The 122,968-nt window shown below is 29.6% G+C and overlaps 10 protein-coding genes, 1 long non-coding RNA gene and 4 pseudogenes across 19 annotated transcripts; 2 read left to right on the top strand and 13 right to left on the bottom strand.

Moving 5' to 3' along the window:
- Window positions 1-529: 529 nt before the first annotated feature.
- Window positions 530-4,596, bottom strand: LOC109795076 (cysteine-rich receptor-like protein kinase 19; annotated as a pseudogene). Its single transcript, XR_014428011.1, has 7 exons — window positions 3,632-4,596; window positions 2,102-2,239; window positions 1,866-1,987; window positions 1,585-1,795; window positions 1,233-1,467; window positions 988-1,141; window positions 530-860 (listed from the first exon to the last, which is right to left on the bottom strand). The product of XR_014428011.1 is annotated as a cysteine-rich receptor-like protein kinase 19 (transcript).
- Window positions 4,597-12,554: 7,958 nt separating this feature from the next.
- Window positions 12,555-14,018, bottom strand: LOC145949234 (cysteine-rich receptor-like protein kinase 5). The gene is made up of 5 exons (XM_083060169.1): window positions 13,903-14,018; window positions 13,622-13,832; window positions 13,275-13,509; window positions 13,040-13,193; window positions 12,555-12,920 (listed from the first exon to the last, which is right to left on the bottom strand). Exons 2-5 carry the CDS (start codon window positions 13,785-13,787, stop codon window positions 12,624-12,626), a joined length of 852 nt encoding a protein of 283 aa, XP_082916295.1. The 5' UTR covers window positions 13,788-13,832; window positions 13,903-14,018; the 3' UTR covers window positions 12,555-12,623.
- Window positions 13,903-15,369, bottom strand: LOC145949221 (putative cysteine-rich receptor-like protein kinase 9). Its single transcript, XM_083060168.1, has 3 exons — window positions 14,546-15,369; window positions 14,130-14,280; window positions 13,903-14,024 (listed from the first exon to the last, which is right to left on the bottom strand). The coding sequence occupies exons 1-3, from the start codon at window positions 15,351-15,353 to the stop codon at window positions 14,015-14,017; spliced, it is 969 nt and encodes a 322-aa protein (XP_082916294.1). The 5' UTR covers window positions 15,354-15,369; the 3' UTR covers window positions 13,903-14,014.
- A 4,875-nt stretch (window positions 15,370-20,244) lies between these two features.
- On the bottom strand, window positions 20,245-25,317 carry LOC109787992 (cysteine-rich receptor-like protein kinase 25). Its single transcript, XM_083060167.1, has 7 exons — window positions 24,351-25,317; window positions 22,002-22,139; window positions 21,772-21,893; window positions 21,490-21,700; window positions 21,113-21,347; window positions 20,868-21,021; window positions 20,245-20,763 (listed from the first exon to the last, which is right to left on the bottom strand). Exons 1-7 carry the CDS (start codon window positions 25,153-25,155, stop codon window positions 20,431-20,433), a joined length of 1,998 nt encoding a protein of 665 aa, XP_082916293.1. The 5' UTR covers window positions 25,156-25,317; the 3' UTR covers window positions 20,245-20,430.
- Window positions 25,318-28,839: 3,522 nt separating this feature from the next.
- LOC109813018 (cysteine-rich receptor-like protein kinase 7) lies at window positions 28,840-36,569 on the bottom strand. 2 transcript variants are annotated; one of them, XR_003803829.2, is made up of 8 exons: window positions 34,893-36,569; window positions 33,368-33,514; window positions 33,135-33,256; window positions 32,855-33,065; window positions 32,523-32,757; window positions 32,284-32,437; window positions 30,874-32,121; window positions 28,841-30,766 (listed from the first exon to the last, which is right to left on the bottom strand). XR_003803829.2 is itself a non-coding variant. In XM_029270661.2 (7 exons), exons 1-7 carry the CDS (start codon window positions 36,415-36,417, stop codon window positions 31,783-31,785), a joined length of 2,733 nt encoding a protein of 910 aa, XP_029126494.2. In that variant the 5' UTR covers window positions 36,418-36,569; the 3' UTR covers window positions 28,840-31,782. The 2 variants fall into 2 exon arrangements, 1 of the variants encoding a protein (XP_029126494.2); XM_029270661.2 differs by having other exon boundaries at window positions 28,840-32,121.
- A 7,123-nt stretch (window positions 36,570-43,692) lies between these two features.
- On the bottom strand, window positions 43,693-47,911 carry LOC109813012 (cysteine-rich receptor-like protein kinase 15). Of its 3 annotated transcripts, XM_029270656.2 has the most exons (7): window positions 46,273-47,895; window positions 45,412-45,558; window positions 45,177-45,298; window positions 44,891-45,101; window positions 44,502-44,736; window positions 44,263-44,416; window positions 43,693-44,135 (listed from the first exon to the last, which is right to left on the bottom strand). In XM_029270656.2, exons 1-7 carry the CDS (start codon window positions 47,792-47,794, stop codon window positions 43,797-43,799), a joined length of 2,730 nt encoding a protein of 909 aa, XP_029126489.2. In that variant the 5' UTR covers window positions 47,795-47,895; the 3' UTR covers window positions 43,693-43,796. The 3 variants fall into 3 exon arrangements, with proteins under 3 accessions (XP_029126489.2, XP_029126492.2, XP_029126493.2); XM_029270660.2 differs by lacking the exon at window positions 43,693-44,135 and having other exon boundaries at window positions 44,261-44,399; window positions 46,273-47,911; XM_029270659.2 differs by lacking the exons at window positions 44,891-45,101; window positions 45,177-45,298 and having other exon boundaries at window positions 46,273-47,899.
- Window positions 47,912-57,020: 9,109 nt separating this feature from the next.
- On the bottom strand, window positions 57,021-57,772 carry LOC109813004 (cysteine-rich receptor-like protein kinase 18 pseudogene; annotated as a pseudogene).
- Window positions 57,773-59,105: 1,333 nt separating this feature from the next.
- On the top strand, window positions 59,106-61,835 carry LOC145949622 (uncharacterized). Its single transcript, XR_014428010.1, has 3 exons — window positions 59,106-59,592; window positions 61,204-61,299; window positions 61,743-61,835. It is a non-coding gene; the product is annotated as an uncharacterized LOC145949622 (long non-coding RNA).
- A 732-nt stretch (window positions 61,836-62,567) lies between these two features.
- LOC145949305 (uncharacterized) lies at window positions 62,568-66,574 on the bottom strand. Its single transcript, XM_083060166.1, has 2 exons — window positions 64,936-66,574; window positions 62,568-63,388 (listed from the first exon to the last, which is right to left on the bottom strand). The coding sequence occupies exons 1-2, from the start codon at window positions 66,449-66,451 to the stop codon at window positions 63,282-63,284; spliced, it is 1,623 nt and encodes a 540-aa protein (XP_082916292.1). The 5' UTR covers window positions 66,452-66,574; the 3' UTR covers window positions 62,568-63,281.
- A 2,068-nt stretch (window positions 66,575-68,642) lies between these two features.
- Window positions 68,643-75,411, top strand: LOC145950089 (uncharacterized). The gene is made up of 4 exons (XM_083061016.1): window positions 68,643-68,813; window positions 68,910-69,024; window positions 69,298-69,908; window positions 75,373-75,411. The coding sequence occupies exons 1-4, from the start codon at window positions 68,643-68,645 to the stop codon at window positions 75,409-75,411; spliced, it is 936 nt and encodes a 311-aa protein (XP_082917142.1).
- A 7,460-nt stretch (window positions 75,412-82,871) lies between these two features.
- On the bottom strand, window positions 82,872-96,407 carry LOC109807104 (cysteine-rich receptor-like protein kinase 15). 5 transcript variants are annotated; one of them, XM_083060165.1, is made up of 8 exons: window positions 95,303-96,407; window positions 89,899-90,039; window positions 89,680-89,801; window positions 89,383-89,593; window positions 89,056-89,256; window positions 83,859-83,898; window positions 83,599-83,749; window positions 82,872-83,443 (listed from the first exon to the last, which is right to left on the bottom strand). In XM_083060165.1, the coding sequence occupies exons 1-8, from the start codon at window positions 96,126-96,128 to the stop codon at window positions 83,147-83,149; spliced, it is 1,989 nt and encodes a 662-aa protein (XP_082916291.1). In that variant the 5' UTR covers window positions 96,129-96,407; the 3' UTR covers window positions 82,872-83,146. The 5 variants fall into 5 exon arrangements, with proteins under 5 accessions (XP_082916291.1, XP_082916289.1, XP_082916290.1 ...); XM_083060163.1 differs by lacking the exons at window positions 83,859-83,898; window positions 89,056-89,256 and having other exon boundaries at window positions 83,599-83,666; window positions 89,689-89,804; XM_083060164.1 differs by lacking the exons at window positions 83,859-83,898; window positions 89,056-89,256 and having other exon boundaries at window positions 83,599-83,666; window positions 89,689-89,801; window positions 95,303-96,406.
- A 2,598-nt stretch (window positions 96,408-99,005) lies between these two features.
- On the bottom strand, window positions 99,006-102,720 carry LOC109812998 (cysteine-rich receptor-like protein kinase 10; annotated as a pseudogene).
- Window positions 102,721-105,083: 2,363 nt separating this feature from the next.
- Window positions 105,084-106,391, bottom strand: LOC145949249 (antimicrobial ginkbilobin-2-like protein; annotated as a pseudogene).
- Window positions 106,392-108,394: 2,003 nt separating this feature from the next.
- On the bottom strand, window positions 108,395-109,281 carry LOC109795217 (NDR1/HIN1-like protein 26). Its single transcript, XM_020354656.3, has one exon. The coding sequence runs from the start codon at window positions 109,278-109,280 to the stop codon at window positions 108,474-108,476; it is 807 nt and encodes a 268-aa protein (XP_020210245.2). The 5' UTR covers window position 109,281; the 3' UTR covers window positions 108,395-108,473.
- Window positions 109,282-112,438: 3,157 nt separating this feature from the next.
- LOC145950088 (uncharacterized) lies at window positions 112,439-117,304 on the bottom strand. The gene is made up of 4 exons (XM_083061015.1): window positions 116,767-117,304; window positions 116,365-116,649; window positions 116,036-116,202; window positions 112,439-112,549 (listed from the first exon to the last, which is right to left on the bottom strand). The coding sequence occupies exons 1-4, from the start codon at window positions 117,302-117,304 to the stop codon at window positions 112,439-112,441; spliced, it is 1,101 nt and encodes a 366-aa protein (XP_082917141.1).
- Between the last annotated feature and the right edge of the window lie 5,664 nt (window positions 117,305-122,968).

Here is a 122,968-nt window from a genome sequence, read left to right as displayed (position 1 = left end):
GTTACCTTTTGTCCTGAGCTATTTATACTGTCATTTATGGGCCCGGACCCCATGGGCCTCGCAGCATACTTACCGTATTAGGTAATACACCCTAATCAACTAATTAACCCCTAATTACTTGATTAAAGGTAATAAGTGACGATAGGCCGATCCAGGTGGCCGATTGGCATTCGGCTGCCTGGTTCTGCCATTCAATGGCCGACAGGGTGGTGGCCGACCTCCCTACCCGTACAGTAACAACTCTATCCTTTGTGTGAAAAAAAAGTAGTAACCTTTGTTTAATTTAATTTGTGAAAGGATAATAAAGGAATTTAATTAAAATAACAAAGGCTGTGAAAATGAATCCATAAATTATTGAGATAAACGTCATTATCAAACCACTTTTGATCAAAGACGTTTTTCTACTATAAGTTAGTGATTTGAATTTGTCAAACAAAACTTAGTTTTTTTTTTCTTCTTCTTCTATTTTTCTTTTGTAAAATGAAAATAACTATGTGAAAGTTTATTCAACATTAGAAACACAAGAAACTAACAAAAATGATATTAAACATGGAATTAACTTATTATCGAGCATAATATGTACTTATAGACATCTCATTAATAGAAAAATGTTGTGTAGTCATTTTTTGATCTCTCTTTTCTGACCAGAAAAATGCCGGTTCTTGTGGAGATGGCAAATCAAGTATGCGTCCATCAAGATATGAGATAATTTCTGTCATTGTGGGTCTATTATTTTTATTTTCTTGAACACATAATAAACCAATTTGAATACATTTGATGACTTCAATTTTTGAATAATTTTCTTTTAAAACAGGGTCCAATATGCTTAACGGTGTTTGATTCTTCCATTGTCTCCATACCTGCAATAGTTTATGAAATATGATTAAATATTTAATTTATTTTTTCTTTTTAGCATTCAAATCAATTTAATGTGATTTACATTTATAAGTATGAAATTTAATAAATAATGCTAATTATTATACTTACATAGTTTATGAGACTGTCTGAAGTATATTGTGATTTATGAGAACTTATATTTTTTTTTCCCGAAATAATCTCTAGAACCATAACTCCAAAGCTAAAAACATCTGACTTTTCAGAAAATTGTCCAAGCATTGCATACTCTGGAGGCATATAACCACTGTATAAAAAAGTTTATACAAATTAGCTTAGATATATAATGCACAAAAGTGACAAGGAAAGATCCTTAATTGTAAAAATTTGAAACTTACTATGTTCCAACTATTCGTCTGGTTTTTCCACGATCTTGATCTATTTCAATAATTCTAGCCATACCAAAATCTGATATTTTAGGATTCATGTTTTCATCTAATAGAATATTACTAGGTTTGAGATCACGATGTATAACTTTAAGTCGAGAATGTTCATGCAAATAAATAACTCCTTGAACAATTCCTTCTATAATCTTATAGCGCTCAGACCAACTTAACTTCCTTTGTCGAGTATCTACAATCATAATTTATTAAATGAATGATAAAAGTAAGTGAAACATTTTTGTAAAGTTGAAGATATAATGTATTGAAAATCATGCAAAATTTAAGAGGTTTAAGTTAAGAATCAAACCGAATAAGAAGTTGTCAAGGCTTCCATTAGGCATGTATTTGTATATAAGAATCTTCTCTTGCTCTTCTAGGCAAAAACCTATTAACTCCACAAGGTTTCTATGTTGTAACTTGGCTATCAATAAAATCTCATTTTTGAATTCAACCAAACCTTGTCGAGAACTTATTGAAAGACTTTTAACAGCTATATGTTGTCCACAAGGAAGAATACCCTAAAAATATAAATCATTATTAAAATGAAAAACATAATCATAAATAAAGAAGTTTATGTTATTTTCTCACCTTGTAAACTTCTCCAAATCCACCTTTGCCAATCATATTTTCATGTGAAAAGTTATTTGTTGCTACTTGAATTATAGCCAAATCAATTCGTAGCGCCTCTAGGTTGACGCTTTCATGACCAACTAAACAAATATATTTTCAAATTGTTAATTTAAGTTTGCAAACTCTTCTAGAGCTTATAAATGCATAATAGTAAATTAAAGTTTAGTTATTTTTGTTGGAATAGCAATACGTACAGTTTTCCCTAAGAAGAATCTTATAATTGCTCTTTCTTGCTTTTCTCCGTATGAAATGAAATAGAAAAGAGCTTAGCATCACCAAAACAAGGACGATGACAACTATAATAATTGCTCGTAGCAAACTCTTTTTATTTCCTACACAAGAAATTAGCAGATTATTCAAGTGCATATAATATCCCTAAAAAAATTGTGATATAGTGATATATATTATGTAGTGACATATACATATTTGTTATTAAAAAAAATTTCTATAAATATAATATATATATTAGTATATTGTTAAAAAGTATATAAATATATAATATAATGTATAATATATATTATTAAATTATATTTAAAATTAATACTAAAATTGTATGTAATTATATGTCAAATAATTAATTTATATTTATTTATGTTATATTTATAATAATATATGTAACATTTTTTATAATACAAATGTTAGAGTCATGGTATCAATTATTATCTAAATTATATTCTAAAAAATGCATTTTCTCCGAGCCCTAATATAGGCTAAGTTATAAGGTCATATATGCTGTTTCTCTCACCTATTTACATCATATATGATTTTTTTTAGCGTAGCACTTTTAATTAATTTCAGTGTGAAAGGAATCACATTGACAAGAATAGGTTTCCAATAGTCAATGGTTATTGGATAAAAAAAATAAAAGAAGAAAATGATTTTTTCCTTTTAATTTATTATTTAAAAAAAATAAGAGAAAGAAAATAATATATAATAGATATATAGCAAATAAATGAATTAAGATTTATATTTTCATTCAAATGGATTTGCTATATATCCTGAAGAATATGAACATATACCTCATTTTTTTCCGTTGTTTGGGTGAGAAAAAAAAAAGAAAAAGAAATAAAAGAAGAGATAGAAAGTAATAGATGATGATATGATGAAAAATAACATAAAAAGTTGGATAATAATAATAATAATAATAATAATAATAATAATAATATTTTCAATCCATTGAGGAGGGAGAAGAATTTAATTTATGAAAATATTTTATCCTTTTAAAAAAATTAAAATAAATATTCAAATCCTCTCACGCAGACGAAAAATCAGTCCTCCATAGTTATATGCATTATATTACCTTACTCTTAACATTTTTTTAACAAATTAGTCTTATAATTTCTTTAGATATGTTGTTACTAAATCAATCATTATATTCAAGGATAATTTATTCAGTGACCGAATCATTTATTCAAATATTTCTTGACACTAATTTAATTCTTTGTAAACACGAATATAATACAGTAATATTTTAAATCTTTAAAGTACTATCTAGAATTAAAAAAAAAATATAATAATTTAAATATATACATATTTAATTTAAAATATTTAAAACAGAAAAAAGTTGTTTAAAAGACTAAGCTAGGAAGCACTTAAATTGAATGGACGAAAATGAGTGTTGTTTTCTTATCCTAATTATGCTGGTTGCTGACCAAAGCACATGAGCATGACAAAGAATACGACTATGAATTAATTAATCAGGGAGCTTGACCAGAGAACTTTACCTGAAGGTTCTGGTGGTGGGGATTGTCTGTGTACGAAATAAGAAACATCTCTGTAGAAATGTCTTAACCCAAACATCAAAGTGCAGCTGGGATATAGAACCATTCCACCTATCCTTCCGAGACAACACAAAGGAATATCTTTCATAATATCACCCAAACACTTACTGCAATCTTCGCTTGATAGATCCGGCGTGCACTGAACTAGGGTGTACACTCTCTCAGACCCACGCAAGGTAGCGTTTTTTGTTACAAATTTCTTGGTGCCCTCGGGACCAGCATTCGCAGCCTCACCCACTGCATCACTCAGCGTTTTGGATAACAACCAGAACCCATAGCTTCCTTCTTCCTTTGTTGAGTTCGTTACGTACGTTATAATCATTGAACCTGAACCTGGGCCATTCGTCCAAAGTGGAGAAAAAACAACGGTTGGAATAACGAACCAAACATTCGTGGTACCATATTAATGCCTCTTTGGAGTGGGGACACACCGTGGCTATTTGTTTGGTTGCAGTTGTAATGCATTCTTGGCACGTGTGGTTTGTGACATCGCCACGGCACATGAAGGAGCCATAGATGGTTTGGTCTCCATCACCAGATGTGGTGTTGTAGAATTGTGTGGTGATTGCATGGGAAGATAGGGATGTGAGAAGGGTTTGGAGGTTGGATTGGTAGGTGCTGTTTGGAGTGAAGGTTTTGTTGCTTGAACAACTGTGATTGAGGTAGTGAACATCACTGGCTTCGGTTATGGAAAAATTAAAGAAGCAGAAAAAGAAATGGATGAATATGTATACGAGCAACGACATGACCAAGTGATCAGCCACTGGTGGCAGAGGAAGTTGAATGCTTCAATGTACACAAGAAGACAAGACTTCAGGCCATTCAGGTATTGAGGAAGGAAGAAAACTTGGTTACGACTAAAGGTTTTCCAGTCCAACAAGAAATTCAAAAGTATAAAAGTAGGTTAGTACTTTAGTTCGAAAACATAACCTATAATTTGACTTGTCAACGGTACGCATATATGTTATGATTCATTTTTTTAAACCGATTATTTTTAACTTTTTTTCTCGAATTATATGAAACAAAAATATTGTTTTGACACCCAAGTACTGCATGACACCTAGAGAGATATAAAAGTGAGAAAAATATAAATATAACATGTAATATGATATGATAGGAAGAAAAAAAAAGAGAAAAACATGTGATTTTTAAGTATATGTAATGTATGAAGCGTTTAAAAATCATTGTGTTACTAGTTTATTTTAGTGAGTAAATATAAAATTAAAAATAATTAATATAGCAATAAATATTGGATAATGAAAGGATTAATTCTTGCTAATGTGAAATATTTCTTCTGGTTCTTTGTATAAGAAATAAACGGTTACATATTTTTTTTTTGTCTTAATTATACAAAATATGTAATTATTTTAAGATTTATTAATTATTAATTTTTTTATACCCTTACACAATTTATTGATGCATTAACAATACAAGTTATATTTATTGATGAAAAAAGTTATCTCTAGAATTAGGTATAGTGTTATTTAATGTTACCTCTATTTAAGCAAATCAATCTAAAAGGTATTTTTGGAATGAAATCTAATTCTATAAGATTATTAATACAAACTAATTATTTTAATTATTTTTATTAGTTTTGATGATTTTATTATTTGTTTCTTATATAAAGGATGGAAAGAAGTATCTATCAAGAAATTAATCTGTATTTAGTATTCTATAACAATTTGGCAACGTATTGGTGGCACTTATTACATTAATTCTACTGGTAATCGATGTATAAAGTTTTCATATTTTTTATTATTTATAGTTAGAAAGTTGAGTTTAATTTAATTTTTTAAAATTTAATTAATTAAAGATGAGTTTAATTTAACTTTTGAATACTTTTATTCTAAAACTATTTTTTTTTATTAAAATGGAAAGTTATTTAAATGATAATAATTCAAAGTAATTTTAAATATGAAATTAATAAAACTGGTATGATTTTTTTAATACAATATATAAAAGTTATTTATTGGTTATATTTTTAGTTGTATTTGAGTGGATAACATTATTATCAACAATAAAAATGATGATACTATTATAAATTAAATTAAAAAATAAAATGTTTTCATAACAATATTAATAATTAAATAACAAAATAGATAAAGAAAAATAACAATTATGTATTCTCTGAATTCAAGAATCGAAAAGGAAGGTAGTAAATAATAAGCTTTTGAAATATGAGGAAATATCGATCATAAAAGAAGTAAGGTAACATATGCTTTTCTCTTAATTTTGTCATATATGATAATAAAATTTTATATTTATGTAAAGCATATGTGAGAGCAAAAATAACAATCCGTTGACGCTAACTTGTTGCTTTGATTGGAATGGACGTTTAAACAAAAACAAAGTTCAACTCAACAGGAAAGAATACTGTAAAATATGTGGGTGCACAATAATAATATAATGGATATTTAGTGGCATTTAATATAATTTTTAGTGACAATAAAAATTACTATAAAATTTTTTATCGGTATTTTACACATTAGCTATTGTATGCAATATCGTTAAAATATTTACCGACAATTATTTTATATGCTGGTAAAAACCCTTATAATGGTCGAAAAAAGTGTATAAATTTTTGTATTATTTGCTACTGGCATTTAAAATTGCCGCTAAAAATTTAAAAAAAGATTTATAATACTATACTTTTTAATTATCTTATTTTATAGTTGATGTAGGACTTGTAAGATAAGTATAAATACTCTTTAGTTACCTTATTTCTAATTGATGTGAGACATAGAAGATGAAGGCTATCTTCTAAGTATATATTCTTTAATTTTTTTAATTATCTTATCTCCTAAATACCAACTTAGAATAGTAAGTTATTGGTCTAACTCAACCTTATAAAATATACTTGTAAGGTGAGAGTTATCATTCACTTATATACTCTTTAATTATTTTATTTCTAGTCGATATGGGACTTAAGTTTTTTTTAACAAATAATTGTCGCTAATAGTAAATTTTGATGTGATGTAAATACATTTTTAGTAGCTATTATATAATAGTCATTAATATTTTTATTAAATAATTATATAGAGGTAATTAATTTATTGCCATTAAATAATTGTCGGTAATACTAAATTTTGTTGTACTGGTGCAGTGCTCAAAGACAAATGAAAGTTAATTTAAGTGTCTAAACAAGAAACCAAACATGTTATTAATTACTAAATGATGTAAAAAAATATTATTTTAATTGATATAAAAAGTCTAAACTTAATAGTATCTCAATCAAATTATTAGTTAAAGGGGTTGCTACTATACCCTCAATAAATGAGAAATTTTAGTATTGTATCCAATGTGTATATACACATCATTTAAATATCATATGCCATGCAAACTGTTTACCTTTCCCACCAATTATATGAGTTGGATAAGAAAAGTAGGGGGTTCTTTGGGAAGATGATGACAACCAGCAGCATGTTCATGCTATGTCTTGGCCATTCATTTGCACCCCAAAGTTAGATGGTGGTCTTGGCCTGTAGAGCTTTAGAGTCTTGAACTTTCTTTTCTTCATGAAGAATTGTTGGCAAATTTGTACTCATTAAGAGAAGTTGTGGGTCTAGGTTAGATCCAAATATAATTGCGAAAATGAGTTGCTTCCTTTTGTTGAAAGGAAAGCTAACTCTTCTAACTTTTGGAAGGGCCTCTGTAGTGTGTGGGAACCCTTTAGAAAAGGCTTAGTGTGGTAGATTGGTGATGGGTGCTCCACTAAATTTTGGTTTGAGCATTGGATTCCTGCCATTCCCAAGCTCATCTCTGAGGCAGTTCACTTTGTGCCAGTGGAGGAGATTAATAAACATGTTGCAGATTATGTTGATCAATTTGGTGAGTAGAACTTGTCAAGTATTGAACACTTACTACCTCCTGATATTTAAGTATTGAACACTTACTGCCTCCTGATATTTTTAATGTCATCCTTGGACAACCAACTCTTGGTCTTAGCCCTGATAAGGATATTTTAGCTTGGAACAATGTAGCTGATGGTGAATTCTCCTTAAAAAAAGGATATGAGTATCTATGTCCTGCAGATGTGAGTTCGCGTCAAAAGGTATTCAAACTTCTTTGGAATTGAAGAGGGCCTGAACATATTCAAACCTTTCTTTGGCGCTTAGCTCACAACAGTCTTTTAACCAATGACTTGCATATGCATAGAGGCATGACAATGGATCCCTTATGTCTGGTTTGTCATGATGAGTCAGAAACTTTAATCCATGCTTTGCGTGACTGTAAAGTGACCAGGAGTGTCTGGATTAACATTTTTAATGGTATGTTGCAAACAAACTTTTTTACTATGGATTGGATGTTATGGCTAGAGTAGAATCTGCATCAATAGGGGGATATTTTGTTTGCTATTGCTTGTCGCAACCCGAAAATTTTCGATTTCGCGACCTATGGTTTAGACATCCTTTTAAAAATCTCATTAATTAAGGAATGTCCGGACACTAGACTAATTCTTAATTAATGGTTTTGAAAATAGGTTCATGGAGTCGCCACCAATATTTTACTCAAAATATTGGAAAAAGAAAAGGTTTTTAAAGATCCAACAATGGCCTTGATAACCAGAATTGGGTTCGGGGGTCAGTTACGTGTAGGGAAGGTATTAAGCACCCCTACAGCGCCCTTAATTGGTACCCTATGATGATGTTAACATGATAAGAATTAATAAATTAAATATTGAATCCCCTTTATTAATATTTATTTACATATTTAAAATTTAAATTATATGACTAACCCTAAAATATCTACATGATTGCGTTTGTTATAAATAAAAAATAGAGATAAAGATGAGAAATAAAAGATATAGAAGAAGATTGATTGAAATACCTCTTGAACGAGCTCTATTAAATTTTCAAATATGGAGAAGGTGCTTTGTGGCGACCTTTCACACTACAGTATGCCTCACAAATCTCAAGAAATATAATAGGAGGGAGAGAGAAGATAGAGATGCGACACAAATCTCAAGAAATACAATAGAGGGGAGAGATCTAGAGAATTTTTTGTGCTCAAAGGAGTCTTATTCGAAATTTCTCTGGCCGCCCTGAGAACTGTGCCCGAGTCTTCTATTTATAGGCATTAGAAGGGGGCTAGAACGGCCCGTTCCGGATTCAGAACGGCCCGTTCTAGGCTAGTCCGTTATGGGTAAAATAAGAAACTGGAACGGCCCGTTCCAAAAGTGGAACGACCCATTCTGGGTTCAAATTTTACTTAAACATAGCTTTTCTGGAACGTCCTGTTCTAAACTAGGGTTTTAGGCCCATTTGATGATTTGGAACGGTCTGTTCTGGGCAAGTTTGTTATAGGTAAAAATAAGAATTTGGAACGGCCTGCTCTAGGTTCAAATCTTGCTTATAACAACCTGTTTTGGAGCGGGCCGTTCCGTTTTAGGAACAGCCCGTTCTGGGCTATCAGAACTAGCTTATTTAGGCTTTAGGTCTTCTGATGTCATGTCTTGTTGTTTCGAAGCTTCGGAAGCTCCTTCCCTTCATAACGGAGGTCCATTTCCTTATTTGTGTGCCCCCGGACGAAATTGGGTGTCTACATTGCTTTGGATGCTATCTGGATTATGCGAAACAATGTGGTTTTCTGTAATATTTAACGTTTTTGGTCTTGCTATTCAGATTCAAGCTAGGACTTCTTGTATCAACCAGGCCTTCTCCTCTCCTCTTAAGTTTAGGCAAGGTGCTGCTTATAATTTACTGTAGAGTCATATCTCTTGGACTTTACCTCCTGTAGGTGCCTTTAAATTGAACTACGATGGGGCTGTATTGGTTGGTTCCGGAGCTGCTTGTGGGGAAATCATTCGTGATCATCATGAAACTTTTGTTGTGGCCTTCCCTTGCTAGATTGGTTTATGTTCAATTGTCCAAGCTGAACTTTGGGCTATTTACTATGGCCTCAAGCTTGCACATGATATCGGAATATCTAGAGACTTATTTGTTGAGTCAGATTCTATTATAGCTGTTAATATCTTGAATGCTGGGTGCAATAGGCATCATCTGTGTTACTCTCTGTATAATAAAGTAGTTAGTATGGCTCTTCATGTCACTCTTATTAATTGTAGGCATGTGTTGAAAGAAACCAATCAAGTAACTGATATTTTAGAAAATATTGACGGTGTTAGAGAGTATCCAAACTTTTCATATCCTTCCTACTTGGTTATAATTAGCTCTTTTAGCGGATGCTTATGTAATACCTTTTTCGTGCCTCTTAGTTTGGGCGGTCAGCCCCTTCCAATAAAAAAAAAAAAGAGAATGTTGATTGTTGTTGCGACTCGTACGACTTGGTTTTTTTTACTTTTACTCTTTTATATCGGTTAAAATTTGACAAAGTTTATTGATATAGAAAGTCGTTTCTATTCTGTATCGATAGTTGTGATATTATTTTCGCAAACGATGTAAAATGCGAAATTTTTACTTAAATAATATTTTTTTTAAAAAAAATTACAAAAATATCAACTGTGCAGGTTTATTTACCAATGTAGAACTGTTTACTGTTCATGCTCAGAATTCGGGAACCGAATTCTGAGTTACTTTAAATTTTTTTTTTTCGTGTTTCTGGCCCATTTTTGGCAAATTTTGGAAGTGGAACGGCCCGTTCCGAAAGCAGAACGGGCCGTTCTGCTTAAAGACACAGAGGCCTTTTTTACGGCCATGCAACGGCCCGTTCCGGAGGACGTTTTCAGGAAGTAGACCTTGGTTTGGAACGGGCCGTTCTGGTTTTGGAACGGGCCGTTCTGGGCAAACAGTAAAAAAAAATTAAATTTTTTATTTTTTATTTTAAAATAAAAATAATAAAATTAACATAAAAATTATAATAATATCAATTAATCAGGATTCAATGAAATAATATTTAATATTAATGTTTAGAAGTTAAGAAACATTTAATATCAGCTATAAATAATATATTTAGACAATCACTTAAGATAATATCTGGCGTTTAAAACGTACAATTATCCCTGAACTATAGGGAATATATTCTCTCCGACTATAATTATCGGATAAAATTTTAACTATTCATTCAATTTTATTAAAATAATATATTTAGACAATCACTTAACATAATATCTTGCGTTTAAAACGTACAATTATCCCTGAACTATAGGGAATATATTATCTCCGACTATAATTATCGGATAAAATTTTAATTATTCAATTAATTTTATTAAAATAATGTATTTAGACAATCACTTAAGATAATATCTTGCGTTTAAAACGTACAATTATCCCTGAACTATAAGGAATATATTCTCTCCGACTATAATTATCGGATAAAATTTTAACTATTCAATCAATTTTATTAAAATAATATATTTAGACAATCACTTAAGATAATATCTTGCGTTTAAAACGTATAATTATCCCTAAACTATAGGGAATATATTCTCTCCGACTATAATTATCGAATAAAATTTTAACTATTCAATCAATTTTATTAAAATAGTATATTTAAACAATCACTTAAGATAATATCTTGCGTTTAAAACGTACAATTATCCCTGAACTATAGGGAATATATTCTTTCCGACAATATAATTATCGGATAAAATTTTAACTATTCAATCAATTTTATTAAAATAATATATTTAAACAATCACTTAAGATAATATCTTGCGCTTAAAACGTACAATTATCCCTGAACTATAGGGAATATATTCTCTCCAACAATATAATTATCGGATAAAATTTTAACTATTCAATCAATTTTATTAAAATAATATATTTTGTTATAAATTAAATTTAAAAAATTAAGGGTCAAATTATCACATTTCACTATCAAATTGAATCCTGATTAATTGATATTATTATAATTTTTGTTAACTTTATTATTATTATTTTTTAAATAAAAAATAAAAAATATAATCTTTTTTTACTGTTTGCTCAGAACGGGCCGTTCCAAAACCAGAACTGCCCGTTCCAAACCAAGGTTTACTTCCTGAAAACGTCCTCCGGAACGGGCCGTTTCATGGCCGTTCCAGATTCAAAAACATGTTAAAATTTTGCCTCTAGAGCAGGCCGTTCTGGGCCCGTTTTAATTTAAAAAAAAGGCCTCTGTGTCTTTAAGCAGAACGGCCCGTTCTACTTTCGGAACGGGCCGTTCCACTTCCAAAATTTGCCCAAAATGGGCCAGAAACACGAAAAAAAAAAAATTTAAAGTAACTCAGAATTCGGTTCCCCGTGAACCGAATTCTGAGCATGAACAGTAAACAGTTCTACATTGGTAAATAAACCTGCACAGTTGATACTTTTGTAATTTAAAAAAAAATATATTATTTAAGTAAAAATTTCGTAAAATGCTCCTTTGAATTAATATTTGGAGATTGTATATTTTATTTAATAAAAATAAATTATAAATATTTGTTAGATTAATTAATGTTATGTTTAATTTTTAAATCTTAAAATTTTGAATTTAAGTCTTGTATTTATAAAAATAATTAATTTTTAATATTATTTTTTATTATTTAAAAATTAAAAAAAAATATTTAAAAAAAAATATATTAAATCAAATTATCGTCTTTATAATATATGTTATAGTCAAAAAGAATTTTACACTAGTGCAATTTCTAATATTGATTTTTTTTGAAAAATAAACTTTAATTTCTAATATTACTTTGCATAACGCAAGGGTAGAATGAATTTCTCCCTGTTTAATACTTTTATTACAAATTATGTGTTTGTCTTTCGAAAGGTCGTAATTTGTAGTATTTGGAAGCATAAAAATCTTACGCTTAACCGAAATTTGCATAAGGTTATAACATTGATTAATTAAAAGTTAACATAAAAATTAGCAAAATGATGCATATTTACAATCCTACACATGTATTTTGGAGACTAAATTCTTTTTTTTTTTTTTAGACGAGCAAAAGTGTCAAATGAAAGTTTATTCAACATTATAAATATGAGTAAAAAAATTCTATAAAAATGGAACTAACTTGTTATCGAGGATAAAATGTACTTGTAGACATCTTATTTACAGAAAAATGTTGTGAAGCTATTTTGTTATCCCGTGTATCTTGCAGTAAAAATGCCGGCTCCTGTGGGAATGGCAATTCAAGTGTATGACCATCAAGATATGAAATAACTTTTGTCATAGTAGGTCTAAGGTTTTTATTCTCTTGTACACATAATAATCCAATATGAATGCACTTAATGACTTCAAATTGAGAGTAATTTTCATTCAAATTTGGATCTATTATGCTCAAAGGTGCTTGATCCTTCCATTGTTGCCAAACCTGTAAAATTTAAGGAATTAAATATTTTAAATTCAATATATTCCACAACATTTAAAATATCAATTTTACAATATATGCTTGAGCAATATTTAAAAGAAATAGTTAATTATTATACTCACATAACTCATGAGGCCATCTTCAATATGATGTGATTCATGAGAATTTATGTTCCTTTTTCCCATAATAATCTCTAAAATCATAATTCCAAAACTAAAAATATCTGACTTTTCAGAAAATTGTCCAAACATTATATATTCTGGAGACATGTAACCACTATAGAAAAAAAATACCAATTAGCTAAAACATATTATATGAAGAATGGCAAAGAAAGAGAAAAAAAAAATTGAAACTTACAATGTTCCAACAATTCTTTTGGTTTTTCCACGATCTTGATCTGTTTCAACAATTCTTGCCATACCAAAATCGGATATCTTTGGATTCATATTTTCATCCAATAAAACATTACTTGGTTTGAGATCACGATGTATAATTTTAAGGCGAGAATGTTCATGTAAATAAAGAATTCCCCGAGCGATCCCTTCTATAATTTTGTAACGATCAAACCAACTCAATTTTTTTTGTTGAGTATCTACAATATTTGTTAAATGAATGAGAGAGGTAAGTAAAACATTTTTGTAAAGATATAATGTATTGAGAAACATACAAAATGTATCTCATGAGTTTACGGTCAAGAATCAAACCAAATAAAAAGTTATCGAGGCTCCCGTTGGACATGTATTCATAAATAAGAATCTTCTCTTGCACTTCTAGACAAAAACCAATTAACTCCACAAGGTTTCTATGTTGTAATTTGGCTATCAATAAAATCTCATTTTTAAATTCAACTGAACCTTGTGATGAATTCATTGATAATCTTTTGACAGCTATATGACGTCCATTAGGAAGAATGCCCTACATATATAAATCATTAATAAAATAAATAATATAATTGTAAAATAAACCAATTATAATATTTTCTAACCTTATAAACTTCTCCAAAGCCACCTTTACCAATCTTATTTTGGTGTGAAAATTTATTTGTTGCTGCTTCAATTATAGAGAAATCATATTGCAATCCCTCTAGAGTGACACTTTCATGACCAACTAAAAAAAAAAATTGTTAAATTAAGTTAGCAAGCTTATATATGAAATTAACATTCAATACATAATTATAGTTTAAAATATTTTTATTGTAATTGCAGCTCGTACAGTTTTCTCTCAGAAGAACCTTGTAATCGCTCCTTTTTTCTTCGTTTTCTCCGCATCAAATGATAGCTAAAAGAGCATAGAATAATCACCACCATAGCAACAAGAAGGGCGACAATGACAATAATTGTTCGTAAGGAACTCTTTTTATTTCCTACATAATTAACCAAACATTATTCAAACACTATTAAAATGGTTAATAAGTCAACAGGAGAAATGTCTATGTAAAGAGTAAAGAGTGTTCCAACATTTATGTTATACTAATAATATACATATCATTAAATAAAAGGATTTAAAGGGAAGGAATTACACTTAAAAAATATAATAATAATTATCGATTAAAAAATTAATTAATTAATATTATAATTAAAAATTTTAAATTTTATTTGATATTGGATAAGATGGGGTTTTACTTTTACCTGAAGGCTCTGATTTTTGTGTAGCATTAGAGGTAGGTGGGGATTCCCTGTGTGCAACAGGAGAAACGTCTCTGTAGAATTGATTTAGCCCAAACATCAAACTACAGCTGGGATATAGAACCATTCCACCTCTCCTTCCCAAACAACACAAAGGAATTTCTCTCATAATATCACCCAAACATCGTCTGCAATCTTCGCTTGATAGATCCGGCGTGCACTGGACTAGGGTATGCACTCTCTCTGACTTAGACAAGGAAGCGTTTTTTGTCACAAATTTCGTGGTCGCCGCTTCACCCACTGCATCGCTCAACGTTTTCGATAACAACCACCCATAGCTTCCTCCCTTTGTAAAATTCGTAACGTTATAATCCATGAAGTTGAACCTAGGCTGTTCCTCCACGGCCGAGAAAAAACAACGGTCGGAATAACGAACCAAACATTCGTGGTACCATATTAAGGCCTCTCTGGAGTGGGGACACACTCTGGCTACTTGTTTGGTTGCCGTTGTAATGCAGTGTTGGCACGTGAGGTTGGTGACATCGCCACGGCACAAGAAGGAGCCATAAATGGTTTGGTCTCCAGCACCCGATGTGGCGTTGTAGAATTGTGCAGTGGTGACATGGGAAGATAAGGATGTGAGGAGGGTTTGGAGGTTGGATTTGTAGGCGCTGTTTGGAGCGAAGGTTTTGTTGCTTGAACAGCTGTGATTCAGGTAGTGAATATCACTGGCTTCGGTTCTGAAAAAATTGGAGAAGCCAAAAGAGAAAAGGTGTATGAGTAACCACATGTCGCACGGTCGTTCACTCATCTGTGTTGGTTGAGTAAAATAATGTGTGGAGTTGAATAATTAATACACAAGAAAGATATTATTTCATGACGCACAGTTTGTCAAACCAATGAAAACACTCGCTTACGATGATGGTGCTTTACCCGTCCCTTAAGAAATTTAAACGTATGAAAGTCGGGAAAAAACATTTAGTTTGAACAGACAAGAAAATATATAAAATTGACTGGTCAACCTACGGTACCGTGAATAATATATCTCGTGCTTTCAACTGATTTTTAACCTTTTTATGAATACTAGCGTATAAAAGTTATTTTTGTGTCTTTGTATTTTAAAAATAAAAATAAAAATAAAGGTTAATAATTTCTGAATTATTATTATTATAAAAGTAATTTTTGAGCAGTTTTAAAAAATAAAAAATGATGAACAAGAAAGAATAATTAGATAGATAATTGTAGAGATGAATTTGTTATGTGTACACTAAAAATACAATTCTCTTTGTTATTAGTTTAGATATACTAGCTTAAAAAAGAAATTTGGTCTACCCATGTACTTTATTTAAAAAATAAAAATAAAATAAATGATAAAAAAATATTTGAAATTAAATTTAAAAGAATAATTAATAATAGGTATTGTAACACTGTATTTTTTAGAATTTGTAGTTGATTTTATTTAAATATAAGTTGTCATGTTAGTTGTTATTTTTAAGTTGAAAGACTCTAGAATTAAGAAATTTCTTATAAATTTTTAGGTAGTTGAGAGTTTTTCTGGGTCAAGGTTCAAATTGATCTTAAGAAAAAAAGTATATAAGATTATCTTGAAACTTGAACTTCATAAGTTAATTTCTTTGAATAACTTAGAGAGAAGAGCTCTAGTTTCTAAGAACCCTTATTCTTCTTCTTTACATATAGGCCCTAAAGTTGTCGTTGACTAGTTGAGTGGTGATCTGAAGCAGTGAAGTTAAGCATTGGAGCAACATTTTCCCAAAGCTCGAAAACTTAAAGTCATCTTCTACATCCTTCTCCTCTCCTTCTTGAATTCTAAGACTTTAGGAGATAAGGAAAGTTAGAAATTTGTTTAATTGTTGGTTTATGGAGTTGAATGTTATTTAATTTCATGAAATTTGAGGCTATGTTGATTGATTTTGAGAATTTAAATATTGAAGTTGGGATTTGTTGTTCATGAGTTGAGTAGAGGTGAAAACTTGATGTTTTGATCATGATGCCTATTTTATGTTAATTTTGAAGATGGATATAAGTTGTTTAATGTGTAATATGTTATGTTTTGTCTTGTATGTTAAAAATCTTATGAGTTTCAAGTGGAATGAGCAAAATTGTGATTTTGTAAAGTGTGAATTATACTATGGTGTCAAGCATAACTTGGATCATGCTAGAAGCTACCTATGTCACTCACACCATTGGTGATGCCAATTGTGAATTAGGAAGAAATCTCTAACTTGGTCACACCAAACGTGGTTTAAATGGCGTCAAGCGTGAGGAGAAACAAACATCTTTAACTTGGTGACGTTGGGTCCCAAGTTGAGTGATGCCCAGTGTAGCGAAGACTCTACTTGAAACGAGACTAGGAGTGGGACATTGCCAAGCCAAGTGTGAGGGCCTAAGGGTTTATACCTAATCCATACTAGACATGAGTTGTATGACGTTAGACGTGGGTGAAACAGAGGGCTTCCTACCTCAATGGCACCGAGCGCATGTTGGATAACACCATGCACAAGTTGACTTAATTTAACTTATTTTTTTATGATGAAATTGGCGAACATGTATAGGATAGTTGGATCTATTATTACATGTTGTATGATGATTAAGTTGTGTTATGTTATATATTGATGTATGATATTGAATCTCTATACAATGATTTAGGATAGTGCATAACTAATTAAATGGTTGAAAGTTGAGTTGAGTTGCATGTTGTTTAGTTTAGTAGTTGCGTTGAGAAGGCTTTGACATTAAAGTTGTACTATGTTGATCAACCTATGACTAGGGGAGAAGTTGTTTATTTTCAAAGTTGCATATCATCATGAGGATATTGTGTTGTGGTGCTCTAAGTGCCTAATTTGTTGGAAAGCTCTTATTAGAAAGTTAACCCTTGAAGTGAATAGTTATGTTTTCTTTAGGACCATAGTTGATGCAGTATATGGTTAAGACATATTGACTACAAGCGACCATTGTTGATTTGTGTATGGACAATGTCGAGACATACATGTATAAAGCAACTAAATTAGAATAAGATACAAGGTCGGGGGTTAGAATCTTGAAATAAGTACTGGAAAAATGTATTATTTGAAGGCTATTCGACAGACTAATCCAATAGGTGGTTTGGTTATGCTAACTAGTATTATAGTATACTCACACTTAAATTATTCTACCCTAACAAGAATACTATATTTCCTAGTTTAAGTGGCAACATTCGAGAAATTATGTTGTTAGGGATTTGTATTTCAATCATTGTTGATCTAGCTAGATTGAAAAGATTAGTTGAAATGCGTGACGACACATATAATTGTTGTATTGTGTAGATTGAGTTGTGTTGTTCATATGAAATGTTTACTTGTGATGATTTGTGTTGTTGTGTTATATGATGCATATGCTCTGTTGAAAAATGTTGATTTGAGTGAGTTGAATGTAAGTTGAGCATAAAATTATGCTAATATGATAGTAGTTTATATTCTATGTTGTATATGCTCATTCTTTGAGTTCTAGCTTATCCTTATCTATTTTTCATGTAATTGGACTGTGATGATTATATTTGGTATGAAAGTAGAGCAAGAATAAACTTGAGGAGATGTGCTTTTGAGTGGATGACGATATAGATATTGTTTTGGTGTTACTCTTATGTAGTTGAGTTGTAGATATTGCTTGACCGACAGTTGGAAATAGTATACTTAGTATTGGATTACTGGATATATATATGTGTGTGTGTGTGAAAGTAGAGTAAGAATAGACTTGAGGAGATGTGCTTTTGAGTGGATGACGATATAGATACTATTTTGGTGTTACACTTATGTAGTTGGGTTGTAGATATTGCTTAACCGACAGTTGGAAATAGTATACTTAGTATTGGATTACTGGATATGTGTGTGTGTGTGTGTCTAGTTGTTGTTGAATATGTGTGTGTGTAGTTGTTGTTGAATATGTGTGTATGTATCTAGTTGTTGTTGAATATTTTAGAGGATTATATGTATATATCATGGAATGTTTGTCCAAGTACTTAATGTATGATAAAATGTATGTAATTAAGTCAAGAGTATAATAAAAATAAAAGCAAAAATAAAAATAAATCTTTAAAAGTTATGGAATTAAAATAATTAATGAAAAATATACACCGAAAAAACGTGTTACTTTTATTGATAGTATTGATCCCAAGTATTAAAAATAGTATAGATTCCAGGTATTCAAAGGCATAAGCATGTTAAAGGATTAGTATAGTTAAAGAAATTAGTATAGGAGCAGAAATTTACAAAAAAAACCTCGCAGGGTATATACATAATTTACTCTTTTATTAATATAAAGATGTATACGGTTCTAAGGTTTCTAAAATGTATACAGTTGTGCGATTACTCTTCTTATCTCTTAATATTTCATGAGCAGTTAACTTCACTTATTATACAGGAGTTGACGTATTTCTTTCCAACTTTTCCATTTTTCTCTCCGAGCTTTACGAGGCATTGCTTTGGATAAATTGGATGTGTCCAACTGTCGATCCCTTAATTTTTGGACAGCGAGCAAAACCTTTGATTACTAGGTGGCCCTTTTGTTATATATATGTCATGCTTGTCTTCGTGTATCCTTTGTCCTTTACCCTTTACTTGATTGACATGCATTTTATTTTCTTATTGCGCACTGTTGTCTAAAGTCTTAACATGTAATAAGATAAAATAACCAAAAATATAAATAATAATAAATTAAAAAGTAGAGAAATTAAGTTTATATTACAAGTTGCGTCATGGATTGCATAGCTCACATACAGCAAGACCGCAAGGAAATTGACCGTAGGGAAAGACAAAAGTTATCACTAAAAATATATTCTTTTTAATGTATTTATATTGATCCTCACATGATGTATTTGTCTATTACGTAAGTTTTATATGAATGGCTTTTAAGTTTTATCAATAATAAATAACTATAAGTGTAAGTAATTGAGTTTTATTTATATTAAATACTTATAGACAAAAATAATTTTTTTATTTTATCCATAATTGTTATGTTTGTAAGAACAAACTATCCATAAGTATGAACTTTTTTTTCTTCTTGTGGTATGACTTTGAAATTTCATCATAAATTCATTTTAATTTCCTAATAAATGTCTATGAATTTACAAGGAAACAATCTCTTTCTAATATATGAAAAAATTTCATAACTAATTGTAAAGGTCCTAAAGAGAATCTACTACCATTACATCTCTACTACCATTACATCACTATCCAAAATTTTAAAATATTAGGTATATTAACCACATCTTTTATACATGTATCCTTCATTGGGTTATTTTCTAATCAATATGAGACTAACCACTCACTTTGATTTTCAAACAATCTACCGCTCAAATGTGAGTCTCCACATTGCTATGCTTCTTTTAGTATTGTCATTCTTTATACTAAGGGACATGTTGTTTGACGAGCCTTATTATAAGTAGGAACAACCTAACTAACTAGACTCTTATAGCACTTGATGGAAATCCAGGAAAAACACTTAATTAGAAGGTTTACAAGTTAATTAAAGACAACGACTACCAACAAAACCAAATACTATATCTTTAGATAAAATCTTAAAGCATCTACTAACTTATTTGCTAAACAATTCAAAATCAACAAGTAAGAACTTGCTACAAAATAATACTAATAAAAAAGATAAAAGAAGAGACAGTTTAGGCAAAACATTAAGAAAAAAAGACAATGTAAAATAGAGAAAAGTCTAGTATTTCATTCACATGATGAGTATTTTTACATATGAATAGAAGAGCAATAAAAAAGATTTTTATAAACATCTAAAAATATCTTTTTAAAATTATCATCATATCCTTATTAATGTTAATTGATGACATCTATAAAATAAGGATATTAATTTATAATAAAATTAGCCTATTATCGTGGATAAAACTTACTAATAGACATTTCATTGACAGAGAATGGTGTAGAACTATTTCCAGATATGTTGGAACTTGATCCTTCTTGCATGACCACTTTTTTATCTATTCCATGCAAGTAAAATGCCGGTTCTTGTAGAGATGATAATTTAAGTGAGTGATTATTAAGATATGAAACAACATCTGCCATTGTAGGTCTAATATTTGGATTTTCTTGCACACATAATAATCCAATTTCAATGCACCGAATAACTTCAGTTTGAAAATAATTTTCTTTCATATTTGGGTCCAATATACTCAATGGTGTTTGATTCTTCCAATGTCTCCAAACCTGTAACAAATATCAAATTAGTTAAATATTGAAGTTACTACCTTATTTAATTTACACTTTAATCATTTTGTCTTGCATCATATATTGTAAGTTATCACACTCACATAAGTCATGAGGCCCTCCTCAACATAGTGTGGTTCATAAGAACTTGCATTTTTTTTACCGGTAATAATCTCGAGAATTATGATTCCAAAACTAAATACATCTGACTTTTCAGAAAATTGTCCAAGCATTGCATATTCTGGAGACATATAACCACTGTTAAAAAAATAATAACAAATTAGTTAAACCATATCATGAGAAAGTGATGGAAATAATGGGTATAAATGGGTTAAAATTTGAAACTTACTATGTTCCAACAATTCGGTCAGTTTCTGCACGATTTTGATCTATATCAATGATTCTAGCCAAGCCAAAATCTGATATTTTTGGGTTCATACTTTCATCTAATAAAATATTACTGGGTTTAAGGTCACGGTGTATAATTTTTAGTCGAGAATATTCATGTAAATAAAGAATTCCTAGAGCAGTCCCTCCTATAATTTTATAACGCTCGTACCAGCTTAACTTTTGTTGTTGAGTATCTACAATATCAAATGAATGAGAAAAAAGTAAGTAATATATAACCAATCACTTGAATTAAATTAATATATCTTGAATCAAAATGCAAGCATTCTGTGTGAATCATTTAACTAATTAAAAAGTTTAAGGAAAAAAGTGTCAAACCAAATAAAAAATAATCGAGGCTACGATTTGGCACATATTCATATATGAGAATCTTCTCTTCCTCTTCTAGGCAAAATCCCAAGAATTCCACAAGATTTCTATGTTGTAACTTGGCTATCAATAAGATCTCATTCTTAAACTCGACTGAACCTTGTCTAGAACTTGTTGAAAGTCTTTTAACAGCTATATGTCGTCCATCAGGAAGAAGTCCCTACAAATATAAACCATTGTTTATAGAAATATGATATTAGAATGTATAATTCTTCTCACACATGTTCTTACCTTGTAAACTTCTCCAAATCCACCTTTTCCAATCTTGTTTTCATGTGAAAAATTATTCGTTGCTACTTTGATTGTAGCTAAATCAAACTGCAACCCTTCTAGAATGGAACTTTCTTCACCAACTGGACCAACATGTTTGAATTATTAAAAAAAAAATTATGAACTTCTTGTAGTAGCTTACAATCAATAATTAAAATTGAAGCTTCTTTCACTTCAATTACAATACATACAATTTTCTCTAAGAAGACTTTTCCGTGTCTTTCTTGCTCTTCTCCTTAGAAAATAGTAGCAAAAGGTACAAAGAGTCACCAAAATAACAATGGGGACAACAACTAAGATAATTGTTCTTGATCTACCTTTTTTATTTTCTGCACAGGAAATTTATGTGTCATTCATAAACAAATAATAATTGTTAAGGAGCGGGGATAATAACAAATATAATTGCCATAAGTCATGAAAAAAAGTTTTATATTATCTCTTATTCTAATTATAAATAACAAAATAATTTTTTTTCTTAATTATAAACCTTCATTAATTTTTTACAGTTATTGTAGGTTAAACCTTTATTTATATATATTGTTAACGTTATTTTTTAATGTATTTACTTACAATTAACATTAAATATAATAATTACTTAAGATAAATGGTATATTTAAAATAAAACTTAAATTTTTAGTAGAATTAATTAAAATTAATTATATTAATTATTTTCTTAATTAATGTTAATGTTAATTAATGATTTATTCTATATATGTTATTTACGTACAATTACAGTCCAATTTTTTTTTTTTTTTTATAGATTTCATAGAGTCTATTGGTCAATTTAAATTTTTTATACCTTGTTGGTAGTATATATTTAATTAGCTAGGATAATAATATATAGAAATGTCTGGCAAAGAGATGGTACATTGATAGAATTGAAGGAAAGTTTGTGTGTTGTCCATTTGGGGTAGGGTGGGGATATTAATATTTACATCAATTAATTAAAACAGTAGATAAATTATGTTATAAATGTAATTATGGTTATATTATAAAGCAAATAATCATATGGATCTTTGGTTAGCAAGAACTAGATGCGATAAGAAAGCCGTTTAAACATATAACGGTGAAGTATGGAAATAATAAATAATTTTTTGTCAACAAAGTGTGATTAATCATTTTTAATAAGATAGTTTTTTTATAATATATAGTGTTCCAATTGTGAGCTCGTTGAGACTATTAGAATCATCGCATATGAAATATTATTGTTTTGGTGTTTGTCAGATCATTACAATTTTGTCCTTTAAAAAGTATATCAATGTATTTAGGAGAAAAAATTTATAAACTACCCTTAATTAGTTTCAGTGCATTAAGGAGGGAAAATATTTATAAACTATCATTAATCTCGATTTCTAAGAGATGTGAGATTTTTAGACATATTAGAACAAGTCCTAATTGAGGCTAATTAGGGGGTAAAAGAGGCCTAGGTCTTTCTTTTACCACCAATATTTCAAATATAAGTCTATTGACATCGTTAGAATCACTGAGTTCAAGATATTATTCAATTTGGCATTCATTGGACCGTCACAATTTTTGTTTTTAAAAAAACATTTTCGTGAGTTAAAGAGGAAGTGTTTATAAACTATCTTTAGCCTTGATTCATAAGAGATGTAAGATATTTATAGACATAGTGAAATAGATAAAAGTAATTTACAAACATTCTCTTCCCTTAAGCCACCGAAACATTTTTCAAGAACAAAATCGTAACAGCTCAATGAGTGACAAAACGAACAATCCTTCAAATGCGGTGACCCTAACCTAGTACAGTTGGAACATTGATTATAAAAGGAAGGTTCAAGCCACTCTTACTTCTTAACCTCAACTGAAAGACTTGTTTCGGTGTATTTAAGAGTCTCACATTACTTAAGAATTCAGACTAATGGTAGTTTATAAATATCATCCTTCCTTAACTTATCAAAGAGCTTAGTAAACACCAAAATTGAATATCGTAACTTTATTTTTTTTTATATAAAAACTTTAATTTTATGTCTACCAAAAGAACAATATATTTATATAAAAGAAATCAAAATACTATTTATTTAGAGTCAACATAGTAATAAGAGATGAAGTAAGATGTGCATATTTTAAGTTTAAATCATATTATGAATATCATTGTAATTTTTATAGATAAAAATGAAAAATTAATGTTAGAAATTTTGGAGTGATAATTAAAAAATATTTTAAAAAAAAAATAATATTTGTTCATCTTATAAATATTATTGAAGTTGAAACATTGGCTTTATTAAAAATAAAATAAAAATAAAAATTAAATAATATAAATATGTTAATTCAATTGGTATTGTGATTGGCCATTTCTTAAGTTCAAGTTTTGAATTTAATAAAAATAAAAATATTTTATAATTTTTTTTAATAATAAAAAAATATAATAATTTATGAAGATCTAAGTGATTATTAAAAGGAGTATTCTTTATTAATATAGATTAAAATAAGAATTTCAAAGATTTTAGATGATTAAAAAAAATACTTGGATCATATTACTCCATAAAAGTAAAAAGCATATAAGATTGAAGTTAATTTACCTCCGGATTTTGCAGTGGGAGGTTGCGCCGGCGCCGACGTAAGGGACCGATAGAAAGGGTAAATTTCATACCTGATAACGCAGTTGGGATATAAAACTCTGGCTCCCTGCGTTCCCGCACAGCACCGTGGCAGATCCGAGTTTATCAAACTTTCCAAACAGCTTCTGCAATCTCGCAGCGACAGGTCCGGCGTGCACTGGGCAAGACAATAAAGCTTCTGATACTCGTCTATGTTCGTTTCCCTCGTGGCGAACTTCTTATCACCGGTGGGTTCATCGGCTGCGTCATCCGCAGTCTTGTTGAGGGTATCGTACACCAAACGCTTGAAGCTTTCTTGGTTGGTCATGTTGATGGGGCTCGGCAGGACATAGCCGGCGCTCATGGTTACGACGGAGAAGAAGGATCGGTTCGAATACCGAACTATGCACTGGTCGTAGTACACCACCGCTGCTACGGCCGTGGAACAGTCTTCGTGTGTGGATAGCCTCTGTGTTCCGTTTCCGACACACTGGCTACATAGGTCGGAGGGGATGTCGCCTCTGCACATGAAGAGTCCGTACACTGTGTCGGAAGGGTTTGTCTTTGTTCCTGCGACGGTGTTGTTGAAGAATTCGACGCTGTTGGAGGCTTCGGATGATAGAGAAGAGAAGAGGGTTCTGAGGTTGGTTTGGTAAGTGCTGTTTGGAGTGAATTTGTTTGTTGAGCAAACTTGGTACTGATAAGAGAGGCTCTGTGCTTTTGTGGCAGTAAAATTGAGGGAGATTAAAAGGATCAAGGGTATGACATATTCGAGATACGAAGCCATGGATGTGGGTTAATTAATGAGTCTAGGGTTCTTTGAGAGCACTACCATGGGGATGATAACTGATAAGGTGGAGAAACTATTCAATGGAAAATAGTGAATTTTGTTAAAGGAATTTCTTTAGGATGCCCACAACGGACCGAATCCCTTAACTCCATACAGAGATCACCAAATCATGATGTCTTTTTCATAATATATATTTTAAGAATTTATTTATATGTACGTTATCGCGTCAGATCTTGTTATTTTGTTAAACGATTGAAGTTTTACTTTTTATTAAATAACTTTTATTTTCTATTGCTTACTTCAGGAAATGTTATCACTAAAAAAATATTCTAGATATCAAATTTAAATTTTAATACGTAAACAAATTAAAAAATATATAAATATAATAAGTAATGCGATGTGATAAAAGTAGGGACGGAAAATTGTCAATGGTTCGTGGGGGTGGGTAATAATAAACTCGTTTATGTCCTGTTAGATAAAAATTGGCATCATACCTAATCCATATCTATGTGGGTATCTATTAAGTAGATATCTATGAATATCTTGAATACCCACGAATATTTATAATTTTTTTAAGAAATTAAAAAAATTATATTACAAATAATTTTAAGTTTATATTTAATGTCTTTGAAATATTAAAAGCAAAAATTCAATGTTAATTTTGAACTTGTATTTAATGTTAATTTTGTTGAAATAATAATAAAAATGTAAGATAATCAAGAACTTAAAATATATCAATCTCACAGTTAAGTTAAGTCTCATCACAAAGCTATAATAATTCAATTTATAAGTCCAAACAAAAGTAAACAACTTAAAATACATAAATTTTATTGGTCTAATCAAAGCTAGAAAATTAATCAAATTACATCCAACATAATTCTATAACATGCTTAACACATGTTGGTAACTTCAACCTCACTTTTGTAAGAAAATAAAATGAGAGAGTGTAGTTTTAGGGTTATGTGATACAAAGATAATTAAGATATTTAAAAAATATTATTAAACGGGCACCTGCAGTACTCACACCCGCCCCATTTATAAATGAATAAAAAATTATCCATCCTCATTATTCGCGATTACCCAATTAATCTATCCATTTATTATCCGTAATGAATTTTACCTACAAATACTTATAAGTGCGGGTATTTTCGCTATACCTAAAAGAGAATAATAATAATAAAAATAAGTGTTGTAATATATGATATATAGATGTTTACTCTTGTTTTTATATATACAAATTTTATTACTCTCACTTTACAAAAATAATAATAATTATTACTATTTGCATGTAGTTGTCATTATAAAATTAAAGAAATATATTATATATGATAAAAATTAGTCGATTACGGTAATTGTAAAATATTTAAGTACTCCATCCAAATTTCAAAAGTGTGCTCCACGTATCATTAAATGGATAAGGAAACCTCCCTAAACAACTGTACAACCAGAAAATTGTCCACATATTGCACTTAAGTCATCTGAGAAGAGTCAAAAGATATTTAGTTTTTCCTTTTTTTTTCTTTTTCTGCTGAGTGGAACGACATTAATTTAGTCTGTCTGTCATATTTTATTTTCTTCCGCCTCCCAAACATACATGTCATAGAAAAATTTTTACAAGTAAACGTTACTAATACATTTTTATGACACTTATTATATATTAGATAAAGTTTATATTATAATTAAAGATTTTTAACAAAATTTTATATATTAATGATATTATTTTAAAAATTTTATAACATTTAAATAATGCTCGTTAAACTTTTATAAATTTTATAAAATGTTAATTAGTTTTAATATAAATGATACCATCACTTAAATCTTATATCTCTTGTTAACAAGTTTTTTAAAGTTAAAGATATTTTAAGTTAATTATCATCAAATTTATATTACATATCAAAATTTATTTATCTTAATATATATATATATATATATATATATATATATATATATATTCTCTTTATAATTAAATAGGGAAAAAGAAAATTAAAAATTGAAGAATTATACTATTTATGTGGCATTATTTTATTAGATGTGAGATTTTAATTATAAGAAACAAATATAAAGAACAATATTAAATTTAATAAATATTATTTTATCTATAATAACATTTCTAATAAATAATTATAATAACTTATTAATTTAACTTATAATAATATTTTAATAAATATAAATAGATAAATATTACTTATAAAATATTAGTGTAAAACTTGGATTTAAAATCGAAGTTTTAAGATCGGTTATAAGGTAACCGATCTTAAAAGTAACGCAGTGACAATTTTGTAAATAATATGAACATTTTTAAGATTGGTTCAAATTTAACCGATCTTAAAAGTACTTTTAAGATCAGTTATTTTATGACCGATCTTAAAAGGTATGTCTGACACAACTTTTCAGATCGGTTACAAAAGAACCGATCTTAAAAGTACTTTTAAGATCGGTTATTTTATTACCGATTTTAAAAGTGGTACTTTTAAAATCGGTTATCTCAGAACCGATTTTAAAAGTGCTACTTTTAAAATCGGTTATTTCAGAACCGATTTTGTATGTAGTATACAAAATCGGTTCTTAAATAACCAATTTTAAAAGTATTGTCAGAAACCTTTTATATTTCCCTCCAAACTCATTCTCTTTAATTTTTTCCTCCATTCGTTTTTTTACTCTCTTGCGCTCTCATTTTCTGAAGAGGTAAATTTCATTATTGTTTTCGTTTTCATTTTCCTCTTCTTGTGTCTCTTTTTATTTTCTCATACTCTTCTCTTGTCTCTATTTTGATTGTAGGTGCATTTTGGAAAAATTTTGAACCTGGAATGGGCCGTGCTGCATGGAGAACGGGCCGTTCTGAAAGGAGAATGGGCCGTTCTAATTCCAGTTCTTCATTTTGCCTTTTTCACAATCTGGAACGGCCCGCTCCAGTTTTGGAACGACCCGTTCCAGTTTAATTTTTTTTTCTCAGCCAGTACTTTTAAAATCGGTTATAAAACAACCAATCTTAAAAGTTTACTTTTAAAATTGGTTATTTAACCGATTTTAAAAGTCTCTTTTAAAATTGACTCTTTTAAAATCGGTTACAGAACCGATTTTAAAAGTTAAAAATAACCAATTTTAAAAACCTTTTTTCCACTAGTGAAAGTTAAATATAGTAGTGATTTGACATTAAAAAAATATCACAGATAGTTATCGTCTATTCATTTTTATGGTTTAATTATAAATTTTAATTTATTAATAAATCTTTAAATTTTTTTAATTCTATTAATCAATTTCACACTCATTATAATTAAGTTTTTATACCATCTTCTATATTAAACTTTAATTTCTTTTAATTAAATCATTAAAATTTTAAGATGAAGTAAAAGGTAAAAACTGATTATATTTAAAAGAGTTTTTAAGATAAAGTTTTAAAAGCTTTTATTTTAATTTTGATTTTTTATAGACTACAAGTATATGTTATTTGAGACAATTTTACTTGAGCTAAATAGAATTATTATGAGTGACAAATATTTATTTTTAATAGTATTTAAGTATTTTTAAGTTTGTTCCCAATTTATTGGTTCTAAGTCTGTCATGAAAGCCAAATGCACTAGCTCACTACCAGATGGAACGACACCATCTAAGAACACTTCATGATCTACAAGTTTGCTTGAAGGAAATCTTAGTCTCTGTGATTTTCTCTCTTATATTGTTGAACAGTAGGAATTGAAGTATTGAGTTCAACTTGTTCATCCCTTTCAAGTTCAAGTTGAACATTAGTTCCTGAATCTAATTTATTCTCCTAGTTCTGTGATGATGTCTAATCCGCAATAACATTTGAGTTAATAAGAACCTTCCTTTGACTTGGATTGTATAGCTTGTATGCTCCTGTTGAGTGATACCCAATCAACATAAGTGTTTTACTTTTGTCATCTAGTTTTCTCCTCTTTTGATTCGGAATGTCCCTACAACATAGGAAACCAAAAATTCTCAAATGATTAACACTTGATTTATGCTCATTCCATGCTTTCTCGGGGGTACTCACCATCTTTATTCTCCTTTTAGGACATCTGTTCAAGCATACGTTGTAGTAGATATTTCCTCTCCCAATAGAAATTAAGCATTCCTTTTCCTTTCAACATATATCTTACCATATCAAGCAAAGTTCTATTCTTCCTTTCAACCAATCCATTATGTTGAGGGTATAGGGAGCAATCACCTCATGTTCAATACCCTTCCTCTAACAAAAATCATGAAATTCCTTAGAGTTATATTCTCCAACTCCATCAATTCTTAGAATTTTCAATTTATGACCACTTTGCCTATCAACCAATGCACAAAAATTCACAAATATAGAAAACACATCAATTTTTTCTTTAATCAAATACAACCACATATTTCTAGCGAATTCATCCACAAAAGTCATGAAATATCCTAATGATAAAGTCTCAATTGGGCCACACACAGTTGAATGAACCACTTCCAATGACTATCTTGCATGGAAAGGTGCACAAGACTTGAAAGCTTTCCTCGATTGCTTACTCATAAGACACCCTTCACAAACTGGTTCTGGTGGTTTAACGAAAGACATCCCAATCACCATTTGTTTCACTCCAAGATGATTCAAACTTTTAGAATTCAAGTGTCCAAATTTGAAATGTCATAGCCACCTCGCATCCTTAGTATTTTTGGATAACAGACACTTACACCTTTGTTGTAGTTAGATTCACTTTGAAAGTTTTGTTTTTGTACAAAGGAGTATTTAACATCAATCTTTGCTTCAAATCAAATATCTCTATGATTTTCTTTCATACTCACTGAGAAACCCTTCTGTAGCAACTATCCCAAACTAATTAAATTGGTTTTCATTGATGGTACATACAAAACATCAGTCACATATAAAGATTTTCCATCCTTCCTCTTAATCACAACCTTTCTCATTCCCCTTGTTGTAATGGTATTGTTATCTATAAATTTCACCTTATTCCTAACGTTAGCATCAAAATCAAGCAACTAATCTCTATGTCTTGTCATATGATTTGAACAACTTGTGTCAGGATACCAAGATTTAGAGTTATCACCATCATAGTCTATGGTTACCATCAACAACACTTTATTGTAATTTGACCCTTCATCTTGAGCAAGATATACTTTACCATTAAATCTTCATTTTCCTAATTTGCCACTTTTGCGTTCTCTTGCAAATGCCTCCAATTTTGCCAATTATAACACTAAATTTTCTTCTTAATTATCAAACTTCTTCTTTTCCTAAAATCTTTAAGATGGACTGCCCTGTTGTCTATTTGAAGACTCAATTTGATCATATTAAATCTAATATTGATTTTGATCTTTTGATGAGTCACTAGCTTCATGACTCTTGCCACCTTTCCACTTGCCTTTTCCTTTCTTGTTTCAACCACTTGCACCTTTCTTCTTGTATTTGGTTTGAGCTAGTAAGATTTGTTCCTGAGTCTTTTCACTATTCCTCCTCTCATTTAGTCTTTATTCATGAGCTTCAAGGGAATAATGCAACTCATCTACCTTTCTGATCTCAAGATTTTTGGATTCCTCAGTTGCCACCATAATATATGATCAAAATGAGGAGTCAAAGTTCTTAGGGCCTTGTCTATAATTTGTTGATCTGTAAATTTTTCATTACAAGATTTCATTGAATTAACAAGGGCTTGAATTCGATTAAAATAATCTACTATGGACTCTTGATCATTCATAAACAATAACTCATATTACCTTCGAAGAGATTGAAGCTTCATCTTCTTCACTTTATTAGGACCTTCATAAGTTTTATGCAGAATATCCCAAGCTTCTTTTGTCGAACTAGCTAACAAATTTTTTTAAAAATTTGCAGAATCCACACAATGATAGATCAAGAAAATAGCTTTATAGTCTTTCTTCTTTGAATCTCTATAAGTTACCTATTGCACCTCTGTATTACCTTATTCCACTTCTTGAATCCTGTTCTTTACAATCTCCAACAATTCTTGGAAACCAAAAATGACACCCATCTTCACACACCATTGGTCAAAGTGTTTGCCATAAAACACAGGTAAGTTGGCAGGGAAAGCCCTACAAGAACCATCTATGATTCACCCTTCCAACACCATGCAAGAAAGTAGAAGTACTCACACAAGGATAATAAAAACTCACACAAGAAAAAGTTTCCCTCACAATAGAACATCTTGAAACCTAGTGGGTTTCACACACCACCCATAGGTCTCTCACAATCAACAAGCTCTAATACCAATTTATTAGAGATGACACGCACAAAATGCACACACTCGTGGTAGAAAACATAGGGTGAAAATTGAGTAGAGAAAAACTTTATTCTCACACTTGTGTATTACACATGATTACTTATCCCTCTTATTAATAAGCAATAATGCAAACATGTATTTATAGAGTACATTGAAATATGATATAAACATATAATACTGACATACTAAGATACACATATGATACCTACAGATTATATCATTAGACTATACCATCAGATGATACCATCAAACAATACCATCAGATGATAACATTAGACTATATCATCAGACAATACATGTACAAGCTAAGCCTTCAAACTATATGTACAGATAATATATGCAAACTATACATTTAAATTATAATACTCAACAATTATCAAATAAATTAACGAGGATAAAAATTACTCATGGACATTTCATTGATAGAAAATTGTTTGCAACCATTAGTAGTTTGGTTGGAACTTGATTCTTGTTTTCTAGCTGTATCATAATCCATTCTACGACTGTACAAGAAAAAGGATGGTTCTTGTGGAAATGGCAATTCAAGTGACAAATTATTAAGATACGAAATAATTGTTGCCATTGTAGGTCTCATGTTTGGATTTTCTTGAACACATAATAAACCAATATGAATGCATTGGAAAACTTCCTTTTGTGAATAACTTTCTTTTATGTGTGAATTCAAGATGCATAATAGGTCTTTATTCTTCCATTGTCTCCAAACCTGTAATAGTTAGTCAAAATAAATGTCAATATTATCACATTTATAAAATCAAAAATTAATTTAAATTTACATTATTATATACATACATACATATATATATATATATATATATATATATATATATATATATATTTTTAAAAAAATCTAAAATGTCTCACTTACATAAGCTATGATGCCTTCCTCTAGATTGTGTGAATCATAAAATTGTGCATTCCTTTTTCCAGTAATAATCTCAAGAATCATGACACCAAAACTAAAAACATCTGATTTCTCAGAAAATTCTCCAAGCATTGCATATTCTGGTGACATATAACCACTATAAAAAATTATGTGTTAGTTCAAACATAAAATATACAAAAGTGAAATCTAGATGAAAATATTTTGTAATGAGAAAAACTTACTATGTTCCAACAATTCTATTAGTATTTCCACGATCTTGATCCATTTCAACAATTCTAGCCATGCCAAAATCTGATATTTTTGGGTTCATATTTTCATCTAATAGAACATTACTAGGTTTAAGATCACGATGTATAACTTTAAGTCGTGAATATTCATGTAAGTAAAGAATTCCTAAAGCAGTTCCTCTGATAATTTTATAGCGCTCAGACCAACTTAACTTTTGTTGTTGAGTACCTGTAAAGATTTTTCAATGATTGTAAGAAACAATTGAAACATATTTCGTATAAATCACTTTAACTAATTAAAAAGAGTAAAGTCAAAAGTATCAAACCATATAAAAGATAATCAAGGCTTCCATTCGGCATGAATTCATAAATAAGAATTTTTTCTTGCTCTTCTAGACAAAAACCTATCAATGCCACGAGATTTTTGTGTTGTAGCTTGGCTATTAATAAAATCTCATTCACAAATTCAATTGAACCTTGTTTAGAACAAGTTGAAAGTCTCTTTACAGCTATATGTCTTCCATCAATTAGAATACCCTGAAAAAACAAATAATTATTATTGAAAACATGATCGAAAGGAAAAGAAAAATTATCACAGTTTCTCACCTTATAAACTTCTCCAAATCCACCTTTACCAATCTTATTTTCGTGTGAAAAATTATTTGTAGCTGCTTTAATTGTAGTCAAATCATATTGCAATCCCTCTACAATGGTACTTTCTTGACCAACTACATTAAAAAAAAAAAATTAACTTTTGGTACTAATTTTTCAATTTTGTTAAAATTTATAAATTAATAATTACAGATTGAAATTTTTTTAACTACAATCACAATACGTACAGTTTTTTCTAAGAAGTTTCTTGTAATTATTTTTTCTTGTTTTTGTCCTTCGCAAGTAGCACCAAAAGGAGAGGAGTGTCGTCGAAGCAACGATGAGGACACCAATACCAATTAAGATAATTTTTCGTGCCCAACCTGTATGATTTCCTGCATTATAAATAAATACGCGTCATCAAGACACCGACAATAATTGGCAGAGAGAAAAAGTAATATTTACTTCCAATAATCATTCAATAAAAAATTATCTTCATGGTAAATTTACTAATTTTATAATAATTATCTTAAAAATTATATTAATATAATTTTTAATTAATTAATTAGTGGTATAATTTCATTTACTTCAACTAACTATTTATTACCATTAAATCAATCGTTAATAGTTATGATATATAAAATTAGTATAAATGTCTATGTATAAGAAAAAATAAAAAGTAATAAATATTACGATAAATACTACATATATAAAAAATATTATTATAAATATAAAAAAAGTAAGTATAAATTTATTTGAAATATAATTATATATAATTTTAATATTAATTTTAAATAAGAATTAAACACATATATTATGTGTCATTATAATTTATACTTATATTTTTTTAACAATATACTAATATATATTATATGTATAATATAAATAAAAATAATTTTGAGTGACAAATATTATGTTACTATATAATATATAATACTATATGACAAATTTTATTATTATTTTTTTTTTTTGTAGCGAGCAAAAATTATAAAGTTCGTGTCCGTTTTACCTTGTTCTCTATTGGGGTGTTTCTAATAAGATTAAATATTTGCATCAAATAATTAAAACACTTAATCGTATATATTAAAGTTATACTATCATAATTATATATTAAAAGGCAAATATTAGAACTATTTGGTTAAAAATAATCTGAAATATTTATATTCAAGTTTAATGAATTTTAGTAATGAATTTTTTTGGTAGATAACTTTATAAATGATTATTTAATCGATTTATCAGAAGAGCCGATTTTAATTCATGAAAATAGATATTATACAGTGATAGGTTTCAATAACTTTTTTTTAATTATAATATACAGTTACTTATCTGATGATATTTTTTTTAAACTATATTATTATTATTATTATGAAGTAATATAAACTTTGTTTGAAGAATCATCCCAAATTTGTTAGTTTTTTATTTATAACTTTTCTTTAAAAATAATTTTAACATATTTTGTGGCTCTTATCCGCATAATATCTCCTGTAAGAAAAAAACTGCGTAATACCTCAGTCTAATAACATAAATAGAAACAATTTATATATTAAAACGTGAAATTAATTCAAATAATGCACTAAACTATAAATATTAATTGTTTCACATTGTCATTCAAATCATAGATTATGGCAAACAGTTTTATAATAAATTTGAATTGCTGATATTATATATTACAATTAATTATATACCCTTAATTAAACGATTGGTTAAATAAGTTAGAAAGTTGAATAAGCAGGCGATGTAGGTGTATAAATATTGATTGAATGAGAAGGTCACCTGTAGCTGGCCTGAGCGGCTGAATTTGAGGAGCATATCCATCAAACGGGGACAATCCAAACATCATATAGCATTTTGGATACAGTACTCTTCCCTCTGGAATCTTCATACAACACCATGGCATTTCGTTGACAATGTTTACTAGACACTGGGTGCAATCCGAATTATGCTGGTCTGGCGTGCATTGAACAAGAGTATGGAGAGTTTGGTGATCATTCAGTTTTACTTGTTTTTTCCCATAATTCTTAATGGTACTGCTATTGCCGTCTGTGTCATACTGCAATTCATTTAAAGTAGTCGCCAAAGTCCAAGTGAAGAAGCTTTGCAGCTGGTTAGGATTGGAAGTATAGTTGACGATATTCAAGTGCTTATATGCAGGACTTGTATCTAGTGCGGAGAGAGATGGGCGATCGGAATAATGAAGCAAACAGTGATTGTACCAAATGATAGCCTCTTTGGAGGAGGGGCACTGCGAGGATATTGTTTGGGTTGCATTTAGGACACATTGGTGACAGAGAGTGGGGGAGAAGTCCCCAAAGCACATGAAGAAACCAGTGAGAGTGTGGACTTTGGTCTCGAAGAAACCGTTTTTGGTGGTAGAGGAGTTGGAAGAAAAGTACGAGAGGAGGGCTATGAGACTCGATTGAAAAGTGGGGTCGGTGATGATGATGGTGGAACAATTTTTGGAAAGATAAGTAGAATGTTGTGAGTCTGTATTGGAAGGATTTGTGAGCGGAACGAGTTGTGTTGGTGCCGCAGCGGTACTGGGGCGAAAGAATGGGTACCAATCGCACTTGAGATTACAGCTGAGATTATCATACTGCGGTAAGCCTCCTTGACAGTTCTTTGGAACATAATCGATGGCAACATTTAGACATTTTCTGCAATCTCGGGGTGACAGATCTGGTGAGCACTGAGCTACACAGTAAAGGGTCTTAAATCCAGCCATCAATGCTTGCTTTGTGGCGTACTTCTTGGCACCAATAGGAGAATTCGCTGCCTCGTCTGCCGCTTCGTTAAGCGTTTTGGAAACCAAACTCGTCAAGTTTTCCTCATACAAAATGCTGCATGAACCTCCGGGTGAACTTAAGTCAACTGTGGAGAAGAAAGAACTGTTGGAAAAGCGAATCATGCAGTCCTCGTACTTAAAATATGCATCAGTGGACAAGGAACAATTTGCATGCGAATATGTGCCTGAGAGTATTTTTTTGGTGGCGTTAAGGACGCATTGGGTACAAGGGAGAGGGGGGACGTCACCCGAGCAGAAGAACATTCCATAGGCTGTGTGGGAGTGGTTTGCAGTGGCGACTGTGGTGTTGTAGTATGGATTGTTATTAGCGGTGGCGTGGGAGGATAAGTCAGAGAGAAGGCTTCTCACGTTCGACTGGAACGAGCTGTTTGGCGTGGTTAGGTTCTCAGAACAATAGAAGCCCGAAACACCATGGCCAACCTGTGCTTTATTGGTTACGAAATTGATAAAGCTGATAAGGGTAAAGAGGTAGTAGACAAGCTTGAAGGAAGCCATGCTTATTGCTTAATCTTCGGTAGCAGTTCCACCACTATGCTATGGTTTTTGCAGTTTATATATTGCAATGGCTAGCATAGACGACCCAACTCAACGAAACATTGAGTCAAAATCTTTTGGAATCCAAATGACTCTGCAGTCAACTATGGGTTTAGAGTATTCCCTGCAATTATTTTTTTCCTTCACCTGCTCGCTGCCATGTTTCCTTGAATTTGCCTTTCTAGCACGATTACATAAAAAAAAAATATACATATCATGCGATTATGTGGGGAATAAAAAAAAGTTATCGACAAGTTAAGATTAATCACATGCGCGCCAAAAGCAATATATATTAATATGCGGTATCGGCTGTATAACTTTGACCGGTCAGTCTTTCACTTAATTTCTGCCCAATATTCATCTAATTCTATACATCTTTTTCAGAATTTCGTAGAATTCTGTTTTTTCTTTTCATATACAGCACAATTTTATATATTTACCGCACTTTCTTAATTATATATATATATATATATATATATATATATATATATATATATATATCACTTACTTTAAGAGTAAGTCTTATCATACTTTCAGTCACTTTATAACTCATATTTTATATTAAATTTTAAAGATTTAACTATTAAAATAAAAAAAATTTAATATATGAATCAAATTTATAAATTAAAAAAATTTAAAAATTATTTGTTACTTTATTATATAAATTAAAATTAACATACAAAATATCTTTATGATTATTCATCAATTTGAATTAATAAAATAAAATATTAAATAATTTTTAAATTTTTAAAAATTTATAAACTTAATTTATATATTAAGAATTTTTAATTTAACAATTGAATCATTGAAATTTGATATAAAAATATATTGGGAAAAACCCAAGTCCCACATCGACTAGAGATTAGGCAATTGAATAGTATATAAGTGGAAAACAACTCTCACCTTACAAGCCGGTTTTGTAAGGTTGAGTTAGGTTTAATCCACTATTCTAACATGGTATCAAAACCATTTAGATCCACTTAAAGATGGGTCACCCACTATTGATGCATGTCACATAGGTGTAGGGGGTGTATTGGGAAAAACTCCATTAAAAAGGGCCACCCACCATTTATCCACGTACCAAGCCCAATAGTGCTGGACGTGAGGAAATGTATTGGGAAAAACACAAGTCTCACATCGACTAGAGATTAGGCAATTGAATAGGCTTAATCCACTATTCTAACAATATAAATTATTAAGAGAAATAAATTTAAGTAGACTTACTCTTTAAAAAAAAATCCTTCCCCTCTTATATATATATATATATATATATACTGGTTTTGTAAGGTTGAGTTAGGTTTAATCTACTATTATAACAATATAAATTATTAAGAGAAATAAATTTTAGTAGACTTACTCTTTAAAAAAAATTCCTTCCCCTCTTTTATATATATATATATATATATATATATATATATATATATATTATATTATTTTTATGGCGTTATTTATTATAAGAATATATGTACATATAAATTCAATTATATATATATATAACTTATTAAATGCTAAATCAACATTTTAAAATTTATAAGAAATATTAATAATAAAAACATTTATAAAAGAATAAAAAATTTAATACAAAATCTTATAAATAAATATATATAACTCTCTTCCAGCGGACAATTTCTACATGAATATGTTGTTTTAACAATTAACATGGATGACAACATGATTAGATAAGACATACGTATAAACTATAGACTTAAGTATAAAAAAGTTATGTTTATTGTTATATAGTCTCAATTGCTTTTAGAAAGTCTTAAAAGCATGCTTCTATATGAAGTCTGAGTATGGCTTTTCAAATGTCTCCATTGCTTTTAATATATATATATATATATATATATATATATATATATATATATATATATATATATATATATATATATATATATATTAATTTACTTGATAAAAATTTATAAATTTTTTATTTGTTAAATAATTTTAACTTAGAAATTAAATTTAAAATTCAATATAAACAATAAATTATTAAATAAAATAACTCTACAGAGTAAATAGATATATTCACCTACATATATATTTATTTTTGCAGGAAAATTATGCTTTTAGAATGTCCTGATTAGTCTCAGTTGCTTTAACAATATGTACCACGTTTGCTTTTAAGTATAAGTATATTTTGATTTTTGAAGGGAAACTTATTAACATATATAGCATGTGACTTGCGAAAACCTTATTTTATATAATTTATTGGTATATTTTTTTTTTAGGTGAAAATAATTTATTGGTATATTATGTACAAATATAAAAATTAAATTATAATGTAGTGACGGTATACATTAACGGTGGTGTTGGAAGATAAATAGGACACAAGGGTTCTCAAGTTCGATTGGAAGGCACTGTTTGAAGGGATTGAACAAAATTGGGTCGAAAAAAAAAATCAGTTCAATAATGTAGTTCAATTATATGTAGCATATTATAAATAAGCTCGTGATAAAAAAAAAAGTGGCAACTCAGAAAAGGATATCATGACAAATGTATATAAAATTGACTCACGAGATGTAGGTGGGAAATTTAATTTTGAGCATGCATGACTATTATTAAGAGATGAGCTAAAATGGAAATCTGAATCAATGGAGAACTCTTTTAAAAGATCAAAGATTTCTAAATTTGGACAATACTTAACGTCTTCTAACAGAGATGCAGCCAATGATTGTTAAGAGTATGACTCAACAACACCAATATCTCGTCCAATAGCTCAAAAAGCAGCGAAGAGAAAAAGTAAAGCAAAGGTCGTCAAAACATTCTCCGAAAAAAAAAAAGAGTTGGATAATATGACAAAAGCAATGTTAGAAAGAAGTGCTGTAGTAAAGAAATTGGTTGAAGTGAAGGAGGCAGCTAACTTTAGTGTAATGTATGAAATTCTCATGAAGGACACATCTAGAATGAATGAGAAGCAACTCAAAGATCATGAATTGACTTGTAATTTTATTAGGCGTAAATTAGGAGAATAAATATTTTGGTAATTTTAATTTACGTAAATTAGACTAGTTTTATTGTAATTAAACTTAATTTGTTGTAATTTTTTATAATTCTTTTATGTAATTTCTTTTATTATGTAATTTTTTTTTATTATTGTAATTTTTTATTATAAAATTTCTTTTTTTATTATTTATATTTATATATTATCTATAATAATTAATTTTATAAAAATTTATCATTGTAAAACATATAAGAATACTTATAAATAATTTTTATTAAAATAAAAATTATAAAAATATAATATAAGTTATTTATTAAGTGGTGTGACATAGTAAAATTCATTTAAAGTGGTTGCATGCTCTTACTTGAAGGAAGCCATGCACTTGTTTCTTAATATTCTGTCTTCTATGCCATGTACAGTTTTACCTTTTAATGGTTATGAACCTGTAATAAAAATTGAAGCCCCTCGTTGCCAAGCAGAGGTAAATAGCTAGAAGACACAAGTCGACCAAATATTTTTGTCTTACATTTTCTTGGAATGTGTAACCCAAATGACTTTTGTCCATAACTACAGTTGTTAACGTGTACATATTCCCCGCAATTGTTAATTTTCCCGTTCACATGCCCTATGTTTCAAGTTCATGGAAAAGTTATCATTAATCAAATGCACGCCTCCAGCAATATACTACTCCCTCGTGTAACTCTTATAAGTTTCAAATTCCAAAGTATTATTTGTATTTTTTTTAATTAGAATCTATTGATCTAAAATATTAATTATTTTTTTATTAATTAATTTCTGAAAAGAAACATTCTAAATTAAAGTCATTTTCTTAATTTTAACAATGGTTGGTAGAGTAGCAGCCTTATATTAATGTTAAGGTACGTGGTTTGGAGAAAAATATAAATTTAAGACAACTTTAATGTGATGAACTAAATTAATTAACTTTTTTAAATATTAGTGAATTAGGTATGTAATTGTATCTTATAAAAGAGGTCGGAGGAAGTACTTCATGTACATAATAAATATTGTGCAAGAAAAAGAATTAAATATCAGAATGAGTGCTATTTTAAATTTTAAGCTTTTAATTTAATAATATTAATTATTTTTTTGCACTAAGCTCATAATATTTTTTATAAAAAAATTGTTCACTTTGATTATGGTGGTTCAAAAATCATAATCAGTTTCTTTTAAGAGTGAGTTGGCGAGAAAATCTTTCCAAAAACAAAAATAAAAATAAAAATATTTTTTTATAACAATAATCTAAATTTACAAATTATTATTCAAATTTAATTAATAATTTATTACGCTTATAGAAGTTTTTCTTATCTTATTATTTAAAAATAAATTACTTATAGTTTAAAATAAAAAGTTGTAATATAATGGTTGATTATACATTAACATGCAGCATTCAGGATTCAAAATAAATTGATATTATAAATTAAATTATATAATCGTCCTTTGTTTTTATTATGTTCTTTTATTTTTTTTATGTAAATTAAGTCTGAAAAAATAATAAAATATTTCAAAATACAACTAAAAGTAATAACTTAAAAGTTCTAATATAAAATAAAAACTAAATCCGTATAAATTTATTTTTTTGACAAAAACCATAAATTTAAAAAGAAAAACAATTAAAAATTAAAACAAAGTAAAAACTATAAAAAAACCTCAATACGAAAAAATTTCAAAAACAAATCCAAGTAAAAAATACTATTACTTTTGTATTAAGTAACTTCTCAAAAATTAATTTTCACTCTATTTATTTTCAAGCAAACAACATTTATTTTTGTTCTATTTCTTGCATACTTTTCTTCCCTTCTATTTTTTTTTCTTTCCCTCACTTTATTGTTTTCCTCACTCTGAAACACACTGTACACGATTAAAAAATGGTATTGCATCACAAAGAAAATCTAAAACTAATAGATTATAGTTTGTAAGTTTATTAAAGTTGAATGCAGATATAGCTCCACTAAAAAAGAATAATAACAAAATAAAGTAAGAAATAAAGCATAAAAAAATTCAAATTTAAAATTTAAGTTGGGTCTCAACATATATCAAGATAATGAAGTGTTAAAAATATGAAGAGTTATTTACACAATAAGTAATTTCTTTTTAAAATTAGATTCACACTTAAAAGAATCTTGGAGTTCTAATGCGAAAAGAATAATTTTACATTAATTAAAATTTAACATGTTGAATAATATATAAGTGAAAAAAATTTATTTATTTATTTTTTATCAGTCAAACAATAAGTATTATATATAACATAGAAGCACCAGAGATACTCAACTACATATGTAAAAAGTCACAAAACAAGCTTAAATAAGAACTTACTGTGAATTACTTAGCTTATACCTCCATAGTTATACTTAGAAAGTACCTTTTACATTAACAAAAATAAAGTACCTTAGACATAGAACAAATTAGTTTTCAAATAATTAAGAGTCTTTAAGAGAATTAAAGCATGGAATAGAATTTGAACACCAATTGTGGATAGAGAAAGTAAATCCTTTACATTTTGCTTTAAGACAGTGCAAGACTCTAATTTGAACCATCTCCAAAATGTCATTTATATCTTCTTTTTTATTGTTAACCAGTCGTTTCTCCACTTCCAGATATTCCAAATCATGATAAACCAGATCGTATTCCATATTTTGATTGTTTTTTTCTTTTTTCAAAGCCCTATATGATTGGTAAAGTATTGTTTACTTTGTTCTGGGGGTACTATTTGTATCTCAAACTAATTGTTACAAAGCTGTCAAAGTAAATAGGAAGCACTACACGTAAAAAATAAATGGTCAGTGAATTCTATTTGCTTGTTACAAAAAATGCACCTCTTTTATTTATCTAATATCTTAAAATTTTAAATTATAATATAATATCAAACCTACTATATTATTCAAAATTTTGAATTATAATATAATATCAAACTCACTAAAATAATATCTCAGCGCATAAAATGAACCTTATACTCAACTAACTTATTTGCACACTGTTTACCTATCCAAAAAATATGGGATGAGCGAAAATTCATATGGGAAGAAAGGTATAGGCATTGTTTCCACCTGCAGTGGACAACCGACGGAACAACATTAACATTATGAAAAGAATCCAGTACTAATTTAGAATCGTATTCCAACCAGAGATTACGCCAAGTCGTCAACCATCCACATGTGCACGCTCGATGGTCAACTTGACTGCAAGCAGCTCCACTTAAAGGCTGATTCAATACCAATATATGAGATGAATCCCTCAAAAACTGTACGCTCTATAATATTACTATCACAAAAAAGACCCTCATAGGCACCGACGACCCTCTAGCACCGCCATCCGTACTACATTTAACGAATCCACAGATTAGAGGGTAACAGTCCACTTGTTTGATCAATCCTGCCAAGAGTGGGAGCTATGTCCTTTGTCCAATCAATTACAACAAAATCAATTTTTAATAATATTAAATATTATTTTTAATAACAATAAAAATAGTTATAAAATCTTTTTATCAATATTTTCATATTAATCATTATCGATAAAATATTTATTTACAATTATTTTATATATTAATAAAAACTTTTATAATAATCAAGAAAAATATATAAATTCTTTTAGTATTTTTTACTAGTATTTAATATTTTTTGCTATTGCTTTAAGAAATAATTCATAATTTATATACTTTTTAATTACTTTATTTCTAGTCGATATAAAACTTATAAGATAAAAATTGTTCTCTATTTATATATTTTTTAATTTTCTTATTGAGCTTGGTAATGGTGAGTGATCTGATACCAACTTAGAAAAGAGAGTTATAGGTTTAACTCAACCCTATAAAACTCACTTGTAAAGTGAAAGTTATTATCTACTTATATACTAATTATATTATTTCTAGTTAATGTAAGACTTAAGTTTTTTTAATAAATAATTTTTTGTTCAAAATAAATTTTGGTATAATATACATATATTTTTAATAATTATTATATTTTAATCATTAATATTTCTATTAAATAATAAAATAGAAGTAATTAGTTTATTGTTCTTAAATTATTATTATTAATAATAAATTTTGTTATAGTGATGCTAGATACTAAAACTACAATAATCACCAAGAGATGATTTGTGAAGAGGAAGTTGGTATATCTAAGCCATGGTGGGGTGGGGCAAAACGTGTGAATTACCCAACTTTGCTACTTCTATACTCATGATCCTACAAAATCTTGTTTTGCATCCTAAATATTTTCTTTGCTTTGTTAAATTATTTAAGAGTTATTCGCTTGTAATCAGACAATATTATTGGATAATAAGACTATAAAAGAAAATCATAATAATCTCTACCAACATATACAAGTGAGAGTCAATGTTTATCATACATTAGAAACATAAGAAGATAATTTTATCAAATAAATTAACGAGGATAAATGTTACTCATGGACATTTCATTGATAGAAAATAGCTTGAAATCATTAGTAGTTTGGTTGGAACTTGATTCTTGTTGTCTAGTTGTATCTTGATCCATTCTATGATTGGACAAGAAAAATGATGGTTTTTGTGGAAATGGCAATTCAAGTGAGTAATTATTAAGATATGAAATAATTGTGGCCATTGTAGGTCTAATATTTGGATTTTCTTGAACACATAATAAACCAATATGAATGCATTGAAAAACTTCCTCTTGTGAATAAATTTCTTTTATGTGTGAGTCCAAGATGCTTAATAGGTCTTTATTCTTCCATTGTCTCCAAACCTGTTATAGTTAATCAAAATAAATATTAATATTATCACAACTATATAATCAAAAATTAATTTCAATGTATATATATATATATATATATATATATAATTATTGAAAACATCTAAAATGTTACACTTACATAAGCTATTAGGCCTTCCATTAGAGTGTGTGAATCATAGAATTGTACATTCTTTTTTCCAGTAATAATCTCAAGAATCATGACACCAAAACTAAAAACATCTGATTTCTCAGAAAATTCTCCAAGCATTGCATATTCTGGTGACATATAACCACTATAAAAAATTATGTGTTAATTAAAACATAAAATCTACAAAAGTGAAATCAAAATGAAAATATTTTGTAGTGAGAAAAACTTACTATGTTCCAACAATTCTATTAGTGTTTCCACGATCTTGATCAATTTCAACAATTCTAGCCATGCCAAAATCTGATATTTTTGGGTTCATATTTTTATCTAATAGAACATTACTAGGTTTAAGATCACGATGTATAACTTTAAGTCGTGAATACTCATGTAAGTAAAGAATTCCTAAAGCAGTTCCTTCTATAATTTTGTAGCGTTCAGACCAACTTAACTTTTGTTGTTGAATACCTGTAAAAGTTTTTTAATGAATGTGAGAAACAATTGAAAAATATTTTGAAATTAATAACTTAAGTTATATTTAAGGTATAATGTACTAATAAAATACAAATGGTGTATAAATCACTTTAACTAATTAAAAGGAGTAAGGTCAAAAGTATCCAACCATATAAAAGGTAATCAAGGCTCCCATTCGGCATGAATTCATAAATAAGAATTTTTTCTTGCTCTTCAAGGCAAAAACCTATCAATGCCACAAGATTTTTGTGTTGTAGCTTGGCTATTAATAAAACCTCATTCACGAATTCAATTGAACCTTGTTTAGAATGAGTTGAAAGCCTCTTTACAGCTATATGTTGTCCATCATCAAGAATACCCTAAAAAATAAATAATTACTCATTTGTGTTGAAAACATGATTGAAAGAAAAAAAAACTCACATTTAATTTCTCACCTTATAAACTTCTCCAAATCCACCTTTACCAATCTTATTTTCGTGTGAAAAATTATTTGTTGCTGCTTTAATTGTAGTCAAATCATATTGCAATCCCTCTACGATAGTACTTTCTTCACCAACTAGATAAAAAAAAAAGTTTAATTTTTGGTACTAATTTTTCAAATTTCTTAAAATTTATAAATTAATACTTATGGATTGAAAAACTTTATTTAACTATAATCACAATACGTACAGTTTTTTCTGAGAAGTATCTTGTAATTATTTTTTCTTGTTTTTGTCCTTCGCAAGTAGCACCAAAAGGAGAGGAGTGTCGTCGAAGCAACGATGAGGACACCAATACCAATTAAGATTATTGTTCGTGCCCAACCTGTATTATTTCCTGCATTATAAATTAATAGCGACACCACAATAAGATTAAATGTTTACATCAAATAATTAAAACAATGAATCGTATATTAAAGTTATACTATCATAATTATATTAAAAGCAAATATTAGTACTATTCGGTTAAAAATAATCAGAAATATATATTCGAGTTTAATGGATTTTAGTAATGAATTTTTATTAGATAACTTTATTCAGAGAGCCGAGTTTAATTCATGAAAATAGCTATTATACAGTGTTAGGGTTCAATAACTTTTTTAAAATTATAATATACAGTTACTTATCTGATGGTATTTTCTTTTTATAACTATATTATTATTATTATTATGAAGTAATATTAACTCTGTGGATAACACATTCTAAATTTGTTAATTTTTTTATTTATAAATTTTCTTTAAACATAATTTTAACATACCGCATAGTATCTTCTGTAAGAAAAAAACTGCACAATACCTCAGTCTAATAACATAAATAGAAACAGTTTATATATTAAGGCGTGAAATTAATTCAAATAATGCGCTAAACTATAGATATTGTTTCACATTGCATTCAAATCATAGATCATGAAAAGCAGTTTTATAATAAATTTGAATTGCTGATATTATATTACAATTAATTATATACTCTTAAAAGGATTGGCTAAATAAGTTAGAAAGTTGAATAAATAGGTGAAGTAGGTGTATAAATATTGACTGAATGAGAAGGTCACCTGTAGCTGGCCTGAGCTCCTGAATTTGGGGAGTATATCCATCAAACGGGGACAATCCGAACATCATATAGCATTTTGGATACAGTACTCTTCCCTCTGGAATCTCCATACAACACCATGGAATTTCGTTGTTAAAAATGTTTTCTATACAGCTCCTGCAATCCGAATTATGCTGGTCTGGTGTGCATTGAACAAGAATATGGAGAGTTTGGCGATCATTCAGTTTTACTTGTTTTTTTGCATAATTCTTAATGGTACTGCTACTGCCGTCTGTGTCATACTGCAGTGGATATAAAGTCTTGGCAAAAGTCCAAGTGAAGAAGCTTTGCAGCTGGTTAGGGTTTGAAGTATAGTTGACGATATTCAAGTGCTTATATGCAGGACTTTTATCTAGTGCGGAGAGAGATGGGCGATCGGAATAATGAAGCAAACAGTGATTGTACCAAATGATAGCCTCTTTGGAGGAGGGGCACTGCGAGGATATTGTTTGCGTTGCATTTAGGACACATTGGTGACAGAGAGTGGGGGAAAAGTCCCCAAAGCACATGAAGAAACCAGTGAGAGTGTGGACTTTGGTCTCGAAGAAACCGTTTTTGGTAGTAGTGGAGTTGGAAGAAAAGTAAGAGAGGAGGGCTATGAGACTCGATTGAAAAGTGGGGTCGGTGATGATGATGGTGGAACAATTTTTGGAAAGATAAGTAGAATGTTGTGAGTCTGTATTGGAAGGATTTGTGAGCGGAAGGGGTTGTGTTGGTGCCGCAGCGGTACTGGGGCGATAGAATGGGTACCAATCGCAGCCCATCTTACAGCTGAGCAAACCAGTGCGTGGTAAAAAGTATCCTTGGCAGTTCTCTTGAGCAACATTTAGACATTTTTTGCAATCTTGGGGTGACAGGTCTGGTGTGCACTGAGCCTCACAGTAAAGGGTCTTAAATCCATACACCCTTGCTTGCTTTGTGGCGTACTTCTTGACACCAATAGGAGAAATCGCTGCCTTATCTGCCGCTTCCTTCATCGTTTTGGAAACTAAACTCGTCAAGTTTTCCTCATTAAAACCGCTGCATGAAGAACCTCCGAGTTGAGTTATGTCAACGGTGGAGAAGAAAGAACGGTTGGAAAAGCGAATCATGCAGTCATCGTACTTAAGATATGCATCTGTGGACAAGGAACAATTTGGATGCGAATATGAGAGTGAGAGTATTTGTTGGGTTGCGTTAGCGACGCATTGGGTACAATGGCGAGGGGGGACATCACCCGAGCAGAAGAACATTCCATAGGCTGTGTGGGAGTGGTTTGTAGTGGCGACTGTGGTGTTGTAGTATGGATTGTTATTAGCGGTGGCGTGGGAGGATAAGTCAGAGAGAAGGCTCCTCACGTTTGACTGGAACGGGCTGTTTGGTGTGGTTAGGTTCTCAGAACAAAAGTAGTCCATAAAACCAAGGTCGTCCTGTGCTTTATTGGTTACGAAATTGATAAAGCTGATAAGGGTAAAGAGGTAGTAGACAAGCTTGAAGGAAGCCATGCTTATTGCTTAATCTTGGGTAGCAGTACCACTACTATGCTATGCTTTTTGCACTTTATATATTGCAATGGCTAGCATAGACGACCCAACTCAACCAAACATTGAGTCAAAATCTTTTGGAATCCAAATGACTCTGCAGTCAACTATGGGTTTAGAGTATTCCCTGCAATTATTTTTTTCCTTCACCTGCTCGGTGCGATGTTTCCTTGAATTTGCCAGACTAGCACAATTACATAAAAAAAAAAAATATATATATATATATATATATATATATATATATCATGCGATTATGTGGGGAATAAAAAGTTATCGACAAGTTAAGATTAATCACATGCGCGCCAAAAGCAATATATATTAATATGTGGTATCGGCTGTATAACTTTGACCGGTCAGTCTTTCACTTAATTTCTGCCCAATATCCATTTAATTGTATATATCAAAGTTTAAAAAATTTAACAATTAAATTAAAAGTTTTTAATGTAAATCAAGTTATAAATTTTAAAATAATTTAAAAATCATTTAATATTCAATTATATTAATTTAAATTAAAGTAAAAAATAATTTTATAATTATTTATTAATTTGAATTAATGAAATAAAATATTAAATTATTTTTAAAATTTTTAACAATTTGTAAATTTTATTTATACTGTAAAAAAATTTATTTAACAATATAAAATATGAGTTATTGAATAAAATAAATTTATTTTTAAAATAAATAGATCATGCTCTCTCTCCCCTTCCCCTCTCTCTCTCTCCATATATATATATATATATATATATATATATATATATATATATATATATATATATATATATATATATTATTTTTATAACGTCATTTATTATAAAATATGTACATATAAATTCAATTATATATATAACCTATTAAATGCTAAATCAACAATTTCAAATTTTATAAGAAATATTTTTTAAAAAAATTTCTTGTTTGATAAATAAATATATATAACTCTCTTCCACAGACAATTTCTACATTAATATGTTTAGTTTTAATAACATGATTAGATAAGACATACGTATAAACTATAGACTTGAGTATAAAAAAGTTATGTTTGTTTTCATAGTCTCAATAATGCTTTCAGAAAGTCTCAAAAGCATGCTTCTATATGAAGTGTAAGTATTGCTTTTACAATGTCTCAATCGCTTTTAATATATATATATAAAATTTATATTGCAGGAAAATTATGCTTTAATGTCTCGATTAGTCTCAGTTGCTTTAAAAATGTACCCCGATTGCTCTTAAGTATAAATATATTTTGATTTTTGAAGGGAAAGTCATTAATTAAGAGGAAACATATATAGCATGTGACTTGCGAAAACATTATTTTATATAATTTATTTTTTTTGTGAAAATAATTTATTGGTATATGTTATCTACAAATATAAGAATATAATTATAATGTAGTGAGGGTATACATTAACGGTGGCGTTGGAAGATAAATGGGACACAAGGGTTCTCAGGATCGATTGGAAGGCACTGTTTGAACTTTGAAGGGTTGATCCAATGTAATAAACTGAACAAAAGTGGGTCGAAAGTACACGGAGGTACATTACTTGAAGGAAGCCATGAACTTGTTTCTTAATATTCTGTCTACTATGGCATGTACAGTTTTACCTTTTAATGGTTATGAAACCTGTACTAAAAATTGAAGCCCCTCGTTGCCAAGCAGAGGAAAATAGGTAGACGACACAAGTCAACCAAATATTTTTGTTTTACATTTTCTTGGAATGTGTAACCCAAATGACTTTTGTCCATAAGTACAGTTGTAAACGTGTATATATTCCCCGCAATTAATGGGGCATGTTTCATTCAAGTTCATGGAAAAGTTATCATTAATCAAATGCACGCCTCCAGCAATATACTACTCCCTCGTGTAACTCTTTTAAGTTTCAAATTCCAAAGTATTATTTGTATTTTTTTTTAATTAGAATCTATTGATCTAAAATAATAATTATTTTTTATTAATTAATTTCTGATAAGAAACATTCTAAATTAAAGTCATTTTCTTAATTTTAATAATGGTTGCTAGAGTAGCAGTCTTGTATCAATGTTAAGGTAGTTTAGAGAAAAATAGAAATTTAAGACAATTTTAATGTGATTCATTAAATTAGTTAACTTTTTTTTTTTAATATTAGTGAGTTATGTATGTAATTGTATCTTATAAAAGAGGTTGGAGGAAGTACTTCATGTACACACATAATAAATATTGTTCAAGAAAAAGAATTAAATATAATAATGGGTGTTATTTTAAATTTTAAAATTTCAATTTAATAATATTAATTATCTCTTTTTGCTCTAATTTCATAATATTTTTTAAAAATATTGTTCACTTTGATTATGGTGGATTAAAAATCATAATCAATTTTTTTAAGAGTGAGTTGGCGAGAAAATCTTTCCAAAAACAAAAATAAAAATAAAAATAATTTTTTTATAACAATAATCTAAATTTACAAATTATTATTCTAAAGTTAATTAATAACTTATTACGCTTGGTCCAAAAGAAGTTTTTCTTATCTTATTATTTAAAAATACATTACTTATACTCTTATAGTTTAAAATAAAAAGTTATAATATAATTGTTGATTATACATTAACATGCAGCATTCAGGATTCAAAGTAAATTGATATTATAAATTAAATTATATAATCGTCCTTTGTTTTTATTATGTTGTTTTATTTTTTTTTAATGTAAATTAAGTCTGAAAAAATAATAAAATATTTCAAAATACAACTAAAAGTAATAACTTAAAAATTCTAATATAAAATAAAAAATTAAATCTGTATAAATTTATTTTTTGACAAAAACCATAAATTTAAAAAAGAAAAACAATTAAAAATTAAAACAAAGTGAAAACTATAAAATAAAATTAAAAAAAAAAGGTGACATTCAGCCACGCTATACCACAATACGAAAAAAATTTCAAAAACAAATCCAAGTAAAAAATACTATTATTTGTGTATTAAGTAACTTCTCAAAAATTAATTTTCACTTTATTTATTTTCAAGCAAACAACATTTATTTTTGTTCTATTTCTTGCATACTTTTCTTCCCTTCTATTTTTTTTTCTTTCCCTCACTTTATTATTTTCCTCACTCTGAAACACACTGTACACGCTTAAAAAAGGTCTTGCATTACAAAGAAAATCTTAAACTAATAGATTACAGTTTGTAAGTTTATTAAAGTTGAATGCAGATATAGCTCCACTAAAAAAGAATAATAACAAAATAAAGTAAGAAATAAAGCATAAAAATATTCAAATTTAAAATTTAAGTTGGGTCTCAACATATAACAAGATTATCCACTACAAAAATATATGCAATTTAGCGACTACTGAAATTGGTCGCTAAATTGCAAAAATCGGTCGCTATTTACTTTAACGACCGAATTTAATCAGTCGCTAAAACCCTGGTCGCTAAACTATTTAGCAACTGAAAATATTTCGGTCGCTATTTAGCGACCAAAATTTTCGGTCGCTAAATGTTAAAATTAGTTATTGAGCGATGTAATACTTAGTAAAAGTTACACCGATGTTATTATAACCCTTCTCTTTTAAAATATTATTTTTATATATTAAATTTTAACATTTTAAATAAATTATTAATTAACTTAATATATTTATTCATCTTAAATCTAAGATATAAATTTCAAAAAATGTATTTATCCTTATTTTATTTTCTAATTATCAACCATTAATAAAATACTAATTTAAATTTTAAATATAAAAATTTATTTAAAAATAAAGTTATCATAAGTTAGAAATATATATTATAAATATAGATCAAAATAAATAAGAAATTTTAAAAAATTCATATACTCTAATTAAAAAATTCCCTAAAAATATAATCGTAAAAAAAACCTCTAAATATTTTTTCACATAAATAAATATTGGTATTAATTATGTAGGAGTGCATATAAATATTTTTTTAATATAAATTAATGTCTTGCCCTTACAAAAAAAAGAAAATGGGATTGGTACTCACAAAAATATTATCATCACTTTTAATAGCAATTTATAAATTTTTTTAAGTTTTACTTAGTGACGAATAGAATTACGTTGCTAATTTTAACTAATATTTAGCAACCGAATAGAATTACATTGCTAATTGTAACTAATATTTACTGATCGAATTTAATTTTGTCGCTAAAAAAATTAAATTTTTTTATTTAGACACCGAATTCAATTCCGTCACTAATTTTAACTAATATTTAGCGATCGAATTTAATTTCGTTACTAAAAAAATCAAAATTTCTGATTTAGCGATCAAATTAAATTTTGTCGCTAAATTTAACTACTATTTCGCAACTAAATTCAATTTCTTCGCTAATTTAACTAATATTTAGCGACCAAATTTAATTCGGTCGCTAAAAAAATTGAAACTTCTAATTTAGCGACCGAAATAGCGACCAAATTAAATTTCGTAGCTAAATTTAACTACTACTTAGCGACCGAATTCAATACTTAGCGACCGAATTCAATTCTGTCGCTAAATTTAACTTTTATTTAGCGACTGAATTAAATTTCATCGCTAAAAAAAATCAAAATTTATAATTTAGCGACCGAATTGAATTTCGTCGCTAAACGTAACTACTATTTAGCGACCGAATTCAATTCCATCGCTAATTTTAACTATTATTTAGCGATCGAATTAAATTTCGTCGCTTAAAAAATAAAAATTTATAATTTAGCGACCGAAATAGAGACCGAATTCAATTCCGTCGCTAAACTTAACTACTATTTAGCGACCGAATTCAATTCCTTTGCTAATTTTAACTATTATTTAGCGATTGAATTGAATTTTGTCGTTAAAAAAATCAGAATTTATAATTTAGCGACCAAAATAGAGATTGAATTAATTCCGTCGCTAAACAAAATCAAAATTTATAATTTAGCGACTGAAATAGCAACTGAATTTGATTCCGTCGCTAAAAAATCAAAATTTCTTATTTAGTGACCGAAATAGCGATTGATTTTCTAGCGACGACTTATTTTGGTCGCTAAGTCGGTCACTATTTTGATTATTCATAATCGGTTGCTAAATCAGTTGCTAAATAGCGATTGATAAATTTCGGTCGCTAATTTCGATTGCTATTTTGCAATGTTCTAGTAGTGTAATGAAGTGTTAAAAATATGAAGAGTTAATTATTTACACAATAAGTATTTATATTTTTTTTCTTCAAAAATTAGATTCACACTTAAAAGAGTCTTGGAGTTCTAATGTAAAAGGAGTAATTTTACATTAATTAAAATTTAACATGTTAAATAATTGTAAACACCAATTTTTGTTACATCAATTTTTTTAATAATTTCTTTCTTAAATCTTCAAATAAATTATTCAAGAATAAAGAATAAAAGGATAATATATATATATATATATATATATGGAGTGACTAATCATAATTTTTCCTTCTAAAATATAATATAAAATAAAATGACAAAAACAGAAAGAAACAACAAAATCAAGGATGCATAAATGAGACAGAAAACAAAACCAAGTAAGAAATTGGAGGGCACCATTTTGAGCTCAAGAAACAAAGTCTTTCTTTTGTGCCCCCTATGCTACTGATCTCATTCTCGTACAAAGTGGTGCAAACCTTGTTCTGCAGCTAAAAAGGTTATCTATGCTAACTATGTTGCCTACTTGCAATACTCCAACAACAACAGACAAGCAAGGATCCTCATGCTCGCTTAATGGGACTATTCTCCTTTTGATTAAAAAAGGTTTAACGAGATGGGAGGAAAAGAGATAAAAAGAGGGACTTCATGGGTGATGTGGGGAACCATATGTACAACCCGTGGTTCGTCCTTTAGGAAGAAAAAGAAGAACCTATAGCGGGGAAGTGACCGTCGAGCAGTGAGGAAGAGACCATCCTTCCTGCGACGTGGTATGATTATCTTGTTTCTTCTTTCAACGTGCCTTGCACTATTCATGCATTTTTCGGGATTCTCAATTTTGTGAGTTACGATTAGGTAGAAATGGGATGCTCGATTTGGGGGTTTTGTTTTCAGGAAAATAATATTAATGAATGTGTACTGTGCTCTCGTTTTTTGGTTTTTGGGTGGAATGGTTTGGTTTTCCTTTTGATTGATTTAAGTTATATACTTAGTTGAGCAATTTTCTATTTTTGTGCGCTCTTATTATTTGTTTGTTAGCACAAGATATTTTGTTTAGATTTTTAATTGAGTGCCTCGGATTTTTTCCTTTTTTTTTCTTTTTCTTTTTTTACCTTTTGAGTAGATTATGGTTGCATTGATTCTAGATAATTCATCTGTGTTGGCATTGATTTCCTGCATGGGTTCGACACACGTAGTTATGAAGCAAGGTGTTTCGTGAGATTTTTATTTACAAATAGTCAATTTTGGATGTAAGTGAAAATTCTAATGCTAGCATCATTCGGCCAAATACCAATTTAAAGGGTAAAATTACACAGTGAGACGTTTAGTATATCCATTGTTGAGGAGTTAAGCTTTTCTAAACTTTCCTTAACTGGATCGAAATGGTGTCTAAATTATATGAAGCTTGGGCTTGGCATTTAGAATAGTAACAATCGTAATAACTATAATAATAATTATAATAATAATAGTAATAGTTATTATTATTATAATAATAATAATAATAATATCTATAACAATAATAATAATAGTTATTATTATAATAATATTATTAATAATTATAGGATTTTTTCTTCAATATTTATATTAATAATATCTATCATTTTAAAAAGGGAAAGAATTATTTGAATGTAACATTCTCTTGATTCTAGAGTTTAAAAGTGTAAGTTGTGATAATTTATTATCCTAAAATTCTTATTTAAATTCAAAATATAATTAAACATCGAAAAGTACTATCACAATATTCGATATAAATATTTGAAATCATTATATCGAAGATTTTATTAGAGGAATGATTAATTAAATGTGACATCTTTTTAGCCTTTGAATTTAAGGTATAAGTTGTGACAACTCGATATCTTTAAATTTTTTATCCAAAGTAGCAATATCCAACCAAAAAATATTTTTAAGTATATACCATAGTATATAAAATCGATAACAATAATGATAATCAAAATCAAATATTTTATTGAATTGGCTTTGGTATATACTTCAGTCAATTTTATATTCTAGGATGAATGAGTTGAGAAAGTTTAAAAATCTTAACTTTGATAAAAATTAAAATTTAATTAAAAATATATCAATACAAAAATATTTTTTACAAAGGACTACGTGACTCTGATTCTTCATTACACATAAAGATACATAGGAACAAGAAATAAATCTTGTCGAGATAAAAAAATAAAAAAATAATATTATCTTCCTCTTAATATAACAATAATAATTTTAACCTTTTTCAAATGCATTAGTTTTTTTTTAAGCAATTCAAATGCATTAATTAAATTAGTTAAATAAAATATATTTGATCATTATAGTTAATTAATTTAGGGTGAGATAAATATTTTATAAATAATTTGTTTAATTAATTAAAAGTAATCGCCTTAGAACGAACGTTGTGAGGTGCTTATACCTTCTTCACACGTAATCGACTCCCAAACTCAAAAATCTGATTTTCGTAGATTATTTTCTATTTTATGATTTTTCTAATTTTTTTCATAAAAAATAATATTAGTGGCGACTCCTTAATTTTTAATTTATTTTTCGACATCCCGTCACGATCTTAATTACAAAAATAATATATAAAATTTATTTAATATTTTAAATTTTTGAATTATAATATGATATTAAAATAACTATATTATTCAAAATAATATCTCACCGCATAAAATCAACCTTATACTCAACTAACTTATTTGCACACTGTTTAACTATCCCAAAAAAATATGGGATGAGCGAAAATTCATATGGCATGGGAAGAAAGGTATAGGCATTGTTTCCACCTGCAGTGGAGTACCGAAGGAACAACATTAACATTATGAAAAGAATCCAGTACTAATTTATAACCGTATTCCAACAAGAGATTACGCTCGATGGTCAACTTGACTGCAAGCAGCTCGACTTGAAGGCTGATTCAATACCAATATATGAGATGAATCCCTCAAAAATTGCTCTATAATATTACTATCAAAAAAGGCCCTCATAGGCACCGACCAGCTTCTAGCACCGCCGCCATCTCTATTACATTTAACGAATCCACAGATTAGAGGGTAACAGTCCACTTGTTTGATCAATCCTGCCAAGAGTGGGGGAGCTATGTCCTTTGTAGAACATGAACTAGAACAAAATAATTTTTTAGTGGTATTAAATATTATTTTTAATGATAGTAAAATAATTATAAAAAAGTTTTGCAATATTTTTATATTAATTATTATATGCAGTTTCAATAAAATATTTATCAACAATTATTCTGCATGTTGAAAACTCTTATAATAGTCAAGAAAAATATATAAATTTTTGTATATTTTTTTACTAGCATTTAAATTTTTTTGCTATTGCTTTAAAGAATGATTCATAATTTATATAGTCTTTAATTACCCTATCTCTAGTTAATTTGGTACTTGTAAGATAAAAATTATCCTTTATTTATATATTTTTTAATTTTCTTAATTATTGAGTTTGGTAATGATGAGTGATCTAATACCAACTTAGAATAGTATGTTATGGGTCTAATTCAACTCTACAAAATTAACTTGTAATGTAAGAATTATCATTTACTTATATACTAATTATCTTATCTCTAGTCAATGTAAAACTTAAATTTTTTCAATAAATAATTGTCGTTAATAATAAATTTTGATATCATATAAATATATTTTTAATAATTATTATATATTAATTATTAATATTTTTATTAGATAATAAAATAGAAATAATTAGTTTATTATCATTAAATAATTATCACTAATAATAAAATTTGTTATAGTGATGCTAGATACTAAAACTGCAATAATCACCAAAGAGATTGATTTCTGAAGAGGAAGTTGGTATATCTAAACCATGGTGGGGTGGGGCAAAACGTGTGAGTTGCCCAGCTTTGCTATTCCTATACTCAGGATCCTACAAAATCTTGTTTTGCATCCTAAATTTCTTTGCTTTGTTAAATTATTTAAGAGTTATTCTAAGCTTGTAATTAGACAATATTATTGGATAATAAGACTATGAAAGAAAATCATAATAATCTCTACTAACATATACAAGTGACAGTCAATATTTATATACATTAGAAACATAAGAAGATAATGTTATCAAATTAATTAACGAGGATAAAGGTTACTCATGGACATTTCATTGATAGAAAATAGTTTGAAATCATTGATAGCTTGGTTGGAACTTGATTCTTGTTGTCTAGCTGTATCTTGATCCATTCTATGACTGAACAAGAAAAACGATGATTTTTGTGGAAATGGCAATTCAACTGAGTAATTATTAAGATATGAAATAATTGTGGTCATTGTAGGTCTAATATTTGGATTTTCTTGAACACATAATAAACCAATATGAATGCATTGAAAAACTTCCTCTTGTGAATAACTTTCTTTTATGTGTGAGTCCAAGATGCTTAATAGGTCTTTATTCTTCCAATGTCTCCAAACCTGTAATAGTTAATCAAAATAAATATTAACATTATCACATTTATATAATCAAAAATCAATTTATATATATATATATATAACTATTGAAAATATCTAAAATGTTACACTTACATAAGCTATGAGGCCTTCCATTAGACTATGTGAATCATAAAATTGTACATTCCTTTTTCCAGTAATAATCTCAAGAATCATGACTCCAAAACTAAAAACATCTGATTTCTCAGAAAACTCTCCAAGCATTGCATATTCTGGTGACATATAACCACTATAGAAAAATTATGTGTTAATTAAAACATAAAATATACAAAAGTGAAATCAAGATGAAAATATCTTGTAGTGAGAAAAACTTACTATGTTCCAACAATTCTATTAGTGTTTCCACGATCTTGATCAATTTCAACAATTCTAGCCATGCCAAAATCTGATATTTTTGGGTTCATATTTTTATCTAATAAAATATTACTAGGTTTAAGATCACGATGTATAACTTTAAGTCGTGAATACTCATGTAAGTAAAGAATTCCTAAAGCAGTTCCTTCTATAATTTTGTAGCGTTCAGACCAACTTAACTTTTGTTGTTGAATACCTGCAAAAGTTTTTTTAATGAATGTGAGAAACAATTGAAAAATATTTTGAAATTAATAACTTAAGTTATATTTAAGGTATAATGTACTAATAAAACACAAATGGTGTATAAATCACTTTAACTAATTAAAAGGAGTAAGGTCAAAAGTATCCAACCATATAAAAGGTAATCAAGGCTTCCATTCGGCATGAATTCATAAATAAGAATTTTTTCTTCCTCTTCTAGGCAAAAACCTATCAATGCCACAAGATTTTTGTGTTGTAACTTGGCTATTAATAAAACCTCATTCACGAATTCAATTGAACCTTGTTTAGAACGAGATGAAAGCCTCTTTACAGCTATATGTTGTCCATCAACAAGAATACCCTAAAAAATATAAATAATTACTCATTTGTGTTGAAAACATGAAAGGAAAAAGAAATTATCACATTTTCTTACCTTATAAACTTCTCCAAATCCACCTTTACCAATCTTATTCTCGTGTGAAAAATTATTTGTTGCTACTTTAACTGTAGTCAAATCATATTACAATCCCTCTATGATAGTACTTTCTTCACCAACTAGATAAAAAAAAATTAAAAAGTTTAATTTTTGGTACTAATTTTTCAAATTTCTTAAAATTTATAAATTAATAATCATGGATTGAAAATTTATTTAACTACAATCACAATACGTATAGTTTTTTCTGAGAAGTATCTTGTAATTATTTTTTCTTGTTTTAGTCCTTCGCAAGTAGCACCAAAACACTACAAGAATGCACGAAAATAGCGTTGGCCACACAGCGTCGGATGTGAAGCAGACGCATATAGCGTCAGCTAAGCCAACGGTAGACAAACAATAAAAGAAAATAATGTAATTTTTTTTTTATTATTTTATAACAATTTGATTTGCGTCGGTTAAAACAGACACTAAATAATAAATTTTATTTTAATATATATTATAATAAATGTTAGTGTCGGTTTAGCCAACTCTATATATTTTTAAAAATTTATAATTATGTATTTTTTTTTATTTCGTAATTATTTTGTTTGCGTCAGCCAAAATAGACGCTAAATAATAATTTTATTTTAATATATTTTATATTTATGGACGAAACTCATTTATCACTTAGTTTATTTTATAAAAAAAAAATATATTAAATATTAGTGTCCGCTTAGCTGACACAAAGAATTGAAAATTATTAAATATTAAATAGTAGTGTCTGCTTAGCTGACACAAAGAATTAAAAATTATTAAACAAATTAATTATAATAATAAAACCTAAAAGGAGTTGAAATAAACTTGTAAAACCTTTCGCACATTAAACAGAACCGCGCCTGAGTGTCTCACGCCCCCTTCTTCATCTACCCTAACTCATCAATTTTTCCTTTCCCGGAAGAAAAGCATGAACCGTGAACCCTAGTATGGCTCATACCCCTTCTATATTCACTCTTAATGAGCCGTAGGTTGTAAAATTTTCCCTTCCCAAAAGCAGAATATGAACCCTAAGTCTTAATGTGGCTGACGCCCCCTTCCCAGCAACACTCACGACCTTCGCCACTCTACCCAGCAACACTCACCTCTTGGCTTGGTCCTGATTGAGGCTTGGGCTCTTCTCCTCGGACAAAATCGTACTAGTTTCCGAAAACCCTAAGTTCAATAACAAAGGTATTTTTCACTTTTCTCTCTAACCTTACCTTAGAAAAAATGTTCTTTTTGTTGAGTTAATGTTTTTTATTTTTGTTTTAATATGTGTTGGATTTTAAATTTTGTACGTTTAGTAGACTAGGGGTTGAGATTAAGGGATAATATTGTATACGGGATCAACATTGTATATTGAGGAAGTGGCCATGTGTTAAGTGTAAAGTATGAACTAGGAGTTCTTACTGAATTTGAAGAACAGAGAAAGTGAACTTTGAATTTTGTTCGCTATTCTACTCTCTTGTCTTTACATAATAGGGATGCAAATGCTAGATTAATTGACACACAAAAATTTCACGTATTAATTTCCATCATATTTGATAGTTATAGAATGTTTTCTTTATCTTATTTTAGACCTAGAGCTGCCCTGGAGTTGTTATTTGTATTTTGGTCACTTGGTTCAAGACTGGTGCCTACTGTTTTTAGTTTGTTAAATCTGAAGTTCTCTGGTTTTTTCTATATATGCATCTCTTGTCTTGATGTTTGCTAGCTTAATAAGGATACATGTATAAAGTAGAGTACATTGTTTTTTTTCTTTTTGTCCGTTTAAATAGTACATATGATGGAAACAAAATGTATAATTTTGAATTCTTTCATTTCATATTCACTCAATTTTCTTTATTCAGTGTGCTTATTTTTTATTCCTTTAACTTAATTTCACCCAATTATGGTCAAATGTCTATAATGACTAGGTCATTAAGTCCAATGAAAATAAATTAAAGTCTTACTTAGAGTTGGAAGTGAGCCCGAAGATATCAATGTTTTATATTGAAAAGTTAGCAAGGTTAGCACCAAAAAGAAAGTTGAGCCAAAATAATAAGAGAAAAAGGTGTCAACTTTCAAATGAGCTTCTTGATAAAATATGGTTCTTTTAAATTTTTCTCTGAAACTTTCATGAAATTGGTAGAGTAATAATGATTCTGCTCTATCCAAAAAAAAAATTCAATAATATATTGTATGTAGTGATCTAAGAAAATTGATCAGTTTATTTCATGATTTGTCAGCTTCTCTTGATCTAAAAATGACATGGAACAGGAAACACCTTAAAACTTTTCTTCTGATTTAGAGTCATCTTTTGTCTCAGACTACTGAGGTGTACCTTTTTCCATATATTCTTGCTCAATAATATCTTTGAGGATAAACAGCCTCTGAATTACCACAGGGTCAGTCATCTGCTTGGCTTCTCTCAAATCTGTTTCTTTCTTGTTCAGATGATATGCATCGAGCATGATCTTAATCCACTTGTGCAACTCCTTTCGGGTGCTGCTTAATCACATAACATTTAAACAAGTATATCAGACCAATCACTAAAGAAAAGATATTTTTTTAATGAACAATAGGAAATTCTCTCACGTGTATATATAGAGCATTAGGAGCCAATGTTGCAAGTAATAAAATTAAGATTTCATGTCTGAATTTCATTACTTGCACAAAAAATAACATGATAGTATGCATGTAGCCTAAGGTTTAAGTTAGCTGTCAAATTTTTTAATCAATCATACTATAAACCTGAAAAAATGTTAAGTGTTTTAACATCCATTGGAAACACTAACAAGAATTGTGCATGTGCTTATGCAGAGGGAAAGGTTCAAGGGCACTCTTGAAAAAGCTCAAACAACATGTGCTCATGCATAAGGAAGTTCAAGAGCACTCTTGAAAAGGCTCAAACAAGAGGTGCTTATACATGATGCAAGCTATTATTTTTATCCAATTGGAATGTATAGGTGATTTTAATTTTAGTTTTAATTAGCTTTTTTGTTGTTATACATGTGAGTCTAAAAGACTCACTAAAGTGTTGTGACTGAACTCTATATATTTTGAGTTGTTCAATTTATGAACAATATGTGTTTTGTGTAAATTCTACCTATATGTAAATGTTTGGCTACATGGCTTTGTTAGATATCTAGCATGTGTTTAGAGGCGCCTTTGCCATTTTATATATTCATATATGGAATGGTTAGATAGCATGAATAATTTTGGTATTGCTTTGTTAGATGACTCTATTGGCTATTGCTCCTAATTTTATTATTTGATCTTGTAATCCCTGTCCTGAAATATTTATGTAATGATAATGGTAGTAAAAACTACAGACTCATATTTTTCATTTATGATTGTAGGTCTTGGGACTACTATTAATGCTGCCAAACCAAAACTTGGTTCTTCTGCTGCAAGGAAAAACTTTGTTAGATGACTCTATTGGCTATTACACCTGATTTGGTTGTTTCCTTTGGTGTTGGTTGAAGATAAAACTGTGTAATATGTTATTTATATTTTATTTCAGCCAAAGCAAATGGTTAGCTTTCTTTTGTTACTAAATCAACTTATGTGCAAGTTCAATACTTCTGCGCGACATTTTGGAGGAAATATTTCTAGCTATTGCTGAGCGGATATTCAGTGTTATTCCTATAAATGGATTACCTTTTGGTCCTAATGCAATCACTGAGGTACCAAAATATTATTGCAGTTTCCTAATGAATAGCTAGGATATATTTTTCCTTTTCTTTTAATTTACTCGCTTTAAGTTACTTTTGTTATATGGTTATTTTTTATGATTTGATTATTGTCCATCCAATTTTAATAAGTTGGTGAGACAGTTTGTGCTTGTGCAATGTTCTGTGATAATAATTGTTTCTTGTTAGTTTTATTGTCAAATGTCCACTTTTCAAATTTTTTTTCATTTTTTATTTTGTACGTAAAATAACAAATCTGATGGATCTTAGATTTAGGGAAACAATGATGGTTTGCTTATAACACTGCTTATTTATTCTGGTATTTAGTAGTTGTATTGTGGCATATAAACTGAATGTTTTTCTTAGTTCATAACTATATGTCATTTCAAACATGAGAATAATTCTTCAAAATTTGCATTCATATACTATAACGATCTTAAAAATAATGTTATAAGATGGAAAAGAATTAGCTTACGTACAGATCAATAGATGTGATAAGTTTGAATCATGCTGGTGTAATTTCTTATTTTGTATATTGTACCTCACTATATTCCAACACAGAAATGCTCACTGGTTGTTGATGTGCATTGGCTGATACTAAAGAATTATCAGCCAAACATAACAAAGGATAACACATTAAATTAAAAAAAAAAAACTGGTATAGCGTCGGCCAAGCCCTTATTAAGCTGACTCTAAAATTAGAAAATACACTACTCATAGCGTCAGCCAAGCCCTTATTAGGCTGACTCTAAAAAAAAAATAAAAAAATTTAGTGTCAGCTTAGCCCACACAAATCTTATTTTACAAATTTAACCAGCATCAACCAAGCGGACAAAATAATAATAATAATAAATAAATGATTATGTTAGAGTCGGCTTTGTTAATACTAAAAATATACATTTAAAAAAAATATTATTTACTGTCAACAATGCCGACACTAACTAATTTTAATTTTAAAAATATTGTAATTTATTGTCTCAATGGCTGACGCTAAATAAATTTGATTTAATGTTTAAAACCAACGCGACATATTTTAACGATACCTAAGAGTCAATTTAGCCGTCTCTATGAGGTGTCCGTTTGTCAGGCTGACACAATATATTTAGTGTCAACAAATTTAGCGAAGGCCACTATGTTGACGCAGAGCCAACGCTAATTGCATGATAGAGTCAGCTTTTTTAAGTTAGAGTCGGTTAAAAGCTGACACTAATATCCCACATTCTTGTAATGAAAGGAAAGGAGTGTCGTCGAAGCAACGATGAGGACACCAATACCAATTAAGATTATTGTTCGTGCCCAACCTGTATTATTTCCTGCATTATAAATTAATACGCGACACCACAATAATTGTTAGAAACAAAAAATAGTATTTACTTACAATGTAAAATAACATTACACAATCATTCGATAAAAAAATTATCTTTATGATAAATTTATTAATTCTTATAATATATTTTTAAAATTACATTAATATAATTTTTAATTAATTAATTAATAGTATAAATTTTGTTACTTTAACTAACTATGTAGTACCATTAAACCTTAATCGTTAATAGGTCATGATATATAAAAATAGTATAAATGTTCTTATATATAAGAAGAAAACAAAAAGTAGTAAACACTATAAAAAAAAATGTTACATATAACAACATATAAAAAATGTCATTATATATATAAAATATGTAAATATAAATTTATTTGACATATAATAACAAATAATTTTAGTATTGATTTTGAATAAGATTTAACAATATATATTATATATCACTATAGTTTACACTTGTACTTTATTAGGAGAAATCAAAGTCTCACATTGACTAAAGATAAAATAATTAAAAGTATATAAGTAGAGAATAACCTTCATCTTACAAGCCGGTTTTATAGGTTGAATTAGGCTTAAATTGACTATTCTAAGAAGATATTAGAACTATCTTAGATCATTTAAAAGGGTCACTTATCATTTATCCAAGTACCAAACCTAATAGTAGTGGACGTGAAGTAGAAAGGAACCCTCATCTTATACACTAAAACTAATTTTTAATAAAAATTATTGTATCACTATAAAATATGTTATTATATGACAAGTTTTTTGTTGTAAAAAAGAATAAAGTTAAAATGTAAACGCAATTTACCTTGTTCTATGTTGGTCTAATAAGATTAAATGTTTACATCAAATAATTAAAACAATGAATCGTATATTAAAGTTATACTATCATAATTATATTAAAAGGCAAATATTAGTACTATTCGGTTAAAATAATCAGAAATATATATTCGAGTTTAATGGGTTTTAGTAATGATTTTTTATTAGATAACTTTATAAATGATTATTTAATCAACTTATTCCGAGAGCCGAGTTTAATTCATGAAAATAGCTATTATATAGTTTTAGGGTTCAATAACTTTTTTTTAATTATAATATACAGTTACTGGAATTTTTTTATAACAATATTATTATTATTATGAAGTAATATTAACTTTGTGGATAACTCATTCCAAATTTGTTAATTTTTTTATTTATAACTTTTCTTTAAACATAATGTTAACATATTTTGTGGCTTTTAACCGCATAGTATCTTCTGTAAGAAAAAAACTGCACAATACCTCAGTCTAATAACATAAATAGAAACAGTTTATATATTAAAGCGTGAAATTAATTCAAATAATGCGCTAAACTACAGATATTGTTTCAAATTGCATTCAAATCATAGATCATGATAACCAGTTTTATAATAAATCTGAATTGCTGATATTATATTACAATTAATTATATACTCTTAAAACGATTGGCTACATAAGTTAGAAAGTTGAAAAAATAGGTGATGTAGGTGTATAAATATTGACTGAATGAGAACGTCACCTGTAGCTGACCTGAGCTCCTGAATTTGGGGAGTATATCCATCAAACGGGGACAATCCAAACATCATATAGCATTTTGGATATAGTACTCTTCCCTCTGGAATCTCCATACAACACCATGGAATTTCGTTGTTAAAAATGTTTTGTATACAGCTGATGCAATCCAAATTAGGCTGGTCTGGTGTGCATTGAACAAGAGTATGGAGAGTTTGGTGATCATTCAGTTTTACTTGTTTTTTTCCATAATTCTTAATGGTACTGCTACTGCCGTCTGTGTCATACTGCAGTGGATATAAAGTGTTGGCCAAAGTCCAAGTGAAGAAGCTTTGCAGCTGGTTAGGGTTGGAAGTATAGTTGACGATATTCAAGTGCTTATATGCAGGACTTGTATCTAGTGCGGAGAGAGATGGGCGATCGGAATAATGAAGCAAACAGTGATTGTACCAAATGATAGCCTCTTTGGAGGAGGGGCACTGCGAGGATATTGTTTGGGTTGCATTTAGGACACATTGGTGACAGAGAGTAGGGGAAAAGTCCCCAAAGCACATGAAGAAACCAGTGAGAGTGTGGACTTTGGTCTCGAAGAAACCGTTTTTGGTGGTAGTGGAGTTGGAAGACAAGTAAGAGAGGAGGGCTATGAGACTCGATTGAAAAGTGGGGTCGGTGATGATGATGGTGGAACAATTTTTGGAAAGATAAGTAGAATGTTGTGAGTCTGTGTTGGAAGGATTTGTGAGCGGAACGAGTTGTGTTGGTGCCGCAGCGGTACTGGGGCGATAGAATGGGTACCAATAGCAGCTCATCTTACAGCTGATAAAATGAAACCGCGGTAAACCTTGGCAGTTCTCTTGAGCAACATTTAGACATTTTTTGCAATCTTGGGGTGACAGGTCTGGTGTGCACTGAGCCTCACAGTAAAGGGTCTTAAATCCATATACCCTTGCTTGCTTTGTGGCGTACTTCTTGACACCAATAGGAGAAATCGCTGCCTTATCTGCCGCTTCTTTCATCGTTTTGGAAACTAAACTCGTCAAGTTTTCCTCATTAAAAGGGCTGCACATAGAACCTCCGAATGGAGTTAAGTCAACGGTGGAGAAGAAAGAACGGTTGGAAAAGCGGATCATGCAGTCATCGTACTTAAGATATGCCTCTGTGGACAAGGAACAATTGTCATGAGAATATGAGAGTGAGAGCATTTCTTGGGTTGCGTTAGCGACGCATTGGGTACAACGGTGAGGAGGGACGTCACCGAAGCAGAAGAACATTCCATAGGCTGTGTGGGAGTGGTTTGCAGTGGCGACTGTGGTGTTGTAGTATGGATTGTTATTAGCGGTGGCGTGGGAGGATAAGTCAGAGAGAAGGCTCCTCACGTTCGACTGGAACGGGCTGTTTGGTGTGGTTAGGTTCTCAGAACAAAAGTTGTCCATAAAACCAAGGTCGTCCTGCGCTTTAGTGAATACCAAATTGATGAAGTTGAGAAGGGTTAAGAGGTAGTAGACAAGCTTGAAGGAAGCCATGCTTATTGCTTAATCTTGGGTAGCAGTACCACTACTATGCTATGCTTTTTGCACTTTATATATTGCAATGGCTAGCATAGACGACCCAACTCAACCAAACATTGAGTCAAAATCTTTTGGAATCCAAATGACTCTGCAGTCAACTATGGGTTTAGAGTATTCCCTGCAATTATTGTTTTTCCTTCACCTGCTCTGTCTGATGTTTCCTTGAATTTGCCAGACTAGCACAATTACATAAAAAAATATGTCATGCGATTATGTACCTAATAAAAAATAAAAAAAAGTTGCGGAGAAGATAGGATTAATCACATGCACGCCAAAAACAATATAAATTAATATGTAGCATAGGCTGTATAACTTTGACCGGTCAGTCTTTCAGTTAATTTCTGCCCAATATCCATTTAATTGTATATATCAAGTTTAAAAAATCTAACATTTAAATTAAAAGTTTTTGATATAAATTAAGTTATAAATTTTAAATAATTTCAAAATCATTTAATATTTAATTATATTAATTTAAATTAACATAAAAAATAATTTTTTATTATCTGTTAATTTGAATTAATGAAATAAAATATCAAATTATTTTCAAAACTTTTAACAATTTGTAAATTTTATTTATACAGTAAAAAAAAATTATTTAACAATTTTTTTTTGTTCATCCCTGGAGTATCCATAGTAGTGACTAATCTCCTCGCTACGTTGGAGGCACCTCAAAAAGTAGGATAGCTAGTCCCAAAATTTAACGCGGCTACATATATAAGGCAAGATTCAAACCTCTGACCTTACTTAAACGTTTAACAATTTAATTATTAAAATTTAATATAAAATAAATAGATCATGCTCTCTCTCCCCTCCCCCTCTCTTTATATATATATATATATATATTATTTTTATCACGTCACTTATTATAAAATATGTACATATAAATTCAATTATATATATATAACCTATTAAATGCTAAATCAACATTTTCAAATTTTATAAAAAATATTTTTTAAAAAAATTTCTTGTTTGATAAATAAATATATATAACTCTCTTCCTCAGACGATTTCTACATTAATATGTTTAGTTTTAATAACATGATTAGATAAGACATACGTATAAACTATAGACTTGAGTATAAAAAAGTTATGTTTGTTTTTATAAAGTCTCAATAATGCTTTCAGAAAGTCTCAAAAGCATGCTTCTATATGAAGTGTAAGTATTGCTTTTACAATGTCTCCATCACTTTTTATATATATATATATATATATATATATATAATTTATATTGCAGGAAAATTATGCTTTAATGTCTCGATTAGTCTCAGTTGCTTTAAAAATGTACCCCGATTGCTTTCAAGTATAAATATATTTTGATTTTTGAAGGGAAAGTCATTAATTAAGAGGAAACATATATAGCATGTGACTTGAGAAAACCTTATTTTATATAATTTTTTTTTTGTGAAAATGATTTATTGGTATATATTATCTACAAATATAAGAATATAATTATAATGTAGTGAGGGTAATACATTAACGGTGGCGTTGGAAGATAAATGGGACACAAGGGTTCTCAGGATCGATTGGAAGGCACTGTTTGAACTTTGAAGGGGTTGATCCAATGTAAACTGAACAAAAGTGGGTCGAAAGTACACGGAGGTACATTACTTGAAGGAAGCCGTGAACTTGTTTCTTAATATTCTGTCTACTATGGCATGTACAGTTTTACCTTTTAATGGTTATGAACCTGTTTTTAGAAGATTAAATTAGTTTTTTATAAGAATATTTTATTTATATTTTAAATATTTATATTTAATCTGTTCTGATTATTTGAAGATTTATTTCCTTATTTTAGAATAGGATAATATTAATATTTGATTTTGAATAACAAATTTTCTTTATAAATAGAGACTCATGAATAAAATTATATCATGCTCCTCTGATAAAAAAATAAGTTTTATAAAATATCCTCTCAAACAAATATCAGAAAATAACTCCATCATTGGTATCTAGAGCTAAGGTTATGATCTTGGAGATGGAAGCAGAAACAAACTTTTCACAAATTTCCCCACCTATTTTTGATGGAGAAAGTTACGATCTTTGGGCGGTGAGAATGAAGGCATACCTAGAAGGTTTAGATCTCTGGGAAGCCGTAAAAGAAGATTATGATGTTTTCGCGTTGCCAGACAATCCTACTGTAGCCTAAATGAAAATTCACAAGGAAAAGAAAATCAAGAAGGCAAAGGCAAAAAGTTGTCTCTTTGCCTGTGTTTCACAAAATGTTTTCACAAGGATCATGACTCTCAAATCGGCAAAAGCAATTTGGGATAATCTAAAAGAAGAATATGCTGGAGATGAAAGGATTCGAAGCATGCAAGTATTAAATTTAATGAGAGAATTTGAAATATAAAGAATGAAGGAGACAGAGACAATCAAACAATACTTTGACAAACTGCTTGGCATTGCTAATAAGGTACGATTACTAGGAACGCAATTTCTTGATTCTAGAATTGTTGAAAAAATTCTAGTAACTATACCTGAAAGATATGAAGCTTCAATAGCAGCCTTGGAGAACACAAAGGATCTGAGTAAGATCATTTGGCAAAGGTGTTACATGCATTACAAGCATTAGAACAAAGGAGGCTTATGAGAGAAGAAGGATATGTGGAGGGTGTATATTTAGCCAAATGGAAGAACAAAAATAGTGGCAAAAAACAAGAAGAAGGAATTGTTTCAAGAGAACAGTCAACATAATAACACTCAAATTTTTCCACCATGTCCTTATTGCAAAAAGACTAATCATCCACAACAAAGATGTTGGTGGAGACCTGATGTAAAATGTGACAATTGTGGAAAATTAGGACACCTAAAACCTGTATGCAAATCTCATGAGCAACAAGAAGAAGCCAACATTGTTGAAGATCAACAAGAAGAGGGAGAAGAAGAACTACCTTCAATGTCATGCTTTATGACCAAAAAACCCTCAAAAGCTTGGATTATTGATTGTGGTTGTACAAATCATATGACCTATGATCGAGAACTCTTCAAAGAACTCAACAAAACTGATATCTCTAAAGTTCAAATAGGGAATGGAGCACACCTTGCAGTAAAAGGCAAACGAACACTTGCTATTAAGAGTCATTTAGGTTTTAAATTAATATCTGATGTTTTATATGTTCCTAATATTAACCAAAATTTGTTGAGTGTTTCTCAATTATTAGGAAAAGGCTATAAAGTGTTATTTGAAGATAAAAATTGTGTGATTAAAGATATACACAACAAAAAAGTATTCAATGTTCATATGAAAGGCAAAAGTTTTGCTTTAAATTTGGAGGAAGAGCCAATTATAAATGAAGATACAAGTGAAGAACACAAAGATGCATGTCTTCAAAAGAAAGTTGATGATCAAGAGGAGAATGAAGATGATGAAAAATCACCTTCAAAAGAGAAGTTCGAGACAAATGTTAAAGTGGTCCCACTCAAGAAGAATTACAACAAAAATGACAAAAAGAAGAAACCAATCAAAAAGAGAAAAGGCAGATTTTGAAACTCAAATTAGGTGATAAAGATATTCAGTCAAGGAAGAGTGTTGGGAATATGCCTAAATATCTTTAGAAGATTAAGTTAGTTTTTTATAAAAATATTTTATTTATATTTCAAATATTTAGATTTAATTTGTTCTGATTATTTGAAGATTTATTTCCTTATTTTAGAATAGGATAATATCAATATTGATTTTGTATAACAAATTTTTTCTATAAATAAAAACTCATGAATAAAATTATATTATGCTCCTCTGATAAAAAATAAGTCTTATAAAATATCTTCTCAAACAAATATCATAAAATAACCCATCAAAATTGAAGTCTCTAGTTGCCAAGTAGAGGAAAATAGTTAGACGACACAAGTCAACCAAATATTTTTTTTTTACATTTTCTTGGAATGTGTAACCCAAATGACTTTTGTCCATAAGTACCGTTGTAAACGTATATATATTCCCCGCAATTATTTCCCGTTCACATGCCCCATATGTTTCATTCAAGTTCATGGAAAAGTTATCATTAATCAAATGCACGCCTCCAGCAATATACTACTCCCTCGTGTAACTCTTTTAAGTTTCGAAATCCAAAGTATTATTTGTATTTTTTTAATTAGAATCTATTGATCTAAAATATTAATTATTTTTTATTAATTAATTTCTGATATGAAACATTCTAAATTAAAGTCATTTTCTTAATTTTAATAATGGTTGCTAGAGTAGCAGTCTTGTATCAATGTTAAGGTAGTTTGGAGAAAAATAGAAATTTAAGACAATTTTAATGTGATTAAATAAATTAGTTAACTTTTTTTTTTAATATTAGTGAGTTACGTATGTAATTGTATCTTATAAAAGAGGTTGGAGGAAGTACTTCATGTACATAATAAATATTGTGCAAGAAAAAGAATTAAATATCAAAATGGGTGTTTTTACATTTTAAAATTTCAATATAATAATATTAATTATCTCTTTTTGCACTAATTTCATAATATTTTTTAAAAATATTGTTCACTTTGATTATGGTGGATTAAAAATTATAATCAATTTTTTTTAGGATAGTGCTATCAAAATAGGTCATTTGATCTGAATGAGTCTAGTTCATAACTAATTGAATTGGTTAATAAGTGGGTCAATATAACTTTGTTAACTTTAATAAGCTAACAAAAAATTGAGTTCGATTTCACCCATTACATATTGGTGAGTTAAATGAGTTGATTCATTTAATTTTAAAAAAATTATTTTTTTAATAGTCAACCATATTTTTAAAAGAAAGTATCTATATAGCTAAATCTATTTTGTAAAAAAAAAAAAAAACTTTCGAATGTTCAATCACATAATCTAATTTTTTTCTTTTTTATTTTTTTTTTCATAAAAATGATTCCTTAACCCAATAAATAACCCTTCATGTGTGGCAATCAACTAAATGAATAAATGGGTTATCATTTTTTTTTTGCGTGAGTGGGTTGTGGATTTTTATTTTTTGCGCATAAGTGAACTTTAGGTTTTATATTTTTTTTTATGAGTGGGCTTGTGAGTCAGTCTAACTCATCACGAGTTCAACCCGAATGAAGCGGGTTAAATTTTAAAATAATATTAAATTTGTAAAAAAAATTTAACTCAATTTGTGTGAAACCCATGATGAACCAAGTTGGCTCACAATTTGTGATCCATTTTGACAATTCTAATTAAGGATGAGTTGACGAAGAAATCTGATAAAAAATTTTGATAACAATAATCTAAATTTACAAATTTATAATCTAAAGTATATTAATAACTTATTACGCTTGGTCCAAAAGAAGTTTTTCTTATATATTACAATAAATGTTACATACTATAAGTATAATATATGTAGGTATATATCTATTTGCCATATAGCTACACAATTTTAATATCGATTTTGAATGAGATTTAACAACATACTTTGTGTGTCACTATAACTTATACTCATAGTAATTTTTAATGACACATATTATGTCACTATAGGATGTGTGTCACTATATGACAATTTCCTTGTAGTGTTATTATTTAAAAATATATTAATTATAATTTGAAATAAAAAGTTGTAATATATTAATTTAAAGATTTCCTTTCAATATTAGACCAATTTTTTAATATGTAATAAATATTTTATTGATAATTGTTGATTATACATTAGCATGTAGCATTCAGGATTTAAAGTAAATTGCTATTATAAATTAAATTATACAATCGTCCTTTGTTTTTATTATGTTGTTTTATTTTTTATGTAAATTAAGTCTGAAAAGTAATAAAATATTTCAAAATACAACTAAAAATAATAAATTAAAAATTGTAATATAAAAAAATTAAATCTTTATAAATTTATTTTTTGACAAAAATCATAAATTTTAAAAGAAAAAGAATTAAAAATTAAAACAAAGTGAAAACGAAAAAAGAAAAGTGACATTCAGCCACGCTATCCCAATACGTAAAAAAATGTTATATTTTTTTTTAAAATACTAATATTGTAATATTAAATAACTTTTCAAAAATCAATTTTTACTCTATTTATTTTCAACCAAACAACATTTATTTTTGTTCTATTTCTTGCATACTTTTCTTCCCTTCTATTTTTTTCTCTTTCCCTCACTTTATTTTTTTCCTCACTATGAAACACACTGCACACGCTTAAAAATGTCTTGTATTACAAAGAAAATCTTAAACTAATAGATTACAATTGTAAGTTTTAAATTATGACAAATTTTCTAAATAATATTGAGATAAGAAAAACTTCTTTCAAGGTAGAAGTAGAAGTTTATTAATATATTTTAGACCTTTTAACTAAATTTGTCATTTTAGATTAATTAGGGTTAAAATAAAATTTTGATTTTCATCCCACCATCATCAAAGTGGTTGGCTAACCTACCTTGCTTCGAGTTGAACAAATAAATTAACCAGGATAAAAATTACTCATGAACTTTTCATTAATATATAGAATAATTTGAAACCACTAGTAGCTTGGTTGAGAACTTGATTCTTGTTGTTCAAGTATATCTTGATCCATTATATGACAGTGCAAAAAAAAAATGATGGTTCATGTGAAAATTAATTTTAAAAAAAGTAATTATTAATATATGAAATATATATTGTCATTGTAGGTCTCATATGTTCTTCAATGTAAATAAAATCAATATGAATGTATTAAAATATTTCCATTTCTTAATATACTAAAAAAAACATCATTTAGCGATCATTATTTTTGGTCGTTAAAGTAATAAAATCAGTCACTAAAGGGTTTATCGACCGAAATAGTGACTAGTAGATATCGGCTGCGAAAAGCCTAGTCGCTAAGCCCTTTTAGCGACTGGAATTGTCTTCGTAGCTAATTTGCAACTGATAACTTCAATCACTAATATAAAATTGGTCTATCGCTGCAATTTTGGTAGCCTTTGATGATGGGGACCAAAATAACAATAGATTCTTTTCGTCCCAAAATCGGTCGCTAAAATATAAAATTTATTATAAAATAAAATATCTAGAATGTGAAACATTTTAGTTTATCTTAGAAATTAAATATTTTTGTCGCTAAATCGGTCGCTAAAATTTTTTATTTTAAAAAAATAAATAATTTTATTTGTTGCTTCTTCCAACACCTTGTTACTGTACATGTTTTAATATCATCACATTTCTCAAAACAAAAAATCAAATTTCAATTCACATTGTACATATATAATTATAAATATCACACTCACATAAGTGATGAGGTGTCCAATGAGATTGTGTGAATCATAAAATTTTACATTTATTTTTTCTAATAATAGTCTCAAAAATCATGAAATCAAAATTTAAAACATTTGATTTCTCATAAAATTGTCCACTCATTGCATATTTTGGTGACATATAATCACTACAACAAAATCATGTTAGTAATACATTATTTATATATATATATATATATATATATATATATAAAAGTGAAATCAAGATAAAAATACATTGATGAGAAAGTTTACTATGATCAAACAATTTTATTGATATTTTCAAGATCTTCAACCATTTCAACAATTTTAGCCATGTCAAAATATAATATTTTTGAATTCATATTATCATCTAATAGAGCATTAATATGATTAAAATCACGATGTATAACTTTAAGTTATGAATATTCATTTAAGTAAATAATTTCTAAAATAATTTCTCCTTTAATTTTGTAATGATCGGGCCAATTTAACTTTTGTTGGGTACCTATAAAAATTTTCCAATAAGAAAAGTAATTGAAAAATATATTTTGTAGTAATTCACTTAAGTTATTTTAAAGTATAATATACTAAAACAAATACACACAATATATAAACCACTTTAATTAAAAAGTGTAAAGTTAAAAGTATCTAATCAAATAAAAGGTAATCAAGACTCTCATTCAGCATATATTCATAAAGCATAATATTTTCTTGCTCTTCTAGGCAACAATATATTAATGTCACAATATTTTTGTATTGTAGCTAGTTTGTTTATTAATAAAATTTCATTTACGAATTTAATTAAACCTTGTTTAGAATGAGTTGAAAGACTCTTTATTCATATACGTCGTCCATCTATAAGAATATCCTAAAACAATATAAATAATTATTCATTTGTGTTGAAAACATGATTAAAAGGAAAAAAAATTATGATATTTTCTCACTTTATAAACTCTTCCAAATCTACCTTTATCAATCATATTCTCATGTGAAAAGTTATTTGTTATTGTTTTAATTATAGTAAGATCGTATTACAATCCCTCGAGTGATACTTTTTTTGACCATACTAGGCAAAAAAATTGTTAAATTTTTTGAATTAATTTTTCAAATTTCTTAGAATTTATAATTTACTATCTTTAATTCTAATAAAAAAAATCAAAAGAAATCAAATTTATACTTTAAAAATTAATAATTATTACTTATAATTGAAATCTAACTTTTTTACTCATAATCAAGACAGTAAGTAGAACTAATAATTATAAATTGAGATTTTATTTCGTAACTAGAATACGTACAATTTCTTTTGAGAAGTATCTTGTTATCAATTTTTCTTTTCTTTTTTTTTTTTTTCCTTCACAAGTAGCACCAAAATGAAAGTAGTGCTTTACCAAAAAAAAGAAAAAGGAAAGTAGTGTCGCCGAAGCAATGACGAGGATACCAATACCAATTAAGATAATTGTTCGTGCCCAACCTGTATTATTTCCTGCATAAATGTCATCGAGACAGCAACTTAGTGGGCATGATAACAATTATATATATATATATATATATATATATATAAAGTTTAATGTTATTTTACACGATCATTTTATAATCTAAGTAGTTGGTATTTTTACAATAATTATCCTTGCAAAATTATCCAATCACAATGATAATACATGGAATATAGTTGTACTCCTTGTGTAATCTTGGGGTGACAGATCAAGAGTGCACTGAGCTACCATTGGCTTCCTCTGTAACTCTTGCGGTGTTTTTAATAAGATTGAATGTTTCCATCAAATAGTTAAAACAACTAATTGTATTAAAAGTTAAACTATCACAATTATATTAAACAGTAAATACTAGTGCTATTCAGTTAGAAAGAATCAGAAATATATTATTGAGTTTAATGAATTTTATTAATGATTTTTTTAATATAATTCCATTAATGATTAAATCAATTTATACAGAGTTGAGTTTTGATTCATGACAGAGAGCTAGTTCTTTAGAAATTAGAATAAAAAAATGATGACAGTATACATTTATTTATTCATCCAGTGGCGTATGTTTGCTTACTTTTTTTCAAACAAATTTTAACATATTGTGGCTTTGAACTGCATAACACCTCAGTCTCGTAACATAAATAAAAACAGTTTATATATTGAAACGTGAAATTAATTCAAATGATAAATATTGTTTTACATCTTCATTCAAATCATCATAGATTATCCCAAAATTATTTATTTAAAATAATAACTTTTAGAAGTTTTTTTTATATTAACTTTTAAAAATTTTATTTGTAATAAGGTTTAATTTGTTGATAATACGGTTCTTTTATATTAACATTATATTACAATTAAATGATACAAATTTTATTTCTAATATTTAATATGGGATATATATATATATATATATATATATATATATATATTATTTGTAGTAATTATATTAGTTATTTACATTTAGTTGAATTTAATAAAAATAATCTAATTTTGATTTAGTTAAAGAAGATCATTGTATCAAAAGACTATTATGCTACAATTTCTAATCAACGTCAATACATTAAGGTATAATTTAAACTTAAGAATCTTGACAATCTAACATGATGTGTATTATTTATTATTTGGTAATTATCAAAACTAACAACATTAAATTCTTAAAGTGATTGGTGATTAAATTGGTAATGTAAGTGCATAAATTAATATTTGGTTGAATCACTACTAGAAAAGTATCATTTTCTTGCAAATTTTTCTACAAAAAAAATATTCACAGAAATTTTTTACGAATTTTCTTGCAATAATAATTTCACAAAATTATTTTATGAATTTATTTGCGAAAAATAATTTACAAATATTTCTTACAAATTTTTTTATGAAAAATGATCTATAAGAAATTTTTGTAAATTTTACTACAATTTTAATAATCATAAAAAAAAATTTCATGGTAAAAATTTGCAAAAAACGTTGTAAGAATTTTATTTTATTTCTTGTGTAAATTTTCTTGTAAAAATTAATTTGCAAATAATCTTTACTAAATGGTAAAAAAAAATTGCAGGTACTTTTCCTGCGGATTTCCTTGTCAATTTTAATCGTACAAAAAATAAAAAAATATTTAAATTTCTAAGTTTAATAATTAAAAGTCCTTTAATTGAAAAGTATTATTTTACTTATAACGACTTGCCTGACCGTCACACATTAAAACACCACGGCACCACACAGACAAGAATATACATATAACCAAATAAAATATATACAATATGTCTAGCCTGGGGCTTAGAATCAATATACAAAATACAACCCAATTGTTACACTAAGTAGCTAAAACAATAAAATATCAAAAACATCCACTACATCTGTCAGCTACAGACCTATCTCTACACACCAGCTTATCCTTGCTCTGCTCCCATACATAGTATGATCATTGCAGTACAAACCACATGGAAACAACAAAGGGTAAGCTAGTGAAAAGAATCAACATATATACATATAATTACAAGAATTATAATCAACTACAGCTATCAGCATATCATCTAGTTCAGCAACATCAACATACAATACATCACAACATACATCTCAAATCATTCAGCAATAACAGCAGTAAACAAACAATGCATCGTCACACATACCAGCTCGGAGATCTCCTACAATAGCTCAGCCTTACGACCTACAACAGTTCATATCAGCATGCAGCACAACACAACATAACAGCAATAACAACATACAACATACAACATACAACACGATTCAACTTTATACAACACAGCTTAAACAACATCATTCACCATAAACATCTCACAGCACAACAATATCATCACTCAGCTCGACAATATTCATCAATTACAGCTCAGCTCAGCAAACATCAGATATATCAGCAATTCTAAGCATTTATCAACATATAAGTAAAGATCACACCCGCGCCCGACGCACTCATGGTCGCGCCCGGCGTGACTCGACTAAAGAGCACCAAGGATAAAATGCGCCCGACACAATTTCAATTGCGCCTGGCGTGCTAGGAGGCAGAGACTCCAAAGAGCCTCACACGCCCGGCGTGCCAAACCCGCGCTCGGCGTAGGGTAGGCAGAGACCTCCCCAAGGTCTCACGCCCAGTGCAATACCAATTGCGCCCGGTGTCACCCGTGGCAAGGACTCCCAAGGAGTCTCCACGCTTGGCGAGACGTAGTCACGCCCGGCACCACACCAGAAACCCAAAATGCTAAGTTATTACTGATATCGCGCCCAGTTCGATCCAACCACGCCCGACATGGGCCATCTAGAGGCCCCTATTCTCAAGCTCGCCCGGCCCAAACAACCTTGCGCCTGGCGGACTTGCCCAATAGAGTCCTTTGATGGTCACGCGCTCGGCGCCAAGAACTGTGTCCGGCTTGATACCAAGCAACAACTCTCCAAGTTCAAAATTTTCCTTCAAAACCTGCAAAATCAAGCCATCCACATACATGCAATCCATCCAAAACTTCACATTTTCAACCAACAGCTCAAAAATCATCCCTTTTTTACACATGCAACATCAAACAAAGATAATCCCCAAATTTTCATCAAGAACCCCGAAAACCCGAAAACCCATTTTCATCAAAACAGCTCATCAATCATCAGAAAATCAACCACACAATGAGTTTATGAACTCATTTTCAACCATTTCAGCCAAAAACCTAGCTTCCCTTATCTCGGTGAAGAATTCCGAGCTCCGAGAAGAAAGGAATGGAAGAAGAACGAACGGAAGAAAAGAGAGACAGGGAAAGAACTTCAGCTAGTTTCGCACACCACAAATCAGCACCTACTCAGCACTACCACCTAAAGTTTCCAGAGAAAAAGAGACCAAAGGTAAAGAGAGTGAAGAAGAGAGTTCAAGAGTGAAAGTCAAGGGTACGGGTTGGAGAGAAAATGAACGGGAAGGGGTCTCACATTACTAAATTATTTATAAATATTATTTATAAATTATTTAAAAATATTATTTTACTAAATTAATGCATAGATCATTTGATACTTCAATTTATTAATTTAAATTAATGTATAAAAGAATTTTATGATTATTTGTCAATTTGAATTATTGAAATGAAGTATCAAATAATTTTTAAATTTTTTAAAAATTTGCAAACTTAATTTTTGCGTTAAAAATTTTAAATTCAACATTTGGCTCATTGAAATTTGATATAAAATATGAGTTATTAATATAAGCGGAATAAGTCTTAATAAACTTATTAGACTTACTCTTGAAGTAAACAGATCTCTAGACAGCTACGCTAATCCTCGTTTAGTAGATCTGGCGTAGAGCAAGAGTATAGAGAGTTTGGTTACCATTCAGTTCTTCACTCAAAATACTCGCCATGAAGAAGCTTTGCAGCTGGTTAGGCTTGGAAGTATAATTGACGATATTCAAGTCCTTATACACATAGCCACTTTGGAAGAGGAGCACTTTAAGGATATTGTTTGGGTTGCGTTTAGGACACATTGTTGACAGAGGAAAGTAGCTAGATGACACAAGTCAACGAATTGAGTCAAATGACTTTGCATTCAACTATATATATAGGTTTTTTGACCAAAGTGGGGTCGTTGATCAAGTTATTTACCTAAATGGGGCTGTTTTGAACTTATTTACGCCTTTGGGGCTGTTTACAACGGTGTCGCTATGGGCCATAGCGACACCCATGCCACATGGCTTTTTTTTTTTGGCGTAGGGATGGCTGGAATGAGCCACAACAGTGTCGCTATGGGCTGGACCAACACAGTATGTGAGCCAACAAAGGTGGTGTAGCCCATAGCGACACCACTTAAGAAAAAAAATGAAAAAAACTGAAATAATTTAAATGTAATCTTAAAATAATCAACTGAGTATACTTATTATATATTTATAAAAATAAAAAATATTTATTTAAAAAGGTAATTTTAAAAAATAGATTTAATTATTTATGTAAGTGGCGCTGTGGCCTACAGCGACACTAGTGTCGCTGTGGCCCACAGCGCCACTGATTATTATTATTATTATTATTTTTTAGTTATTAACTTATTTTGTTTGGAAATTTGTTTAATTTATATTTAGCACTTAAATATTAATTTTTAATTATAAAGTTTATTTTTCTGTAATTTATATTATTTTTGTATATATATTTTTCTCGTTTTAAAAACTTTAGTTATTAACTTATTTTGTTTGGAAAGAAACTAACTAGTTAAAATAAAATTATATTATAATATGTTAAATTTTAAAAAAATTGTGGCAAAAATAAGTAAATAAAATAAAAACAAAAATTATTTTATAAATATGTTAATTTTTTAAAAAACTGGGGAAAATTATTATTTTTAAATATTAAAATTTCATTTTAAAAACTTAATTTTTATATTTTTAATTAAATAAGTACAGAAATAAATAAATTTAATTAAATTTATATTTTAAGTATTTTATTTAATATAATTAAAAATATATTATCATTAATTTGTTAATAAATTTAATTAAAAATAATTAATTGTGTAGTTTAAAGAAAATTTATTATTTAAGTTTATTAATAATTTTTTTATATGTAAATTTAAAAAAAAAAACTGGGCAAAAAATAAGTGAAGGAAAAAAATGTAGAAAAACAAAAGAAAATGAATTACAAAAAAATTTTTTAAAAAAAAACTGGTAGAATAAATCTGGAGAAAAAAATGACCCAATAACCAAAAAACACAAAAAAAAATTTTAAAAAAAAACTGAGGTAAAAAAAATGAAAAACTAAAAAAAAAAAAAAAGGCTGGAGTCGCTATAGGCTACAGCGACTTTCTGTCGCTATAGCCCATAGCGACTTTAAGTAGAAAAAAAAAAAGAAAATTTAAAAAAAAAAAAAAGGCTAGTGTCGCTATGGGCCACATCGACACAGTATCGCTGTGGCCCATAGCGACACTAGCTTTTTTTTTTTTTTTTTTTTTCATTTTTTTGGGTTATTGGGTCTCTTTTTTTCTCCAGATTTATTCTACCAGTTTTTTTTTTCATTTTTGTTTTTCTACATTTTTTTCCTTCACTTATTTTTTGCCCAGTTTTTTTAAATAAAATATATCTGTTAAAAATTATTATATACTCATAGTAAATTATATTATCAATTTCATATAAATATATATTTATAAATTTATTATTTCTATAATTTGTTTATTTTATACATATCTATAGTGCCACTATCTTTTTATTTGAATTATTTACTTAATTATTTTTAAAATTTTTTTATTTTATATTACAAATTAAATATTAATTTCTATTTATAAACTTATTTTTTGTGTAATTTCTTTTCTTTATATATATTTTTTTTCTTTAGATTATTTTATCACGAATTAAATATGTATTTTATTATTTATCACAGTGGCGCTGTGGCCTATAGCGACACTGTGTCGCTATAGGCCATAGCGCCACTATTTTTTTTTATAAATTATTAACTTAATTTTTTTTATATTTGAATTTATTTTTTTTAAGCCGTTTAGTGGCGCTATGGGCTATAGCGACTTTATTTAAGCCGTTTAGTGACGCTGTGGGCTGTAGCGACTTTATCTATATGGCTTTCATGGCTTCCCTGAAGTGAAAAAAATGCCACGTGTCACCGGTGTCGCTATGGCCCATAACAACACCGTTATAAACAGCTCCAAAAGCGTAAATAGTTTCAAAACAACCCCATTTACATAATAAACTTTTAAAATAACTTCACTTTGGTCAAAAAGCCATATATATATATATGGGTGTTAGTGTCTTTCATTCTGTTCACACACTAGGTGCGGATGTTTCTTTGAATTTGACAGTAGCACAATTAGATTAAAAAATATATAAAATTCCTGCGATTATATGGGGAATAAATAAATGCACGCCGTACGATATATATATATATATATATATATATATATATATATATATATATATATATATATATATATATATATATTAATATGGATAGGTTGTACAACTTAGACCGGTCAATCTTTGAGCACAATTTCCGCCCATTACATACAACTCATGAATGCTAAATCAACATTTTTCAAATTTCATAGAAATATTAATAATTAAATTATTTATAAAAGAATATTTATTCAAAAAAGTTGATGCAAAATGATTGCTTAATTTCTTTTTTACATGCATGGTTCATCTTTAAAGATTTGATTATTGTCATTTATCCATTTTTTTATATTATCAAAACTTAATTAAAATATTTTCTTTGTACCATAAGTGATTAAGTGGGATATTAAAATATAAATATATAAATTTAAAGGGAGAGAAAATATTTTATTTTTATTTAAAATTAAATTAAATTACTATAATATCCTTTGTACGAATTAATTAAATAAAAAAAAATGAGTAGTTTTTTGTCCTAAAATTTTAGGTTGCTAACATATTCCCACTAAAAAAATAGGTGGGAGTATATTAGCATTCCCCAAATTTAAAATATCTTAAAACATAACATAATTTAATTTTCTTTAGAGGAGAAAAGAAAAATTAAGTATAACATGACATTCATTTGCATAATTTTTGTTTTAATTACTTATATAGTATTATTATATGTAACTAATTTTATATATAAGGTGTACGCGGGCACATATATATATATATATATATATATATATATATATAACTAATAAATATGTAATTTATATATTTTAATTGTCATTATTATATTTTGTTAAAAAAAATAATTGTTTTTATTATGTTAATATGTTTAGTTTTAACATTTAACATAGCATGATAGCATGATTAGATAAGACATACGTATAAAGTTATGAATATAAAAAATATGTTTATGTTATAAAGTCTCAATTGCTTTTACGAAGTCTCAGTTGCTTTTACAATGTTCCGATTGCTTTTAAAATATAAATATATTTTATGAGTTAATCACCTATATATTTTCAGTGTAAAATTTTTTTATATCGATAATTAATTATATTTTTTAATAGTATTATGTCAATTGCTCATTTAATAAAATAAAAATAAAATAAAATAATTTAAAAGATATAATTGGTTATTAATGTAAAAAACTTTAAATTTACTGTGTATAGATAATTAACTCATATTTTATTTATGAAAGAAAAAAATGCTTTTAGAATGTCTGAATTGCTTCTATAAAGTATAAATTGAGTCTCCATTGCTTTTATAAAGTCTCAGACTCAGATGCTTTTACAATGTCCCGATTGCTTTTAAAATATAAATATATCTTTGAAAAGAATTATTAAATGGAAACACGTATAGAGCACGTGACTTGCAAAACAACCTGATTTTATATAAATTAGTGTACAAATATGTAAGAATTTAATTCTACCGTACTTACTTACAGTACATAATATTATTTGATAAAATGTAACACTTAATATCTACTTAAGGAATTCTGAGTTTTATGTGGATTTCTGAAACGTTATTGTCCCAATTTTCTGAATTTGCCTATTGCTTTTGTCTTCAAAGATGTACATTTGCACGTGGATATGTTACAATTTAGTGTCTATGGTTTCTATATACCACAGAACAAAGGCTGTCACCATTGTATTAACGAGGAAAGAATTTAGTGAGAGTAATTTCATTGATGGAATCGCTGATATTATCTAATTTTTTGTTGGTCGTATTACCCTTAAAGTATCCTGGTTCATGAGGGTGAGGCAAGTTGACTGAAGGGCTGTTGAGGTAAAACACAACAGTTGCCATTGTAGGTCTATCATTTGGATCTTCCTGAACGCACAACAATCCAATGTGGATGCATTTGATGACTTCTTCTCGGGAATAAGGTCCTCCTATGTTAGGATCTAATAGTTCCAGTGGTGTTTGCTCTGTCCATTTCGTCCATGCCTACAATATCTCAATTTGTCAACCACTCAAATCATACTCTCAACTTAATACACATACATACATATATATATATATATATATATATATATATATATATATATATATATATATATATTTCATTAATAGAAAAGAAATAGAATAAATTATGTACTCACGTGTCTTCGGATATCATCAACACTCTCTGGTTGAGAAGAACATCCTTTCCTCTTCCCATTAATTATCTCTAGAATCATGACTCCAAAACTAAACACATCAGATTTCACAGAAAATTGTCCAAACATTGCATATTCCGGAGACATATAACCGCTACGTCAAAAATACAAGACAATTTGTTTAATGATCGTTAATGACAATGATTGATAGGTAAAACAGGGCAAATAAGAAAGTGAATGCAGTATAGGAATGAAAAACTTACTAGGTCCCTACAATTCTACTTGTACTTTCTTCAATTTGATCTGTGTTATGAAATCAGCGTGATACGGAAGCGCTGGATCGCGTCAATTGGAGATAATGAGAAGGAAGTAGAGAGACAAAAATATTGACACACAATATTTACGTGGAAAACTCCAAATTTGGAGAAAAACCACGGAAGAACGAGAGCAAAATTATTTCACTATGTAAAAAGGAGAGTACAAGAAAGTTCTCTAATATGATGAGAACAGAAAGTTAATAAATCCCCAATAATATGAAGACTTAAAACAAAAATGATCTCTCAAATTTTCTGACTAAAAATACTCTCTCAAATGGAACTAGAAAGATATTAAGATGAGTAAAAAAAAAACTCTCCTTTTTCTCTCAACTTCGGTGTGTCTTGTGGTGAGCAATGAGTGCCTTTTATAGGCAAAGAATGCACCGAGAATCAAGCAACAAATGAAGAAAAATGTGTGTGAACACAATATGTTGTATTCAAAGAAAGCTGCACCGAGTTTGGCTGAAAATTTGAGCCATCGAAAGTTGGAAAGTTGGCACCGCAACTTTTGACCAACAATCTCCACCTTGGCTCAAATTTGATAAGTTGCTCATCGTCAGATAAAGTCCCAAAGGATATTCAAGTGCTGTAAAGACCAACTAAGTTCAAACAATGTTGAAACTTAGCATTTGGAAGTGGCTTAGTAAGCATATCTGCTGGATTATCAGAAGTATGAATCTTTTTTACTACAACTTCACCAACAGTAACAATATCTCGGATAAAGTGATGTTTTACATCTATGTGTTTGGTCTTGTCATGATAACGACTATTCTTGGTCAAATGAATAGCACTTTGGCTATCACAAAACACAATAAGAACATTTTGTGTGAGACCAAGTTCATTGACCAAACCTCGAATCCAAAGAGCCTCTTTCACACCCTCTGTTGCAGAAATATATTCTGCTTCAGTTGTTGACAATGCAGCAATAGATTGAAGTGATGCTTTCCAACTAATAGCAGAATTGCAGAGAGTAAAGATGTAACCAGAAAGAGATCTTCTTCTATCAAGATCACCACCATAATCTGAATCAACAAAACCTGCAACATCATTGGTTGTAGCTTTGCATCTATCAAATACCAAGCAAATATCTGTAGTACTTTTAAGATACCGAAAAATCCATTTGACAGCACTCCAGTGATCCTTTCCAGGATTATGCATGTATCTGCTCACCACGCTGACAGCATATGCTATATCAGGTCTAGTGCACACCATAGCATACATTAAACTGCCAACTGCACTAGCATATGGAACGTGTGACATACGCTCCATCTCTTCTTTTGTTTCTGGACAAAGGTCTGATGATAACTTGAAATGTGCAGCAAGTGGAGTGGAAACAGGTTTGCTGTTGCTCATATTAAATCTGTCAAGCAATCTCTCAATATATTTTTGTTGAGATAAGATCAATTTACCAGCTTGACGATCCCTGTGAATCTCCATGCCAAGAATTTTCTTAGCTGCACCTAATTCCTTCATCTCAAACTCATTGTTGAGTTGAGCTTTCAATTTCCTGATCAAAGACTTATCACGTGATGCAATCAACATATCATCAACATAAAGTAACAAGTATATGAAAGTTCCATCAGAAAATTGTTGGAAATATATACAGTCATCATATTGACTCCTGGAATAACCTTGCCGAAGCATAAAGGAATCAAACCTTTTGTACCATTGTCTAGGAGCTTGCTTGAGTCCATATAAAGATTTCTTCAATCGACAAACAAGATGCTCCTTACCAGGAACAACAAATCCCTCAGGCTGATGCATATAAATTTCTTCTTCCAGCTTTCCATGTAGAAAAGCTGTCTTTACATCAAGTTGCTCCAATTCCAAATCAAACAGAGCAACAAAAGCAAGCAAAACACGAATGGAGGTATGACGTACAACAGGTGAGAAGATCTCATTAAAGTCAATGCCTTCCTTTTGATAAAAGCCTTTGACAACTAATCGTGCCTTGCATCTAGGATCTTCAACACCAGGAATACCATCTTTCTTTTTATAGATCCATTTGCACCTTAGAGGTCGTTTGCCTTCAGGGAGCTTTGTCAAACTCCAAGTGTTGTTCTTATGAAGACTTTCAATTTCTTCATTCATAGCCACTAGCCACTTAGACGAATCAGCACAAGAAACAGCTTCAGTATAGCTGGCAGGTTCAATATCATCATTTACTTCTTGTGCAATAGACAATGCATAAGCAGTCAAATTATCATCACCAGTGTATCTAGCTGGCCTTTTGATTTGTCTTCTTGGCCTATCTCGAGCAATATTATAATCATCCTGTTGTTGAATAGGATGAGTAGTGTGATCATCAATATGATCATCAGTGCTAGACTCAGTGGTAGAGGAAGATGAAACATCAACATTAGGAGCTGCAGACTTCAATTCCAACTCCACCTTCTCGCTAGTACCCTGTAGATTATTAGTACTAGAAGAAGAGACAGAAGATTGTTTCCCAGAAGATAATAATGCATCCTCATTAAAAGTCACATCTCTACTAAGAATTATTTTTCGTGACTTAGGGTCTGAACACCATAAACGATATCCTTTGGATTCAGATGCATAACCAAGAAATATGCACTTAATAGCTCTTGGAGCTAATTTTCCATCATTGACATGTGCATATGCAGGACATCCAAAAATTCTTAAATTAGAATAATCAACAGGATTACCTGACCAAATTTCTTCTGGAATTTTGAAGTTAAGTGAGGAGTGTGGTGATCGGTTGATCAAGTAGCAAGCTGTGGATGCTGCCTCAACCCACAACTCACGTTGATGCCACAACCCAGCATTTGAGAGCATACAACGAGCTCTCTCAAGGATAGTTCTGTTCAAACGTTCTGCAACACCATTCTGCTGGGGTTTGCCTGGAATGGTTTTGTGTCTAGCAATACCATGATTTGCGCAGAACTCATTAAAGTCACCTTCATAGAACTCCAAACCATTATCTGTTCTGAGCTTTTTGACTTTCTTTCCTGTCTGAGTTTCAACAAGAGTTTTCCACTTCTTGAAAGTGGGGAAGGTCTCATTTTTATGCCTTAGAAAATAAACCCAGACTTTTCGAGAAAAATCATCAATAATGGTCATCATATAGCGACGTCCTCCATAAGAAGGAACTTTAGAAGGTCCCCAAAGATCAGAATGAATGTAATCAAGGATACCTTTTGTACGGTGAGTTGCAGTGGAGAAGCTAACTCTTTTCTGCTTCCCAAAGACACAATGTTCACAAAACTCCAACTTACCGATACCTTGATTACCAAGAAGACCTTGCTTGCTCAGAAGGTGCATGCCTTTTTCACTCATATGGCCTAGGCGCATGTGCCATAATTTGGTGACATCTTTATCATGCATAGAAGATGAAACAGCTGCTGATCCTGTCACTACAGATCCTTACAAGATATACAAACTACCAACACGGTTAGCTTTTAATAAGGTAAGGGCACCTTTAGATACTTTTAGTACTCCACCTTCAGCTGAATACTTGCACCCAAGTGATTCGAGGGTGCCAAGAGAAATTAGATTCCGCTTTAAGTCAGGAATAAAGCGAACTTTGGAAAGAGTCCTAACAATGCCATCATGAGTCTTGATCTGAATGGTACCAATTCCTGCAATCTTGCATTGGGTATCATTACCCATTAAGACAATACCACTATCAACAGGTTCAAGAGTGGTAAATAAGTCCTTATAAGGCACATGTGAAAAGTACATCCAGAATCAAGAATCCACTCATCTTTGCTCCTCTTATCAGAAGAGACAGAGAACATAACATCACCATCGGAATCAGTTTCAATATTAGCAGCTTCAGCAGGTTGTTTATTTTTCTCTTGTTTTTCTTGTTTCTTTTTCAAGATAAAACAATTAGAGATATCATGCCCATATTTCTTGCAATAGTGACAGGTTTTGTTGGATTTACGCCCTCTAGATTTGGATCTGCTCTTCTTGTTACTGGTACTCCCTTTTTCTTGAGTTCTACCTCTGACACTTAATCCCTCACCCTTGTCCTCAGAATGAATATCAAGATCAAACTTTTCCTTAGACAATAAATTAGATTTAACATCTTCAAAGGATAAGGTATCATTGTTGCTATACAACATAATTTCTTTAAAGTGTTTATAGGTAGAAGGTAAAGAGACAACCAACAAAACAGCTTTATCTTCATCATCGATTTTAATATCGATATTTTCCAGATCCATAATAATAGAGTTAAATTCATCAAGATGAGATTGAATAGGAGTACCTTCGATCATACGGAGTGTGTATAGTCGTTCTTTGAGACGAAGTTTGTTTGCGAGACTTTTAGTCATATATAGAGATTCCAACTTTAACCACAAAGCAGCAGCGGTGGTTTCGTTGGCTACTTCACGGAGAACCTCCTTAGACAAACATAATTGGATTGCTGAAAGCGCCTTTTCATCCAACTCGTCCCATTGCTCATCTGTCATGGAATCCAGTTTTTCTGACTTTCCATATAAAGCTTTCCTTAATCCGTTCTGGATAAGAACGGCTCTCATTTGGACTTTCCAAATAGAAAAGCTAATTTTGCCGTCAAACTTCTCAATGTCAAATTTGGTGACTGTAGACATCTTGAATCTCCAATTGAACAAGCAGCTCTGATACCACTTGTTATGAAATCAGCGTGATACGGAAGCGCTGGATCGCGTCAATTGGAGATAATGAGAAGGAAGTAGAGAGACAAAAATATTGACACACAATATTTACGTGGAAAACTCCAAATTTGGAGAAAAACCACGGAAGAACGAGAGCAAAATTATTTCACTATGTAAAAAGGAGAGTACAAGAAAGTTCTCTAATATGATGAGAACAGAAAGTTAATAAATCCCCAATAATATGAAGACTTAAAACAAAAATGATCTCTCAAATTTTCTGACTAAAAACACTCTCTCAAATGGAACTAGAAAGATATTAAGATGAGTAAAAAAAAAACTCTCCTTTTTCTCTCAACTTCGGTGTGTCTTGTGGTGAGCAATGAGTGCCTTTTATAGGCAAAGAATGCACCGAGAATCAAGCAACAAATGAAGAAAAATGTGTGTGAACACAATATGTTGTATTCAAAGAAAGCTGCACCGAGTTTGGCTGAAAATTTGAGCCATCGAAAGTTGGAAAGTTGGCACCGCAACTTTTGACCAACAATCTGCATCAACAATTCTGGCCATGCCAAAATCTGAGATTTTTGGATTCATATTACTGTCTAATAAAACATTGCTAGGTTTTAAATCACGATGTATTATTTTGAGACAAGAATCCTCGTGTAGATATAAAATTCCTCTAGCAATTCCTGATATGATCTTCATACGGTCACACCAAGATAGTTGTCTTCGCTTATTGGTGTCTAGAAAATAAATCAAATTACTTTGAATGGTCATTTATTCGGTTCAAATAAGAATAGATTATAAAAGTCGTTCATTTTATAAGACATATATATCTGTCGAGGTCTAATAGTTAAAATGTACCATACCCAATAAAAAGTAATCTAAGCTCTTGTTTGGCACGTATTCGTAAATGAGCATTTTTTCGTCATCTTCTAAGCAAAATCCCAGTAACCTCACTAGATTTCTGTGTTGAAGCTTAGCTATAACTTGAACCTCATTTTTAAACTCTACCGCACCTTGCCGGGAGCTTCCTGTAAGCCTCTTCACAGCTATTTCTTGTCCATCCGAAAGAATACCCTGAAAAACATATAGAAATAGTTAATTTGGTAAATGAGTAGACAACTGATATTTTCTTTTAATATGGAACTAGCTTATAAATTTACCCTATAGACCTCTCCAAATCCGCCTTTGCCTATCATATTTTCTTTAGCAAATCTATTTGTTGCAGCTTCAATTTTGGCCAACTCAAATCGCAATGACTCCAAAGTGGTGCTGTCATTCCCAACTGCTGCAAACAAATTTGAATTCTCTAAGTTAGCTGGCTAAATAAAGTGGTTCTTGAGGTCGTGAATAAAACAGGCGTATTTTTTTCTCCACATTACAGCTTTCTTTGAGAATATCATGATGATTCTTTGCTTCTTTTCTATGTAGAAAACAGCAGCAGCCCAAAGCTAAAAGCACCAGTGAAACAACAATCGGAACAACGATAACAACTACTGTTAATGTCTTCTGCTTTCTTTTACCTGCATGATATCAATACCTTGCGTCATTTCTACTTTGCAGCAAGAAGTATTAAACAACAAACAATCACGCGGCTATATAAACAAAATATTTCTCTTAATTAACTGGTGGGAGTTTTTATATATCTTTTGAACTATTCTCTTGAATGATTAAGGGGACAAATAGAGCTTGTGTTAGATATTTGATTTTGTCTTGCACACGTAGCAGTTTTATTTAGTTTTATTTTAGTTTTATTTACTTTTCTTATTGTTTTGAATTAGTCCTAGACTTTAGGAGAAAGTAATCACTTAGTCCTAGTGACCCTAGACTTTAGGAGAAAGTAACCACGTTACTTTAGTTAGTTTTTTTTTTCTGCAAGGTATTATAAATGTATTGGCAGTCAGAATAGTAGAATTGAATTCCCATTATTTTCACTCCAGAGTTAATATATTCATCTTCATACTTTGTTTCTTCTCTCTCTTGTTGTGCTCTGTTTTTGTTTTTGTTGCTGCACTTGTCTCTCAAAACCAACAACTGGTATCTAGAGCCCCATTCTTACGGACCTGTGAGCCCTATTCTTATAGACCTGCGAACCATTTTTCGTGCTGACTTGTGAAAATGGAAGCCGAATCAAATTTCTCTCAAATTGCACCTCCGATCTTCAACTGAGAAAATTATGATCTTTGGGCTGTCAAAATGGAGGCTTACCTAGAGGCTTTGGATCTTTGGGAAGCTATAGAAGAGGATTACGAAGTTCTTCCGCTGCCGGATAATCCCACCGTTGCCCAGATCAGAAGCTACGAGGAGAGAAAAATACGAAAGGAAAAAGCAAAGTCATGCCTTTTTGCGGGTGTTTCTCAAACAATCTTTACAAGAGTCATGGCTCTCAAAACGACAAAATCAATATGGGATTATTTGAAGGAGGAGTATGCTAGAGATGAAAGAATTCGAAGCATGCAGGTACTTAATTTAATGCGGGAATTTGAGTTGCAAAGGATGAAAGAATTCGAGACAATCAAGGAATACTATGACAAATTGTTAGGTATTGCCAACAAGGTGAGGTTGCTGGGCAGTGATTTTGCAGATTCCAGAATTGTTGAGAAAATTCTAGTGACGGTGTCGGAGAGGTACAAAGCATCTATAGCTTCGTTGGAGAACACAAAAGATTTGTCTAAAATCACTTTGGCTGAAGTGTTACATGCCTTGCAAGCCCAAGAGCAGCGAAGATTGACGAGACAAAATCATGTTGTAGAAGGTGCTTGGCCAAGCATCACGAAGTTGAACAGAGCAAAAAGAAACATTTCAAGAAGAATCAAGCATCAAGCAATCAAAGTCCAACAAGCAACCAAATGAAAGGCAAAGGAGGTAAGAAAAACTATCCACCTTGTCAACACTGTGGCAGAAAAGGTCATCCACCTTTCAAATGCTGGAGACGACCTGAAGCAAAATGCAGCAAATGCAACCAGATGGGGCATGAAGCTATAATTTGCAAAAACAAAAATTGTCATGATGAAGGAGCTCAAATTGCTGATCAGCAGGAGGAAACCGACTGTTTGGGCTACTTGTTTCCTGAGTAGTGAATCAAATGAAAGTTGGCTAATTAATAGTGGGTGTACCAACCACATGACCTTTGACGAGGCACTCTTTAAAGATTTGAGGCCAACCAATATCACTAAAGTCAGAATAGGAAATGGTGATTATATCACAGTCAAAGGAAAGGGGACAGTTGCAATCACAAGTTGTGTAGGCACAAAATTCATTCCTGATGTTCTTCTTGTTCCTCAACTTGACCAAAACTTGTTGAGTGTTGGTCAACTGATTGAAAGAGGATTTAAGGTTATTTTTGAAGATAAATACTGTTTGATTCAAGATGCAACTGGACAAGATATGTTCAAGGTAAAAATGAAAGGCAAAAGCTTTGCTCTAAATCCATTGGAGGAGGAGCAAGCTGCCTTCTCACTTAAGGAAAATATCACAGAAATCTGGCACAAAAGGCTTGGACATTATCATCACCGGGGGTTGTTACAGTTGAGTGAAAAAGGATTGGCACATGATGTTCCTGAGCTTCAGGATCGAATTTCAAATTGCAAAGCTTGTCAATTGGCAAGCAAAATAGAAAGCCTTTCTCAAGTACAACATGGAGAGCTTCAAAGAAGCTGCAATTAATTCACACAGATGTTGTTGGACCTCAAAGAACACCTTCTTTGAAAGGTAACCTTTATTATATTCTCTTTATTGATGACTTTACCAGAATGTGTTGGATTTTTTTCTTCAAGAATAAATCAGAGGTGGCTGAAATTTTCTGGAAGTTCAAAGCCAAGATTGAGAATGAAACTGGTTCCAAAGTTAAGATTCTGAGGTCAGACAATGGCACTGAGTACACATCTGAAAAATTCAATCAATTTTGTGCGAATTCCTGCATTGAACATCAGCTGACTGCTCCTTATACCCCACAACAAAATGGGGTCAACGAGAAGAGAAATCGATATATCTTGGAAATGACGAGATGAATGTTGCATGAGAAGAACTTGCCAAAGGAATATTGGGCAGAGGCAACAAGTACAGTTGTTTTTCTTCAGAATAGACTTCCCACCAAAGCACTAAATGATCAAACACCATTTGAGAGTCTGGTATGGTTACAAACCATCTCTTAAATTTCTCAAAATATTTGGTTGTTTGTGCTTTACTCATGTTCCACAGAGCAAGAGAGATAAGCTAGACAAGAGAGCTTCACCAGGTATCTTCATAGGCTACAGCACTGTCAGCAAAGCCTATAAAATATTTCATCCACAAACAGGGAAGATAGTTATCAGCAGGGATGTTCACTTTGTGGAAGATGAAGAATGGAATTGGGATGATAAAGGGAAGACAGATATGACCTCTCCAAATGTGAAGCTCAAGACTCCATTCTCAACCACACAGAATGAAGATGAAAACTGGCAAAATGAATTGGTGGATGATGTTCTAACACGAGGTACCAGATTACTCTCTGAAATTTATGAAAGATGCAACATTTCTGTATGTGAACCTACAGATTATGAAGAAGTAAAGAAAAATCCAAATTAGGTAGCTGCAATGAAAGAGGAGTTATCAATGATCGAGAAAAACCAAACTTGGATTCTTGTGGAAAAACCTCAAGGCAGAAAAGTAATTGGGGGTCAAGTGGGTATATAGAACTAAGCTAAATGCTGACGGTTCTATCAACAAACACAAGGCAAGACTCGTGGTGAAAGGTTATGCACAGATTTTTGGTGTGGATTACTCAGATACATTTGCACCAGTTGCTCGATTGGAAACCATAAGGTTGTTACTTGCTATAGCTGCGCAAAAGAATTGGAAGGTTTATCAACTTGATGTTAAATCAGCCTTTTTAAATGGTTTCTTACAAGAAGAAATCTATGTTGAACAACCCCAAGGCTTTGTGAAGGAAGGAGAAGAAGACAAGGTTTACTTACTCAAAAAGGCTCTTTATGGGCTAAAACAAGCCCCACGATCCTGGTATAGTAGAATTGATGATCATTTGCTGAACTTGGGATTTGTCAAAAGCTTAGCTGAATCAACATTGTATGTTAAGCATAATACAACTAATATTCTTATCATCTCACTCTATGTCGATGACCTTCTTGTAACAGGAAGCGACACAAGACTTGTAGAGAAGCTTAAGAAAGAAATGATGGAGGTATTTGAAATGACAGACCTTGGCTTAATGACATTTTTTCTTGGCATGGAGATCAAACAAGGAGAACATGAAGTCTTTATTTGTCAAAATAAATATGCCAAGGAGATTTTGAAGAAGTTCAAACTTGATGAATGCAAAGAAATGAGCACTCCAATGAATCAAAAGAAGAAGCTGAGCAAGGAAGATGGAACTGAGAAAATAGATCAAGCATATTTCAGAAGCATGATTGGGTGTCTGATGTACCTTACAGCAACCCGTCCTGACATTTTAAATGTTGTAAGCATTTTATCCCGATTTATGCATTGTCCAAGTGAAATGCACCTCAAGGCTGCAAAGAGGGTGATTAGATATGTCAAAGGCACTTGCAATTTTGGCATCAAGTACAAGTGGACTGAAGAATTCAAGTTAACAGGTTTCTCAGATAGTGATTGGGGTGGCTCAATTGATGATATGAGAAGTACTTCTGGATATTGTTTTAGCTTTGGATTAGGTGTGTTCTCTTGGAGCTCAAAGAAACAAGCAACTGTTGCTCAATCTACAGCAGAAGCAGAATTTGTTGCTGCTACAGCTGCTGTTAACCAAGTCTTGTGATTGAGGAAAATTTTAATTGATCTTAACATGGAGCAGAAGGTAAGCACGGAGGTTTTTGTTGACAACCAAGCTGCAATAGCTATTTCTCATAATCCGGTCTTTCATGGGAAGACTAAGCACTTCAACATTAAGCTATTTTTCTTAAGGGAAGTGCAAAGAGATGGAGTTGTTGACCTTGTTTATTGCAAGACAGAAGACCAAGCTGTAGATTTATTCACCAAGCCACTTTCAATCAGCAAGTTTGAGTTCTTAAGAAAGAAGATTGGGGTTTACACATCCAAAATCAAGGAGGAGTGTTAGATATTTGATTTTGTCTTGCACACGTAGCAATTTTATTTAGTTTTATTTTAGTTTTATTTGCTTTTCTTATTGTTTTGAATTAGTCCTAGACTTTAGGAGAAAGTAACCACTTAGTCCTAGTGACCCTAGACTTTAGGAGAAAGTGACCACATTACTTTAGTTAGTTTCTTTTTTTCTGCAAGGTATTATAAATGTATTGGCAGTCAGAATAGTAGAATTGAATTCCCATTATTTTCACTCCAGAGTTAATATATTTATCTTCATACTTTGTTTCTTCTCTCTGCTGTGCTCTGTTTTTGTTTTTGTTGTTGCACTTGTCTCTCAAAACCAACAGCTTGGCTGAAAATATAACATGCACAATGAATGGCGGACATAAACTATTTTGAATGAATATGTTATGGTTGTCAAAAGCATATAATCTCATGATCTGACCCTACTGGTTTGCCAAAATCACTTGTGCGTCCTATCTCTCATTGTCTGTGATATAGCAACAAAATCAAGATAATTAATAGTAATGATCTATAGACACTCGTCAGTGTTGGACAGCTACGGTTCACACACACATCACCATCTATTTGGACTTGAATTTACTTTTGGTCATCGCCGGAGATGTTTACATTTATATACTTGTGTCTTGGATATGCATCAGCACATGGTTTCCAAGGATAACTTTTTATAAGAGAATACAAAACGATAGATAATGAAAGCTACCTAACCTGGTGAAGCAAAAGGGGAAGGACTGTTGGGCAGCGGTGGCGGAGACACCCAACCACCCCCATCATGTGCTCTATGGAATGGGTATAATTCAAATCTAACACCACAACTGGGATATAATATTGTTCCTCCAGATTTTCCTCTGCAACAACCAGTTTCTGCTATGGCATCACTAAGACACCAGCTGCAGTTCTCATTGGACAGGTATGGGAGACACCAAGCGTAACCATACACCTTTTCTTTGTCTGTGATGTTCGCAGACTTGTCAGCCAATCTATTAGAAGCACTTGCTGCCTCACTTCTCAAATCGTTCATCATATCCCACACAATATTGTTGAAGCGCCCTACCTGCCCCACATAATCACGATCGTTCATAAAGGAAAGTTTAGGACTCTCCTCGACAGTGGAGAAGAAGCCACGGTCAGAGTAGCGCACGTAGCATACTTGGTACCATATTATAGCTTCTTTAGCCATGGTGCACAGCGATGATATGAGCTTGGAAGCTTGTGTCACGCATTGTTGGCAGAGTTCTGGTTTGATGTATTTTGTGCAAAGGAAGCTACCATAGACAGTGTCTGCAGTGTCTTGGCTAGAAACAGTGGTGTTGTAGAATCTGGCATTGTTGGTGCCGTTGGAGGAGAGCCAATCTAGGAGTGTTTCGACGTTAGAACGGTAAGCGCCATAGGCTGCAGAAGTGGTGTTCCTTGTGCAGTTATAGTAAGCAGAGTTCCCTTTATTGATAGCTGCTTGAATGACAGGAGAAGGAGTGCAGTGAAGAAAGAGAGAAAAGAAAGTTGGGAGCAGAAGGAATAAATGAAAAGAACCCATGTTTGGCTAGCCGATTATACGGTCTAGCAGATTCATCTTTCTTTATAATTCTATTGAATGGTGATTATTATAATATAATTATCATGCTACTTATCTTTTAGTTACTATGATCTTGGCACACCGCACAACTCAACCTTTTTCTTTTTCTATACTACATGTTGTCATGTCTACTCATTATATATTCGACTCCACCTTCTAAAACCCACATGACCAATATTATTGCCAATATAAAAGGGAACAACCCACTCTCTTCTCGCACTGCAATTATGGACACAATCTTGGTTGATTTTGTTTAAGATATTCCCACAGAAAAGAACACTCAACGGAGCTAACAGTTTTTAAACCCGGCTGCTAACATCACATTTAATAGTGTGTAATAACAAAAATATATGTAATGTCAAGCAATATCGAATTTTAGGAACAGGGAAATCTTTAAAATATTTTAAGAAAGATTACAAAACATTAATTCACTTATAATATTTATCTTGGGTGGTAAAAAAATTGACCATTCAATAACGAACACTGTACATTAATAAATTTTTCTTAATTAATTTCATGAATGAGATATAAAACTTCAGTTACAATTATTGATAATTTACACATAATTTTGTTGGATAAATTTAGGGAGTAAATTAAAGAAAATCAACTGTTTTTTCTTACTTTTTTACTTTTGTTTTCTCTCATTTCCTCATCGGGACAGACCCTCAATGAAAACAAATAATTGTTCATAAATTCCTTTCTAACTTCATATATTGAATATCTAATTTTATTAATTTAATTTAAATGCATTGCCATATAAAATATTTTTATATTACCATTTAATTATCCCCTCATTGGCTTGTATGATAAATTTAATTTTTTTTTGAGAAAATAAAACTACTTTAAATGTCTTAATCAAACTTAACATGATTTTTATTAGGAATAATATGCTCTATTTTTTTTATTACTCTATTTCTTCCAGACTTATATAAACAAAAAAAAAAGCTAAAATTATTTAATTTTTAATCTCAATTAAAATATTTGTATAATACCCTTAATTAATGGAAACCTAATTTTATATAAAAAAAATCTTGAAAATAAAATCTCGATTAAATCAAAGATATTTGTATTTGAAGATGTTAACATTAGATATGATGAAATTAGTTAAAATTTATGTATGTTTAAATTTATTATCCATTTTTTTTCTTATATTCTGAAAAGAGTATATATTAGAGTAAATAATACCCATGTTTCTAAAGAAATGTTTCAAAAAAGAGGAAATAATATGTATGCACCGAGTAACAATGTGAAAAAGTGTTACATGTGTTATATAATCATGAATCACTAAATATGATGAATTTAGTGACAGTAAAAATATTTATATAAACAATTATTTTTATTGATTAACTTATAATTTTTCAAAACTGACCGTAACTCTATATATTAATAACAACACATTAAAAACGAATAAATATTGATAATGGTTTACAAATGTCTTCATAAGATTTTTGTTCGTCATGTAAAATTTAGTTTCCCTACTAAGTCACCAAGAAAAAAAAATAGTTTCTCTTTTTTTGTAAAAAGAAATATATAATAATAATAATAATAATAATTCTTAGTGATTTAAATCTTCATATCCTCAAGTTAAATTAATGCAGTTGGAATTACTAGGTTTAGCTTAATAGTAAGAAGTTAGGATATATAATCTTAAGTTCAAATTATGGTGCAATGGATGAAAAGAATTGCATACTTCAGTTGAGAGTGACTTATAGAGTGTACAAAAGGCTAACGAGAGAATAAATCACTTAGGTTGATGAATATAGTCAAAGGATTATTTCTGTTTTGGATTTTGTTAGCCAATATTGGTGCCTAGCACATTCAAATTATCAAAGAAGCTACGTACATAATACATTTAGACATTACAATTGGGCAAACTAGTGGTTTCTGGATCATGCTCCTTTAATAGTGGAGGACTGAATCGGGTACATTATTTGCATATGCTTGAATTTTATTCGTCCCCATTTTCCAAAAAACAATGCATAGTTTCGTTCAGCTTCAACTTCAACATGCAAATATATTCATTTCATTTCCCACGGGTGGCGTTGAGGTTTGTCGTGACGTTAACTAAGGAGGTGATGAGGTCTGTCGATTCATCTCCTTGGGTGGACCCAAAACTTCATTCATATGCTCCTCCTTTCTTTTGTCATAATCATGTTCATTTTGCCGACCATGCTTTCTGACCCTACCATTGTTTCACAATATACTGAAAATATGTGTACAACGAATCTGCTAGCTAGTTAGTTTAATCCCTTTTCATTTATGAAATATTTAATTAAAAACGATGCCGTGTCAATGCCAATGTTCAGAATGTCCTTATTAGTTATTATTATTCCTATTCTAAACTGTGCATCTACTTGAGGATTTATATAATTGAAATATTGGGATCTCCAAATCGTGATGATGGATTTGTTTCCATATATACGACGTTTATCATAAGTTTAACTTACTGTATGTTCCGTCCATAATTATTATATGACAAATACCATTGATGCCGTCACTCATCTTGTTCAAATCCTTGATGGTCATGTTGTCCACTATTCATGAGGAAATGGAAAATCAAGTGACTAATTAAGGGCTAGCTGCTGAGTGAGTCCATTTTTATTGATGACTTACTCTTGGCGGTAAGATCACTTTCCAATTTACAAACAGATAGTTCTAACGGTGTTTGGTTTAAATTAACATGTTACCATTAGTCCAGGCCACATAATCATGATCTTTCACAATAGAAAATTTTAGGACTTTCCTCCAACTTGGAGAAGAAACAACGATTTGAGGATCGCAAAAGGTAGACAATGATGGCGTCTTTTGCCGTCGGGAGCAGAAGTGATATGTTGCTTGTGCATGTTGGGGAGCTTGATGGTAATGATTTATTTGGATGGGAGACGGAAATAGATAATTGGGATTAGTTAGTATGAAAAAATGGAAGGAACCCATGCTTAGGAATAGAGGTAACGTGACATCAATGAAAATACGGGGTAGCATAGCATATCAATCTATCTGCTACCTTTTTTAATCTTATTGAACTTAGAATTGCCTAGTGATGTTATTCGGAGTATAATAAATATTTAAAAATGTGATTCACTTCACTTTATTCGTTCTCAAGTGTCAACCTCAAATTTTATTTAATTTTTCCTTTATACTTTCTCGTTTCCACCCATCATTTTATATCATAAATCCTTATTAAATGATATTGCGACACTCATTTCAACTAACCCTCTATATCTGTAAAAAGAGAAAAGGGATATGTATCTCAAGGAGCGAAGGAGGGGGATCACAATAAGTCAAATATGAAATAACCCACAATGTTCACATACTGCCATTGTGGGGACATTCTGCTCTTGTTGAGATTCCCACTTCGAAAATACTCACAAGTGTTCCACCAAGCTATAATTTAAACCCGAAAACATCACATTCAATATAAAACATGTACAAAGACTTCAAGGATTCTTGGTTACTGCACCTTCACCAGAACAAAGTGATCCAGTTATCACTCAAAATAAATATTTATTATATATTTAAAAGTTAGTTTAACATTAACAAAACTTTAAATATATTATATTACAAAGATAGGATTCAATCTTCAACTTGAGAATGTAGTTGCGATTCAACACTTCATCCTAATTTGTTAAACAAAATATATGTATTTTAGTTAATTTTAACTTTTAAAATATTTAAAAATTCTAAATGAGAAAATTTTCTTTTAGACGGCCAAACATAACAAATTATTAATATATTTTAAATTATTTATTTAATTAATATTATGCAAAGTATCATTTTATATGAAAGATTTTAATTGAAATAAATAAATAAGAAAGATTATCGTTCATTTAAAAATTAAAGAAAACATGTGTTATTTAAAAATATCTCATGGAGTTCATATAGCAATTTGTCCAAAATTTTATTATGAAACAAATATTTATACAAAGACAAATTATATTCTGAAAAACTATGGAGTAAAATAGTCTTAATCCTCTAAATTGAAAACCAAATGAAGGTGGTCTCACAAAATCGGTGACCTTGTGCTATGACGATGGTTGATGGTTCAACAATAACACTAAGTTTCTTTTGTCATTCCCTTGTTATTGCGTTTCAAATTCACATTTTAAAAACCTAAATTCAACTTCTTTGCTCAACGTCGCTTTCTCCTATATAATTTCTTTCAAGTAGATGCCTCTGCTTCTCATTGTGAACCTAGTATAAAACTATAAATAACTGAGCCCATTTTTATAATTAGGTAATTGCCTAAGAAAACGTTTCAACATATCCGTGTTTATTTTCTTCGAGATATTAATCTTCTTGACAGTAATTTGTAATTGTAAATATATGAACAGAACTTTAGATTTATGTATGTCGTCAGTTTTGAAAATTCGGGTATCAATTTTGCACATCAGTTAGAATGATCGATGACTGTTAATGTGAACGCTACATTTTTTTAGTGTAATGATTGAGAAGTAAGGATCCTAATTTAATTTGCTCATGTGGATAGGGAAAAAGAAAAGAGGAAATTTGTCTAACATTTATCCACATTTAGAAAGATAAGCTCCACAATTCATCAAATCAGTATGTGTCCTTAGCGAGTTGCTACAGTACCTAAAGAAATCTAAGGGCTTTTGGTTACAGTATTTTTCTTTTTTTTTGGAACAATAGTTGAATGAGCTTAAGGTACAAAGGGAAAAGATAGAGGGAGAGAGAGTTTATTTAATATCAATAATAGTGCCGGAATTCTTAAATTTTTGAGGGTAGCATAGATCTGATATCATCTTAAAATAGTAAATTTAAGCTTAACTCAATCTTACAAAATCGATTTATTAGGTGAGGATTATTTTTTACTTATATATTTTTTAATTGTCTTGGACGTAAGACTTTAATTTTTCTTAATATAAGTCTATTACCGGGGTCTTCCTGTTCACACAACAAACCAATATAAAGGCATCTAATCTCACACTCATAATATCTTCAATGTATACGAGACAAATTTCGACAATGAATTAGAATACTCAGATATTTCCGTATGTCATCAACACCATCGAATACAGAAGGAGAAGCTTTTCTTTTTCCACCGAATATCTCTAGCACCATGATTCCAAAACTAATAAACTATACACATCAGATTTTACAAAAAAAAAAAAAAAAAACTAACCATGCATTACATACTCAAGAGACATGTATTCACTGTATATACAACTTTTATTAATGGTAAAATTTAAACAAATAGGGGAGAGAAAAAAAAAGGTATAATGCAGATAATTAAGATCTGTTCAAATTGATCAATAATTACGTAGCAGCAAACTATCCAGAGGGTAATTGAAAAATTGCAAGTAGAAATTTAGGAAAAATTATTTTACAAAGGCCCAACAATTTTATATGTATTTTCTTCCATATTGTCTGCAGCAACAATTCTCATTATTCCAAAATCTGAGATTTTTAGATTCATGTTTCTATCTAACAAAACATTACTAGGTTTGACATCATGATGTATAATTTTAAGGTGGGAATCTTCATGAAGATAAAAAATTCCCTTAGCATTTCCTTTAATAATATTGTGTCGGATAAACCAATTTAATTGTCTTCTCTTTTCAGAATCTGCAGGGTAAAACGAGTTAGGAATACCCTATTTATTCATTCATCTTGCAAGAATATATATATATATATATATATATATATATATATATATATTTATTTATTTATTTAACTTAATTAAAACTGAATGTAATTATTAAAGTACTAACCAAATAGAAAGTATTGAAGACTCGTGTACATATTCATATACGAGTATCTTTTCTTGTCCATCCAAACAAAATCCTTGTAATTTCACCAAATTTCTTTGTTGAAGTTGAGCTATAACAAGAACCTTCACAGCTATCTCTTGCCCATTGGAGAGTACAACCTGTAGGACAAAATGAATCAGATGTTAACTAAAATCAAATCTATAATAAAAGTACAAGATTAAGTGCAATACCCTCTTCTGTCTTATGGTACTGATGTCACCTTATAAACTTCTCCAAATACCTTTTCCAATCATGTTTTCTTTAGCAAACTTGTTTGTTGCAGATTCAATTTCACCTAAATCAAACCACAAGGATTCCAAAATAGCAACTTCATTCCCAACTGCACCAAACAACTTTGAATGTATTAAGCAACTTGGGAAACAAAAATACTGCGGCTGTTTTAATCAATGCATAGCACTCTTATTGTTAAATTAACACATGACAGCTTTGTTTGAGAATAGTCTCATGATTCTTCCTCCGTCTACTGCTTATAAAATTGCTGCAACTCATCAGGAATATCAGCACCACCGATATAACAACCAGGAGAATCACAGGCTTTTTGTGACCAAAGTGGGGTCGTTGATCAAGTTATTTACGTAAATGGGACTGTTTTGAATTTATTTACGCCTTTGGGACTGTTTACAACGGTGTCGCTATGGCTCATAGCGACACCCATGCCACGTGGCTTTTTTTTTTTGCGTAGGGATGGCTGGAATGAGCCACAACAGTGTCGCTATGGGCTGGACCAACACAGTTTGTGAGCCAACAAAGATGGTGTAGCCCATAGCGACACCATTTAAGAAAAAAAATAAAAAAAACTAAAATAATTTAAATGTAACCTTAAAATAATCAACTGAGTATACTTATTATATATTTATAAAAATAAAAAATGTTTATTTAAAAACGTAATTTTAAAAAATAGATTTAATTATTTATGTAAGTGGTGTTGTGGCCTATAACGACACAGAGTCGCTGTGGCCCACAGCGCCACTAATTAATTTTTTTTTTAGTTATTAACTTATTTTGTTTGAAAATTTGTTTAATTTATATTTAGCACTTAAATATTAATTTGTAATTATAAAGTTTATTTTTCTGTAATTTATATTGTTTTTGTATATATATTTTTGTACTTTAAATAATTTAAAATAGGCGCTGTAGCCTACAGCGACTCTTAGTGTCCCTGTAGCCCACAGCGCCACTAATTAAATTTTTTTTTTTTAAATTATTAACTTATTTTGTTTAAAAATTTCTTTATTTTATATTAGCAGTTAAATATTATTTTGTATTTATAAACTTATTTTTTCTCTAATTTCTTTTCTTTATATATATTTTTTTATTTTAAATTATTATATATTTATAAAATAATAAACTGAGTTATATTTATTATATATTTATAAAAATAAAAATAAATTGTTTAAAAACGTAATTTTAAAAATATGTATTTAATTGTTTATAAAAGTGGGTTATTTTTAATTTTACGTTTTTATATTTATATTTAAAAGTACATAAATGAAATAATTAAAATAAAATTATATTATAATATGTTAAATTTTAAAAAAAATTGTGGAAAAAATAAGTAAAAAAATAAAAACGAAAATTATTTTATAAATATGTTAATTTTTAAAAAACTGGGGAAAATTATTTATTTTTTAAATATTAACATTTCATTTTAAAAACTTAATTTTTATATTTTTAATTAAATAAGTATAGAAATAAACAAATTTAATTAAATTTATATTTTAAGTATTTTGTTTAATATAATTAAAAATATAGTTTCAGTAATTTTTTAATAAATTTAATTAAAAATAATTAATTGTGTAGTTTAAAGAAAATTTATTATTTAAGTGTATTAATAATTTTTTTATATGTAAATTTTAAAAAAACTGGGCAAAAAATAAGTGAAGGGAAAAAATGTAGAAAAACACAAAAAAAATGAATTACAAAATAAATTTTAAAAAAAAAACTAGTAGAATAAATCTGGAGAAAAAATGACCCAATAACAAAAAAAAAAACAAAAATTTTAAAAAAAATTGATGTAAAAAAACAAAAAAATAAAAAAATAATAATAATAAAAAAAAGACTGGTCGCTATGGGCCATAACGACTTTTTGTCGCTATAGCCCATAGTGACTTTAAGTAGGAAAAAAAATGAATTTTTTTATAAAAAAAAGAAGGCTAGTGTCGCTGTGGGCCATAGCGACACATTTGTCGTTATGGCCCACAGCGACACTAGCCTTCTTTTTTTTTTTTTTTCAAAATTTTCGTTTTTTTTGGGTTATTGGGTTTTTTTTTTCCAGATTTATTGTACTAATTTTTTTTCTAAAAATTATTTTGTAACTCATTTTTTTTGTATTTGTTATTATCTCCATTTATATAAATACATTCTGTCCCTAGAAATTTTTTTTTTCATTTTTTATTATGCACTATATATAATTTTTAAATAAAATATATCTGTTAAAAATTATTATATATTCAACATTCTAGTAAATTATTTTACAAAAATTTACTTAATTCCAATAAATTATTAACTTAATTTCTTTTTCCAAATTTTAATTTATATTATCAATTTCATATAAATATATATTTATAAATTTATTATTTCTATAATTTCTTTACTTTATACATTTTTTTTCTTTTTTATCTATTTAAATATTTATAAAAGTGGCGCTATGTGTCGCTATAAGCCATAGCGCCACTAATTTTTTTTTTTAAATTATTAACTTAATTTATTTTTTACATTTGAATTTATTTTTTTAAGCCGTTTGGTGGCGCTATGGGCTATAGCGACTTTATTTAAGTCGTTTAGTGGCGCTATGGGCTATAGCGACTTTATCTATATGGCTTTCATAGCTTCCCTGAAGTGAAAAAAATGTCACGTGTCACCGGTGTCGTTATGGGCTATAGCGACACCGTTATAAACAGCCCCAAAGGCGTAAATAAATTTAAAACAACCCCATTTACGTAAATAACTTGGTCAACGACCCCACTTTGGTCAAAAAGCCAGAATCACAACTATTACTAATACTGAATGTTTTCATTTTCCTGCATAACATCAACACCCCTTATGTGTCATTGACATGGATTCCTCTAAGAATGTTTATAATTGATGCTTAATTGAAGACAAAAACAGTGAAAGGGTTGGTTAGTGGTTATTCCAAACCTGATGGTGCTGAATGGTGGAGTTGAGCCAGTGTATTAGGTAGCTGTGGCAATGTCTCCCAAGTGAGTGGATGGTGAAATGGGATATTATTCAAGTCTAACACCACAACTGGGGTAAATAACTCTTCCTCCAGCTTTTCCTCTGCCACAGGAGGCTGGAATTTTGCCATTTTGGCTATGGCATCACTGAGACACCATCGACAGTTTTCCGATGAAAGGTAAGGGATGCACATTCCATTGTATATAGTGTTTGGTTAGTTGTGATGTTCACTGACTTGTAGCCATACTTGATGGAGCCAATAAAAGGAGCATTAGCTGTTCGATTTCTGACATTGTTCATAGTATCCCAGAGTATGCTGTAGAAGTTGCCTACCTGTCGCATATAGTCCTGCTCATTCATGAAGCTACATTTAGGACTCTTTTCTACAATGGTGAAGAAATAACTATTAGAGTAACGCATGAAGCAGTTATCAGCCCAAAGAATGGCTCCTTTTACCAATGGACACAGTTTTGTTATCAACATGGTTTTGTTTATCACGCACTCCTTACAGTCTGGTTTCCCATCTCTAATTCTGCTCATGAAGAGGCCATAGATTGTGTGGGAGGAAGTGTTGCCTTCTTCAATGGTGGTGTTGTAGAATTTGGCAGTGGTTGTGGCGTTGAAGGAAAGCCATGAGAAAAGAGTTTGAAGGTTGATATGATAGGTGTTATTGGGTGAGTAAGTGCTCTTGTTTGAACAGATATAGTAAGGTGGTGGCGGGTAAGATACGTTTGTAGCAGCTTTGGTATGGTTGAGGAATGTGAGGTATAAGAGAATTGGGATTAACAGTGCTGAAGAGCTGCATGAATTCATGTTTTGTTTTCTGGAATTGTGAAAGAAAATAGAACAATGAAGCAGATCAACAAAGCTGTTTCCTATATTTCAATGTGTGACTCATGAGAAGCTAGTCTTTTAACCTACCCTACTACTAATTGATACTGCACAGTATACTCCAGAAATTCTATTTGTATAACACTGCAAGCATATTTCCATGTTCATGACGTGTCATCAAGAAAATGCATGCAAGAATAATGTTAACTCTACTTAGAATGAATCATTAATTTATTAAAGAGAATTTCTAGGGTACTTTCAAATTATTGAGGGGCTTTGGTATTGTAAATGATGTGTTGTTGATGTGTATTTATGTGTTTATTTAAAATTCACATTAGTTTTAAATTTTTATTTATTTAAAATCAACTATAACTGATGTTCACGTCTTTTTATTTTTTTCTCGTATCTTTCTCGCTTCCTGGTTTTTCTCTTCGCCCCGCTTCTTGGTTTTTTTCCTTTTTTTTTCTGTTATCTCTCTCACATTGGATTCAATTCCGGGAGTTCAAGATTTTTATTTTCCAGGTTTCCCTCTATCTCTTATGGGTTTGATGAGCCATTTTCTTGTTTTTAACTTTTCTTTATGTAGTATTCATGGATGGTGTTTGATGCTACTGTGAACGATTTTGCATGTATAAATCACTTTTTAATTTGTAATTTTTTGAATTTTATTTATTTCATCATATCCGCACTTGTTTTTGAGGATTTTTGTGATTTTGAAAACGAGGCATTAGGGTTAATAAACTTACGATCTTCATGTAAGCAGTCAACTTTTTTTTCCATTGTCTAAATTCCCTTCTCCGATCTATTTCTGTCGACTGCTCTCGCATGTTTTTCTATTTTCTTTTACTTAATTGCAGTTTGTTTCCGATTTTTGATGCATTATTTTTAATTCAATTTTCTGTAATTGATTCTGATCTGTCCCTGGGTTCTGTGAGAGTCTTGATGTTGCTTGTGGATAAAAAATGAAGATGCTTGATTTGTGATGTCTTTTATTGTTCCCTGTGTAAGACTATGAAGCTGAGCAAGTGTTGGAGGGTGTGCTTATTGGAGATATTGTTATCTTGTGGAAAATAAAATTATAAGTGTGCAAAGTAAATTATTTACAAAAAAAAAAAGGGACTATTTTTTTCCTCTCATTCTCTTAACAAAATAGAATGTTTAATTAAATATTCTCTTCTCACCTCTTTTCAACCAAACAATCCTTAAATAATTATTGAAATATTGGTTTAGGTTAAATAATTATTGATAAAAAAATGACTAAATCGAACAAAATTATAATTAAAAATTTCTTAGAGGATATTTTGAGAATAAAATAAGTTATTTCAGTCATTCAATAGAAAAAATAGTGGCAAATATTACATGCTTGTTGTAATTTTTGCATAGGAACATCTAAAAACTAAAATGCAAGTTGTAATTAGAGAGTGAATGTTCAGTCATTATTAACCCATTTTAGAGGTTTTTTTTTTTTCATTTTTTATTAATGGAGGTTTTTTATTTCCTTTGTGCCAGCTGTGGAGAGTGTAACTGTGTAAGCATACCGAGTATTGGACAATTAGTTGAAATCAGCTATTAGCTGAAAAAAATTAATGGAAATGGCAAAATGGCCAAGCTCAATTCCGTATACGAATTATATATCATACTTGCATTACACAGATATCTCAGATGAAAAAAGACGTGTATTGTTAGAGTTCATTAATTTTATTTTTTTTTACTTTAGATGTCGAATAGCGCCAAATATCCATAGATTCTTTTCTTTTTTTATTTTTCTATGCTTCACTTTACTTTCGAAGTGTCCGTCTTACACATAGAATCCCTCCCCTCCCCAAAGATAAAGGGAAAAAGAAGTTCCAGTCTTACATAGTTACATGGACCATTTGCTCGATGTAGTTAAATTTGTAAACTCTTTTAGGATTTTACCATTTAAATTTGAAACATTTATGCATGTATGCTTCAAAGCTTTAACTTGAAGGTTCATGTTAAAGTAAAAAATAGAAATTGGATGTAAAAATTACCGGTATCATGCTGTTATTTTGGCTGCATTATTATGCGGTTGTTCGTATAAACTAACATTATTTTATTGATTTCCATGTTATAATTTGAAATGAATAGGAGGTATTTATTTACGTAAAGTGCAAGATGTTCTTGGTATATCATGCCACGAGCATGGAACTAAATTCAAAATCAAATTCCTGTGTATTGGGAATGTACGTTATTTAGTGAGACAAATTTTCATGAAACACTATTTAAGCTTTGAAATACATACATGCCATATAATGAACTCTAACAACACACGTCTTTTTTCACCATCTTAATAAATCCCAACATAGATGTGAGAAAATTATGAATATTACACAACATAACAGAGTAATCACAAATCTAAAACAGCAATGAATTAAAAAAAAAAAAAAAAAAGAGATGATGAAAAGTGGCTGAGAAAACGAAACATAATAAAGTTAATCAATGAATTACAAAATAAATTAGTGAAAATATGTATATAGCATAATTAATCTCAAGAGAAATAAACGGGGCATCTCTTGTCCTTGAAATTAGTCAAGAGGGAACCATCGGGTCCCACGCCCACATCACAGTTGGCGTGCATCGTGTGGCGCTTGCTGTCCCACGTGGATATCTTGAATCTGATCACAGACGTCAATTCCAAGCGGAACACCACGCTACCGTCAGTCCTATCACTCTCGAACTCCGACCAACGCTGACTACTAACGGTCAACGTGGCTCCACTAAGGTCACCGTCCACCTCCGTCGTGTTCTTAGGCTGTTGGTAAAACGGATAAAGTAACGGCGACGTCCCGATTTTCTGGTCGCGGTAATAAACTGCCACGCCCATGGACTCATAGTAAACCCCGATGTTTTGGTTGGAGTTTCGGGCGCTTACGTGGAAGGTTATAACCGCGTTTTGGAACCCAGATTCTTGGGTCAGGCCTGGCAAGTTGAACTCGTGGATATGGAACCTGGGCCTGTGGGGCCGGAGGCTCAGCCATAGGATGAAGGTGATTAGGCCCACGATGGCCAGGAGGCCCAAAAAGGTGGCGCAGATTATTTTGGAGACCCGGGTTGTGAGGCTTTCATGGACCCGATGGACGTAATACCGTACCGTGTGGTGCCGTTTCAGTTGCTGTGGTTTGGGGTTCGGACCCGTGACGTGGTGAACGGGTATGTGGTCGTTGTTGCGCATTTTGGTTTTAGCGATGTGGGAGATGATGCGTTTGAGAAACGAACTACGTTTGTGTATGCGGTTTTGTAGTGAAGTTCCAGAGAGGGGAGAAAAAGTAAAGAACAGATTTTGAGTTTGGTACATGGACGAAGAAAAGAATAAGACCTTTGTCTCTTGCGTTGCATGTCCTCGTAACTAAGAAAAGAAAACTTTTTTTTTGTGCCTTTGTTATAGCTTTTGCCTTTTGCATGTACGTTTGGGAATTATGGCTTACACTTGTTAATAATGTAAAACTAACGTTTACCATCAAAAGACTAAGGTGGGAATTTTCGTATGACCTTAATTATTTTCTTTTTAACTTTTCATAGATGATTATGTATTTGTAAAATTATCACTTTCATGCGAACTTACTTCCCCTTAATCAAGATCCAAAGCTTTTATCCTTTACATCTTCTGTCGTCGGTTGGAATAAGACCCCACTCAGTTATATAGTCTCTGTTTATTAAATCTAAGCAAGTTTTAATCTTGTTATCCAAAAACAGAGACCAGCGGCTTTATCTATAGACAAGGGTTAAAGAAGTAATAATAAGATTCTTTATCATGATCATGCATGTTATTATAGAAAAAGGATACAATTAAAAAATGGTGAATAATTATTCATAATGGAATAAGGTATAAAGGTTTCGTATAATGTTGCATAAGGTATCTATACGAATTCTAGGCGAGGAGATGAAGGCATATATGTATTAATGTGGAGGGTTGTGACCCATGTATACTGATATAAATATGTTATAAGTTAGGCTTTCATATTTATATATTCTCCAATTTTATGTTTATATCATTGCCTAACTCTCAAGTCATCAATATTAGACACTAATTAAACATCAAATAACTTTGACATCTAGAGATATATATTTCCTTGTAATTATAATTCATCTAAATAATCAGTGAAGACAAAAAATTTAGAAGGCATGACCGCATGATACGATTTAGCTAGAAAATACCTGATACTGGAAAAGGGAATAAGATGGAATTATAAGGATACGTTACAAGATGTCCAGTTATACTGTTATAATCAAACAGTTACAGATTCATTAATTAATAACACAAAGATTAAATTGAATTATAAAGATATCATTAATTAATATTAGACGTGGGTGTGTGTATATATATATTATATAACAATAATTTACAATAAATGTCCTCCAAAAAAAAATATCATAAATAAATATTTTTAAATATGTAAATTATATTATAATTGAACACATTAAAGATTTAGAAAAAAGCATATGTGATGATGCTATTGGGCCAATGCTGTCGGGCCGAACAAGATAAAAGGGGCAGGCCCTTGGGCAGACTGGTAAGTGTAATTAGTAACAGAGCAATGAAATTGGACTTAACCTCATTTTGTGCATGAAGAAGTAAGCTAGAGACTTTATCAACTGAGCCATAGATTGATTTTGAACAAGACTAGAAAATAAGCGAAGGGACGATGGTGGATTAATTGAATGTGACTTGATAAAAATTACCGCAAGGAGAGGGGGAATGGCGTAGTCACTTGTGATAGAAAGCATACCATAAGTGAATACAACAAATGCTTGCAATCAAATGCTCATGTTAGGTGATGGGATTATGATAAAGACATTAAAAGAAGGAATCAGATCTTGCGTAAAGAATTGGATGGCTCAACAAGTGTAGAGAGACAAGTATCTCAGATGCATGAAATTGGTTAATTAATCGCTAGGCTTATCATATAATGGAAATTAAATGAGGAGGAAGCTATACACGTTGAAGAAGCGGCTGCAGCAGCAATGGTGTAGTTGCATAGTGGCTAATCTAAGGGGTTTGGGAAAGAGCAATTTTTTCTTCGCAAAGACTAAATGTATCTTTTAGACAATCATCTCCGAACTAGGTATACCATTATTAATGAGAAAACTTTTCTTACAAGTATTTTAACATAATTATTATATATATATCATAACAATCTAGTTTGCCTGAAAATGTAATATATTACTGTGGAAGCAATGAACAAAGTAGAAAGTAAATGTATATATAATGGTGATTGGTCTAAAAAATTTTAACATGTTATTAGTTTCTTGTATAGTTTTTGGAAATGTGATCTCCTATTTACTATCTTAAACATTAAAACTATTTAGAAGAAAAACTTTAAAAAAAAAATTAAGGAGCCTAGTTTTTATAAAAGAAAGACAATAATTACTTTAAAGAATCTAATTGAACCAATTTTTAAACAAAGTTGTATTTCTTAACCGTAATTTCATCTCTAATTCCGAACTAATCGATATGGAAGAATGAAACAAAATTCTTAGTTTAAAATAATATTTAAGTTAAAATTGTCAAATAATGTAGACTTTATTTTTTAAATACTTATTTTGAATTTTAAATTTAAAAGTATTTTTTAATAATAGTTTAGTGAAACATAAAAGTCTATTTTTCTATGCCTAATGTTTTTAAAAGATGCCTAAAAAACTTTTATTGTAATCAAGTTGACATCAAGCTTTTTAATTTAAAAAATATTTCAAAAATTAATTTATTTTTAATATAATATTTTTAAAACATTTTTTTTATTAAAAATATTGTGCTTTTGTTTCTTAAATTAAAAATTTACTAATATTTTAACATTAAATTTAAAAGGTTAAATATTTATTATACATAACTAAATTTATAATAAATTATATATAAAAATAAATAATATATTTGAATATATAAATTATATTAAAAAAAATTGTATATGAAACAAAAATATATTTGTCGTAAGTAAAAAATCTAAAATTCCTTTAGTTTAACATATAAATTATATTTAAATTTTAAAATAAATAATTTATATTATAACATATGTTTATTTTTAATTATTAAACTTATAATAAATTATTAAAATTTAATTTATAAATAAATTTTGAATTATATAAAAAAATTATAAAAATTCTCTCATACAAAATAATCATTCGTATTTAATATATAAGTATGAATTAGTTTTAAAATATTAAAATTTAATTTATAATAAACATGATGAATAAAAAGCTAAAATAGATAAGTTAAACAAAATCTATCAAAATGCTCTCATTAAATATAATTATTTATATTTAATTTATCTTTTATAATAAGTGGGAGAAGAAAATAAGAGAAAAATAAACCGGATAAGAAAAACTAAAAAATCAAAACAACTTATATGTAATTAAATTTGAGTCATTAAATATATCTAATGATTATTAATATTGCTAGAAAGAGACTAGAAAAAGAATATTACAAAAGAGGATCCAAATTTCTTTTATATAGTGTAAATCCTAGCGAGAGGGTCGGGATTTTTTCTTCTTCTTTTCTTTTTTCCTCTCTTGTAACGAAGCTCCATTGTTTGTTGCTCCAAAATCAACAGCTTTACCCGCTCGATCCAAAGTCTGGACCACCAATACTTGTGTATACAACACAATTTAAGTCATAAATATATTAACAATAGTAGCATTCAGGCCTTGTACCATTAATTTAATATCAATTAAATTGAGATAATTGGGTGTGCATGAGCATCTCTAAATAACAAATATATGCCAACCTTAATATGATTTGTAGCATGGTATGAACCATTCTTTTCTACCTCTACTTTAGTTATTATATAATACAATATGCAAACATTCATGATGCTAGTTATTAATGTGTTGAATAGCTGAGAAAGATATATATTTCCACTTCTCATCTAAATTTTATTATGTCCAATACATTTTTATTTTTTCACTTAATTAAACACCACCAAAGAACTTAGAAGGTACACGAGACAACCATGTGTCTAAAGGAGAAGGAGGATGGAGAATAAAATCCCCAGTTATGTTTGTAATATTCTATGGTGCTGTGAAAAGTATGATTATCATTGCATAAGGGCGAAACCATTTTAGTTTCTACACTTTTGTTGGTAAGTGCAATATACCATGGGTACGTACGTATACATACAAAACATTCCTTTCAATCCAGTACTGAATGCTTGTCATTAAGCATATATGCAAAATGACCACATGCTATATTTTCTCTTTCAGAATGTATTGGAAAGTTTGTCACATTTAGAGACTACTTGTCCTATATTTTGAACGCTTTCAGTCCTTCTGGGGTTCAGTTTTAACACTCCCCAACATTGATTAAGAATAGACAACGAGTGGTTGGCTCGAACTTGTATGGAGAATCTTGTTTTTTTTCTTCTTTCCGGGTAAACTCTTAGGTCAATTTGAAATGTGATTTTTTTTTGTAGATTCCAACATATATTTCGATATTAAAATGTTGTTAAAATGCCCTCTCGAGGCCACACATTGAAGAGAGAGAATTTCATTTTGCTCTCGATTAATAATTTCTCTACATTCTTTGCATCTACTGTTTTATTAGTTTGTTTGAATCAATTTATTTCTATTAGTTTTTTTTTTCTCTAAAAAATAATTTTTAATTATCAGAAAAACTAATCTTAATTTATTAAAAAAAACTTCTTTAGTTTTTTTATTTTCTTTTTTCATAAGTGCTTAAAAAAATTCATCTAATTAAATAACCTTTTATATATAGCTAATGTTGACGGATAGAATATTATGGTCAAACAAAATATACACAAATATTTTAAGATGAAGTTTGTTTCATGTTATGATAATAATTTTATATGTTTGGATTGACTTTTATATTATTGAAATATTTTAGAATTTTGAAATAATTAAAATAAAATAAGGGTTGAAATAAAAGTTATAATGATATTAAAAAAATAATAAATTTTAACGCTTTCTTATAAATCAAACTTTCTCATCCCTTATCAAAAGAATAAAAATAATGCAAATTATAGTGTAACTATCTTATTAAGAATGATCAGAAAATATTTTTTATTAAGATTTATATGAAACATGATAATATTACATTTCTAAACTCAGATTTTTGAAAATATATTTTAAATTTGTAAAACAACGCATCTAAGATTTTAGCTACCTTAGTTAGCTCCCGTAGCATGACATACACAGGTCTGATCTATTCTCTAATATTATATAGAATACATCTCAATCCTTTTTTTGTTTTGGTGTAAATAATGATTTCGTTTGTAAGCAAATGTCCTGTTGTCATTTATGAAAATTTGGCTCACACGTACTTTTTGATTACTTACAAATTAACACGGGTTATAAAAGAATCTGTCTCTGTTGATTTAAATATGACAGATCGAAATCCTCGAGTGTCAAGTGTAATTATTCCTGTTCTTTCGCTTTCAACCTTCCCGCAATCTTACGAGAAAGATTATTAATATCTTGCTATTTTTTTTCTTTATTCTATTTTTCTAGTATGTATGGTCTGTAGCATCGAAAACCCTCTTGTCCATGCTCATGATCATGGTGCAATGTACACCATTGCTTATAAGGTCTCAAATGTTCCACGAGACGAGATAACGTAATCAATGGGATTTTGATAGGGAATAATGAAGCTTAACTGCTTGAGACTATGAATTATATACCAAACTCAAAACGTAATTATGCAACTTGGATTATAATTGGAACCTTTTTTTCTTTGTAGCAAACTATCACGTCATTGCTCCTTTCCTTCCCAATATATTAGGCATTAATTTGTTGGTGGAGATGAATGTGTCATTATATTAATTGTGGATGGAGTTTAAAAGAAGGTATGGTATACATCATTAGCCACACCCACAGCCACGCCCACCTAGTTCTGTTTCTGGTTATGGTCTTCTGTTTATATATAATCACGAAGTTTTGTACCGATAAGGACAGAGGTGTAGGAAAATTAATAGAATAAAAAGGGATGTACGTGCCAAGACAAACCCGGGGATAAGAATGTGACCACAATAACTTTCTAAGGTGGGATTTGAACCGACCAAATCGTACAGCAAGATAATATATACCCAACCTTACTGTTCACCAAATAACAAAGAAAATTAAAGTGGTACTGTTGTATGTGGAGCTCACATGCATGGAAAGCTTAAGCCAAAGAAAACCACACTATATATCAAGTAGAAAACCATTTTCATACACATACTTTTCCATTAGGCTTAAGCATTTTCCCGTTTTAATTTTTAATTATATTACTTATTAATATTTGTTATGATAATTAATATATTAAGGGTTCGCAGGTGGCAGTCACTTCCAAAAAGACTTAGGGGGGTGTATTGGATTAGGATTTTAAAAGACTTTTTTAGTTAAAAAAAATCCTGCAGATTTTAAAAGACTTTGCAGGATTTTCATGACTTTTAAGATTTTGCAGGATTCTACAAGACTTAAAATCAGGATTTTAATGGATTCTGCAAGACTTTTAAATTAGGATTTTAATGGATTCTGTGGGATTTTGTAAAATTTTTGTGGATTTTTGACATTTGATAAGATTTCAAAAAAATTTCATACATTCAAATTTAAAAAGAGTCAAAGACAAAAATAATAAAAATTAATAATGTCTAGAGAAATAATAATAATAATAATTTTCTATAATATTTTATCCTCTTAAATAACATTCACCCATATATCCATAGTGATGGGGTTATTTTATGATATTTGTTTGAGAGGATATTTTATAATAAGACTTATTTTTTATCAGAGGAGCATAATATAATTTTATTCATGAGTCTCTATTTATAGAGAAAATTTGTTATACAAAATAAAATATTGATATTATCCTATTCTAAAATAAGGAAATAAATCCTAAAATAATCAGAATAGATTAAATCTAAATATAAATAAAATATTCAAAATATAAATAAAATATTCTTATAAAAACTAACTTAATCTCCTAAAGATATTTAGGCATATTCCCAACACTCTTCCTTGACTGAATATCTTTATCACCTAATTTGAGTTTCAAAATCTGCTTTTTCTCTTTTTGATTGGTTTCTTCTTTTTGTGATTTTTGTTGTAATTCTTCTTGAGTGGGACCACTTTAACATTTGTCTCGAACTTCTCTTTTGAAGGTGATTTTTCATCATCTTCATTCTCCTCTTGATCATCAAACTTCTTTTGAAGACATGCATCTTTGTACTCTTCACTTGTATCTTCATTTATAATTGGCTCCTCCTTCTCCAAATTTAAAGCAAAACTTTTGCCTTTCATATAAACATTGAACAATTCTTTGTTGTGTATATCTTTAATCACAAAATTTTTATCTTCAAATAACACTTTATAGCCTTTTCCTAATAATTGAGAAACACTCAACAAATTTTGGTTAATATCAGGAACGTATAAAACATCAGATATTAATTTAAAACCTGAATGACTCTTAATAGCAAGTGTTCCTTTGCCTTTTACTGCAAGGTGTGCTCCATTCCCCATTTGAACTTTAGAGATGTTAGTTTTGTTGAGTTCTTTGAAGAGTTCTCGATCATAGGTCATATGATTTGTACAACCACTATCAATAATCCAAGCTTTTGAGGGTTTTTTGGTCATAAAGCATGACATTGAAAGTAGTTCTTCTTCTCCCTCTTCTTGTTGATCTTCAACAATGTTGGCTTCTTCTTGTTGCTCATGAGATTTGCATACATGTTTTAGGTGTCCTAATTTTCCACAATTGTCACATTTTACATCAGGTCTCCACCAACATCTTTGTTATGGATGATTAGTCTTTTTGCAATAAGGACATGGTGAAAAAATTTGAGTGTTATTATGTTGACTGTTCTCTTGAAACAATTTCTTCTTCTTGTTTTTGCCACTATTTTTGTTCTTCCATTTGGCTAAATATACACCCTCTACGGATCCTTCTTCTCTCATAAGCCTCCTTTGTTCTAATGCTTGCAATGCATGTAACACTTCTGTCAAAGTGATCTTACTCAGATCCTTTGTGTTTTTCAAAGCTGCTATTGAAGCTTCATATCTTTCAGGTATAGTTACTAGAATTTTTTCAACAATTCTAGAATCAAGAAATTGCGTTCCTAGTAATCGTACCTTATTAGCAATGCCAAGCAGTTTGTCAGAGTATTGTTTGATTGTCTCTGTCTCCTTCATTCTTTGTATTTCAAATTCTCTCATTAAATTTAATACTTGCATGCTTCGAATCCTTTCATCTCCAGCATATTCTTCCTTTAGATAATCCCAAATTGCTTTTGCCGATTTGAGATTCATGATCCTTGTGAAAACATTTTGTGAAACACAAGCAAAAAGACAACTTTTTGCCTTTGCCTTCTTGATTTTCCTTTCCTTGTGAATTTTCATTTAGGCTACGATAGGATTTTCTGGCAACGCGGAAACATCATAATCTTCTTCTACAGCTTCCCAGAGATCTAAACCTTCTAGGTATGCCTCCATTCTCACCGCCCAAAGATCGTAACTTTCTCCATCAAAAATAGGTGGGGAAATTTGTGAAAAGTTTGTTTCTGCTTCCATCTCCAAGATCGTAATCTTAGCTCTAGATATCAATGATAGGGTTATTTTATGGTACTCGTCTGAGAGGATATTTTATGAGACGGTTTTGCTTTTGGTCATTACCCAAAAGGCCTCTCAATCATTGAAGTATGTTTGTATTATATAAGTTGTTATTTCTTGTGTTATTTTATCGATGTGGGACTTGTTTGTATCCCAACAATCCTCCTCTCAAACAAAGGACCTAACCTTTCATGCAGCGGAATCTGTCTTTATATAGCACATTATATTTTTATGAGTTATGGGTTATAGGGTTATTGGTTGTCACCGAATCCAACCTGGCTCTAATACCACTGATAGGGTTATTTTTATGGTATTTGTCTGAGAGGATATTTTATGAGTGTTATTTTTTTATAATTTTATTACAAACATACTCCACAATGATGAGATATTGTCCGCTTTGGGCCTTAGCCCTCACGGTTTTGCTTTTGGTCATTACCCAAAAGGCCTCTCAAACATTGAAGTATGTTTGTATTATATAAGTTGTTATTTCTTATGTTATTTTATCGATGTGAGACTTGTTTGTATCCCAACACATAGCTATACTAGTCCTCCAAGTATTAGCGTCTTTTCACTCTTGCTCCTGAGTTTGAATAATAGGTTCAAAAGTATGATCTTCATTAATTGGTAACGTTGAAGATGAAGGTTCATCCACCACTTCAATTGAAAATTCATCAGAACGACATTCTTTACATAAAAAGTTATGTAGTGTTGCACATACTAACACAAGTTCTACTTGTGTTTTAAATAAAAATAATACCAAATATTTTCTCGATCACATTTCTTAAAGACACATGACGAAGATTGAACAATTCTTTCTCATTTTCAGGGTCATTACTCTGACCTGCAAAATCTTGTAGATGATATCTTACACCTTGAAATGGAACTAAAAATTGGCGTCGATTAGGAAATCCACAATCCACCAAAAAAATATTTACCTAATTACATATGCAATATATATAATATTAGTATAATAATAATAATTATTATTATTATTATTATTATTTAAAGAATAAACATTTAGATATATAGAATATATATATATATATATATATATATATTATTTTAGTTATATATTATATGATAATTTTTAACGATATTTATAAATGTAAATTATTCTAACAAATATTTTAACAATATTTCCTCTTTTAAAAAATAAGCTAATGAAGACATAAATCCTAAACCCTAAAAATTAGATACTGCAATGTCTTATGTTAATTTTCTTTTTTTAAAATATAAAAAAGTCCTAATTTCACAATATAAGAATAAAGAGAAAAATTCATAGTAAAAAAAATAAAATAATTGTTGAGTCATAAAAGGAGGGGGATAAGAGTAACAAACTTAAGGGAATGAGAGAAATCGCAATTTTTATGCTAAGAAGGTTCTTCCCCCAACTAAGATCTATTTTCATCTCATTCTACTCACAAAAACCCTAACAAATATATATATATATATATATATATATATATATATATATATATTGTAGAGATTAAGATATCAATTATCTTTCACCTTTTTCTTTTTTTGACGTGTGTTATAAAAAAAATTACCACTTAAAAGTTGAGATTTCAAGCATTTTTTTGTGTTATATAAATGAAAAAATTCAACTACATAAAATAAAATAAAGCAAGTCAATTAAGGAAAACGAACAGAAAAATAGAGCAAATCAATGACACTATCATTTACACATCGGAGTTTCACAAAATAGGGGAATGAGATGAGAACAGTACTACAATATTATATATGAGCAATGAACAATAATGCAGTATTATTAGCAGAGAAAAAATGGAGAAGATAGGAGCATAGAAAAAAAAGAAGATGAAAAACTTACTTGAAATTCTTGAAAAGTCACTTCAAACAATCCTTCAAAATCCGATGGGTTTGGATGAGATTGTTTTATGAATTTGGTATTTATAAATAACACTAAAAAGTCCTTCAAAATCCTTCTCACACAATAATCCTTTAAAATCCTTATATTTTTGAATACCAATGGATTATTTTTAAGTTGTAAAAAATCTCAAATGAATACCAATGGATTTTAATGAACTCTTTAAAAAATCTTGAAAATCCAGATTGAATACCACTAGATTGTTTTTAAGTGACATAAAATCCTGATTGAATACCAATAGATTTTTTTACTCAAAAAAAGTCTTTTAAAATCCTACAAAATCCTAAACCAATACACCCCCCTTAGTAGTTAAAGATAAAAATCACCTAAGCAAAATAAGGGAGTCTAATTAGTGCATGTTTTAATTTCAGCTGAAAAAACTCAAAATACTTTTTTTTTTCCAAATTAAAGTAACAATTTTTTCCTTATTCATTTTATACGTTAAAGTTTGAAAATGTGCACTGAAATTCGTAAATTACTTTTTTCAACTTTAGTTTAAACATGTCCTAAAATATCGATTATTTTCTACATAATTTCATATTTAAAATAAAATATCTCCTTTTAGTTTTATTTTTTTAAGTCTTATAACATGACCTAAAATTTGTTTATTTGGCTTGTTATAAAATAAGAATTATAAACAAGCTAATAGATCTATAATTTTATTTTGATTTATCAAACTTGGTAAGTCTTTTTAAGGCTAAAATCTGATATTTTTACCAAAACGGATTTCTTTTAAAATTAAAACAAAACTTACATTTGATATTTTTAAGAAATCACGAGTCAGATCGAACGAGCTTTATGGAGCATATGACCTATTTTCACTAGATACTTATCACATTTTATTTTTATAATTTTGTCTCTATTTATTTTCTTTCAACTTGTCTTTTTTGGTACACCTATATATCTACCCGAATTTGGAGGTAAATTCAATTCCAAAAACTTTTTGGTACACCTATATATTTGTTATTTTTTATGGTATTTGATTGATAGATATTTTATGATGGTTATCTTTACAAGGTACCAGAGATGGGGTTAAATAAGCATACTCCACAATGATGAGATATTGTCCGTTTTGGGCATAAATCCTCGGTTTTGTTTTTGATCATTATCCAAAAGGTCTCTCTCATTGAAGTATATTTGTATTATATAAGTTGTTATTTTTTATCTTATTTTATCAATGTGCGACTTGTTTGTATCTCAATAGTTGTGCAATTCTCAACTCATTTTTTTTTTAGTCTACTTGACTCCTATAGCTTTATTTCTTCTAATAATGAATTCCACTCTTGTAATGAACATCTAAACAAGAATATTCCTAAGAATTCCTCGCCACGGACCAGTTAAAGTATAAAGAAGAAGGAAAAATATCGAAACACTTTAATTTAATCAACTTTTTAAGGTTTTATTCACTCTAAAAGTAATTTTAGAGTCCAAAAGAAAATCGAGACAAACAATCCTAATTCAGTCATTATCTTACTTGAAGAATCCCGATTTGCTAAAGGACAACACAGAAATAGGAAAATAGAACCATCATAATTTCATTTTTCATCATGTGCCCTGTGATTAATTATTCTCTTCATTAGTATTTGAAGTTGTGCCTTGTGTTTGTCAATTGATCATCGCAAGTTGCAATATAAATAAAACAATCTCGTGATTAAGGGACAAATTATGAAAGTGCCATGGTTTCATAGTCGGGACCAATCTACGTACTCACTATTTCCACATCCCACTGTTTCTGCCAAACCCAACGTTTTTGTAAGTCGTCTCAACATATACCGTATCAAATCATCTCTTTTTTTTTTTTTTTTGAAAATCAAAATTCCATTCTATTGCTTTATTTTAGTGCCTTTTCAGTTTTATATCTCACTTTTTTTTAAGCTTTATCAAGCAAATTTAACTTATAATATTATAATATATGTAAAAAAAACTCAAATCAAAAGAAATGTTCAGATATTTGATATCTATCATATAAGAAAAATCAATAATAATCATTTTTTTTATATGATTTGATGTTCACCTATATGTTCATGAACTTTAAAATCAAGAAATTAAGTTTTTCTTTCTTTAATCATATACTCTAATATTTAGTGTTTTCAATGGACAAGACTAAAGAGTAATCGTATATTTTGATGGCAAAAGGGACCTAACTACGCTATTTAATTAATCTTAAGCATATCATAAGTTTTGAAGTTAAGCTCACACTATTTTTCACACATGTCAAAATTAGGTGTCTAAAGTCTATTATATTTGGTCACATTATTAGTGGACTTAAGTATCATTATATGAATCTTAATATTAGTCTATTTTTATCGAAACAAAATTCACAATTAATTGTAGCCCATAAGAATTATAGAAAATTCCAACATTTTCCCATGGACAAAATTAATTGAATATTAATTCATAATTTTTAAAAATTTTCAAAAATAACTCTCGAGCTAATAACTCATTGTGGCCACAAAATATAATATCCCAAGATATAACATCTAACTAAGATTCTATCCAACAAAAGTCATGCAATATCAAACCATAGCAACAACTAATCCCTTATTGATGCTACATCTTCCATAATTACAAATATTATCGACTCCATCAACTAGTGATCAATGTGGAGTGTAGCAAGAAAATGATATGCTAATGTGATCAAATAGTCACACACTCATTTTCTCTGTTAGGCCCCAATTTCTCTCAAATGCCTAATGGTGTGTTTGGATGAGGAATTTATATAGGGTAATTTATTTATTTGAAGAATTTCAAATTTCTTGAGGTGAAATGCTTTGTTTGGATGAGGAATTTACAAAGAATTTGAAATCCAAGCATTTGTGAAATTCATTAAAATAGTAGAATTTCAAATTCTCCCATAAATGGGAGAATTTAAAATTCCTCATATTTATTTTTCTTATTTCACCTATATATTTTATCTTATCTCTTCATTCTTTTAATTATTGAATATTCAAAAATATTTTTAAAATTGTTAAATATTATCTAATATTAATTTTTAAAATTATTAAATATTATCTAATATTAATTTTTAAAATTATTAAATATTTAAAAATGAATTAATATTTATTTTTATAAAATTTAATTTAAAAATCTTAACATATAAATATATTTTTAAAATCAATTTTTATTATGATGGAATAAAATTATCATATTCAACCTAACAATTTAAAATTTAAGAAATTTGAATTGACTCATTCAAACAAAATATTTCAAGAATGATAGAAATTAAAATCAAAGTAATTCAAATACCAAGAATTTAAAATTCCCTGAATTTGAAAAATTTCTCATTCAAACACACTATAAAAGTTATAGAAATTACATAGTTTACCATTATGTCTCAATTGTAAAGTGTCGTCGACTATGGATATAAGTCTTTAAAAATAAATATGTCTCAACTCCAACATGAGGTCGACCACTAACATAGAGATCTTAATGACACCAAGCTCTAAAAACAATTATCTCAACCCCAACATTGCATCGACCATCAACATAGAGGTCCTAATGATTTGACCTTAAACAATTATATCTCAACTCCAACATAATGTCAACCACCAATATAATGGTCCTAATGA

Source organism: Cajanus cajan, chromosome 7, assembly GCF_000230855.2.
Source record: "Cajanus cajan strain Asha chromosome 7, NIPB_CcT2T_4, whole genome shotgun sequence".
Classification (NCBI taxonomy): domain Eukaryota; kingdom Viridiplantae; phylum Streptophyta; class Magnoliopsida; order Fabales; family Fabaceae; genus Cajanus; species Cajanus cajan.
Note: the sequence above shows the minus strand (reverse complement) of the source record. Positions and strands in the feature narration are given on the sequence as shown.

Bases quoted from the DNA above. Each gene is read 5' to 3' on its own strand.
- LOC145949221 (XM_083060168.1), bottom strand. From the start codon at position 15,353: ATGAGTGAACGACCGTGCGACATGTGGTTACTCATACACCTTTTCTCT. The intron at 14,281-14,545 runs GTAAAAGTAAAA...TTAATTATGTAG, and splicing joins ACAAAAATCAGAGCCTTCAG to GAAATAAAAAGAGTTCCTTA.
- LOC109813012 (XM_029270656.2), bottom strand. From the start codon at position 47,794: ATGGCTTCCTTCAAGCTTGTCTACTACCTCTTTACCCTTATCAGCTTT. The intron at 44,737-44,890 runs GTTGGATACTTT...AAACTTTTACAG, and splicing joins CCTTGATTACCTTTTATATG to GTATTCAACAACAAAAGTTA. The intron at 44,417-44,501 runs GTAAGTTTTTCT...AATTTTTTATAG, and splicing joins AATAGAATTGTTGGAACATA to TGGTTATATGTCACCAGAAT.
- LOC109787992 (XM_083060167.1), bottom strand. From the start codon at position 25,155: ATGGCTTCGTATCTCGAATATGTCATACCCTTGATCCTTTTAATCTCC. The intron at 21,022-21,112 runs GTAAGTTTCAAA...TTTTTTTAACAG, and splicing joins GACCGAATTGTTGGAACATA to TGGTTATATGTCTCCAGAAT. The intron at 20,764-20,867 runs GTGAGTGTGATA...TATTTGTTACAG, and splicing joins AGGAGGGCCTCATGACTTAT to GTTTGGAGACATTGGAAGAA.
- LOC109813018 (XM_029270661.2), bottom strand. From the start codon at position 36,417: ATGGCTTCCTTCAAGCTTGTCTACTACCTCTTTACCCTTATCAGCTTT. The intron at 32,438-32,522 runs GTAAGTTTTTCT...AATTTTTTATAG, and splicing joins AATAGAATTGTTGGAACATA to TGGTTATATGTCACCAGAAT. The intron at 32,122-32,283 runs GTAAGTGAGACA...TAACTATTACAG, and splicing joins AGGAAGGCATCATAGCTTAT to GTTTGGAGACAATGGAAGAA.
- LOC109807104 (XM_083060165.1), bottom strand. From the start codon at position 96,128: ATGGGTTCTTTTCATTTATTCCTTCTGCTCCCAACTTTCTTTTCTCTC. The intron at 90,040-95,302 runs GTTAGGTAGCTT...GATATCATGCAG, and splicing joins TTCCCCTTTTGCTTCACCAG to GTAAAAGAAAGCAGAAGACA. The intron at 89,594-89,679 runs GTAAATTTATAA...TATGTTTTTCAG, and splicing joins GATTTGGAGAGGTCTATAGG to GGTATTCTTTCGGATGGACA.
- LOC145950088 (XM_083061015.1), bottom strand. From the start codon at position 117,304: ATGAAAATTCACAAGGAAAGGAAAATCAAGAAGGCAAAGGCAAAAAGT. The intron at 116,203-116,364 runs GTTTTAAATTAA...TTTATATGAAAG, and splicing joins TGCTATTAAGAGTCATTCAG to GCAAAAGTTTTGCTTTAAAT. The intron at 112,550-116,035 runs GTCCCACTCAAG...TTGGTGGTCCAG, and splicing joins TCGAGACAAATGTTAAAGTG to ACTTTGGATCGAGCGGGTAA.
- LOC145949234 (XM_083060169.1), bottom strand. From the start codon at position 13,787: ATGAATTCATCACAAGGTTCAGTTGAATTTAAAAATGAGATTTTATTG. The intron at 13,510-13,621 runs GTTTGATTCTTG...CAAATATTGTAG, and splicing joins CCTCGATAACTTTTTATTTG to ATACTCAACAAAAAAAATTG. The intron at 13,194-13,274 runs GTAAGTTTCAAT...TTTTTTCTATAG, and splicing joins AAAAGAATTGTTGGAACATT to TGGTTACATGTCTCCAGAAT.
- LOC109795217 (XM_020354656.3), bottom strand. From the start codon at position 109,280: ATGTACCAAACTCAAAATCTGTTCTTTACTTTTTCTCCCCTCTCTGGA.
- LOC145950089 (XM_083061016.1), top strand. From the start codon at position 68,643: ATGAAAATTCACAAGGAAAAGAAAATCAAGAAGGCAAAGGCAAAAAGT. The intron at 69,025-69,297 runs GTAAGATCATTT...GTGGAAAATTAG, and splicing joins GGAGAACACAAAGGATCTGA to GACACCTAAAACCTGTATGC. The intron at 69,909-75,372 runs GTCCCACTCAAG...TTGGGGTGACAG, and splicing joins TCGAGACAAATGTTAAAGTG to ATCAAGAGTGCACTGAGCTA.
- LOC145949305 (XM_083060166.1), bottom strand. From the start codon at position 66,451: ATGGCTTCCTTCAAGCTTGTCTACTACCTCTTAACCCTTCTCAACTTC. The intron at 63,389-64,935 runs GTGACGTTCTCA...TTTATAATGCAG, and splicing joins GGAGCTCAGGTCAGCTACAG to GAAATAATACAGGTTGGGCA.